This window comes from Sus scrofa, chromosome 3 (genome assembly GCF_054392235.1).
Source record: "Sus scrofa isolate SSC_HxYL_T2T_F1_AM1 chromosome 3, Sscrofa_HxYL_maternal_Yorkshire_Landrace_v2.0, whole genome shotgun sequence".
Classification (NCBI taxonomy): Eukaryota; Metazoa; Chordata; class Mammalia; order Artiodactyla; family Suidae; genus Sus; species Sus scrofa.
The window spans coordinates 79,845,519-79,989,697 of record NC_139385.1 but is presented as its reverse complement, the minus strand read 5'-3'; the positions used below and the strand labels follow the sequence as shown (position 1 = coordinate 79,989,697).

At 40.6% G+C, this 144,179-nt stretch overlaps 1 protein-coding gene across 8 annotated transcripts; it reads right to left on the bottom strand.

Annotated features, from left to right (window-relative positions):
• Window positions 1–90,518: 90,518 nt before the first annotated feature.
• On the bottom strand, window positions 90,519–140,235 carry EVA1A (eva-1 homolog A, regulator of programmed cell death). Of its 8 annotated transcripts, XM_085018835.1 has the most exons (5): window positions 140,194–140,235; window positions 139,808–140,039; window positions 117,997–118,103; window positions 109,763–109,934; window positions 90,519–91,774 (listed from the first exon to the last, which is right to left on the bottom strand). In XM_085018835.1, exons 4-5 carry the CDS (start codon window positions 109,806–109,808, stop codon window positions 91,401–91,403), a joined length of 420 nt encoding a protein of 139 aa, XP_084874961.1. In that variant the 5' UTR covers window positions 109,809–109,934; window positions 117,997–118,103; window positions 139,808–140,039; window positions 140,194–140,235; the 3' UTR covers window positions 90,519–91,400. The 8 variants fall into 8 exon arrangements, with proteins under 8 accessions (XP_084874961.1, XP_084874960.1, XP_084874962.1 ...); XM_085018834.1 differs by lacking the exon at window positions 140,194–140,235 and having other exon boundaries at window positions 139,808–140,101; XM_085018836.1 differs by lacking the exon at window positions 140,194–140,235 and having other exon boundaries at window positions 139,663–139,828.
• Window positions 140,236–144,179: the final 3,944 nt, after the last annotated feature.

Below are 144,179 nucleotides of genomic sequence, written 5' to 3'. Positions count from 1 at the left end.
TCTGACTGCAGTGGCTCAGGTCCACTGACCAGCCCTGACCAGCCCTGACCCAGCCCCAGTGGGTTAAGGATCCAGCATTGTCACAGCTGCGGCTTAGACCGCAGCTGTGACTCAGATTCAATCCTTGGCCTAGGAACTCCATATGCCGGGTTGGGGCAGCCATTAAAAATAAATAAATATATTGATGAATTTCCTTTAAAGTTTCACCTACAGTACTTCTTACACACAGTTGAAATCATGCTATATACACAATCTTTACTCTTTTTCTAAATCTTATTATTACATTAGCATTAGAATTGGTAGGGGTACTTCCTAAATACCACTTTTTGTTTGAAATCATAAGGGTTTTTTTTTTTTTTTACATGTAAAGATTGCTCTATATTTTGGATTCCTTAAGATGTATTTCCAAAGGTAATACCTCCAAGGTGATTTTTACTGAGTCAAAGATCATGAACATTTTTCAGGTTCTCAATACACATTTATACAGTACTTTACAAAAAAGTAGTACTTATCCCATTTCAATAACAATGTTTGAATGCCTGCCTCACTACATAAAAATCAATGTTTAATATTATTGCTTTTACCATTCTTTTATAAGTCGGTTGAAAAAATTTTAACCAATTTTTTTTTTTTTGTCTTTTTTTTTGCCTTTTCTTGAGCTGCTTCTGTGGCATATGGAGGTTCCTAGGCTAGGGGTCTATTCAGAGCTGTAGCTGCTGGCCTACACCAGAGACACAGCAACGTGGGATCTGAGCTGCGTCTGCAACCCACACCACAGCTCACAGCAATGCCAGATCCTTAACCCACTGAGCAAGGCAGGGATTGAACCCACAACCTCATGGTTCCTAGTCGGATTCGTTAACCACTGAGCCACGACGGGAACTCCTAACCTGCTATTTTTAAAATTTGCCTTTACTGGATTCTTAGAGAGACTGAATTTGCTTTTTGACATTTATTAGGTATTTTTATTTGCTTCTGAAAATGGTTTATTAATATCCTTTAACCTATTGAAAGTTTTCTAGTTAGCTGATTTTTAAAATACTAGATTTTCTGTTTATTATGTATTTACATTTATTTTTATTTTCATAAAATAGCACCAGCATATAATTAAAAACATCAGGGTAATAAAGTCATCACAACAAAAACCCAGCATTCTCTTTCCAAAGCCCACATTGGCTCTGTCTCAAGAGACAGAGGCAACCACTTTCCATTTTTTCAGTCGTCTATTCTACAATTACTTCCATTTTTAAAAACATTATTCCTACCTCAGTAAATTTTTTTTGACTTTTGAGTTTTAGATGGGATCTGCTCTGGTATGAAAGAAAAGGAGTTCACTCTCCTTTATATGTAAATCCCTCATTTCTTTTCTCTCAGTCCCCTTAATGTGATTAAAGTACAATTTTTGGTTAAATCAGAAGTAAGCATTTCTAAATGCAATGTGGAATCCTATATTGGCTCCCGGAACAGAAAAAAGCACATAATGGAAAAACTAGTAAATGTCAAATGAGATCTGACAAGGTACCATGATTCTATAAAGTGTTAACAAGAGGAAAGACAGATGAAAGTTACATAGGAACTCTCTGTACTATATTGAAACGTTTCTATAAATGTAAAACTATTCCAAAGTAAAATGTTTATTAAATTAAAACAACAATGGGATACTACAACATACCTCTCAGAATGGCCAAAATCTGAAACACTGACAACATCAAATGCTGGTGAGGATGTGGAACAACAGGGAGCCTAATGCTGGTGGGACTGCAGCAGGATACAGGCACTTTGGAGGATAGTCTGCCAGTTTCTTATAAAACTAATCATAGTCTTACCATAGTCACACTTCTTAGTGTTTAACCCAATGGAGATGAAAACTTACATCCACATAGAAACCTGCGAATGAATAGTGATAGCGTCCTTATTCATAATTGCCAAAACGTGGAAGCAACCAAGATGTCATTTAGGTAAATGAATAAATAAACTGTGAGACATCCAGGAAATGGAATATTATTCAGCACTAAAGAGAAATTTGTTATCAAGCCATGAAAAGACATGGAGGAAATTTAAATACATAATGCTAAGTGAAAGAATCCAATATGAAATGGCTACATACTGTATGATTCCAACTATATGACATTCTGAAAGGTAAAACAACAAAAAAGATCAGTGGTTACCAGTAATATGTGGGGGTGGAGGGGGAGGGGAGAAGATAAATAGCACAAAGAGAGTTCTTAGGGCAGTGAAAATACTTTCTATGATATTATAATGGTGGATACATGGTATTATACTTTTGTCCCAACTAATGTAAGTATCAAGAGTTACTACCAGTAATCTATGGACTTTGGGTGGTGACTATGTGTCAGTGGAGATTCCATAGGAATTTTAGGACTATTTGTTCTAGTTTTGTAAAAGATGTCATGAATATTTTTATAGATTGCATTAAATTTGTAGATTTCTTTAAGTAGTATGTCCATTTTAAAAATATTAATTCTTCCAATCTAAGAGCATGGGCTATCCTTCCATTTCTTTGTATCAGTTTCAATTTCTTTCATTAATGTTTCATAGTTTTCAGAGTATAGGTCTTTCATGACACTGGTTAAGTTTATCTCCAGGTCTTCTATTCTTTTGGATGTGGTTTTAATTGAGAGTTTAAAAAATTTTTCTCTTTCTGCTATTTCATTATTAATGTATAGAAACACAATAGATTTCTGTATATTATCTCTCTCTCTCTCTCTCTTTTTTTTTTTTTTTTTGTCTTTTGTCTTTTGTCCTTTTAGGGCCATACCTGCAGTATATGGAGGTTCCCAGGCTAGGGGTCTAATCGGAGCTACAGCTGCTGGCCTAAGCCAGAGCCACAGCAACACCAAATGCGAGCTGAGTCCTCAACCTACACCACAGCTCACGGCAATGCTGGATCCTTAACCCACTGAGCAAGGCCAGGGATCGAACCTGAAACCTCATGGTTCCTAGTCAGATTTGTTTCCACTGCGCCATAACGGGAACTCCAATTTCTGTATATTATATCTTATATTCAGCAACCTTGTGAAATTGATTTATTAGTTCTAAAAGTTTTTGAGTGGAGACTTTAAGGTTTTCTATATGTAGAATCATGTCATCTGCAAATTGTCAGTTTTACAATTTGGATGCCCTTTATTTCTTGTCTGGTTGCTGTAGCTACGACTTCCAGTGCTCTGTTAAACAGAAGTGGTAAGAGCACCCATCCTCATCTTGTTCTCAAATTTAGAAAGGCTTTTCACCACTGAGTATCATGTTAGCTGCAGGTTTGTCATAAATGTCCTTAATTATATTAAGTGATAAAGCTATCATATGATATTTGTCTTTATCTAACTTACTTCATTTAGTATAATAATCCCAAGTCCATCTATGATGCTGTAAATGACATTATTTCATTCTCTTTTATGGATGAGTAATATTCCTTTGAATATATGTACCACATCCTATTTATCCATTCATCTGTTGATGAACATTTAAATTGCTTCCATGTTATGGCTATTGTAAATAGTGCTGAAGTGGGACTGCTGGATCTATGGTTATTCTATTTTTAGTTTCTTAAGGAATTTTGAATTGTTTTCCATAGTGGCTGCACCAATTTACATTCCCACCAATGTGTAGGAGGGTTCTCTTTTCTTCACACTCTCTCCTGCAGTCATTACTTGTAAACTTTTTGTGAATTGCCATTCTGATTGGTGTGAAGCGATAGCTCATTGTAGTTTTGATTCACACTTCTCTAATTAGTGATGTGGAACATTTTTCATGTGCCTGTTGGCCATCAGTATTTTTATTTAGGAGAAATGACTATTTAGGTCTTCTGCCCCTTTTTTATTAGGTTGTTTGATTTTTCTAATATTTATTTATATGAGCTATTTGCTTATTTTGGAAATTAAGCTCTTGTCAGTTGCATTGATTGAAAATATTTTTCTCCCACTCTGTAGGTTTTCTTTTCATTTTGTTGGTTTCCTTCATTGTGCAAAAGCTTAAGTTTGATTAAGTCCCATTTGTTTATTTTTACTTTTCTTTCGCCTTGGGAGACTGATCTAAGAAAATATTGGTATGATTTATGTCAGAGAATGTTTTGCCTATGTTCTCTTCTAGGAGATTTTCGATGTCATCTCTTATGCTTAAATCTTTAAGCCATTTTGAGTCTATTTTTTGGTATGATGTACGAATGTTCTAAATTCACTGATATAAATATGGCTGTCCAGCTTTCTCAACACCACTTACTGAAAAATTGTCTTTTCCCATTGTGTATTCTTGCCTCATTTGCTAAAGATTAATGACTATAAATGTGTTTGTTTCTGAGCCCTGTACTCTCTTCCATTGATCCATATGTCTGTTTTTGTGTGAATATCATGCTGTTTTGACTACTGTAACTTTGTAGTATAGTCTTTTTATTTTTTGGTTCACCAATAGCATATGGGAGTACCTTGACCAGAATCAATTCTGAGCCACATCTGTACCTATGCCACAAGGTAGGCAATGCTGGATCCTTTAACCCACCGTGCTGGCCTGGGATCAAACCAGTGCCTCCACAGAAACAAGCCAGATCATTAGCCCACTGCATCACAGTGAGAACTCCATGTAAAATTGTCTTAAGACTGGAAGGGGAGTTCCCGTTGTGGTGCAGTGGTTAACGAATCCGACTAGGAACCATGAGATTGCGGGTTCAGTCCCTGCCCTTGCTCAGTGGGTTAACGATCCGGCGTTGCCGTGAGCTGTGGTGTAGGTTGCAGATGCAGCTCGGATCCCGCGTTGCTGTGGCTCTGGCGTAGGCCGGTGGCTACAGCGCCGATTCGACCCCTAGCCTGGGAACCTCCATATGCCGCGGGAGCGGCCCAAGAAATAGCAACAACAACAACAACAACAAAAAAGACAAAAGACAAAAAAAAAAAAAAAAAAAAAGACTGGAAGGGTTATGCCTCTAGTTTTGTTTTTTTGTGTTTGTTTGTTTGGCGTGCCCATAGATTGCAGAATTTCCCAGGCCAGGGACCTGGGCCACTGCAGTGACAACATTGGATCCTTAACCCTCCAAGCCACAAGAGAACTACCTTTGTTCTTTTTCCTCAGGATCACTTTGGCACTTCTGGATCTTTTATGATTTCATATAAATTTTAGGATTATTTGTACTATTTCAGTGAAAAATGTCATGGGTATTTAAAAGGGATCACATTAAATCTGTAGATTTGTTTGGGTTGTATGGCCATTTAAGCAATATTAATTCTTCCAATCCAAGAGTATGAGGTGTGTTTTCATCTTTGTTCTCCTTTATCTTCAAGGAGGAGAAAGATTTATTGATTAGGTTTATTGTTAGGTATTTTTTGATGTGATTTTAAATTTGCATTTTTACTTTCTATTTCTGATATTTCATTGTTAGCATAAAGAAATGCAACAGAGTTTATGTACATTAACCTTGTAACCTGCTACTTTGCCGAATTCATTTATCATTTTAAATAGTTTTATGTGGAATCTTTAGATTCTTCTATGTGGAGTATCATGTTGTCTGCCTATAGTGACAATTTGACCTCTTCCATTCTGATTTGGATATGCCTTCTTTCTTTTTCTATTTGGATTGCTATGGCTAGTTTGTTCCAATACTGTGTTGAATAGAAGTGATGAGAGTGTTGCCTTGGAGTGCTCTAGAACATTCTTTCCTTGTTCCAGAATTTAGTTGGAAGCAGGAAGGTTTTTAGCTTTTCACCATTGAGTATTATGTTGGCCCAGTGTTTGTCATGAATGGCTTTTATTATGTTGAGATACAGTCCCTCTATACTCACTTTGGTGTGAGTTTTTTTAATCATGAATCGATGTTGAATTTTATCAAATGATTTTTCTATGTATGTTGAGAGAATCATGTGGTTTTGTGTTGTCATTTGTTGATGTGGTATATCACATTGACTGATGTGTGTATGTTGAACATCTTTGTGACCTTGGCATGAATCCAATTTGGCCGTGTTATATGATCCTTTTTGTGCGTTGTTGTATTCAGTTTGCTAATATTTTGTTGAGGATGTTTGCATCAACATTCCTTAAGGATATTGACCTGTAATTTTCTGTTTTGGTAGTGTCTTTGTCTGCTTTTGGTATGAGAGTGATGGCGGTTTAAAAGGATAACTTTGGAAGTGTTCCCTCTCTTCAATCTTTTGAAATAATCTGAGAAAGATAAGGATAAGTTCTTCTTTGTATGTTTGGGAGAATTCCTCAGGGAAGTCATTCAGTCCTGGACTCTTATTTGCAGGGAGTTTGTAAATTACACATTCTAGTTCACTTCTAATGATTAATCTGTTCAAATTATCTATTTCTTCTTGATTCAGTTTTGGTAGACTGTATGCTTCTAGAAATATTTGCATTTCTTATAGGTTGTCCAATTCGTTTGCATATAATTTTTCATAGTATTCTCTTATGACTTTTTGTATTTCTGTAGCATTAGTTGTTATTTCTCCATTTTCATTTCTTCTTTTGTTTATTTTATGTCCTCTCTCCTTTAGTCTTGGTAAGTCTAGACAGAGATTTGTCCTCTCCAAAAAACAGCTCTTGGTTCTATCAGGTTTTTTCCCTATTTATTTATATTTTTTTTGTGTTTTTGCCATTTCTTGGGCTGCTCCGGCAGCATATGGAGGTTCCCAGGCTAGGGGTCGAATTGGAGCTGTAGCCACTGGCCTACGCCAGAGCCACAGCAACGCGAGATCCGAGCCGCATCTGCAACCTACACCACAGGTCACGGCAACGCTGGATCATTAACCCACTGAGCAAGGGCAGGGGCTGAACCCGCAACCTCATGGTTCCTAGTCGGATTCGTTAACCACTGCGCCACAACGGGAACTCCTGTTCTTATTTTTCTAATTATTTTAGGTGGTAAGTTAGGTTGTTTATTTGGGATTTTTATTGTTTTTTGAGGAAGGCCCATATTGCTATGAAGTTCCCCCTTAGGGCTGCATTTGCTACATCCCATATATTTTCATTGTCATTTGTCTTGAGGTATTTTAAAATGTCTTCTTTGATTTCATCATTAATCCATTCATTTTTAAAGTAGCATTCTGTTTAGTCTCTGTGTTATTTTTTCCCTCTTTTATCCCTTTGTGTTTAATTTCTAGTTTCATGCCATTGTGGTCAGAAAAGGTGCTTGAAATAATTTATATCTTCTTAAATTTATTGAAGCTTGTTTTATGTCCTGTTATGGGGTCTACTATAGACAATGTTCCATATGTCCTTGAAAAGAATATGTATTCTGGGTTTTTTTGGATGTGGTATCTTGTAGATATGATTAAATCTAAATATTCTATTATGTCATTTAGGATCTTTTATCTTATTGATTTTCTGTCTGGAAGATCTGTACATTGATGTCAGTGGGGGTGTTAAAATCTCCTACAGTTATTGTGTTCCTGTCAATTTCTCTCTTTATGTCTGTTAGTTTTTGTTTTATATATTTAGTTGCTCCTGTGTTGGGTGCATAGATATTAATGAATGTCATGTTTCCTTTTTCTTTCCTTTTTTTTTTTTGTCTTTTTTGTCTTTTTAGGGCCACACCCCACAGCATATGGAGGTTCCCAGGCTAGGGGTCTAATCAGAGCTATTGCTGCCAGCCTACACCACAGCTGCAGCAATGCCAGATCTGAGCCATGTCTGCAACCTGTATCACAGCTCACAGCAATGCCAGATCTTTAACCCACTGAGCAAGGCCAGGGGTCAAACCCTCAACCTCATGGTTCCTAGTCAGATTCATTTCTGCTGCACGACTATGGGAACTCCCATATTTCCTTTTTCTACTGAGTCTTTTACCATTATATACTGTCCTTTTTGTGGATGTGTTTTAGAGTCTATTTTGCCTCTTATGAGTTTGATATTTTCTTGTCAGTTGTTTTTGCATTACATATCTTTTTCCATCCCCTCAATTTCATTCTATATATCTCTTGCCCTAATATGCATCTCTTGTATGCAAGATATTGTAGATTCCTGTTTTATTATCCAGCCTGCCACTGCAGGTCTTTTGGTCAAAGCATTTAGTCCATCAAATTTAAAATATTATTAAATATATACATTTATTGCCATTTAAACCTTGTTTTCTAGTTGATTTTGTATTTCTTCTTTTTTCTTCTTTTTGTGGTTTTATGTTATTATTTTGTATTTTGCTTGAGTTCCTTTCTCTTTGTTTTTTTATAAATTTATTATATATTTCGGCTTGTGGTTACCCTGGTTTTCAATTATGTTGTTACATATGTATATATGGTATATAACTATGTGTACTTGCTTTAGATTGGTTGTCATAAAAACTCAAGCACATTCTAAGGATCTACATTTTTCTTACCCCCCTCTCCCACATTTTGTGATTTTGATGTCCTATTTTACATCTTCATGTTTATTTTTTTGCTGTAGTTTATGTTAATTTTTGTTATAATCATTTTCACAGATTTTAAAATTAATTTTGTAATCTATGTACTGGATTATTTAAGTGATTTTCAATCATTTTTTATATTTGCCTTTCCTATTGTGATTTTTCACTTCTTTGTAGATTTTTGTTTCTTTTCTATTTAGAGAGGATCATTTAATATTTCTTTTAGGATAGGTTTTATGTTGCTGTATTCTTTTAGTTTTTGCTTGTCTGCAAAATTCTTTATTTCTCCTTCTATTCTAAATAATAATCTTCCTGAGTAGAGTATCCTAGATTTCAGGTTTTTCCCTTTCAGGACTCTGAGCATATAATGCAACTCCCTTCTGACCTACAAAGTTTGTGCAGAGAAATCAACTGATAGGTTTATGGATGTTCTCTTTTAACTGACTCTTCTTTTATCTCTTACTGCTTTTAGAATACCCTCTTCATCTTTAACTTTTGCAACTTTAATTATGATATGTCCTGATGTGGGTCTGTTTGAGTTCACCTTTTGGGGGACCCTCTGTGCCTCCTATACCTGGATATGTTTTCTTATTTTAGGTTGAGGAAGTTTTCAGTCATAATTTCTTCAAATACTTTTTTTTTTTCCCTGCACTTGTGGCATATGGAAGTTCCTGGGCCAGGGATAAAATCCAAGCTGCAGCTGCAGCCTACACTAAAGGCAGTGCTGGATCATTTACCTTTTGCACCAGGCCGTAGATCAAACCTGCAACTCAACAGCAAACTGAGCCACTCTAGAGATGATGTTGGACCATTAACCTGAGCTCCACAGCAGTAACTCCTTCAAGTGCATTTTTCTATTTTTTTCTTTTTTGGGCTGCACCTTTAGCATATGGAAGTTCCCTGGCTAGGTGTTGAATTGGAGATGCAGGTACCAGCTTACATCACAGCCACAGCAATATTGGATCTGTGCTGCATCTTTGACCTATGCTGAAACTTGGGTAATGCTGGATCCTTAACCCACTGGGCAAGGCTAGTGATTAAACCTGCATCCTCATGGATATTAGTTGGGTTTTTAACCCACTGAGCCACAGTAGGAATTCCAAAATACATTTTTGATCTCCTTTTCTCTTGTCCTCCTGGAACCCTGTGAGGAAAATGTTGTAATACTTTATATTGTCCCACCATAGATCTTATATGTTGCTTTCTTTCTTTTTTTTTTTAATTTGTCTTTCTGTCCACTGCTCTGATTGGGTGATTTTCATTATTCTATCTTCCAGATATCTTATTTGTTCTTCTGTTTCATTTAGTCTGCTATTCACTGCTTCTAGATTGGTTTTATATCATCAATTGTGTTGTCTAATTTTGATTGGTTCTTCTTTATAATTTCTAGTTCCTTGTTACAGTGATCTACATCTGTATCCATAGTCTTTCTTGATCACTTCCGCATTTTTTTTATCTTTTTTGAATTCTGGTTCTGGTATACTGGTCTATCAGAAGTTTGGGGTTTTTTTGTTTATTATCTGAGGGTATTTCTACTGTTCTTTGAATTGTCGGTGGAACCTCTGCTTTTTCAATTTACTTATATTTCTCTGACTGTATGAATTTGGAAGAAATATTTTTCTACTGTGGTGCTAAGTGGTTGTTTTTATTTGGGATTGACCCTATGTAGACTATTGTGAGTTCAATATTTTTAGTGTGAGGGTTGTTTTGGTATTGATATTTTCCACATTGTTTCTCAGATTTTGCTGGCTCTTATTCCTTTGATAGGGGGTGTGTTTGGTGTTATGGTGACAAAAGCCTGCACTGAATGTTGAGCAGGACACCCTCTGCTCTGTGGTTGTCACAGCCCTATCAGAGGCAGAATCTGCTCCCAGTCATTGAAGCCCCTAGATTCAGTTCTAAGCTGCGGTGTAGGGTAGGTGGGGCTTTGGTGATCCCTCTGGGAAAGGAGCCATTGTATGTTCTTTCCTGGAAGCTCTTGATGGGATATGCAACTCTATGATGCTGCCTGTGACCTGGAGTGTGCAGCCCCTACCCCCAGAAAAAAAAAAAAAACAGTTGTTGGCATTGCCCTCAGGAGCCACCTCCACTGCAGGAGTGCCAGTAATTGTCTTGGACACCCCTCAGGTGTGCATGTGGGCTCACAAATTCACCAGAATAAAAATTTCCTAAAGCTTTGCCCCCAGGCTCACAGTGGGAGTGCTGGTAATTGGCTCAGAGTTCAGCCCTAACTCTGCATGTGTCTATCCATAAAGTCTGCAAAACCTACATTGGCTGGAGCACTGCCCCACTGTGAGTATGCTGATTATGAGGCTATTATGACATCCCATAGCCCTCCCTTCTTGTGTTTACAATAGCAGACCAATGCTCCATCTTGCCCACACCCCCAGTTGTGCCCCAGGCCACGCTCCAGCCCCTTTAGACTGTCTCTATGCAGCCAAACCAAGTTCTCTCCCAAGGTCTGTCAGCTGAAGCTCAAATTTCAGCTCCCAGTCACTGTGAACACCACTAGGTACATGTCTCAAGCTGATAAGTACAGTGATGAGGCAAGGACCATCTGTGCTGACCTCTATCTACCCTGTGACACCTCAGGACAGCTACTATATTCTCCTCTCAATACCCTGAAGCTCCCCATCTGTCCTAGAAGACCTCCCAGCCAGTGAAGAAAGTTCCTAGACTGAAAGAACATTTCCTCTTTCATAGTTCCCTCCCAGAAGAACAGATCCCACTATGAGTTCTCTTCTCCCTTTTCCCTTCATTTTACCCGGGTACATGGGGATCTTTCCTGCACTTTTGGTTGGATGAGATCTTCTGCAAGATTTCAATAGGTATTTTGTGATAATTATTCTGCAATTAGATATATTTTTTATGTATTTGTGGGAGGAGGTGAGCTCTATGTCCTTCTACTCTGCCATCTTGAGCTCCTCCTTCCCAAATCTCCATTCTTGTCATTGGAGATAAGCCCTTATGCTCATCTTTTTGTCAAAACCTCATAGGTCTCTTGCCTGTTCACTTCTTTTTGTGAAATTAGGATAATTTTTCCAATTTATTTTTGCTGGCATGTAGTGTATTTGATCAAGTACACTGTTTCCAAGTCTCTCTTTCTGAGAAGAGAGGTTTCTTCTAAGGGATACTTAATTTTTTACATAATAATCACTCCAGGCAGACAGACCTTCAAAATCTTGTTGAAAACCATTCTATTTTCACACCTAAACCTGTTCATTAGTTCTTACCTGGGCCATTTCTTCATAACATTGGCCCTCCAAAACAGACCATGTTTTCCAACTTTCTGCACTGCTTACATTATTTTCATGCATGAAACATTTGGAATTACTAATGTCCTTACTCTCCCACTTCTACTCCTTCAAATCATCCTTTTCTTTAAAGCCCAATTCAAGTTTCAAATACTCCACAATTATCCCAGTTAATGGCAGCCATCTGACAGTTTGCTCTATGGTTTTAAGAAATTTCCTGTGGTTTTATGGCATACAGAATATTCTCACTGGTAAGTGAGTGCAAGCTCATCCTATGAGGTGGGGTGGAAAAAGTGGGATGGACAAGCAAATTTGTATAATAGGCATAATTGCTAACTAGCTCTCCAGATTATCAATTCAAAAGAATAGTGCCAACCTGAGTCCGATTCCACCCAGCATCTATTTCCAGGGGTCCTTGGCTCAAGGATGAAGGGACTTAGGCTCTCAGGCATCAGAAAATAAATATCAGGAGTTCCCATCTTGGCACAGCAGAAATGAATATGACTAGGAACCATGAGGTTGTGGGTTCTATCCCTGGCCTCACTCAGCATTGCCATGAGCTGAGGTGTAGGTTGCAGATGTGGCTCGAATCCTGCATTGCTATGACTGTGGTGTAGGCCTGCAGCTGTAGGTCTGATTAGACTCCTAGTCTGGCAACCTCCCTACACTGTGAATGTGGTCCTAAAAAGAAAAAAAAGAAAAAGAAAAGAAAAGAAATATCAGAAAATAAATATATGTCTGGTATACTTGAAAGAGAAAAAAGTAAAGGTGAGAAGTTCAAGATTATAGTTGGGGACTCATGGCTCAAAGAAGTCTTTCTGAAGCAGTGGAGAGATATGGCAGGGGAGTGTTAGAGCAAGGATTCTGAACTCAGGATGATTTTGCCCCACCAAAGGACATTTGGCAATATCTGGAGGAAATATTTTTTTTGTTTTGTTTTGTTTTCACGGCATATGGAGGTTCCCAGGCTCGGGGTCCAATCAGCTACAGCTGCTGGCCTACGCCGCAGCCACAGCAATGCAGGATCCAAGCCACGTCTTCGACCTACACCACAGCTCATGGCAACGCTGGATCCTTAACCCACTGAGCAAGGCCAGGGATTAAATCCGAAACCTCATGGTTCCTAGTCGATTTGTTTCCACTGTGCCATGATGGGAACTCCCAGAGGAAACATTTTGATTGCCATAACTGAGAGGTGAAGAGCTGGGTCCTAATGGCATCTAGTGATTACAGGCCAGGATTCTGCTAAAGCATCTTGGAATGTACAGAACAGTCACCTATGACAAAGAATCATACTTCCTTTTATGTCAGTAATGCCTAGGTGGAGAAACCATGCTTTATTCTAGGGGGAAGAGACTGAGGGTTATCAGGCGTTTGTCTGACTGAGCTGGGGTTCAGAGCTTGGATGCATTAATACTAAGAACAGGAACAAAAAAAAAAGGCAACAAAAACTTAGGATCTAAGGTAGGAGACAATTTAATAGAGTCCATAATCTGTGGTAGAAGAGGAATTTTTGTCTCAATGCCAATGTAATCTCATGCAAGTGTCACTCAGGGCAGTCTGGTCATGGCAAATTATTCCCAAAGTTCTCCCAGAAAAAGGACCACCTCATATGCCTATAATGACCTTGGAACGAAGCTTTTAGGTTGTGGTTAATGTTGGTACAGTGAGATGGAGTCAATAGGACTGAAAATGACCTTTCAGTATTTCTTACATAATTTAAGGACAGGGACCAGTTCTTATGTCTATTTATATCCCCTATAATGTTTAACCCAGTGTTCTACAGTTATTCAATTAGTGCTGATTAATTAACGGATTGATGACTTCCTTAATTGATCATGCCATTAACATCCATCTACGCTCAGCACTCCCTAGACAACTTGGACATATTCCAATGTATTGAGGAATTAAACCTCCCGCTGAGGACACTGGTAATCATATCACCACAAGACTTGGATTCAGCTCTGCACTTAAATAGAAATAAAACAAGAACATTCCAACCCTCCAGGTATCAAGTAGCATACTCTGTTTACTTATGGTAAGGTCTCCATGAGAAATGAAAGTGGTAAGCCATGACTTCAGTGATGAATTACAGAATAACTTCAATTTAGCCCACTCCATCTAGGTAAAGCATCCTGCCATCCTCTAGAAAAATTAATCCACCTTAAACTGAATTAGTGAATAATCTCAGTTCAGCTATTTTACATATATACATATATGTATATATATGTAAAATATATTCAGCTATTTTACATATATATATGTAAAATATATATGTGTATATTCAGCTATTTTACATATATATGTGTGTGTGTATATCTATATATATCTATCTATATATATAGATATATATATATATATATATATATATCTACCATTTCTTCTATTCTTAAGGTATCTTTTCCCCTCAACCTGCCTGGCTCAGCAGCACATTTTGATCCTAGTTCTGAGTACTAATTTTTTTTTTTTTTTTTTTTTTTTTTTTTTTTAGGGCCACACCTGTGGCATATAGAAGTTCCCAGGCTAGGGGTCGAATCCCAGGCGGGCCTATGCCACAGCCACAGCAACACAGGATCCAAGCCGCATCTGTGACCTACGCCACAGCTCACGGCAACATCAGATCCTTAACCCACTGAGCGAGGCCAGTGATTGAACCTGCATCCTCATGGATACTAGTCAGATTTGTTTCCACTGAGCCAGGACAGGAACCCCCCCGAGCACAAAATATTGAACTTAAATATTCTGGAATCTAAGTATTGAAGTAGAAATAAGTGGACATGGGTCATGTACTTAACCTCCCAACAGATAGCTGACATTGTCCCTTTTTCATAGAGCCTTGATTTCAGTTCATTTTCAATATCACCCTGTTAGTTTGTGGAAGAAGTTGTTAGCTCCTCCCAGATTAGTTTCATGATAATTGAGGACTCTAAAAATAAGAAAGTCTTTACAATCCCGAGGACATTGCTTGTTAATGGTAGGTTTTTAAACATTAGAAAGGCAACATAGACAGGGAAAGCCTCTGAATCCCCTAAAAATTATACCATATCTACAAGTAAATAATGATGGCATTGCTTGGCTATTAACTGTGAGAGCTTAACCATGAAACTCTCTCCTTTGGTACCTTTATTTCTTCCTCCTTAATGGTACTTGTTTCCATTTACCAATCCATAGTGATGAGAAGACATATTTCAACATGTTAAGGAATTAAATCTCTTATTGAGGGGAGCCAAATATGGTAGGTCAAATAAGGACCTCTCCCTTTTTCTAGAAGTTGCACACATGGTAATTCTGAATAACTGAAACACAGCCCTGCTGGGTGTTGAATGGGTCTCATATGATTATAATAAGCAAACTTTTCTTCATTCTAAGGTTGCTGTTCTTTACTGATGTGATGACGTCTCTTATAACATGTTTGAAAAGACATTCAAGCAACATTTTATTGTAATAGAAAAGAACTGAACTAGTTTTTGGGTTCAGAACAAGACTTCAAACAGCTCTTTTTGTAACACTTTGTTTTTCTATAGAATGAGGATAAATTGCCATAGAGGCTGTTGCTTCACTCTGTTCTGTGACAGATTGTTTTGTCACTCAAGAAGAACTAGAAAAACAGCAGTAGTTATTTTTAACTTTCTTTTGGAACACTCAAATTGACCTAAAATTCTCAACTATCTAGGTATATTGGTCTTGGAAAGAAAAACAGATGTAGGTGTTCAAACAAAGAAATGCCTGAGCAATCCTAGCTCTTCATGCAGCAGCTGTGTTTAAAAAAAAAAAAAAAAACACCTTAGTAAAAAGGTATAGTTCCAAAAGACTCAGAGATACTTTAGTTTGAGGGGTTTTGTCAATTGCTTTCTCGCATTCATTACTCTGAGCAAAGAATTTCATAGATTTACTATTTGAAGTGTCAGCAGACAAAGGTCAGAGTGGCAGAGCAAGCAGAAAATTAGGAGGTGTAGTTGTTTCCTTTGGCTGTGGTAAAAAATTACCATAAATTAGGTGGTTTGAAGCAACAGAAAGTTATTCTCTACAGTACTGAAAATCAATAGTCTGAAACCAAGGTGTCTACAGGGCCATGTTCCACTGGAAGTTCTAGAGAAACTCAATTTCTTGCCTTTTCTAGCTTCTGATAGCTCTGGGCATTCCTTGGTTTGTGGGCACATCCCTCAGATTTCTGTCTCCCCCTCTTCTTCCCATCTTCTCCTCTGTGGGTCTGTCCCAAAACTTGCTCTTCTTCTTTCTTACAATGATACATGTGATTGCCCTTAGGGACCACTCGAATGATCAAAGATAAATTCTTCCTCTCAAGATCCTTGACTTAATCACATGTTTTGCCACATAAGGTAAAGTTCACAGTTTCCTAGGTTACAATGCAGATAATATCCACCATTTAACCCATTACATAGGAGAAATCCTTAAAGGAAGGATGCTTCTGAGGAACTGAACCTCAAAATATTCCTTTAGAATATGCCTAAAGCTTTGGCTAGCTGTCAAACTACACATATAAGGGAAAGACCCAAGGGAGCCAGGTCACAAAGCAGCAGGCAGAGGCTGAAAGAACTAAAAGAAGATTTTAGCTGCTGCCAACTGAAGGAAAGACATTTTGGAGTTTGAGTCTAGCCAAGTTAACTCTTGCTAGGAAAAATAATCACTCTCCAGAGGAGCATAACAGAATCTAAAGTCTGTACTGAGGAGTTAGCTGTGGGTAAGAATCCTACGTGTGCTCTTTCAGGCCTCACCATATACAGTTTCAAAGTTTTTCTGGCAGGCCTCATGGTGTACTGCTCGTGCGCTGTGGACTCTGAAGGGAGTTATAATAATGTGCTGACCATGTCCTGATGCCCATCTGCACTTCTAGCCCAGGTCCTTCCATTCAGAAACCTCCTCATGTGGGGAAGGAAGAGGGTGGCACCATTTAGACTCCTCTGCCAAGATTTCCTTTTCAAAGTTCCAAGAGGATACTTTTCCCAACTCTGACTCAGTCTTTTTCACTCCTAGTTCTTCCACCTCTCTCTTACCCTGGCACCTGGGTCCAGAAAATAGCAGGTACTTTTTGTTTCCCAACTTCAGTGATCCACCTGACCCTTGTCATTGGGAACACTGGGAGAGCCGACAATACTCTTCTCTTTTGACCTCTGGCTTACACTGATGATCACAAAAAGTGAACTAAAGATTTTAGTTTGGCTATGGTTCTAATTAACAACATTGACACTTGTCAGATCTCAGCATTTACAATATGTAACTCATAATCTCCAGTTTTCAGTAAAAGTCAAGAGGCATGTGAAGAAACATGAAAATCATGGCCATCCTGGAGAAGATGGAGAAGGAAAAGAAGAAGGAGTGAGTGAAAATAAAAACCAATCCCAAGATTACCTAGGTGCTGCAATTAGCAGAAAAGAATTGTAAAGCAGCTTTTATAAGTATTTTAAGGATTTAAAAGAAAACATATGAACAATACATAATCAAGTGGGAAATCTCAGGAGAAATACATGCTACATTAAAGCTAGAGCTGAAAAATAAAATTATTGAAATGAGAATTTACTGGATTGACTCAACGATAGATTGGAAATAGCAGAAGTCAGTTAATTTGAAAATAGATCAATAGAAATTATCTAAGCTGAAGAACATAGAGAAAAAGATTGACTTAAAATCATTAGAGGCCCTCAGAGACCTGTGAAGCCATTTATTTAGCAGCTTAATATACATACAGTTGGAATACTGAAAGGAGAAAATAGGATGGAGAAAAAAAACACTTAAAGAATAAATGGAGACAATTTATGAAAGTCTTCACATTGAAGGTTCAAAATGCCCCACAAACATTGAGCAGAAAATTACATCAAGACACATCATAGACAAATTGGTAAAATCTAAAAGTAAAGAAAAATTGTAATGTAGGCAGAGAAAATGATGTATTACATACACTGGAACAATGGTGAAAATTATGGTAAGCTTCTTAGCAGAAACAATGCTGGATAGGAGACCGTAGTTTACTTCATGGCTGAGTCTATGGCTCATGACTCAGTCATATAATAAGCTATGGCTAGTAGATATAAATCTATTTTAATCATTCACAAACTATAGTTATGAAGAACAGGACTATATTTCTTACTCATTATGGAAATTTGGCGTTAAATAAGCAAGGGTAGATGATAAAATACTAAGCTTGAAAATGGGTATAATAATTACAGTCAGTTTCCAGGTAGGTAAGTCTAAAGAGGGATGCAATTTAGACAACCAATACAGGAATAAGTTAGAAATGGAATGCAGGGATAGAACAAAAATGAGACAATGACAATATATAACCCAGATGCCCTCAGATCATCTAGCCTTCTGAAGTCATCTTTCCTTTAATTTTCAAGTATAATGGATTAAACCCCTGCCACATTTCTAAGGTTGTTTATTATCTCATGGGCACTGTTGTTCTGAATTCTTGCCCACACTGAATTATTGATATTTATTCATTATCTCATCTCCAATAGCTGCTACTATCTGTCTTTGAGGCAGGTGGCAGTGATTCACCATTCACAGGATTGCTTTTTTAGCTCACAGGGGTAGCAGTGTCTCTCGCACCCCCCAAACTATAAGACATTGCTGAAAGAAATGAAGAAGACATAGACAAATGGAAAGATATACTATGCTCATGGATGGGAAGAAATAATATTGTTAAAACAACCACACTACACATGTCAAAATACAAAGGCATTTTTTTTTTTTTTTTACAGAATAAGAACAAATAATTTTAGGAGTTCCCATCTTGGCACAGCAGAAAGGAATCCAACTAGGAACCATGAGGTTGTGGGTGCGACCCCTGGTCTCACTCAGTGGGTTAAGGATCCAGTGTTGCCATGAGCTGTAGTGTAGGCCATACATGTGCCTCGTATCCTGAGTTGCTGTGGCTGTGGTATAGGCTGGCAGCTGTAGCTCCAATGTGACCCCTAGCCTGGGAACCTCCATATGCCATGGGTCCAGTCCTAAAAAGAAAAAAAGAAAAAAAAAAAAAAACAAAGAAAAAAACCAAATAATTTTAAAATTTGTGTAGAAACCAAAGTCCCCAAATAGTCAAAGCAATCTTGAGAAGGAAGAACAAAACTGGATGTATCATGCTCCCTCATTTCAAACTACTGCAAAGCTATGCTAATCACAAAAGTATGGTGCTGGCATAAAAAACAGACACATAGATCAATGGAATAGAATAGAGAGGCAAGAAATAAATCCACCCACATATGGTTAATTAATCTACAACAGGGAAAAATTACTCAAATAATATTTAGAAAACTGGACAGCTACATGCAAAGTAATCAAATTGGACTACTTTCTCATACCATGTGCAAAAATAAACTCAAAGATCTGAAACCATAAAACTCCAAGAAGGATGTATAGGCCATCCACTCTTTGTCATCATTCTCAGCAATATTTTTTGGATATGTCTTCTCAGGCAAAGAAAACAAAGGCAAAAATGAGGAAATAGGAGCACACCAAGCTAAAAAAGCTTTGTGCAGTGAAGGAGACTATCAACAAAATGAAGAGTCAGCCTATTTCACATGGAGAAGATATTAACAAATAATATGTACAGTAAATGGTTAATATCCAAACTATACCAAAAAAGCATTCAACTCAACAGCAAAACAAGACAAAACAAAACAAAACAACCCCCCCCCAAACCCCTGCTACATGATCCAGCAATATCACTTCCGGATATTTATCCAAAAACACTAACTCAAAAATATATATTCACCCCTATGTTCATTGCAGCATTATTTACAATAGCTAAGATATGGAAGCGACCCAAGTGCCCATTGATAGAGGAATAGATAAAGCAGATGTGGTGTATATACAATGGAATATTAGTTACCGAAAAGTGAAATGCTGCCATTTGAGACAATATGGATAGATCTAAAGGGTATTATACTAAGTAAAATAGTCAAATAGAGAATACAAATACTATATGAACTCATTTGTATGTGGAATACAAAAAACAAAACATAAACAAAATAAAACAAAGACAAACTCACAGATACAGAGAAGAAATTAGTGGTTGCCTAAGGGTAGGGTAACTAAAGGGGGTGAAACAGGTGAATTGGATAAGAATTACAAACCTCCAGTTATAAAAATAAGCCCCAGGGATGTGATATATAAGGGATATGGTCAGTAGTACTGTAATAGCTCTGCATGGAGACAGATGGTTATTACATCTACCATGACCATTTTATAATGTATGAAAATATCAAATCACTATGTAATAGATCTGAAACCAATAATATTGTTTGCCAAGTATATTTTTAAAATAAAGTAAAAAAATTAATGAAAAGAACTAAAATATTCATATTATTTGTTTTACTTTTGAAAATTGCATTCAATTCATTGGAGCTGTGGTTACAGATATATGTACACATACATGTATTACTCCATTTTCTATAAAAATTTGTAATCAACAAAGTGTGAAATATTAGAAGATATAAGTAAATTATGTTCTATGCATAAAGTTAAATATGCTGCTAGCGAGTTGTGCTATCATCTTGGAAATTAAAAAAAAACAAAAAACTAAGAAAACATCCAGTAAAAGGTTCGAAGACAAAATTGGGTCTATTTCCTGGAAAGCAGAAGAAAAGACAAAGATGAGAAAGATAAGGGAATCAGGGACTCCATTGGGAGAGCTAACATCCTATTAATGGAAATTTCCAAAGGGGAAAATAATTACATTAGTAGGAAAGAGAGTGAGCAAAGAAAAGAAATTCAAGGACATTTTTCAGAACTGAAAATATTGGTTTCCAGGTTTATCAGTGAGTGCCCAGCACAATGACAGGGGAAGAAAAAAAAAAAAAAACACAGCACAAAAACATAATTATGAAATCACAGAAAACTCTGCAGAGATAAACAGAAGAGTCTAGATCCTTTTGGAGAAGGAAATCAGGCCTCAGACAAGAATAGAACAAGAGTGGAAGTGGACTTTCTCAACAGGATCATTAGAAGAGAGAAGACAATGTCTAAAAATCTGAATTTTGACCTAGAGGTCTATGTTTAGCCAAACCATCAATAAGTAGAAATATAGAATACAGGCATGTTTTGGCAAGCAAAATCTCAAAAAGTATGCCTGCATTTATCCTTGCTCAGATACTCTGAAGGAACTACACAAGGGTGAGTTCTGCAAAGGAAGGAGTTATAGCACAATGGAGATGAGCATAGGGTTCAGTAGGCTAGGATCTCAGATAGAAGGGAGACCAAGAAAATCCAAGCAGGATGGCAAAAGAACCTCTGGGGACAGTTATGCGGCAGGTTGAAAGGGAAGCCTGCCTTAACAAAACCAGGCAGACATAGAACCTCTGAATAAATATTTCCTCCAGTTTACCCTAATCCTTAACACTTTCATAAATCCCCCAACTCAGAAAGTCTATACCTGATATATTTGAATGTGTGGGAGATTTTATTGAGATGTTTTATAGAACTATTGAATGGCGCAAAAAGAGATTAAAAGCAAATTAAGCCAGGAGTTCCCGTCATGGCGCAGTGATTAACGAATCTGGCTAGGAACCATGAGGTTGCAGGTTCGATCCCTGCCCTGGCTCAGTAGGTTAAGGATCTGGCGTTGCCATGAGCTGTGGTGTGGGTCGCAGACATGGCTCAGATCCTGCGTTGCTGTGGCTCTGGCGTAGGCTGGTGGCTACAGCTCCGATTGGACCCCTAGCCTGGGAACCTCCATATGCCACGGGAGCGGCTCAAGAAAAGGCAAAAAGACAGAAAAAAAAAAAAGCAAATTAAGCCAAATTTTTAATGGAGGCAATATTAACACCAAAGTAAGAAAAAGATTGAGCAATAATTCTAGCTAAATTTTATTGATACTGCTGATGTGTCTCTTGACATTCTAAGCCCTTTTACACTTTTACACATATTAACTCAAACTTTAAAAATCACCCTAACAAGTTTATATTCTTTTTTTTTTCTGTCTTTTTAAGACCGCACCTGTGACACAAGGAGGTTCCCAGGTTAGGGGCTGAATTGGAGCTGTTGCCGCTGCCCTATGCCACAGCCACAGCAATGTAGGATCTGAGCCGTGTCTGTCACCTACACTATAGCTCTCTGCAACCTGGATCCTTAACCCACTGATCAAGGCCAGGGATCGAAACTGCATTTTCATGGATGCTAGTCAGATTCATTTCCCCTGAGCCATGACAGGAACTCTGATATTCTTGATATCTCTATTACACAGTGAGGAAAAAAACAGAGCAATTATTTGTCTAATGTGCCAGAGAGGAATTCTAACTCAGATTGTCTGGTTCTAAACCACTTCTCCAAGAAGGAAGATATAATCACAGCGCTTAGTTTGGCTCAGCCGTGAACAATATTGGTGTAGTCAAAATGATAAAACTGCTGAATACATATAGACCCTCAAATTGTCATATAGCCATATTGAGGGGATGGAAGAGTAGGAATAAAAAATAACATAGTAACAAATAAACAAACGGCACAAAAAAACTTCACCTGCTGGGCTCCTATTGTGGCTCAGCAGGTTAAGGACACAACATTTTCTCTTTCAGGATGGTGGTTGGATCCCTGGGTTGGTTCAGTGGGATAAGGATCCGGTGTTGCTACAAGCTGAGGTGTAAGTCAAAGATGCAGCTCATATCTGATATTGCTGTGGCTGTGGCTGTGGCCAATAGCTGCATCTCCATTTTGACCCCTAACCCGGGAATGTCCATATGCCACAGGTGCAGCCATTAAAACAAAACAAAACAAAATAAAATTTCACCTGAAATAAGAGGAAGTCAATGGATAATATTCAAACACACATGTATATATTCCTATATGTGTCTACGTGTTTGTATGTTTAGATGTTCATTGATTTTATCGCAGGTCATGTTATGTGTGTGTATTTGAAATATAAATGCCAGAAGGAAAAAAAGTAAAGAATAGTAGCTTCTAATAGCCATTTAGTAGCATTCGATCTTGAATTTAAAACCATGTGCATGTATCACATGCATACCTATGTCTATAATATATATCTATGTATATTTGATGAGGACAAAGATTTTTGAAGGTACTAGCCACCGTCAATAGCCTGTGTGCACCAGCAATATTTAATATGTGTTAATAGTTGCTCTCCAGAGCCCAAGGGCACTTCTGTTCTCCTGGCTGCTCTAGGACCTCCCCAGACCCCTCCCCAAACTCCTGACAACACAGCAACTAGAGGGTGAAAGTCTAGCAGAGCAAGTGGTTCCAGGACCCTGCTCCCACCCCACAGCTAGCCAAACATCAGCACCATCCCCATTGGTTCTGTACCTATGTTCTCTCGGTTGTGAAATATTTTTGAATGGCATTCTTGCTTATGAAGTAACATTAAGTGAGAGAAAAGAGATACAAGTTATAGGATGCAAATTACGATTCAAATTTTAAAGGTGAATTGCTTATTATTAGAGAAATGCAGATCAAAACTATAATGAGGCATCACCTCAAACCAGTCAGAATGGGCATCATCAAAAAGTCTACAAATAATAAATGCTAGAGAGGGTACAGATAAACCACAAACATATACTGCTGATGGGACTGTAAATTGGTGCAGCCACTATGAAGAACAGTATGGGGGTTCCTTAAGAAACTAAAAATAGAACTACAGTATGATCCAGCAACCCCCCTCTTGGGTGTATATCTGGGAAAAACCTCTAATTTGAAATGACACTTGCACCCTAATGTTCATAGCAGCACTATTTATGATAGATAAGACAAGGAAGCAACCTAGGTGTCCACTGACAGATGCATGGATAAAGAAGATGTAGTAGAAATAAACAATGAAAAATGACTCAGCCATAAAAAAGAATGAAATAACGCACTTTGCAGCAACATGGGTGGCCCTAGAGATTATCATACTAAGTGAAGTCGTACTAAATCAGAGAGAGAAGTTTACCACTTATATGTAGACTCTAAAAAAAAAAAAAAAGATACAAATGAACTTATTTGCTAAATTGAAACAGACTCATCGCCATGAAAACAAACCTGTGGTTTTCCAAAGCGGAAAGGGAGGGAGGAATCACTTAGGAGATTGGGATTCACAGACACACATTATAATACATGAACTAAACAAGGAGTTACTATATATCTTAGGGAACTGTACTCAATATCTTGTAAAAACTATCATGGAAAAGAATCTGAAAAAGAGAAAAAAGTGAGCGTGCGTGTGCAACTGAATCATTTTGCGATACATCAGAAACGAACACAACATTATAAAACAACTATACTTGGATTAAACATTTTTAAAGAAAATTATAAAGTTGAAAAAAGTGAGTTTATGTAGGGAATAATGGATGGTTTTTCTCTTTACCTTGGCCTGAATTTTTGTGGAGTTTTCCATTAAAAGCACATATTCATTTTAAGACTGTCAAAAAATGTAAGAACATGAAAAAAATAAAACTCATAGGTGGATACAATCATGGGCTTAAACCATACCTATCCATGTATCTGGATCATATAAGCTGATACAGGTAGCTTCCACTTTCATAAATAATGGCCCCCACAAACATTAAAGTCAAATGCCTAAGAGTCAAAACTTAGTTGTGAAAAGGTGGTCTTTTTTTGGGGGGGGGTTGTCTTTTTAGGGCTGCTTCTGCAGCATATGGAGGTTCCCAGGCTAGGGGTCCAATCAGAGCTGTAGCCGCCAGCCTACGCTGGAGCCACAGCAATGCAGCATCCAAGCTGTATCGGCGACCTACACCACAGCTCATGGCAACGCCAGACCCTTAACCCACTGAGCGAGGCCAGGGATCGAACTTGCAACCTCATGGTTCTTAGTCGGATTCATTTCCACTGTGCCATAATGGGAACTCCAGGCAGTCTTTTTAAAAAATCTCTCTTTACCATGCTTATAACTACAGGAAAAGCCCTCTCCCTTGAGTCCAGGAATCCAGGTACAGTGTTTGTCCAACTGAGCAAGAGGAAGATACAGACAATCCCAGGCCAGGTAAGATGGTTGGCTATCCCTAAACATTGCTTATTTAGTTGCATTAAATATACAAAGAAGGGGTGAGAAGAAGTCTAATAGTGCCACTTTTGCAGAAAGACACAGCACATTCCTAATGGCTCCTCCCCTGCCAGCATGCAAGTGTTCCTATGATAGACTGCCTAGAACTTCTCCCCATAATGCTTTGAGCTTTCCAAAGGTAGGGCAGATGGAGCTCAAGAGTGTGCTTCAGAGAGTGACACCTACAGCCCCAAATTCCAAAGTCCCTTTCAACCTAACGGACTAGGTTAAGCAACTGTCCCAGGTTGCCTGGGACTGAGGAGTTTTCATAGAAGTGGGACTTTCAGTGTTAAAATGAACAATGTTGGGAGTTTCCATCATGGCTCAGTGAAAATGAATCTGATTAGCATCCATGAGGACACAGGTTCGATCCCTGGCCTTGCTCAGTGGGTTAAGGAGCCAGCATTGCCGTGAGCTGTGGGGGAGGCCTGTGGCTACAGCTCCTATTTGACCCCTGGCCTGGGAACCTCCATATGCAGCAAATGCGACCCTAAAAGGAAAAAAAAAAAATGGAGAATGTCTCCAACAAACCAGGATGATTTGGTCATTTTCACAGGAGGTCACCCTCATAGTGCTGAAGGTTATTATTGGAGCAGCAGAGGAAGTGATTGATAGGCCTCTCTGCTAGGCCGGCAAGAGTCAGCTTGGGAATATCTTTGGTCCTATTGACCTTTCCCATAGGGACAATGGCTGGGAGACAGGAAGCTCAGCATAAGAGAGTGTGAAATCCTATCTCCTCAGATGAGCTGTGAAGAATTCAGGATATGGGAAAGACAACTCTTAAATATAATGTGTTAAGGCCAGAAGTCCTGGTGAACTGGTGGGTAAAGCAGTAGTTAGGGACTGCAGATGGAGTGGTGGGGACTGTAGCTAACTGAGAAACCTCTCTCAGAGACAGCTGGTTCCTTGCTCCAACTGAGGTTACCAGACAGAGCTAGGGTCTGATGTGGTCAGATCCCTTTTCCCGTTTTCCAGGAAAAAGCCAGAAACCTGGATATTTACTTGAAATCTCAATGTTTCAATGCGATCAATTAATTCCAGAAACAGGTAAACACTGTCGTCTTTCAAAACATGATCATGTCTGAGAGTAGGTATGATGCATGTTCTCGGCAAAACTAAGATATATGTCTCTGAGACTCTAATTAAGCACTCACCATGTGGTACAAGAGATGTTTGGGAGGCATCAAAGGATGTCTCCGGGACTCACGATTTGGCCTCCACTGCTTTGTGATTCTGGATGGCTCCCAATTTTTCGTTCTTCAGATGGGCAGCTGACCCCACCCTCTGCCCAGGTGCCAGACACAGGCAGTGAGGGAGTCCTCTCTGATTGGTTTCTTTGTCCCTCCCTCATCTCCCCACTCCCCAACCAGCTTTGAATGTTGAATGTTGAATTGGCCTTTCCTTTGTAAGGTGGCACATAGTTTTAGAGCAACTTGAAATGCCCAGACTTCTGAGTTAGTTATCAGTATCTTGTATTTTAGAAATTCCTACTGTGGAGTCAAATTCCCTAGGTTTCTGCTTTGGCCTTTAAAACCAATATCCCACACACTGGAAGGGAAACCTCCTGAGCTCACTAAAAGGGAAGATCAAGCCCTTATAGAGACCGGTGTCTGAAGGAGGGTTTGTTTATTTTTATTAATTAATTAATTTATTTATTTGCTGCCCCACAGCATATGGACTTCCTGGGCCAGGGATGGAATCTGAGCCAGAGCTGCGACCTCCACCACAGCTGCAGCAACGCCCAACTCTGAACCCGCTGTGTTGGGCTGAGGATGGAACCCACGTCCCTGCCGCTGTAGAAAAACTGCTGAATCCCCTGTACCAACAGCAGGAACTCCTGAAGGGGGTTTATGATAGGACCCTTAAGTAACTTTCAGAGATTAATTTTCTTTTTGCAGAGTAAGTTCATAACTACAAGCTGTCTGAGAGACCAGTGAAGGGGAAACATCAACCTACGCTGAACTTCCAAGCTCTGGCAGTCCTGAAATCCCCAAATACTGGCAGCCCTGAAATCCCCTATGGAGAGTGTCCCTCAAAGCGTCATCTGAAGACCATTTGCGTCAAAAACACCTGCCTGTGCTTAAAAGCACAGATTCTAAGGCCCAACTCAACCTATCAAATCTGCTTCTAGAGTGGGGAGGCCCATGACACTGAACATCAGCAAGTGACTCTTGCACACAGTAAGTTATAAGACCCACAGCAACAGAGTCTTTATTCCTGCTTTCTAAGCAGCCACCAAAGTCTCAGATTGCAGGCTGGAAAAGCTGGGAGAAGGTTGGCCTTGTCTCGCCCCTTGATTAGATAAAAGCACCTAATGAATCGGAAAGAATACGAGGGAAGAAGAACCACTCATATGAAGATTAGGAAATAACATTTGAATTAGGGAGATTTTCAGAGTCTATTATTAAAAGGAAATAGCCCACTCTCATAACAGAAAGGGCTCCTGAAAGTAGGGAGGATTTATTTTGAATGTACTTCATACCAAGTACTTAGAGAGGCACTGTCATTCATTTCTTCAACAATATTTACTAAACACACACACACACAAGAATGTAAGACAAAGATATTAGAAGAAATACATAGGCTCATTTAATAATTGATGACATGTATCGGCCACATAAACATATAACAATCATTCTGTGCAAATAACATAGCATACACTGTTAGTAAGATAAACAAAAAGTTGAAAGGCAATAGCAAGTTATTTTGACATATCATCAACCAATCTGGCAAACTAAGTAGACAAAACCTCCTTTTTTTTTTTTTTTTGCTTCTTAGGCCCTCACCTGAAGCATATGGAATTTCCCTGGCTAGGGGTTGAATCGGAGCTACAGCTGCTGGACACAGCCACAGCCACAGCAATGCAATATCCAAGTGCATCTGCAAACTACATCAGAGCTCAAAGCAACACCAGATCCTTAACCCACTGAGCAAGGCCATGGATCGAACAAACACATATCCTTATGGATCCCAATCAGGTTCGTTATCACTGAGCCATGGCAGGAACTCCCAGACAAAACTTAACATAAGAGAATTTTAATAATGTGACCAATAAGTTGACGTTAATAGATACGTAGCAAGTTGCATAACCCAAAACAGATAATCAAGCCAAGGCTACTCTGGATTGTGTGCATAGCCACAGTTTTTCCAGAGGGCAATTTGGTAATATGTACAAAAATCTTTGAAACGTGTATCTTCTTTAATCCTGAAATAGTATATCTAGGAATTTATACTATGGACCAATCTGTATGTACAAAGATGGTGACTGAAGCATATACATGTGCAAGAGTCAGAGCTAGTTAAATAATTCTGTTTCTTTGGTATATTTTTATCAAAAAAAATATTTCTCCAGATGAAAATGTAAAGCATAATTTGTGAAACTCTGGTTGAATTAGGGAGGAGGCCTCCTAGAGCCTAGGGCATCCTCATTTTCATTTTCAATGAGGTTCAGAAGGGCACCCTGAGTCCTGCATAGGCTCATGGCCAGCAGAGGGCACACCAGAAACTGTCAGGCTGGCACCTCAACGTCCACCTCTTGGAAAGTGGTCAGATGTGAGCATCAGGTGAGATAGCTTAGAAGCCAGATTTTCAGTTGTGAGTCCAAACCACACCTTCACTATTTCCTGACATTATATAGGTCCATGCTGAAACCAGATACTTCTGGGGCAAAGGAGAGCCAGGTAATACTCCTAAGTTTAACTGAATTATCTAAAATTAAATAGTTCAGGAATATAGGAAAAGTTAAGAAATGTGTGTCACGGAAGTTCCCACTATGGTGCAATGGAAATGAATCCGACTAGTATCCATGGGGTTGCGTGTTCAATCCCTGGCCTCGCTCAGTGGGTTAAGGATCTGGCATTGCCGTGAGCTGTGGTGTATGTCACAGATGTGGCTTGGATCCTGCATTGCTGTGGCTGTGGTGTAGGCTAGCAACTGTAGCTCTGATTTGACCCCTAGCCTGGGAACTTCCATAGGCTGCAGGTGTGGTCCTAAAAAAAAAGAAAAGAAAAGAAAAGAAAAGAAAAGAAAAGAAAAGAAAAGAAAAATGTTTGTTACTAAAATCAGAATACTTGTGGGGGAGAATAAAATTTCATCAGGAGTCTTCAAATGCTTTAACAATATTTTACTTCTGAAGTCAGATAGATTGTAGGTACTGGCCATTTGTTATGTCATTCTTTATACTTTTTGTGTGTCTGGAATATTCCATAATTTTTAGAAAGACATGCTGGGCTGAAGCAATAAGATGCGAAAGGACTGTGACATCTTGGGCACAAGAGATAGATGTCAGAGTGTAGAGAGATTTCTTTTTTGTAGCTTTCTCTTTTATTTTTTATGTAAAATGAAAACGAAGCTTTAAATCAAAAACCAAATAAAAGTGAAGTAGCAAGCAAGAGAGTAACAGCCAGGTCATTCATAAACACCATCATGGGTTGGCTGGAAGTAGTAAAAGGACTTTTTTTAAAAAAAAGCAGGTTTCAAATATTGTATAATATCTCTTATATATGGAATCTAAAAAAATACAACAAACCAGTGAATATAGCAAAAAAGAAACAGACTCACATATGTAAAGAACAAACTAGTGTTTACTGCAGGGAGAGGGAAAGGGGGAGAGGCAATACAGAGGTAGGGAATTAAGAAGTAAAAGCTATTATGAATAAAACAAGCTACAAGGATAAATATATCCTTATATTTATAACAGAGGATAGAGTCAATGTTTTAAAATAACTATAATAGAGCATAATCTTTAAAAATCGTGAATCTCTATATTGTACACTTGAAACATATAATATTACACATCGACTATAGTTCAATCTTTTAAAAAATAGCAGGTTGGAAGTTATCTGTGCACTAGCTGCAGAGGCAGCAGCTCCAGTGTTGGTGGTATATGAGATTTCGAAATTTTCCCTTCTCACACTTCATAGGTGTGTGTGTTCATACGTGTGTGTGTGTGTGTGTTTGTGTGTGTGTGTGTGTGTGTGTGTTGGGAGGTAGCTAGAGTCAGAGGAGTACAGAGGCTTCAAAGTCAATAATGGATGAATATTTGACTGCCACCTTTTATTCCTGGCATGGAGAGAGAACTTTTCAGCATTTCCTTACTTGATAACACCTTAGCTCCATGTCTTGTTCACAGACAAGGAAGAGAAACACAGTAGGGAACTGGGCACTCTGCCATGCTCCGGGCAGAGGGGATAAAAGTGGGCAAGATTCCTCATCCACACTGAGGTGTGGTGCCCTCCTTCCAAGAGACATTATTACAGTTTCTGAGGAGCACCCCACCCAAGGACACTCTCAAGGATCAGAGGGCCCAGGGCAGAGGGGTAGGTTGATCTGGGCAATAGAGAGGCACAAGACAGCAGTATGCAGTATCTAGGCACAGTCACAAGGGTGCCCTGTGTGGCCAATGTCAAAGGATGTGAAATGTGTTCATATGAGTATGGCCCTCTCATTGAGTGTGGGGACCAGCTGGTGGAGGGTGATGGACATAAGATCATGTCCCAGAGAACACAGAATGACACTGCTGGAAGATTCCAGCTAACCACATGCATTAGTTTCACTGTGTCCATTTCTCCCACCACACATGCTACCAACATACTGAGTTGAATATAGTGTCACAATGGAAGGAAGTAAAATACCTCCTAGACATGGAAAAGGGGACCTTTGCTAAAATTAAGAGATTAAGATTAATGTCTTTCCTGCCTTTCTGTATTGTGTCTATGAAGGAGTTATTGAAGAGGAATTAAAAGGCATGCCTGAATGAAACTTCAATTAGGACAAAAGCTCATTTATACCAATTTTTATTAGATAATGAAGTCTGAACCTGTTATTTATGCTCAGTCATGAATAAAATTCCTTCAGTCTCTCCATGATTGAATGATGATTATTTCCACAAGCTCATTTAATACTGACATCATTTACTATAATATAATCAACAATTGAAATTTAATTTACAGAATTTAATGGGATCATGACCCCACCCAATATATTGTAGCCAAGATGGATGTTTGTTGAGAAACGTAAGATTCTCACAGTGTAAACCACCAATAGGACTGAATCCTTCCTGTTTTGTCCTCAAGAAACCAGAATTTAAGTCATTGATGCTAGGACCCTTCTATGAAAGCATTGTTTATACAAAAATGAGACTTCTTTTTAAAGCTTAGTGTTTAGAAAGTAAAACTAGATTGTCTCCAGCTTCAAGAGTTGGTTGTAAACAAGTCACACCCCAGAAGATAAGACAAACCGGATGGAAGTGTAAGGACACATTTAGACTCGAGGCTCTCTTATGGGGATGGACAGTCCTAGGGTCATCTTTAGAAATTCCATCAGGTGAAAAAAGACATGGGGTTACCTGAGTGAAGGGTCAAGAAGGTAGAATGGATTCAATGCCAATCAGAAGGAATGAGGCAAAGATGTGATATTACTTTTGTGTGTGGCTCAGACATCTTGCTGGAACAGGAGCTGATCCAGAGATCTGGCCGTTGGTTCCCAGAGGTGGGAATATACACAGCTCTGGAAGGTAGATGGCAAATTGGGACACTAATACCTCCTCCAACCCCCTCTTAGTATGCCTTCGTTTTTTCTACTACCAAGGCTAGGAAGCTGAAAACCATGTTTTCCAGACTTCTCTGCACTAAAGTGAACAGATGCATTCATGTGAGACCTGAATTTAGAACGGAGTTCTGAAGGAGGGAGGTGACAGAATGCAAAGCATTCATGTAGCTAATATGAGTCTAACTCGCATGTAAATGCCCAAAAGCCAACTCCTCTGGTGGCAGCTGTTTCAATCCTGAGGCCAGCGTGGGGTACGACTTCCTGAGTCACCAAATTTCTATCTATGGCACCAATACAGATCTTTTGGTTAGTTGTGTTACAAAAGTCACTTCTAGAGACTCAGCCTAGAACCAGCTTTATTAAACCTTTCCAAAAATCTGGAAACAAGTTCCTATATTACAGCTCCCCCATTGATAATAATCTATCATAATTATTCTAGTTAGTCTTTCTGGGACCTAGAAGCCCAAATCAGTACTTTCTAGAGTAGAAACATATGTTGAGACACTAATGGGTTCCTTTTCCCTGTCCCTGTCTAGCCTCCCTGCTTCAGGCTTCAGAGGAGCTTCCCCCCCACACACACACACTCCTACCACCCCCCCATACCCCCCCACACACCAAGAGCACTTAAAGGAAGCAAATGAATGGATGATGAAGAGTCATTTTCTTGACTTTCAGGTTCTCAAACAGACTTTGAAATCTTCGGTTAAGAGAATAGACTTGAAAGCCAATGCACTACTTATTTCTAAGAACTAGGTTTTTGAGAAGGAAATAATTTTTGTTTCAAATTCTTAAAAAAATGATCGGTTTAAAAGGAACAAGGACCAAGCTTGGAGAATCAAATGTGTGGAGTTTACCTCATAACAAGCAGAGTTATAAAAAGAAAAGAGGTAATGTCACAGTTTTTCTTCTTTACATGAGGTTAAGAGTTCTAGTCAGCAAGACGGGAAAACTAGAGGCAAGTTCAGGAGAACTTAGATGCTGCTGGGATATTCAAGAATAGACTGAGGCCCTTATGTTTCAGGTGCTGCACGTGTGATGGGAACTTAAGACATATTTCTAGGGCCAGTATGACAGCAGAGGATGTGTCCTTGGGGTTCATTTGTCAGAGCATAACCTGGGAGTCAAGTCTCATCCAACACTGCTCTTGAATGCTGGCATGGCAATGTCTCAGGAAAGAGTTTGGGTATATGAGCCTTAGGGCAACCGCACACAATCATCACTTGGTATAAGAGGGAAGAGTAAACTACCACAAAGTTAAGGAGACATGGTTCCAGACCTCCCTCTTCCAAAGCCTGGGAGAGCCCAACAATGTGTTCACAAGCTGCCATCACTGAAGACCACTGCTTTTTTGTTTTCTTGTCCATCTACCCCTCTGTCACAATTGCCTTGTTTGGAGTGGAATGTTTGGGATCTGTGTAAAAGAAAGGTGAGTTGAGGATACACTCCAATTTCATGCATTGAATATATTTATGTGGCTTTTTTTTTTTTTTTTTGCAAGCGCTTGTTTACAGTCATCCTAGTATAGGAATAACGTCCAGGAATACTCTTATTACCTTAAACTGCGACATTCTTTCTGCCTTCATGATGGAAAGATTCAAAGTGAGGAATTCCCGTCGTGGCACAGTGGTTAAGGAATCCGACTAGGAACCATGAGGTTGTGGGTTTGATCCCTCACCTTGTTCAGTGGGTTAGGGATCCAGCGTTGCCGAGAGCTGTGGTGTAGGTCCCAGATGTGGCTCGGGTCCCGCGTTGCTGTGGCTGTGGCTTAGGCCGGTGGCTACAGCTCTGATTAGACCCCTAGCCTAGAAACTTCCATATGCTGCAGATGCGGTCCTAGAAAAGGTAAAAAGACCAAAAGAAAAAAAAAAAGAATGATGCAAAGTCAAAGAACATATTGTAATATAAATATACTCTGTAGTGCCCAGAACTACTGGAAAAATGTGGGTAGGGGAGAAGAAACCGTATCTGAAATGTATGGCTAATCGGTGGGAAATTCTTGTAAACAACAATATGTAAACTTGTAAACTGGGAATTTGGTTCTCATTACCATTTGCCAACATAGACATTCCCTCCTCTTGAAAACATACTCAACTTCCTTTTATTAAAAAATGAGAATCATATGAAATAAAATTTATCAGAATTTCTTTGTTAATAAGGCACGGCTTGTGTTAATGCTTTCAAGAGGGTGTGTGTCTGCCGGTGAAGCTACTTGTTTTATCAATCATCCTGAAAGGAACCTTGAATGATCTTTCTATTCTACTTTTTTTTAATATTCTAAAAAAAAAAAAAAAAAAGGGACAAAAATACTGCTGAGCTGAGGCAGTAAATGAAGTAAAATATTTTTCTAGATTTTGTAATGTTTGTAGTATTTTTTTGTTTTTGTTTTGTTTTGTCTTTCGTCTTTTTGCCATTTCTTGGTCTGCTCCTGCAGCATATGGAGGTTCCCAGGGTAGGGGTCGAATCGGATCTGTAGCTGCTGGCCTATGCCACAGCCACAGCAACACGGGATCTGAGCCGAATCTGTGACCTACACCACAGCCCATGGAAATGCTGGATCCTTAACCCACTGAGCAAGGCCAGGGATCAAACCCACAACCTCATTGTTCCTAGTCGGATTCCTTAACCACTGAGCCACAACAGGAACTCCCTGTAATGTTTGTAGTTTTTTAAATGTGAAATTTGTTGTAATTTCTTTCCTCATTCTAAGTAAAAATTTATTTTTCCTAACTTTGTATTTTCTCTTAAAAAATTCCCCCATCTCCAAATTATATACAGAACAGATCCCATAAAACTAGGATACATCCATAACTTCCAACCTAGACTTCCTGAGCCACTCAAAGTGGCTGCAAGAAGTCCCAAGAGGAAATGTCTCAAAGGAGTCTGTGATCAGGATAAGGAAGGTGAAACAGGTGTGGTGGTTTTGGTCTGAGGTCAAAGCAGGGGTATAGATCCTGATAAGAGAAGCTTACCAGAGCCAACAAGGAGAAAGGATAGCTCATAGAGCAGAAGCCAGAAAGAAAGCTTAGCCTCCCCTATCCCAGCCTTATCCCAAAGAGAAGGTCAAAATAAAAGGGGTATAAAATCTCGAATTTCCACAAAACTAGACCATCTGAATTACCTTGAATTGGTAAGATTAAGTTTTCAACTATTGGTGGAAATATAGTCTTGACAACTAAATCCAGTTCAGTTATAGGAAAACAAAAAATGCATTTGAATTCTGGAGTCAATGACGAAAAATTCATTGGACTCTGCAAATACTTTTGTTTCCCTCCACCACTATCAAGGCAAGCTGCAGGGATAGAGATTGCAGAGTATGGATCATTTCAGTGAGCTGTCACTGAAAACTGAATGGTTAAGATGCTCCATATAAAGGAAGGGAGTTGGAGAGGGCAAGATAGGGGGCCAACTGCCCCAGATATTCCAAATAGGCCAAGGAGGTTGTCTTCTTTATTGTAGGACAAGAGCCAGAGCACAGAATTTGTTGTAAGATCTCCATTTGTTCATTCAACAAACAGTTACTGGGAGCCTCTTATGAACCAGGTGTTGAAATTATAGCAGTGGCACCACAAAGCGCTTCTGTGAAGTTTTCTCCACTCTAGGATGGGAAAGAGAGACAATATCCAAGTAAATTACAGCCTCGCATATTCAATAGTGATACATGCTATGCAGAAAAATAAGTCAGAGCTAGAAAAGACAGTGAGAAGACAGGAAGAGAATGTTATTTCATATAGGGGGGTTAGAAAATTCTTCCTCAGAAGGTGAAAAATGTGACGTTATTTAAAGGAATGAAAAAGTTAGCCATGTGAGACCTGGTGGAGGAACTTCCCAAGCAGGTGGAAAAGCAAGTGCAAAAGCCCAAGATGGGGGCCTGGTCGGATGTTTGAGGAATGGGAAGGAATTCATAGACATGACCAGAAGCTGGGCTTTCAGGGCTTGGCAAGGACTTTGGCTTTTACTCTGTGAGATGAGAAGCCATTGGAAGGTTTATAGCAGAGGAGTGACTTAGACTTCATTTTTAGATTAATCCCTCCAGATCTTATGTAGAAAATTGGGAAGAAGGCAAGGGTGAAAGCAGGGAGACCAGTCAGGAGAGGCCTGCACAATCTAAAAAATAACAGTGTCTTGCCACCACCAAAGAGGTAGTGAGAAGTAGTCTTATTCTGGTTATATTTTGTAGAAAGCATCAACTGGATTTACCAATAGCTTGGATACATGAGTGGGAGAAAGTGTAGAGTTAATGATTGCTCCGAGTTTTTTTATCCCGAACAGTTCTTAAAATTGAGTTACTGTTTACTGAGATAGAGAGGACTCAAGGAGGAGCAGGTTTGGGGCAAGGAAATTGAGTTCAATTGTGGATGTGTTTACTTTGATATACCCATTAAATTCAAAGTGAAGATGTCAAGTAAGTGGTTGAGTATGAAAATTCTGAGTTCAGAGAGAGTTAAAAATTTGGTAAACGACATTTAAACCTTGGGTCTGGATAAGATCATCTAGGAAGTGAGGATATTTATATATAAACACAGAGAGAGAGAGAGAGACCCAGGCCTAGGATACTTGGATATTTAGAGATCGAGGAGATGACAAAGAGCTGACAAGGAAGTTAAGAGGTGGAAAATGAGAAAGTTCCTCTGTTGATCGTCCCATCAAGAACTGGAGGCTAGAGAAGGCTTTTAAAATTCTTTAGACTGGAGAAATTCCTATCAGTTTTCTGGGAGACTTGACATTCCTCAAAGTGCTGATCATGAGCTGTTGTGTTGAATGACTTCCATCAAGACTCCAGCCTGACGTATGCTCAAAGAATGCACCTGCCATGGAGACTGCAATGTTGTCCAGAGTACCCCCCCCCCCAGAAACAACTCCTGCTTTGCCCAACTTGCTCATTTTTCATTCCTGTATATGTTGAACACCTAACTTTGCTGTCTCCATGTGTAGCCCTTATAGAGGCCCTTGTTTTGGCCTTCCTAAATTGTTTCTAACTTCTCCCCCAAGAGACTCAGCTTCTGTTTTCCTACTATCAATGGCTATTAATGTCTCATTGAGTTCTATTGGCTGAAAACACATGCACAATGTGAGAGTTGTGAGTTAAGTTTTATTTGGGACAAAATGAGGACTAGAGCCTGGGAGACAGTGTTTCATACAGCTTTGAGGAACGGTTCCAAAGAGCTGTGGAGTGGGGGTTCAATTTTATATATGCTTTTAGTGAAGGGCAATGCGTTGCGTGCAATCAAATACACTTTTGCAGAAGGTTGCTGCTTGTCCAATGAAGGTTACTGCTACTCAAGGGGAGCAGATATCTCCATTTGAATAATTTTGTGCTTTTATAGATATCAGAAGGTACAAGAATTTGGGCTCAGAAAACCTCCCCCAAATATCTATCTGAAAGCCCGTTCTGCCAGTTTTTCCCAGAGTGCAGAGTACCTCATTTCTGATCGCCACACTAACCTCCTTTCAGAGGGTGTTGAAGGTCAGGAACTGCAGTGACTTAATCCTTTTTAGAGGAAGCTGGCAGGTGCCAATTTTTAGTTGGCAGTTCTCATCTTCCACAAGGGAGAAGACGTGGTTATAGAGCAGAAAGAGGGGACAAATAGAGGCAAGTAGGTAAGAATTTGCATCCATGGGCCCAGCCTCCCCGCTGGTTCTGGGAACTTACACCCTATCTAGGGGAGGCCACTTCATATATGAATGTCCAAGTTAAGCAGTCTCAGAAAAACTAATACCAGAAGAAATGAGAAAACGGGAAACTGCAGAGAATTAACTTTCAGTAAAAGCAAGGTATCTTCTTGCTGCCTATTAAACTATAACCAATAGTAACCTTCCTCCAGATTTATACCAAGTATATTTCAAGACAGCAGATACCTTTGAAAATAAGATCTTGATTCAAAGGATTCCACAGCCATGTTGGACCAAATGGATATTTATTGGATATGAGTGTCCAGAGCTGAGGACAAAAGACCATTAATCAAAAGACCAGTCCCAAACAATTCAGTGAGGCAGGACACATTACATACTAACTCTACACTAATAAACTTGTAACATATTGATGAACTATAATATTTAAAGTATAAATTACAATAATTAGCTAAGAAGTAGTAGAAACTTGAATTACATGAGCGATGATGATAGAAGACATGTTTAAAGTTTGACAATCATATCCAAAAAATGCTCTGAGCCCAGATAATCATTTTTTCTTTCATCCTGTCAACTCTTTAAGGGCAATTCCCATGTTTTTTATAGAACATCCTGGATCATATACTAAGATGAAACCTACTTAATTCATTATAATAAGTTATGATAACTTCTATTTGTAACATTTGAGAAATATAACTCATAAACACAAAACACATAGGCCACATCCTTTATGTTAATACATTTGAAATATCAATAATAGAGCAAACCAGTATCACTGAAGCAGGTTCTGCTGAACCAAAGTTATCTCTCCAATTACTCCCTAGGTCCCTAGAACCCTAGACCCATGGGCTACATTAAGAACACAGATGAACCCAACTGTTCTAAGGCTACTTACAGTTGAGGCTGTGCCTCCCAGAATTCTCACCTGGTCCCACTACCATTTAGGTTTAATTATTTTCTGGTACAGTTATCCCTCAATAGCTGTAGAGGATTGGGTCCAGGATGCCCTGCAGACACCAAAACCCATGGATGCTCAAGTCCCCTGGGGAAAATGGAATAGTATTTAACGGCATGGGTTCAATCCCCAGCCCAGTGCAGTTGGTTAAGGATTTGGTCTCGGTGCAGCTGTGGCTCTGGCTCAGATTTGATCCCTGGCCAGGAACTTCCACATGCCATGGATGCTGCCAAAAACATACAAACAAACAAATACCTAAAACAATTTAAACACTATGTAACTAGTTGTAAATATAATGTGAATGCTATGAAAATAGTTGCTGGTGCACAGCATATTCCACTTTTCCTTTTTGGAAATTTCTGGAATTTTTCCCAAGTATTTTCTATTTGTTGAATCCCCAGATGCAGGATTTCTATTTTTTCAATCCCCTGTAGTAGATAAAGAAGGGTGATTGTAGTTGCTGCCAATAGAAAATTTAGTATGATGATGGAAGATCAAAGGGTAGGAAGGACAAGCATGCTCAATATCCACACCTGGCTCACAGACTGGTTCTGAGACCAGGGAACCTGAAAAAAAATTGCACAACAAGAGAGTTTTTGTTGATTTTGTTTTTCTTTTTAGAGCCACACCTGCAGAATATGGAAGTTCCCAGGCTAGTTCGAATCAGAGCTGCAGCTGCCAGCCACAGCTACAGCCACAGCAACACCAGATCCGAGCCACATCTGCAACCTACACCGTAGCTTGTGGCAATACTGGATGCTTAACCAACTGAGCGATGTCAGGGATTGAACCTGCATCCTCATGGATACTAATCAAGTTCTTATCCGGCTGAGTCCCAGTGGGAATGCCAAGTTGTGTGTTAAATTTTATTCGGAGCAAAATCAGGACCATAGCCAGAGAGACAGAATTTCAGATAGCTCTGAGAAACTGCTCCAAAGAGGTAGTAGGAAAGGTCAGTATTATGTATAATTTTAGTGAAGGGATATATGCAGTCAAGCACAAATTTTGGCAGAGGCAAGTCACGAAGAGTAGGTATCACCATGAATAATTTTAGTGCTTTTCTAGATACAGAAGATACAGGAATTGGCTCATAAAATCTTCTCTCAAAGATATCTAACTATCTGAAGACATGCTCTGCCAGTCTTTCCCAGAGCACACAGTGCACTATTCCTGATCTCCACTCTGAACTCCTTTCAGGGGGTGTTGAAGGTCAGCAGTTGCAGTGGATCATGATTTAATCCTTGGGGAGGTAGATGATGTTGAATAAAAAAAAAAACAAAACAAAACCTAAAAGTAGAGAGTTATGTTCTATTCAATGGACAAAACTGAGGATTTAAGTCTGGGAGGCAGCATTTCAAGTAACCCTGAAAAAACTGCTCTGAGGACCTGAGGGGGGATCTAGGATATATGGGAGTTTTGCAACAAAGGGCAGGTAGTCAGAACAAAAGATTACTGTTAATAAAGGAAACCAGATATCTCAAGTTAATGAATTTAGCACTTTTCTACTTTTGGGAAGAGTCAAAGGGCTGGGCTCACTGAAACCATTCCTCTGATATCAGCTCAGCTATCTGGGGCAGTATCCTGTGTTTTTTTTGTTGTTGTTGTTTTGTTTTGTTTTTATCTTTTTGCCATTTCTCCCGCGGCATATGGAGGTTCCCAGGCTAGGGGTCTAATTGGAGCTGTAGCTGTCAGCCTACGCCAGAGCCACAGCAACGCAGGATCTAAGCCGTGTCTGTGACCTACACCACAGCTCACGGCAACGCCGGAACCTTCACCCACTGAGCAAGGGCAGGGATCGAACCCGCAAACTCATGGTTCCTAGTCGGATTCGTTAATCACTGCGTCATGATGGGAACTCCTTTTTTTTTTTTAATAGTTATTTCCCCAATACAATTTTTTTTTTCTACCGTACAGCATGGTGACCCAGTTATACATACATGTACACATTCTATTTTCGCACATTATCATGCTCCATCATAAGTTCTAGACATAATTCCCAGTGCTATACAGCAGGATCTCATTGCTAATCCATTCCAAAGGCAATAGTTTATATCTATTAACTCCAAGCTCCCCAACCACCCCACTCCCTCCGCCTCCCCCTTGGTAACCACAAGTCTATTCTGCAAGTCCATGATTTTCTTTTCTGTGGAAAGGTTTATTTGTGCCTTATATTAGATTTCAGATATAAGTGATATCATTGGTCTTTGTCTTTCTCTTTCTGACTTACTTCACTCAGTATGAGAGTCTCTAGTTCCACCCATGTTGCTGCAAATGGCATGATTTTGTTCTTTTTTATGTCTGAGTGGTATTCCATTGTGTATATACATACCACATCTTCCTAATCCAATCATCTGTCGATGGACATTTGGGTTGTTTCCATGTCTCGGCCATTGTGAATAGAGCTGCAATGAACATGCAGGTGCATATGTCTTTAGCATCCTGTGTTTTCACATCCAGTTTCCTCTGGGCTCAACTTCAGGAGTGGGAATGGCTGCAGTCTGATGTCTGCTAGATAGCAGGTATTCTTTCTTTCCTTCCTGAGTTCCCTCAAGGCTCATCCATTCACCTTTGGAAGTGCAATCACTAATGACTGTGATATCATTTGTTTACTTATATGCTAGGCAATATTTTATTTCTCAATAGCAAGTGCCAGTTTTTAGTTGGCAAGAGGAAATGCTACTCACTGCCATTTTGAAGTGGAAGGTGAGGACACGGGATTACTTAACTGAACTCATAGGAGAAGATGTCCCTATAAAAAGGTAGAAAGGAGAGACCCTGGCCATGATGACTAAGCAAAGTCCAGCCAACTGCCCCTAACCACCCCTCCCCCATGCATCTGCTTCTGCAAACTTGCATCTATTCCCTTGCCTAACTTCACTCCGATCCGATCCGACCAACCAAGCATGGACCTGGAAGAGGTAGCCCATAAAAGCCTTGCAAAACCCTTCTTCAGGGCTCAGACTTTGGAGAGAGATCTCCTCTGAGCCTGCCAGTGTAATAAACCTGAGTTCTCCTACTCTCCGAGTGCTCGCTTTGTTTCTTGCTGGGTGAAAGAGCTAGTACACTGCAGCCACAGAGCTGCTGAAGCTGGTACACTACAGCCACAGGGCTGTCGCTAGAGCTGATACATTGCAGCCACGGGGCTGCTGGGCAGCTGCCTTAACAAACTAATTTACCAATACCCGTCAAAGCCCCTTATTTCTTGGGGCTCAGCCATGACAGCAGAAGCTGCAAAGGGGACAGAAGGTAGTTGGTCAGATCCAAGTTTGACTTACCCCTGGTTAACCAATCTTTCTCCCTAATCTTGTAGGGTGCCTGATGCTTCACATTCCTTCTGACTTCATCACATTTTCTGAGTTCCACTTATTGAATCAGTGTTTTCACTCCCTTCGTGGTTATGTGTTAACAGTTCTCCAAAGGATATGGCTAATAATACAGAGCTGGAAATGTGTCCTCAAACAAGAATATAACAAGAGCTCTTGTGTCAACTGTAAAATAAATGTCTCCTTTCTGTAAAAAGAGAGAAGCGTCAAGATCTTCTTTTATTTTCTAGAAAGACCAGAACTCCTGGGGAAAATGAGGCAGGTTGGAGCAGACATTTTTCTTTAAGAAAGCATAATTAACCAAAGTGTATTTTGTGTCCACAAACAAGATTTGGTGGAAACGCCAAGCCTTTTGATAACACTCTAGATATAATCCAGAAAAAAAGGGGGAGTCCTCTTTGTCTTGGGCACCGTGGTTTCCCTGGCATTTGAGTTATGATCACACTGGTAAATACACAAATTTGATACTTCTTGGATTAGCTTTGAGCAGGAACACAAAGCAGAGAGCAGTGTGAGTGAAGAAACCTGCAAAGAAGAACTTACAACCCACTTAAGGCTAAGGCATTTGCATTTTTGGCTCCCAGGGGTTGCTGTGTCTGCCATTAAAAAAAGGGGAAAGCTGTCTTTCTCCCTCAGCCTCCCTGCAGCCTTCCTCTACTCTGCAGGTGGAAGACCACTCAGCATATAATCACAGCAGCCTGTGACCACTTGGGTGGTCCTCCAGGCTCTGTGAGCATTTGGCAGCATTAATCAATGCAGCACTCTAGTTTATGAGGAGAGGCATCTGCCCTTGATTGCCCCAGTCGAGACTGGCTGTGCCTTCTGCTCCTGCCACTTGTGCTCCAGGAAGCTGCTGCTCATAGACAGCACCTTGCTCCTGTTTGTGTACTTCCCTCTCCCTGGCCCCTACCATCCTTTAGCTTTACTTTTCTGGATGTTTAGAAAAAACGCTCTTGGCTGTTTGCAATCTGTAGTCAGGTACTTTTGTAATGAGGCAACACAGAAGGGCTTTGCAAACTAAAAAGCTACACCACTGTAGGGATCAATGTTATCCCTAACAACACGCCATCCCTCCTACCATCTATGTTCCATCTGTGAACTGTAGACTGGCCTTTGCCATCTGCCTTTACATGGATTGAATCAAAAGCCACTGCAGCAGCTGACCCTCAACCCCCAAAGGAGCTCAGGGTGGAGACCAGGAGTGAGGCACTCTGTGCTCTGGGAAAACTGGCAGAACAGGTCTTCAGAGAGTTAGATATTTTCAGATTTTATGAGCCCAATTCTTGCAGCTCCTCTTATGTAGAAAAGCAGTAAAATCCTTCATGGTGATGTCTGTTCCTCCTGACCAGCAGCAGGCTTCTGTAGAAATGTGTTCTTGGTTGCATGTTCCTCCCCCCTTCACCAAAATCACATATAGAATGACATTTCCCTCTGTCTCTTTTGAGCATTATTTCAGAGCTATCCGAAATGCTGCCTCCGGGGCTATAGTCCTCACATTGCCCCAAATAAATTTAACTCTCACCTTTTAAGTTGTGCATATTTTTTAGGTTGACCCATCTCAGCCTCCTTTTCCGATCTGACCTCTCTGTTTCCAATAGTTGAGCTAATGACTCTTGCTTCTTATTTGAAAGATGGGATCCCAATAAGTAGAGAAAAAATGTGTTGTATTATGGAGTAAAGCACACAAATTTTGGAAGCATCAAACTTGGTTTTCAGACCTGACCCTGCCAATCACTGACTGAGAACTTGGTAGTGTTGTTGAACCTCTGTGAATCTCATGTCTCCTAGTGTGAATTGGGACACAAATCCTTACAAAGCAAAGTCATTAGATTAGAGATAATCCATGTAAAGTGTCTACTAATACAAGGTACTTAGTAGGGGCTTCATAAGTGATTTCTATTATCACTAGTTGATTTGTATTATGTTCCTTTTTAGTGAAAACTGAAATGTGAAGTGTTTTGAATAAATTTGCTAAGTAAATTCTGGAACAGTTTCCTAATTTTTACACATAGTAGTGTCACACACATTCTAGTAGCTTTTAGTCACTCATGGCATTCTGTGTGTAACCTCTTAAAAATAATGGCAGAATTATTTATATAATAGATATTATAAGAAGGGATGCATGTTTTGGAAGACTATTTTGATCATTCTATTTCTAGTAATAGAATTGCAATTTTTTTGTTCCAAGTGAAGGAAACTAAACTGCCATATTACATTACACATAGAATTCAATGAAGAATATATATGTATTTTATACATTCATATAAATGCACTAATGACAGATAATTAAACAAATGGGACCTAATCAAACTTATAAGCTTTTGCACAGCAAAGGAAACCATTTAAAAAAATGAAAAGACAACCTATGGAATGAGAGAAAATAGTTGCAGATAACACAACCAAAGGGCTTAATCTCCAAAATATACAAATAACTCATACAATTAAACAACAAAAAAACCAAACGACTGAATCCAAAAATGGTTAAGACCTAAATAGACATTTCTCCAAAGACGACATATAGATGGCCAATGGGCACATGAAAAAAAATGTTCACCATCATTAATTATTAGAGAAATACAAATCTAAACTACAATAAGATACCACCCCACACTGATCAGAATGTCCATTGTTAATAAGTCTACAAATAACAAATGCTGGAGAGGGTGTAGAGAAAAGGGAACCCTTCTACATTGTTGGTAGGAATGTAAATTGGTACAAGCACTATGGAAAACTATATGCAAGTTCCTCAGAAAACTACATACAGAACTACCATATGACCCTGCAATCCCACTCCTGGGCATATATCTAGACAAAACTTTCATTTAAAAAGATACATATGGAGTTCCCATCATGGCTCAGTGGAAACAAATCTAACTAGCACCTACTAGAATGCAGGTTCAATCCCTGGCCTCGCTCAGTGGGTTAAGGAGCTGACATTGCTGTGAGCCTTGATGTAGGTCACAGACATGGCTGAGATTCTGAGTTGCTGTGGTTATGGTGTATGCTGGCAGTTGTAGCTCCAATTAGACCCCTAGCCTGGGAATCTCCATATGCTGTGGGTGTAGCCCTAAAAAAAGAAAAGAAAAAGAAACAATCACCCCTATGTTCATTGCCACACTATTCGCAAGAGTGAATAGTGCACTTCCACTCCTGAAGGTGAACCCTGAGGAACTCCGGATGTGAAAACACAGAATACTGGCTCCAGATAGCTGAGGTGCATACCAAAGGAATGATTTCGGGGAGCTCAGACCTTTGCATATTTCTATATAGAGAAAAGTACTAATCCTTAACCTGAGATATTTAGTTTTCTGTTATTAACAGTAATCTTTTGTTCTGACTACCTGCCCTTTGTTGCAAAATTCCTATATATCCTAGCTTCCCTTCACCTCTTTGGAGTGGTTTCTCAGAGCTATCTGAAATGCTGCATCCTGGGCTTAAATAAATACTAATTTTGCCACAAATAAAACTTAACTCACAACCCTTGTGTGCATTTTTTTAAGTTGACAGTGATGATAATTGGTTCCTAATTGGCTGACACTCACCAGCCAACTTTGACTGGCTCAGAAGAGAGAATGTGTGCCAAGACAAAAACAAACTTCAGTAGAGGCTCAAATAGGCATAGCAGTGGATGCAAACTATTGCATTTGGAGTGGTTAAGCAATGATATTCTGCTGACTAGCACAGGGAACTATATGCAGTCACTTGTGATGGAACATGATGAAAGATAATGTGAGAAAAAGAAATACGTGAGTGTGGCAGGGGCGGGGGTGTGACTGGGTCACTTTGCTGTACAGCAGAAGTTGACAGAACACTGTAAATAAGCTATAATGGAAAAAATAAAAATCATTAAAAAAAAAAGCCTGGTGCAATGCTTAATACATAAGAAAGAAATAGTAATACTGTTGTCTTACTCTCAATACCAGAAAAGTGTGTGTTAATTTTCTCTTTTTCGGGGCTGGGGCGGGGAATAGCTTTATTGCTTTGCCAGGTAAAGGAGGCCACAGCTAATGCTCTAAAGATTCTGCCTTCTCTTGGGAGAGATTAGGAGGTGGTTTTATAGTTTTGGGAGTGGAAAATGGGGCTACAGACAAGGATTAGGGTAGATGTAAGCTTGTATTCTTCAAAGGTGTTATTTAGTAGTCCCAGGACTGGTTCTGGGGGTCCTTCTCTCTGGTGTACATTTTGAAGGAGAGTTAGTTCTCAATACATGGGGGGATTTTCCATCATTTCCCCTTAAAATTGTGAGTCCTTCAATAGAAAGAGTTGATGATTAAAACATCTGTCTCATGATGCCAAGGTGATTCAGCTGTTTTCCCCAAGAGCAGATCATACTCCTGTGTGCTAAGGCTCCTTTATATTTGCCTAGTTAATCCACGTTGGAGGAAAACTGATCAGGTATTGTGAACAAGCTCAGAGGCATGTTAAGGAGAAAACACTTTATAGGCCATATATTTTATCTTCTATACCCAATTGTCACAAAAGCATTGGGCATGTGCTTTTAGCAGGAAACCTAAAGCAAGGAGTGATGTGCACGAGTACTTATGCTGTAATAACGCCACTAGATAATTTTATTTTCCATGTGAAAATCATGGCAAAAGCGTGGCTGACACAATAACTTTTATAAATACAGACTTCAAGGAACAGAACGAGAATTTCCTATCTAGTGAAACATAATCTTTCTCTCTAAAATTACCCTCATCTCCATTGAACACAGCCAAAACAAGGCTAATTTTTTTCCTAGGCTCCTCCACATTGACTCTGGTCCAATTCCTCAAGAGACTCAGACTAAATTTCTGAAAGGCCTATGAAGGCCAGGAACGCCATGCCAAGGGCCTGCCATCGGGTTCTGTCTTGGTGGAGTTCTCTTTTCTAGAAGTCCCCAAAATATCAAGATCCCTGCACATGCCAGGAGACAGTTTTCCCCGTTCACCTAATAAGGCTGCTCCGAACACAAAAGTCTCTAATTTCTGGAGAGACTAGACAAAGAGAAAAAAACTCAGTTTTACACACAGAGGTATATTTGCCCAATTGCTCTAAGTCATGAGTAGCTGGAGGTAAAAGGATTCCTTCTGTCAGGAAAACACTGACCAAAACCAGTAATACTCCATACAAAATAAACCATAAACCTTATAGTCACTTTCACTCGTTCACTCAGCGAATTAGTGAAACTAATCCTTTTTGTTTCTGCTTTATGTAGCCATCAGGTTTTCCATTAGGATCTTATTATTTTTTACTCAGTTCAGAGGGATTATCTGAAATTTCTCAGAGACCTGTACTTGTGAGCCTTCTCAAAGAGGAAGCACTTTTGCGAAAGCAGCAGAGTACAAGAATAACTGTCTCTGGGAGTTACCGTCATGGCACAGTGGTTAACGAATCCGACTAGGAACCATGAGTTTGCGGGTTCGATCCCTGTCCTTGCTCAGTGGGTGAAGGTTCCGGCGTTGCCGTGAGCTGTGGTATAGGTCGCAGACGCGGCTCGGATCCTGCGTTGCTGTGGCTCTGGCGTAGGCCGGTGGCTATGGCTCCGATTCAACCCCTAGCCTGGGAACCTCCATATGCTGCAGGAGCAGCCCAAGAAATGGCAAAAAGACAAAAAAAAAAAAAAAAAAGAAAAAAAAGAAAAAGAATAACTGTCTCTGAATGAGAAGACTTAAAAGGCATGGTTAAACATCTGATTAAAATGTAACCAGTAAAGAAACTTGGTTTCATTAACCAGAATTATGACTGATAATCTTATATACCAGGACATATCCAAATTTTAGAAATTTTGTATAATTTTGGAATGTTTATATCAATAACTTTTACCCACAGCATAATCTCAGTAGGTTTATTGCTCATGTGATAATGTTCTCCATGTATTTCAACATACCAAATAATCCTGATTAATTTAGTATTTCTCTGAGATGCCTCAGCTTCCCCCTGGAGCATCCCCAAATTCTCTGTAAATCAAAAGAACTTTCAGAATCTGCCACACAATTCTCGTTTACTTAACCAAGATGACAAAAATATTTCAAAGCAAACACAGGTTACTTCAAGGCAAAGAACTTCACACAATTTGTTATCAAAAGAAGCATTTCAAAGAAAATTGGGGAGTTCCCGTCGTGGCTCAGTGTCAAGGAATTTGACTAGCATTCATGAGGATGCAGGTTTGATCCCTGGGCTTGCTCAGTGGGTTAAAGATCTGTTGCTGTGAGCATAGGCGAGCAGCTACAGCTCAGATCCGACCCCTAGCCTGGGAATCTCCATATGCCATGGGTTCAGCCCTAAAAAGACAAAAAAAAAAAAAAAAAAAAAAAAGGACATTTAGGAGGGAGAAACCAAATCCAGTCTTGTCTCAGCCCATTCCCAGCAAAATTCATTCCCCAGCTAAATTTCCTTTTCCACAAACCTTCCACGACTTTCTATATCCATATTATTTCACTTATAATTATTATCCCTTACTTCCTTTTCCATTTAGAAGCAGCCACCTATAAAACAAAATCACTTTTTTCCCTTAAGAAAATAAAATGCCACTCCTCATACCTTCTGTGTAAAATACACATCCTACTTTCCTTAAGTAATCATGGACTGTCTTCTACACTGTAGAATGGTATTCATAAATACCAATAACTTTTAAAAACATGTGTTTTCTTGTAGAGAACATCTCAGGGTGGCACCAAACATATTTATTAATAGTCCTCAATACCTTTAGTTTCTGTTTAGTAATTGATGTCTCAGTATCTTATTTTATTTGGGAATGACTTTGCTGCTGTTCACAAGCTTAATTTAGCAACAATTCTAAAATTTATGTTGCCAATATCTGAGAGATGATTCTTAAGTAGACATTCTTAAAACAATTATTCCTAGAGTTTACCTAAAAGCTATTACTTAAATTTCATCAAATCCAGTTATTTTCCTTGCTATTTTGCAACAAGAATAACATCTTATTTGATCTCTAATAACCTAGGCAAAGTGGAAATTTTATATTTAACATTGATGATTCAAAGCCTATGTTAATTAATCAAACCATCTAGCTTAAGCCACCTTCAATATCAGACATTAATTCCTGGATCATAGTGAACCTAAATTTGATCCTGGCCAGTTACCTTCTGTATTTTTGAGAATTTATATTAGTGCTCAAATTTTTAAGCCAATTAATTAGAGCTCGCAATTTAATTTTGATAATGTTAATGCTAATGTTTGATAATTTGTGTGTGTGTGTGTGTGTGTGTGTTTTGTCTTTTTTTTTTTGTTTAGGGCCCCACCCTCGGCTTATGGAAGTTCCCAGGCTAGAGGTCCAATCAGAGCTATTGCTGCCGGCCTACAACACAGCCACAGCAACGCAGGATCCAAGCCACGTCTGCAACCCCACACAGCTTGCGGCAACGCCAGATCCTTAACCCAATGAGCAAGGCCAGGGAGCAAACCTGCAACCTCATGGTTCCTAGTCCGATTCGTTTCCGCTGCGCCACAACAGGAACTCCAACATTTGATAATGTTTGATAGCTACAGCATGCATATAGCTGGGTATGAGCAGAGAAAGGGGGGCATGGGGGCAGATGGAAGGAAACCAAGCATCGTGTGAAGAGCTGGGTCCATAAGCAAAGAAAAGCAGTACCCTCCAGACTGACAGGAGACCACACATTTTGGGGCAATAAGTGCTCTGGAGGCAAAAATGGAAAAGGGCGAGGATCTCCAGCATTGGAATGTAAACTCTGGCTCATTATGTCCTTGCTACAATAAAATCATGAAAACAAAAAAAAAACAAAAACTGGCCATGCAGATAAGAATCACCCAACATGCACTGATGCCATGACACTTCTGATCAAAGCTAAATAAGGACAAAAACCCCTCCTCCCTTCAGGAAGGTGCGTAGAATGAAAATTAAGGAATAGGACCCCCAAACCCCTCCTTCCCAGTGAAGGTTTTTTTTCATGCGATTGGGTTTCCCTTAAAACTGGGGTGCCAGAAAAAAGCAGGGCAGCTCCTTACCGCTCTGTCCTCTTCTCTTTAAGGGGTGTACTTCTCATTTAAATAAATCCTCACTTTTCTTTCTAAGTTTCTGTCATGTTTCTGAATTCCTTCTGTGATGAGACAAGAGCCTTCCCTTCAGGAACAATGATACTATGCAAAGGTAGAGAGAAAGAGAATTCACACATAAATATGCAGATACAACCCGCGATCACAGAGCTTCATTTTCTAAGCTTATTTATGAATCAGATAACAAAATTTCAAACTCACTAGTTTATAAATAACTGTTGGAATAAGGTTTCTGTTTGGTTTGGTTTGGTTTTATTTTTAGTCACGGGCTTGTAACTGTAGGTCATCCAGTTTGTGAATCTTTTCTAGGTGACTATTAGATGGGACTGGAAAAGCACTTTCCATATTGAGTCGAATTAAACACTCCTGCACAAAACTGAATTCAAAACCAGAATCTTCACCAGACAAATGGAACACATAAACCAGAAAAACAGATAACCAAAGGCTCAAATTTGCTTCTAAGTCCCGCTAAGCCCATGGCCTTGGTCCAAGCAACACCTTATAAATGAGTTCTCCCAAATGGAAACCAAAGGTTCAATAGTGGACAAGTTCAAGGGGGCCTTGGAGTGCATGCCCAGGACTCACCAGATGCTGGCAGAGGTGTTGCAAAGTCTCACATGCTACTCTTCTCCTTTCCCAAAATGATTTCTCAGAGAAGGTGATTCGAGTTGGTGGGGGCAGAAAGAGAGAGAGGTCCTCAAGGCAAAGACAGCCTTGGCAGCTGCTAAGGTGGTCTCTCTCTTTCACTCTAGCCTTGGAGTTCCAACTGCTGAGACAGCAGACCAGGTATGCTTGGGGCGTGGCCCTACAGTGGCATCACTGGTGATCTGGCATGTGGACGCATCCTCCAACCCTCTGCTCTCCTGAAGGAGGCTGATATGGAGAGAAACTCCAAAGTGACCATCAAGCCAAAGAGCCCCACAGGGCTGGCAGCCCCTGAGTCAATCCGGCACAAGCCCCCAAAATTTCCTGCGGAAACAGCTTCTGTTCACCAGCGCTGAACAGAAACATGGAGACAGAATTCGGGGTGAAGGAGAAAAAAAATAGCTTTATTGCTTTGCCAGGCAAAGGAAACCACAGCAGGCTAATGGCCTAAGGACTGTGCCCTCAGAACTCCTGCTGTGGTGCAACAGGATCAGCGGTGTCTTGGGAGTGCTGGGATGTGGGTTCAATCCCCAGCCCAGTGCAGTGGGTTAAGTACCCTGCATTGCCACAGTTGTGGCTTAGGTCATGACTGCAGATCGGATATGATCCCTGTCTTGGGAGCTCCGTATGTCATGGGGCGGCCAAAAATGAGGAAAAAAAAAAAAAGGATTGTGTCCTCATTAATTTACTGTTAAATCCATGCTTGAGCAAAAGGATTGATGGACAGCTCCTCTACATTTCAAAGTAGTAGCATAAAGAATCCCCAGATAGAAAACCATGCAAAAATAGATTCAGAAAGTTTAATATTCTAAGCAGTCTACAATTAATAAAAATGTGTCAAAAGTATGACAAGTATGAGGAAATAAGAAAAGAAATTACTTCCTGGATAAACACTTCCTCCTCTTTTCCTCTGCTTTGTCCCTCACTGGTTTCCTACAGCCGCATCTGATTTCCCTGATGGCTGCTGCCTTCTCTCCGCCAGCCACGAGGGTAGACTGGCTGACTCACAGGCACTCAGCAGGGGCCTCTGGGTTCCCACAGAGTGTTAAATCACAGGTATTAAGAGACTGAGCATAGTGTTCAGTCTTTGACCCCTGGAAGCTTCTGCTTTGTCAATGAACACCCACACAGATGCCTTTTAATTTTTAATTCTATGTCCTATAGCAACAAATTTGTAAATATTTACTCATTCTACAGCTTCAAATAGTTTTCTTTACCTGATTTTTTTCCTTAGGATCTTCACTTGTGAATTTTCATAGTACCCTTATACTTTGGTTAACTAATGCTTTAAGGAGTAGCTACCCGAGGAATTTTAGAAGATATGGTTTAGGAAGTGCTTAGCCTCTTGTGTTAGCCACTGGTAACTCCCCTATTCCAACATGAATTTAGGGGCAATTTTGTGACAAACAGCTCCTGGCCAAAATCCTTGGGCTTGACCAAAAATGTGCCTAAGGAGTTCTATGGGACTGATTTGGGCCTTCTCCCCTCGAGTTGTAACTGAGCAGGACCCTTTGGGGCCTTCCTAGGGCAGGCCAAATCCTCTGCAGTAGCTCCTCTCTGAAGTATCTAGGTAAGAGTATCCAATGCTCATTTCCTAAGATGTTTCACAGATGCTAAAACCTCCACCAACCAACTGGAAAACTGTTAACTACTTAATGACCCTGAGCACAGAGCCCCCAGGCCTATTGCAGTTTAAGGATTGATAATGTTAACCCCTGTGACACCACCCTACTACCTCACCATCAATCAGAGAATTGTCCTGGAGCTAATCACACACTTTGGGACCACCCTCCATCATCCTGCCTTCAAAAGATAGTTACCATATGCTTCAGAGATTCAGACATATATCTGGAGAAAACTATAGTTCAGAAAGATTCATGCACCCCAATGTTCACTGCAGCACTCTTTACAACAGCCAAGACACGGAAGCAATGTAAATGTCCATCAATGGATGAATGGATAATGAAGATGTAATGTAGGAGTACCCTTGTGGTGCAGTAGGTTAAGTATCTGGCATTGCAGCGGCCCAGATTGCTGTTGTGGCATAGGTTTGATCCCTGGTCCAGGAATTTCCACATGTCATGGGTGCTGGAAAAAAAAAAAAAAAGATATACACACACACACACATATATACAATGGAATATTAGCCATTAAAAAGAATAAAATAGGCTCAGTGGTTAACAAACCCGACTAGTATCCATGAGGATGCAGGTTCGATCCCTAGCCTCGCTCAGTGGGTTAAGGATATGGTGTTGCCATGAGCTGTGGGGTAGATAGCAGATGCGGCTTGGATCCTGCATTGCTGTGGCTGTGGTATAGGATAGTGGCTGAAGGTCTGATTGTGTAGGGGAAAATGTCCCGACAAAAAAAAGGAGACACCCCAGCCATGAAGACTAAGCAAAATCCTGCCAAACTGCCCCTAACCCAGTCAACTACCTCTAACCACCCCTCCCCCACACATCTGCTTCTGTAAAACTCACTCCCACGTCTATTACTTTGCCAGTTCTCACTCCAGTCCGTCAAGCACGGACCGGAAGAATTAGCCCATAAAAGCCTTGCGAAACCCCTCTTCGGGGCTCAGACTTTGGAGAGAGATCTCCTCTGAGCCTGCCGGGGTAATAAACCTGAGTTCTCCAACTCTCTTGAGTGCTCGCTTGGTTTTTCGCTGGGTGAAAGAGCTGCTGGAGCTGGTACACTCCGGCCTTGGGCTGCTGGCAGCCACCACAACAATTGGACACCTAGCCTGAGAATCTCCATATGCTGCGAATGGTTTAAAAAAAAAGTATTAGTCCACTACCACTTTATAATGCAAAACTTTAATTCAAACTTTGTTTCCTTGTTTTGGTTTGGAGCCTCTATACTACAATCTTCTAAAGATTGATACAAAATGCAGCCAATCTGTTATCCATTTTATCTTTTAGAACTCTCTGTTCATAAAGCTTTAAAATCACATCAAATTTGTTGTTAAAATAAGAGTACATGGTATAGCATATATACAAGGGTATATTGTTAAGATAATATATATTGTCAAAATAATGATACTATATATATACACGAGGCCCAGCACTGGATATCTTGATATCAATATTTGAGAACTAACTTTAACCTTTGAAAGCAGACACGTCCTGGTTTGTGGACGATAAGTTTTTTTTTGTTTTTTTTGTTTTTTTTTTTTTTCCCACCTGGGCATTAAGCTGCCCTCTCTCTGTTAACTTCCCAAATTCTGCCTGAGAATTAGGCACTAAATCACAGTAATTACAAATAGCCTTTTGTTCACTGTTTTCAACTCTAATGTGGCCTAGTTTTCAGATATCTGAATATTTCATAGAGCTATCTCTGTCTATACACTGAGACATGATTGAAAACAACAGACATTCATTATACAGAGGATGTTTTGCTCTGAATAATTGCAGAGCACAGGTAGATTGGAATGTTTTTCAGCTATGAGACCTTTATGATTGATCCGTTATGCTGCACTTTGTATAGATGGTTTTTAAAAACTTGTATATGGATAAAATTTTTCCAAGCCTGTTATCGCCAATTGCTCAATTCTGTTGTCATCCATGCTTGCTTGAAACCCACTAATCCTTTGGTATGAGGTAGTTTTTCTTCTGGAATAGCTTTTCTTAGATTTAATTATGCACCAGCTCATTTATCCTCCAAGCAAAAATGAGCCAAACATCCAAAGATTTGTTAAGTACCTTCACATTTGTCCATTCAAACGAGCAAGCTCTCAGGCGTTAACACACCCCAGCAACAGTGTTCACGAAATAGCTCATCAAATGCCTGGCAACAGGATGAAACCATCTGGTGAAGGGTGAATGGTAATTATAACCCATCCAAATGTGCCTTCTCATCAACAACAACACTGTCATCCCCCTTACGCTCGTAATCAGTCATGAAACTAGAGAATAAAAAGTGAAAAATAAATAGATCTGATCACCTATAGGATTTGTGTGTGTCTGTGTGTGTGTGCGTGTATATGTGTGTGCACATGTGTGCTTGGTAGCAACCAATCACACTCAATTCTGAGATAAAAATAAATTTACCTTGTGGAAGTTCCCTCAGTCACTGAAAACCAGTATCTCTCAGCTCAAAGTGTCCCACATGGGATATTCCAAATCGCTGTTATACCTCCCAGTTAGCAGGAAGCCCCCCCAATGATCAAGACAAGGTAGTTCTTGTCTGTCAAACAAGCCATGTCGGTGATCTACGCTACAGCTCATGGGCAATCCAGATCCTTAACCCACTGAGGGAGGCCTGGGATCAAACCTGCAACCTCATGGATACTAGTCAGGTTCTTAACCTGCTGAGCCACAGTGGCTACTCTGGGCTTGGACCAAGATTTGATTGCATGTAGAGAGGTCAGGAAATTCTTCCTTGAGGAGCTTTCATTGCCTGCTTCACCATTACGGATTTTGTTGACAGTGTTTCTTTCCAAGTAGAAACTGGGGAAAAGAGTGGTTTTTTCACTCATGGTTCTTAGCACAACACTTCACATGCACTAGCCACTCAGTAAATGTTTGTCAACTTGCTGAATAACCATAACAAAACATATCTTTGCGTAGCTGTTCATTAACCACCTCGTGAGAATCAAAGTGCACCAATGGCGTGTATAGCCTAAGGGGCAGAGTCGAGTTGTGACTTCCAACCCATCCTTTGCTTGTTTAGTGCTTCAGTTTGACAACTTCCTATGCTGTCCCACATACCCTACCCACTACTACCCACCATACACAACCACAGACAATGCACCTACATTCTTCTGACATGCTGGAATATTGAACCACCTGAAAATGAGGAAATTGCCTCTCAAATAAAACAAGTTCTCATCAGCTCATCTTTCCCCACTGCAATTTCCCCAGGAGGTGGCTCTCCAGCATTTGTCATAAACAGAATGCAAGTCATTAAAGCCTGGAAAAACCTGACAACATATCTAATTATAGATTTGAAATTACAGAGCCAAGCAGTGATAACTGGGCATGCTGAGTTTAGTTACTTCTGAACATGCTTCATTGCCTTGCTTTGGTAAAATCATCCCCCATAAAAAGAAGTGATTTGTTGCATTGTCTTCAAAGAGACAGTCGGTAGGATAGCACCCTTAGGCAGAAACAGTTTTTAAAGTTTTCTAAGCAGACTCATTAACACAGGTGAATGGGAAGTGCAAACTTTATCAACAAGCAAAATCAAACTTAAGGACATCTGGAGTAACAATTTGTATTTATCTCATAAAGCTATTCCCCTATTCAAATTCTCACAGGCCGGAGAGAGTTGGCAATATTTCTTTATATTGCTGGAGGAAACGGAATCATTTGGTCAGAAGAAGAAAATGAATAAATAATGGTGGTTATTTCTATCTGTACTTTGATTCTTGAAGAAAAAAATGTATACATGTATGTGCACATATATGTTTTATTCTAAGCCTTTTCAAAGTGCTTCAGAATTTGAAAAGCTTATAACAATTCCTATTATGCTATTATCAAATATAACATGAAAAATCTAAGGGCCTTTTTTTTTCTTTTTTAAAAAAAGTAAAACCATAACATATCATTTAAAGCAATCCTACTGATATAAAAGTGTAAAGTTTGGAGTTCCCATTATGGTGCAGCAGTAACGAATCTGACTAGGAACCATGATGTTGCAGGTTTGATCCCTGGTCTCGCTCAGTGGGTTAAGGAGCCGGCATTGCCATGAGATGTGCTGTAGGTCACAGACATGGCTCAGATCTGGCGTTGCTGTGGCTGTGACGTAAACCTGCAGTTGTAGCTCCAATTCAACCCCCGGCCTGGGAAGCTCCATGTGCCACAGGTGTGGCCCTAAAAAGCAAAAAAATAAAATAAAATAAAATAAAATAAAATAAAATAAAATAAAATAAAATAAAATAAAATAAAAATAAAAATGTAAAATTTCCGCTAGTGTATCTAGGTTATGGTAATTTAAATTTTTTTTTTTTTTTAGAACTGCACCCGCCACATATGGAAGTTCCCAGGCTAGGGGTCAAATCGGAGCTAGAGCTACCAGCCTACACCACAGCCTTAGTAACACAGGATCCAAGCCTGGTCTGCTACCTACACCAGAGTTCATGGCAATACCCAATCCCCAATCCACTGAGCGAGGCCAGGGATCAAACCCACATCCTTATGGATACTAGTCAGATTCATTTCTGCTGTGCCCCAATGGGAACTCCCTAAAAATAGTTTCAATACATAAAAATAATTATTTTTAATAGAATTTTAATTATTAATTTCCTTTTCAAAATATTATTAGATATTCTTGATCTTTTATTCCTTCAGAAAACTCTGTGTGTATATCAAATTTCTAAAATATCCCTTTAGAATTTCAACTGAAAAATATGGGAATATATAAATTTGGGGGGAAATGTCAACTCTAGAAAATTAAATATTTTTGCTGTATTTTTATTTATTTATTTATTTATTTATTTATTTATTTTAGGACCCCATGTTCAGCATATGGAAGTTCCCAGGCTAGGGATTGAATTGAAGCCGGCCTGCACCACAGCCACAGCAATGCCAGATCTGAGTCACATCTGTGACCTGAACCACAGCTCATGGCAACTCAGTATCCTTAACCCACTGAGTGAGGGCAGGGATCAAACCATGTCCTCTTGGATACTAGTCGGGTTTACTACTGCTGAGCCACAATGGGAACTCCATGCCGTATATTTAATTCCTTGTCTTTTTTCTGTTTTTATTTTATTTATATTCCTCTAGTTTTATTGAGATGCACATGACATGAAGCATAAGATGTATGGCATAATGATTTGACTTACATACATCATGAAATGATCACTACAATAAATTTATTGAACTATCATCTATATAGACACAAAATAAAAATATATTTTTCCTTGTGGTAATTTACCTACAGCTGTGTTAATTATATTACCCATATTGTATATTATAGTCCTAGTGCTCACTTACCTTATAACTAGAAGTTTGAACTTTTGACCACCTTCATCCAGTTCCCCTCCCCTCACACCCCTTCTCTGGTAACTACAAATCTGACCTCTATTTCTATGAGTCTGTTTATTTGTTGAGGGATAATTGACCTACAACCTTATGTTAGTTACTGGTGATTCAATATTCCTATACATTAAGTCTAATTAAAACAATGTCACTATACAAAGATATTGTATTATTGACTGTATTCCCAATGCTGTGCATTTCGTCTCCATGACTCATTTATTTTGCAACTGAAAGTTTGTACCTTCTTTTAGAGTATGTTATTATGTTTCCTCATTTTGCCAAATTCTGTATTCATATATTTTTGACCTACATAAAGTATAGATTAGGTATGATTCTTGATCTTGGAGAAGTGGCCTCATGTAGGAGAGGTAGGTCCTATGTACACAGCATTACACTCTACTCTGGTCACTAGGGTTACATGCTTTAGGAGTGTCTCCTATGTGGGGCTCATGGGCCTTTCTGACGTGGATGACTTACTTACACTGTATACACTGCTAGGCCTGGGTAGTTCCTAACCTGGTTGGCTTCTAGACCTTGCTTCATATGGTGACTCTCAGCCTGCTGTTTGATGGGACTGGGTCTCAGGAGAGCTGGTTGTATAGTCTGAGGGGCCCATGGCTGGTACTGACCTACTGGTGAACAGAAATGGGTTCTGGAATGGTTGGCTTTTGTGACATATGGGCCCTGGGGCTGGTTCTGGCCTGCTGATAATGGGGCTGAGTCCTGGCATGGCTACTTGGCCTTTTGGGTTCCAGGGCTGATGCTGCCCTGCAGGGGAGCAGATGATCCCTGGCACTAATAGATTAGAAGGAGAACTCCAAAATGGTGCTTGACATCACTGGTGTGCTCGTCAAAGAGCAAGGCCCTAAAATGACTGCTGCCAACATCTGTGTCCTCAAGGGGAGTTTCAGTTGCCTCCTTACTCCCTGAGAGTCTCTCTAAAATCAGCAAGTTGGTCTGGCCCAGGCTTCTTTCAAATTACTGCCTTTGTGCTGGAACCCAGAAAGTGTAAGATTTTGTGCATACTCTTTAAGAACAGTCTATTTTCTACAGCCCTCAAGCTCTTTTGTTTTATAAGCTACACTGGTCTTCAGAGCCACACATTCTGGGGCTTTGACCTTTTTGTGCAAGGCTCATAGGATGGGGAGCCTGGTGGGGGACTTAGATCACTCACTTCTTGGGGAGATCCTCTGGCACATCCCCTCTAATTCCAAATATTTTGGTGCTTTATTCATACAGTTTCTATGTTTATTTATAAATATTATATACTTTATTATAATATGTTATAATAAAATATATACTATAAAATTATAAGATATATATTATATATTAATATATGTCTAATAAATATATATGTGTTTTATATATAATAAATATATCAATAAATATATGTATTTATATCTATTTTATATATTCATAAGTAAATATATTTTATATTTAATATATAATAAATATATTATATATTTATAAATATAATACATAAATACAATATATAAATATATAATCATACATATTTCTAATTCTACTTCCCCTCTAATTCCAAATATTTTTGTGCTTTATTCATACAAGTTCTATGTTTATTTCTAACTATTATGATTTTATATACTGAATTATTTTTAACCTGATCAGTCTGCTAGTTATACTGCCTGCATTGCTTAGAGAAACATTAATTATGGTTTATTGTCAATCTTCACTTGGGAACACTCCATAGACAGCCACATGAGAAGCAGTTTGACCAAGTAGTAGGCTCTGAAGTTTGGAGAGTGTCTGGCTTGGAATACTTACTTGAAAGCACAATTAATTGCTTTTCTATGTGTATTGAGAGGGAGTATTTTCTTCTCTACTCTAAACTATTAATGGTATTTTTCTCTACCTTGACAGTCATATGTGTCACCTATACCTCCAATTTGACATATATAAAAATAGTGCCCATCTCTTTGACAAGCTTCTTGGGACACCTAAACAAATGTTTATGGTCTGCAACCTCTTAAAATCAGACAACTCAGGGAGTTCCTATTGTGGTGCAGTGGAAATGAATCTGACTAGTTTCCATGAGGATGCTGGTTTGATCCCTGGCCTCACTCAGTGGGTTAGGGATGTGGTGTTGCCATGAGCTGTGGTGTAGTTTGCAGACTGGCTAGGTTTATATCTGGGACCTCTATTCTGTTCCATTTATCCATATGTCTGTTTTGATACTAGTACGATATTGTCTGGATTACTGTAGCTTTGTGATATTGTTTGAAGTCTGGGATAATTATGCCTTTGGCTTTGTTTTTTTTTTCCTCAAGATTGTTTGGCAATTCTGGGTTTTATATCATTCCATATAAATTTTTGGATTATTTGTTCTAGTTCTGTGAAAAATGTCATAGGTAATTTGATAAGGATCCCATTAAATCTGTGGATTTCTTCAGGTCATTTGGACAATATTAATTCTTCCAATCCAGGAACGTGGAATATCTTTCTATTTCTTCAAATCCTCTTTAATTTTCTTGATTCATGTTTTATAGTTCTCAGCTTATAAATCTTTCACCTCCTTGGTCAGGTTTATTGAGGCATTTATATTTTCTGTGTGATTTTAAGAGGTATTTTTTATATTTCTTTTCTGATATTTCATTGTTAGTATACAGAAATGCAACTCATTTCTGAATTTTAATTTTGTATACTGCTACTTTGCTCAATTCATTTATCAGTTCAAGTAGTTTTTGTATGGAGTACTTAGGGTTTTCTATATATAGTATCAGGTCATCTGCATACAGTGACAGTTTTATCTCTTTTCTTACAATTTGGATGCTGTTTTTTTTTCTTTTTTTTTTTTTGTCTGATTGCTGTGGCTAGGACTTCCAATACTATGTTGAATAAGAGTGGTAAGAGTGGGCATTCTTGTCTTGTTCCAGGTTTTATTAGGAAGGTTTTCAGCTTTTCTCCTTTAAGTATTATATTTGCTGTAGGTTTGTCATAAATGGCTTTTATTATGCTTAGGTGTATTTCCTTTATACCCACCTTGGTAAGAGGTTTTTTTAATCATGAATGGATATTGGATTTTGTCAAATTTTTTTTCCACATCTCTTGAGATAATCATGTGGATTTTGACTTTTTCTTTTGATAATATGGTGTATTACAATGATTGATTTGCGTGTGTTGAACCATTCCTGTGAACTTGGGATGAATCCCCCTTGGTCATGGTGTATGATCTTTTTTATGTGTGGTTAGATTTGGTTGGCTTAAATTTTGCTGAGAATTTTTGCCTCTATCTTCATCAAATATATTGACATACAATTTTCTTTTTTGGTAGCTTCTTTGTCTAGTTTGGGTGTTAGGTTGATGGTAGCTTCGTAGAATATCTTTGGGAGTGTTCCTTCTACTTCAATTATTAGGAAAAGTTTAAGAAGTTTAAGCTCTTCTTTGTATGTTTTTTAGTATTCACCTGTAAAGTCATCTGGTTCTGGACTTTTGTTTGTAGGGAGTGTTTTTATTACATATTCAATTTCACTTCTATTGATCAGTGTGTTCAAATAATCTTCTTGCTTCAGTTTTGGTGGGCTGTATATTTCTAGAAAGTTGTCTCTTTCTTCTAGGTTGTCAAATTTGTTGGGATGTAATTGTTCACAGTATTCTCTTACAGTTTTTTGTATTTCTGTGGTATCCATTGAGATTTCTCCTTTTTTATTTCTTTTTTTGTTTATTTGGCTTTTTTCTCTTTTTCTTGGTGAGTGTTGCCAGAAGTTTGTCAATTTTTATTTACCCTTTCAAAGAAGCAGCTCTTGGCTTTACTGAATATTTTCTAATTTTTATCTCTATTTTATTGGTTTATTCCCTGATCATTATAATTTCCTTCCTTCTGCTGACTTTAGGTTTTGTCTGTTCTTTTTCTAATTCTTTTAGATGGTAGGTTAGGTTGTTGATCTGAGATTTTTATTCTTTTTTGAGGAAGGTCTTGTTGCTATGAACTTCCCTCTAAGAACTGCTTTTGTGGCATCCCATAGAATCTGTATGGTTGTGTTTCTATTGTCATTTGTCTCAAGGTATTTAAATCTCCTTTTTGATTTCCTTGTTGACCCATTGATTTTTTTTTTAATGTTTCTTCAGGTTTTAATTTCCTTATGAAGACTCCTACCTTAAATCAATTAGCATTGTTTCTTTTTTTCTGTTAATCTGTCTCTGAAAATTTAATTTTTAGACCCAGCCAGGAACACTACAAAGGCTGAGAAAAATGTTTTCTTTCCCCATACTACAAAAACAAAAAAAAAAAAATGTTTTATTTATCTTTTTTATTCTTCAAGAATTGAATATTGTAGGAAATTTTTAATTAAATCTAAAAGAGCAACCAATAGACAAGTCAACTTCAGAAACTCAGGAAAACGTTGGAAAAGTCTGTGTTACGTTAGAATAGTTGCTGTTATAAGTAATAGAAACTCAAATCGGTTTGAGAAAATAGAGGGAAGTTAGGGGTTGGTCTGTGGGTTGAACTGGTCATACACAAACATGCCAAGATCACAAAAATAAAATTATCAGAATCCTGTCACTTTCATTCCATTTTTTTTTTTTTTTTGGCTTTTTGGCTTTTTGGCTTTTAGGGCCGCATCTATGGCATATGGAGGTTCCCAGGCTAGTGGTCCAATTGGAGTTGTAGCCGCTGGCCTACACCAGAGCCACAGCAATATGGGACCCCAGCCGCGTCTGCAACCTACACCACAGCTCTTGGCAAGGCCAGATCCTTAAAGCACTGAGCGAGGTCAGGAATCGAACCTGCATCCTCATGAATGGGTTTGGGAACTTCTGAGACACGATGGAAACTCCATCTTTTAAATCTGTTTTCTTGTGCATTGGTTTTTTCCTTCTTATGAATCGCCTCATGCTGGGAAATATGCCAATGGCAGCTGTAAGATTAGGCACCTTACCAGGCAGCAATCCCAGGACATAGAAGCTTATCTCTACAAGTCAAGTCACCAGAAGTGTTTAAACCAACCCATTTGTGACTCAGTTCCTGAGAATGGGAAGATGACATGTTCTGAAATTCCAGTCCCAGGGCATGTTCACAAGCAAGGTTAATATGGAGCAGCTGCCCTCCACCATCACCAGAGTTCATGCTGAGCAGGTTGTAGAGTCCATCTCAGAAGAAACAGGAATGAATGCTGACTTAGGGAAAAAGTAAGACCGATTTGCTAAACCTTTATAGTTTTGAATATTCTATAATTTGTTGTGACATGGTTGCCTGATGTTAGTCTGCAGGCTCTGAGCTCCCTGGACAGCTCCTTAGTCTTTCTTTAGCCTTGGCTTTAGCCAAACTTCAGCTCAAGTCCTGCAGCTTCTCTCTCTCTCTCTTTCCCCCCATCACACTGTGACATGCAGAAGTCCCTGGGCCAGAGATGATGGAACCCAGGTCTCAACAGTAACCAGAACCACAGCACAGACAGCACTGACAGCACTGAATCCTTAACTCACTGAGCCACCAAGGAACTCTCTGAAGCTTCTCTTTGTGTCAGAACAAGGTGTATGTGGGGGGATTACATTCCACTCCAGACAGCTTGGAGAAAGATAGAAGCAAAAGAGAGATCTGAAATGCTGTCTGATAGCTCATTTTCAATCAGAGGAGCCAATTTTCCCCTCTCAGAGTAAGATTCTTCACATCAGGTATTTATTTTTGAGGAGACTGCTGATTAATTACTTACATTTACATAAAATTAATCACCTTTCTAACAATTTAGCCAACTTCCTGCTGTTTCTGTTTCTCTCCCCATCAGTCTGGGGAACAGAAACATTTTCTAATGCATGGATTCTGAAAATATTTGCTTAAACAAAACAGAATCAAGATCTTAGGCAAGGCTATAAATTATAATTTTTTGTTATAGCATAATTGGGAAGTTCAAAACCAAAAATCAAATGAAACTGCAAATATGACAAATAGCAAAATAACAACAAAAAAAGAATGACCAAACCCCTCTGTAATCATCACAAATGGTTCCATAACCATTCAAGTGCTCATGCATGCAGACTATAAAAAGATTCCCAGTGTGCTACAAAGTATGTACCAGACTGCATCAGAAAGTAAAATTATACTTGGGATGTATTTAAGCTAAAGTTAATGTATGAGTTGGAAAAACTTGAAATACTTAATTGGCCATAATTTTGTTTTCCTTCTTAGAATTTAAAAAGGCAACTTGGGTATGATTTGATAACTTAGGCCTCTTAAAGCTTTCTGGTAAACTTGGATTAATACTGCCATTGTATCTCAGAAAATTCTCCTGTTTAAAGAAGAACCATAAGATTTAGGTTTTATTCCCTGCTCTTGCTTTCTTTCCTTTTTTTTTTTTTTTTTTTTTTTGACTTTTTCTCTTTTCAGGGCCCCACTCATGGCATACAGAGGATCCCAGGCTAGGGGTCTAATCAGAGCTATAGCTGTCAGCTTGCACCGTAGTCACTGCAACGCCAGATCTGAGCCGCATCTGCAACCTACACCACAGCTCACGGCAACGCCAGATCCTTAACCCACTGAGCAAGGCCAGAGATTGAACCTGCAACCTCGAGTGGTTGCTAGTTGGAGTCATTTCCACTGCGTCACAACAGGAACTCCCCTCCTTTTTTTTTTTTTTTTAAAGTGTAGTTAACTTACACTATTACATAGGTTTTAGGTGTACAATGTAGTGAACCAATATTTTTATAAATTACAATTCACACAACTGTGATAACCATTACTTTGTTTTCTGTGACCATATGTTTCTGTTTTGTTATATGTGTGTAGTTTTATTTTATTTTTAGATTCCAGATGTAAATGAAAATATACAGTATTTATTTTTCTCTGATTGGCTTGTTTCACTAAATATAATAATCTTTAGACCATTCAGGCTGTCACAAATAGCAAAATTTTATTCCTTTTTTATGGCCAAATAATAGTATGTGTGTGTATATAATACAGTATATATGTGTATGTATGTACACTTATATGGAGATATATATATATACACACACACACACACACACATACATATACATATATATCCCCACATCACCTTCATCCATTCCTCTGTTGCTGGCCACTTAGATTGTTTTCATATCTTGCTTATTATAAAAAATGCTGCTATAAACATTCGAGTGCATGTATTTTTTTTTTTTTTAATTAGTGTTTTTGTTTTTTTCAGATGGATACTCAGGACTGGAGTCCTGTCATGGCTAATTTTTTGAGAAAAATCCATAGTATTTTACCTGTTGGCTGTACCAATTTAAAACCCATCTAACAGGATAGGAGTGTTTTCTTTCCTTTTCTCCACAGCCTTACCAACACTCATTATTTCTTGTCTTTTTTGTTTTTTTGTTTTTTATTTTTTTGTCTTTTTTTTTTAGGGCTGCACTCGCGGCATATGGAGGTTCCCAGGCCAGGGGTCCAATCAGAGCTCTTACTGCCGGCCTATGCCACAGCCACAGCAACGCCAGATCCAAGCCACATCTGCTACCTACACCACAGCCCACACCAATGCCAGATCTTTAACCCACTGAGCGAGGCCAGGGATCCTCATGGTTCCTAGTCAGATTCGTTCCCATTGCACCAAGACGGGAACTATTTCTTGCCTTTTTGATAATAATCATTCTACAGGTGTGAGGCAATAGCTCCTTGTGGTTCTGGTTTTCATTTCCTTGATGATTTGTGATCTTGAGCATCTTTTTTGTCTATCTGTTGGTCATTTACATGTCTTCTTTGTAAAAATGCCTATTCAGGTCCTCTGCCCATTTTTACTTAACTTTTTTTCTTTTGATATTGAATTGTATGCATTCTTTATATATTTTGGATCTTAACCTCTGATTGAGCATATTGCTCACACATTTCTTCAAATATTCAGTAGGTTGCTTGTTGATGGTTTCCTACTTTGTGCAAAAGCTTTTAGGTTTGATTAGGTCCCATTTGTTTATTTTTGCATTTGCTTCCCTTACCTGAGGAGACAAATACAAAATAATATCACTTAGACCAATGTCAAAGAGCATATGCAAATGCTTCTAGGATTTTTATAGTTTCAGTTCTTGAATTTAGATTTTTAGTCCATTTTGTGTTTATTTTTGTATGCAATGTGGGAAAATGTTTCAGTTTTATTCTTTTATATGTAGTTGTCCAGTTTTCCCAACACTATTTACTGAAGAGACTCTTTTTTCCCCATTGTGTATTCTGGCCTCCTTTTATCATAGATTAATAGACCATGTGTGCATGTATTTATTTATGGTGTCTCTATTATGTTCCATTGATCTATGTGTCTGTCTTTGTGCCAGTACCATATTGTTTTTATTACTGTAGCTTCATAGTATAGTTTGAAATCAGGTAGTGTGGTATCTCCAGTTTAGTTTTCTTTTCTAAAGATTACATGGCTATTCAATGTCTATTTTGGTTTCATACAATTTTTAAGATTATTTCTAGTTCTGTGAAAAAAAATTTATGGGTATTTTAATAGAGATTTCACTGAATCTGTAGAATGCTTTGGGTAGTATGGATATTTAAACAATATTGGAGTTCCTGTTGTGGTGCAGTGGAAACGAATCCAACTAAGAACTATGAGGTTACAGGTTCAATCCCTGGCTTTGCTCATTGGGTTGAGGATCTGGTGTTGTTGTGAGCCATGGTGTAGGTCACAGATGTGGCTCAGATCCTGCATTGCTATGGCTATGGTGCAGGCCAGGAGCTGTAACTCCCATTAGACTCCTAGCTTGGGAACCTCTGTATGCTGCAGGTGTGGCCCTCAAAAGCAAAAAAATAAAGTAAAATAAAAATAAACAATATTAATTTTCCAATCCATCATTATGGATTATTTCAATTTCCTTCATCAATGTCTTATAATTTTCGCAGTACAGGTATTTCATCTATTTGCTTAAATTAATTCCTAGGTATTTTATTATTTTTTTATTCACTTGTAAATGGGATATCTTATTTCTCTTTCTGGTATTTTGCTCTTAGTGTATAGAAATGCAACATATTTCTGTATGTTAATCTTATATCATACAACTTTACTGAATACATTTATTAGTTTCAATAGTATTTTGGTTGATCATTGGGATTTTCTATATTACAATATCATGTCATCTGAAAACAGTGACAATTTTACTTCTCTTCCAGTTTGGATATATTTTATTTCTTATTCTTGTCTGATTGCTGTAACTACGAATCCCAATACTATGTTAAATAGAAGTGGTGACAGTGGGTAATTTTATTTAAATTTTATCCAATTTGTAATATTTTATCTAATTTTATCTAAGACCTGATCTTAGAGGAAAAGCTTTCAGCTTTTCACCATTGAGTATGATGTTCACTATGGGCTTGTCAGAAAGGCTTTATTATGTTGAGGTATGTTCCCCCAATGCCAAATTTGTTGCAAGTTTTTATCATGAATGGATGTTGAATTTTGTAAATTTGTCAAATGCTTTTCCTACAGATGAGCATTTTTTTTAATCCTGCATTTTGTTAATGTGGGTATTGCATTAAATTGATTTATGGAAACTGAATCATTCTTGCATCCCTGGAAAAAATCACTCTTGATCATGATGTATGATCCTTTTGATGTATTGTTGAAATTTGATGACATATTGTTGAGGGGTTTTGCATCTATCTTTACCATAGATTCTGGTCTATAGTTTTCTTTTTTGTTGTGTCTTTTTCTGGTTTTAGTAGCAGGGGAATGTTGGCCCTATGGAATAAGTTTCAAAGTGATCCTTTATCTTCAGTTTTTGGAATAGTGGAGAACAATAGATGTTAACGCCCATTCAATGTTTAATAAATTTCCTGTGTGAAGTAATCAGGTCAGAGACTTTTGTTTCATGAGAGATTTTGAATTACTGACTCAATTTCAATACTAGAAATTAGTCTGTTCAGATACTCTATTTTTTCCTAATTCAGATTTGGAATATTGTGTATTTCTAGGAATTCATGTATTTGATCTAGTCTGTCCAATTTGTTGCTGTGTAACTCTTTGTGGTATTTTCTTATGATCATTTGTATTTCTGGGATATTTGTTGTAGCCTTCTCTTTCCTTTGTGGTTTTGTTTGAGCTCTCTCTCTTTTTGACCTAGTGAGTTCCCCTTAAGGCTTATGAATTTTGTTGATCTTTTTATAAAACCAGCTCTTTGCTTCATTTTTTTCCTTTGGTCTCTTCTATTTTCATTCTGATCTTTATTATTTTCTTCTTTCTGTTGACTCTGGGATCTGGTTGTTTTACTTTTCCTACTTTTCCAAATATACAACCCAACTTTCCATTGAAAGTATATTTGAGGGTTTTTTTGTTTTTTGTTTTTTGTTTTCCGTTGAAGTGGCCCTGAATAACTATAAACTTCTCTCTTAGGACAGTTTTTTCTGCATCACATAGATTTTGGAAAGCTGCTTTTCTATTTTTATTCATCTCAAGGTTTAAAAATTTTACTTCTTCGTTTTTGTTGATTCACTGGAGTTTTTAGTAGCATGCTGTTTTTTGTTTTGTTTTGTTTTGTTTTGTTTGTTTGTTTTTGCCTTTTTGCCATTCTAGGGCCGCTTCTGCAGGCATATGGAGGTTCCCAGGTTAGGAGTCAAATCAGAGCTGTAGCCACCAGCCTACACCAGAGCCACAGCAACACGGGATCTGAGCCATGTCTGCAACCTACACCACAGTTCATGGTGATGCTGGATCCTTAACCCACTGATAAAGGCCAGGGATCAAACCCACAACCTCATGGTTCCTAGGCGGATTTGTTAACCACTGAGTCACAACAGAACTCCAGTAGCATGCTGTTTAGTGTCCATGTGTTTGTGTTTTTTTTTATATTTTTCTTTCCATAATTGATTCCTATTTTATACCATTGTGGTCAGAAAAGATGCTTGATATGATTTCTATATTCTTAAATCAATTGAGATTTTTTTTTGTGGACCAGCATGTGATCTAACCTGGAGAAATTTCCAAGTTCATTTAAAAAAAGTGTATTCTATTGTTTTTGGATGGTATATTCTGGTGATATCTATTAAAGCCATCTGGTCTACCATGTCATTTAAGGCCACAGTTTTCTTATTGATTTTCTGTCCGAATGATCCGTCCATTGATGTAAATATGGTCATAAAATTCCCTACCATTATTGTACTCCTGACAGTTTCTCCATTTTTGTTTATTAATATTTGCTTTATATATTTAGGTGCTTTTAAATTAGGTACATACATATTTTTTAATGTTATATCATCTTCTTGAATTGACTCCTTTATCATTATATAAAAGCCTTTCATTGTCTTTTATTATATATTTTGTGTGACATGAATATGCTACGCCAGCTTTCTTTTCTTTTTCTTTACATGAAATATCTTTTTTCCATCCATTCATATTCAGTCTGTGTCTATAGCTCTTAAGTGAGTCTCTTGTAGGTAGCATATAGATGGGTCTTTTAAAATTTTCAATCTGCCATCTTATGTGTGTGTTTAAAACCAAAATTGGAGGATTAGTCTATTTACTTTGTAAAGACTGAAGTATACTCATTTACAACATAATATTTCAATTTTTTAATATATACATAGTTTTTATATACATATATATTTTATATGCATATATAGTTTTTATATACATATACAATTTTAAACAAACACATGCACACATAGTTTTTTACAGATTCTTTTCCATTATAGGTTATAACAAGGTGTTGAATATACTTCTCTATGCTAAATAGCAACTCCTTATTGTTTAACTATTTTGTATATAGGAGTGCATATGTGTTTATCTTCCCCTTTCCTTTGATAAACATAACATTGTTTCCATACCTGTAAGTCTATTTCTTTTTTGTAATTCCAGTTGTATCCTTTTCTAAGATTACTCAAATAAGTGATATCATTTGACATTTGTCTTTATTTGACTGAGTTACTTCACTTAGTATGATAATGTAAGTCCATCCATATTGATGCAAATGGCATTATTTTATTCTTTTTTATGGCTGAATAAAATCCCATTGTATACATATACCACATCTTTACCTATTCATATGTTGGCAGACATTTAGGTTGCTTCCATGTCTTGATTACTATAAATAGTACTGGTATGAACACTGGAGCGCATGTATCTTTTTTAATTAGAGATTTCATTTTTTCCAGAGATATGCTCAGCACTAGATCAAATGGTAACTCTCTTTTTAGTTTTTTTTTTTTATTTTGACCTTTTTTTCATTATAGCTGGTTTACAGTGTTCTGTCAATTTTCTACTGTATAGCATGGTGACCTGGTTACACAAACAAGTATATAATCTTTTCTCACATTATCATGCTCCATCATAAGTGACTAGACATAGTTCCCAGTGCTATACAGCAGGATCTCATTGCCTATCCATTCCAAAGGCAATAGCATGCATCTATTAACCCAAAGTTCCCAATCAACCCACTCCCTCCTCCTCCCCATTGGCAACCATGAGTCTGTTCTCCAAGTCCATGATTTTCTTTTCTGTGGAAAGCTTCATTTGTGCCATGTATTAGATTCTAGATATAAGTGATATCATATGGTATTTGTCTTTCCCTTTCTGACTTACTTCACTCAGTATGAGAGTCTATAGTTCCATCCATGATGCTGCAAGTAGCAATTATTTTATTCTTTTTTATGGCTGAGTAGTATTCCACTGTGTATATATACACCACATCTTCCTAATCAAATCATCTGTTGATGGATGTTTAGGTTGTTTCCATGTCTTGGCTAATGTGAATAGTCCTGAAATGAACAAAGTGGTTCATTTATTTACTTATTTATTTATTTGTCTTTTTGCCATTTCTTGGGCCACTCCTGTGGCATATGGAGGTTCCCAGGCTAGGAGTCGAACCAGAGCTGTAGCTGCCAGCCTATACCAGAGCCACAGAAACGTGGGATCCAAGCCAAGTCTGTAACCCGCACCACAGCTCACAGCAACACTGGATCCTTAACCCACTGAGCAAGGCCAGGGATCGAACCTGCAACCTCATGGTTCCTAGTTGGATTCGCTAACCACTGAGCCACGAGGGGAACTCCAGCACATATTTCTTTAAATGAAAGTTTTGTCTGGATATATGTCCAAGAATTGGATTGCTGGGTGATATGGTAGTTGTATGTATATTTTTCTAAGGTACCTCCAATACTGTTTTCCATAGTGACTGCACCAACTTACATTCCCACCAACAGTGTAGGAGGGTTCCCTTTTCTCTACACCCTCACCAGCATTTGTTATTTGTCAAGTTACTAATAACGGCATTCTGACCAATGTGAAGTGCTACCTCATTGTAGTTGATTTGCATTTCTCTAATAATTAGTGATGTTGAGCATTTTTTCATGTGCCTATTGGCCATCCATATGTCTTCTTTGGAGAAATATCTATTCAGGTCTTCTGCCCATTTTTCAATTTTTTTTTTTTTTTGGTGTTGAGTTGTATGAGTTATTTATTTGCATATTTTGGAGACCAAGCCCTTGTCAGTTGCATTGTTTGAAACTATTTTTTCCCATTTTGTAGGTTTTATTTTCATTTATTTTATGTTTTCCTTTGTTGTGCAAAAGCTTGTAGTAAGTTTGATTAGGTCCCATTTGTTTATTTTTGTTTTTATTTTTATTGCTTTGGGAGACTGACCTAAGAAAACATTTGTATGGTTGATGTCAGAGAATGTTTTGCCTATGTTCTCTTCTAGGAGTTTTATGGTGCATTGTCTTATGTTTAAGTCTTTAAGCTATTTTGAGTTTATTTTTGTGCAAGTTGTTAGGGTGTGTGCTAGTTTCATTGATTTACATGCAGCATCCCATTTTTTCAGTTGGATAGATTTGTAGGTTGTTTAGAAGGATAGACAAATGTTATGCAAAAGAGAAGGGAACTGTTGAAGAAGTATGGTAGATTCTAGATAAAATGGAAGGGAATAGTATCAAGAATGGAACTGTGAAGAAAAGAAGAGCTGACACCCTAAGAAGAAATTAAGAATGGGTGGTTTCAGAATAGTAAATTCAGAAGTTCAACTTGTTCACTGTATTTTCCCTGTGATTTATAATGTGAAATAAAATGTAACAGAGATCAAGTAAGGGGCTGATACATTTGAATTTAGCCACTAAGAAATTCAATGGTGACTTTTGAGATGAGCTACCATAGAGTGATGGTAGCCCAAAATCCAGTGAGTGAAGGAATGTGGGAACAAATACAGATTTTTCTTTCAAAGATTAAGACAAAAAAGAAATAGAGAAATAGTTTGACAGCTACATTTCAAAATAAAACTCTTCAATTTCAAAATAATTTTACAGTATTCAAGAAGAACTACAGCTATGGGAAAGAATATGTCATTAGATGACATGATGTAATTTGTTGTTTTGTTTGTTAAAGAGACATCAAGCTCTGCATTGTAAATGCACAATCAAATACAGATTACCTATATTATCTGAAGGAAAGAAAAATCAAGACCAAAACACTAGGAAGTATATTAATGTAAAAGCTAAAAGTTTCTGAGCTTTCCATCCAAATCAGTATTTTTTCTAAAAAAAAAAAGTACTAAATAAAGCTCCTCATTATCCATAATTACCACTTCCATTTAGCTCTGTTCTAAAATTCATAAAATGAGCTTGTTTAGATAGATAAACATTGAGGGGAAAGTCAAAGAAAATAAAACATATTTTTGAAAGTTGCATCTAAAATCTCAGTTTAAAATCTCAGTTTAGCAAAGCACATGGCTAGCAGGCCTGTTTCAACATAGCACTTAAAATCCATGAGGACACAGGGAGAAAAACAAAATTTTATCAACTAGGACTGAAAATCAATCTATCACAAAGATCTTAGAGGAGTGGAATCTGATGGGGCATCCCATGAAAGGTTTGTTACCAGAAGTAGAGCAAGCCTGCTGGCAACATAAAAAAGATGGGGCATGGAGGGCAGAAGATGTGACCTGTCTATCCCATTGTACCTTGATTGGAATGGTCCATGTAAGTATCAAAAATAAAAAATAAAAAATCCAAGCTGCTGGGGAGTTTTGAGTCGCATTGTGTTCCCTTCCACCCCTACAACTATACCTATCCTTAAAGAGTATCTTTCCACTTAGAGTCCATAATTCCCTGAAAGGAACAGGGCTAAATGTATGACCAGGGTTAATTACGGTGAATGAATCATGAAATACAGGTACATACAAGACAACTGAAAGGCTACTGAAACACAAAACAGAATGAAGACTGTACTATACTCCCATGAAGACATGCTAGATGAATTAATAGCACAAAGAGCTTAAAATTCTCTCCAATTGGAGCTGTTTACAAGGGGTTTCTCCTATTATGCAAAATGAGAAAAGGAGCAATGACATCAGAATGCCAGGATTCTGAAACCTCCTTGCCTCATCATGCAGCACTTCAAGTAGAAGTGACTTGGAAGAACTAAAGCTTACAAAGAAAGAAAGCTTTGTTGTGCTATAATACATAGGGATATATGAAGAGGAACTGTGGGGAAAGGTGGACAGAGAGATTAAGACAGTACTTGTGCCTGTGCAAGCAGGAAGCTGTCTAGAGTAAAGTGAATGGAAACCTTGAATGGAAAGCTCCAAATATGAAATTGAAAATTCATGCATAAGAATTTTTTTGTGTCTTCCCTTGGAATGTGTGGTTCCCACCATATCTAGAGACCCTGGCCAATTGTTTTAGGGGTACTGAGTATCCTGGTGGTGATCTTTACCTTGGGAAAAAAGCAGCTCAGCCAACTTGGCAGTGAACCCAGTCAAGACAATGATCAAATGGTGCCCACCAGCTCAGTAACAGCCCATTCATGCAAGCAGGTGGAAGTATGTGCTCCTCATAGTGTAGATATGAGTGCTTACAGGTGAAGCCATCTGTCTGTTCCACTGCAGATTTTCTTTTTTTTTTTCTTTTTTTTTAATTTATTTTTTTCCCACTGTACAACAAGGGGATCAAGTTATCCCTACATGTATACATTTTCCCCCCACCCTTTGTTCTGTTGCAATATGAGTATCTAGACATAGTTCTCAATGCTACTCAGCAGGATCTCCTTGTAAATCTATTCTAAGTTGTGTCTGATAACCCCAAGCTCCCGATCCCTCCCACTCCCTCCCTCTTCCATCAGGCAGCCACAAGTCTATTCTCCAAGTCCATGATTTTCTTTTCTGTGGAGATGTTCATTTGTGCTGGATATTAGATTCCAGTTATAAGTGATATCACATGGTATTTGTCTTTGTCTTTCTGACTCATTTCACTCAGTATGAGATTCTCTAGTTCCATCCATGTTGCTGCAAATGACATTACTTTGTTCATTTTTATGGCTGAGTAGTATTCCACTGTGTATATATACCACCTCTTCCAAATCCAATCCTCTGTAGATGGACATTTGGGTTGTTTCCATGTCCTGGCTATTGTGAATAGGGCTGCAATGAACATGTGGGTGCATGTGTCTCTTTTAAGGAGAGTTTTGTCCGGATAGATGCCCAAGAGTGGGATTGCAGGGTCATATGGAAGTTCTATGTATAGATTTCTAAGGTATCTCCAAACTGTTCTCCATAGTGGCTGTACCAGTTGACATTCCCACCAACAGTGCAGGAGGGTTCCCTTTTCTCCACAGCCCCTCTAGCACTTGTTATTTGTGGATTTATTAATGATGGCCATTCTGACTGGTGGGAGGTGGTATCTCACAGATGTTTTGATTTGCATTTCTCTTATAATCAGCGATGTTGAGCATTTTTTCATGTGTTTGCTGGCCATCTGTATATTTTCCTTGGAGAACCATCTATTCAGGTCTTTTGCCCATTTTTCCATTGGTTGATTGGCTTTTTTGCTGTTGAGTTGTATAAGTTGCTTGTATATTCTAGAGATTAAGTCATTTGAAACTATTTTCTCCCATTCTGTAAGTTGTCTTTTTGTTTCCTTTTGGGTTTCCTTTGCTGTGCAAAAGCTTTTCAGTTTGATGAGGTCCCATGGGTTTATTTTTGCTCTAATTTCTATTGCTTTGGGAGACTGACCTGAGAAAATATTCATGATGTTGATGTCAGAGAGTGTTTTGCCTATGTTTTCTTCTAGGTGTTTGATGGTGTCCTGTCATATATTTAAGTCTTTCAGCCATTCTGAGTTTATTTTTGTGCATGGTGTGAGGGTGTGTTCTAGTTTCATTGCTTTGCATGCAGCTGTCCAGGTTTCCCAGCAATGCTTGCTGAGTAGACTTTCTTTTTCCCATTTTATGTTCTTGCCTCCCTTGTCAAAGATTAATTGACCATAGGTGTCAGGGTTTATTTCCGGATTCTCTATTCTGTTCCATTGGTCTCTCTGTCTGTTTTGATACCAGTACCAAGCTGTTTCGATGACTGTGGCTTTGTAATATTTTTTGAAGTCTGGGAGAGTTATGCCTCCTGCTTGGTTTTTGTTTCTCAGGAATGCTTTGGCAATTCTGGGTCTTTTGTTATTCCATATAAATGTTTGGATTGTTTGTTCTAGTTCTGTGAAAAATGTCATGGGTAATTTGATAGGGATTGCATTGAATCTGTAGATTGCTTTGGGTAGGATGGCCATTTTTACAATATTGATTTTTCCAATCCAGGAACATAGAATATCTTTCCATTTCTTTCCATCTTCTTTGATTTCTTTGATTAAAGTTTTATACTTCTCAGCATGTAAGTCCTTTACCTCCTTGGTCAGGTGTATTCCGAGGTATTTGATTTTGTGAGGTGCAATTTTAAAAGGTATTGTATTTTTGTATTCCTTTTCTAATATTTCATTGCTGGTATACAGAAATACGACTGACTTCTGAATGTTAATCTTATAGCTTGCTACTTTGCTGAATTTATTAAACAGTTCAAGTAGTTTTTGGGTTGACTCCTTAGGGTTTTCTATGTATAGTATCATGTCGTCTGCATACAGTGACAGTTTTATCTCTTCTCTTCCTATATGGATGCCTTTTATTTCTTTTGTTTGTCTAATTGCTGTGGCTAGGACTTCCAAAACTATGTTGAAGAGCAGTGGTGAGAGTGGGCATCCCTGTCTTGTTTCAGATTTAAGTGAGAAGGCTTTCAGTTTTTCCCCATTGAGTATTATATTTGCTGTGGGTTTATCATAAATGGCTTTGATTATATTCAGGAATGTTCCCTCTATACCCACTTTGGCGAGGGTCTTGATCATGAATGGATGTTGGACTTTGTCAAATGCTTTTTCTGCATCTATTGAGATGATCATATGATTTTTGGCTTTTCTTTTGTTAATGTGGTGTATGACGTTGATTGATTTGCGTATGTTGAACCATCCTTGTGAACCTGAAATGAACCCTACCTGGTCATGGTGTATAATTTTTTTGAAAAATGTTGTTGGATTCGGTTGGCTAAGATTTTGTTGAGAATTTTTGCATCTATATTCATCAAAGATATTGGCCGATAGTTTTCTTTTTTGGAATTAGGGTGATGGTGGCGTCATAGAATGTCTTTGGGGTATTCCTTCTTCTTCAAACTTTTGAAAGAGTTTAAGGAGGATGGGCACCAGTTCCTCTTTATATGTTTGGTAGAATTCGCCTGTGAAGCCATCTGGTCCTGGACTTTTATTTGTAGGGAGTGTTTTTATGACATCTTCAATTTCATTTCTAGTGATCGGTCTGTTTGGTTTGTCTGTTTCTTCTTGATTCAGCTTTGGCAGCCTGTAAGATTCTAGAAAATTGTCCATTTCTTCCAGATTGTCAAACTTGTTGGCATGTAGTTGTTCATAGTCACTGCAGATTTTCTATTCAGCTCGCCAGTACTATAGGTACAACTGAAACAGGCTGGTTGCGGTCCCAGGTCTTTTTTTTTTTTTCCAGCTCTTTTTTTTTTTTTTTTTTTTTTTTTTTTTTGGTTTATTTTTGCTTTTATTTCTTTTTTTTTTTTTTTTTTTTTTTTATTAAATTTTATTTTCCCACTGTACAGCAAGGGGGTCAGGTTATCCTTACATGTATACATTACAATTACAGTTTTTCCAGCTCTTTTTTTAAAGTTAAGTTTATATTTTACCTACAAATGCATGAATGCTAAATACTAAAACTTAGTAAGCACAGAGACACAAAGAGGCTGTATCTCTGGGAAGCCCCACCATTGGCCATTTTTTTTTTTCTTTTTGGGGGGAATGGGGTGGGGGTTGGGGGTGCTCACACTATGTGGAAGTCCCAGGGCCGGGGATCAAACCTGAGCTGCAGCAGTGAAAAGACTGAATCCTTAACTGCTAGGCCACTAGGGAATTCTGGCCACCTTTCTATTTGCCGTGCTCATGCTTCTCTTTATATTTCCCATTATATTTTCTTCCCAGGATTTTTGCTCTATGATGCTAAAAGGACTCATAGCCAAGAACTCCCCATGTATTCCACAATACTAATCTTTCCAAATTTGTGGACTTCTGATAGTGTGCTCTCCTTTTTCAAGTAGGAAATTTAAGGAAAGAGCTGTCTCATGCTAATCTCAGTTGTCTATACTATAAGGGAGAGAAATTCTCTAACTAGTTAGTAATACAATATCATGCAAAGGAATTTGGTCTGTAGCATGTCAGCCAAGGGAAAGTAGATAAGTGGAGCCATCTGAGTATTAGTAAGGGAAAGTGGCAAATTGAAGATTTCATGCTCTGAAATCTAATCTTCATACAGATTACTCAGAGCTGAGTGTCAGCAAAATAAATGCATGCCAGTATTTCCCTATCACATATTCTTAGGAATCTAACATGCTTTATTGAACCATCTCCGGTGGGAATTAAGATTGTTCCAATTTTATGCTGTTATAAGCAATGCCATGATGATCAGCCTTGTGCATAAACCATTTTCTATAACTCCAATAATTTCTCTAGGGTAGACGGCTCAAAATAGGATTAATAAATCAAGCAGGTACTAAGATGTCTTTAAAATGAATAAGCAAAATGTGCAGGGGGACCACACAGGTTAGGAACACGGTGTCCAGGATATAAGTCACTCAAAGCATGCTTTCCTCCCAAAGCATACTTGAAGAAAAATGACAATCTTTGAGCAAATTTCTTTAAACCAACTGTTAGCCAATCAAAAATTAAACGGATAACTTTTCTGAGTTTCAATTTTTGTACCCAATAATATTTATTATTCTTAGGAACCTGCCTCTATTTGCTAATAATCAATCATAGTATCAAATTAATTAAGAAACTAGAATTCAGAGTTCCTGTAGTGGCTCAGTGGAAACGAATCTGACTAGTATGCATGAGGACACAGGTTTGATCCCAGGCCTTGCTCAGTGGGTTAAGGATCTGGTGTTGCTGTGGCTGCAGCATAGGCTGGCAGCTGTAGCTCCGATTCGACCCATAGCCTGGGAACTTCCATATGCCGCGGATGCAGCCCTAAAAAGACAAAAAAAAAAAAAAAAAAGTGGCATTTCTGGTGCGTGTTTGGTCTTGAATGCAGTTTTTAGATTATAATAAGAATCATTCTTTTATTTTTTTCCTGTTTACTAACTCTTTTGACTTTTTAAGTTTTACTGATGTATAAATTGATTTACAAGGTTGTGATAATTTCTGCTGTACAACAAAATGACCTAACCATACATATACACATATATACACATATCTATTCTCTTTCAGATTCTTATCCTACATAAATTATCACAGAATATTGGGTAGTGTTCTCTGTGCTACCAATCATTGGTTGGCCAATCATTCCATGTATCTCAGTGCACATATGCCAATACCAAACCCCCAGCTCATCCCCCCCCACCTGTCCCTTTTGGTAACCATAAGTTTGTCAAAGACTGTGAGTCTGTTTCTGTTCTGCAAATAAGTTTAATTTATATCTTTTTTTCTAGATTCACATATAAGTGGTATCATATGATATTGGCATTTCACTGTCTTACTACACTTAGTATGATATTTTCTAGGTCCATCCATGTTGCTGCAAATGGCATCATTTCATTCTTTTTAATGGCTGAGTAGTATTCCAATGTATATATATACCACATCTTCTTTATCCATTCCTCTGTTGATGGACATTTAGGTTGTTAATCATTCTTTTAAAAGTGAGATAGAACAGAATTTTGCATTGCATATATGAAAGGTAGGTATTATTTTTGAAACTTTTTTCTATTTTGTGAATACACACACACACACACACACACACACACACAACAAGATAAATCTTTTTTTCCTTAATATTTCAAAGCCACAAATGTAGGAGAAAGAGATGCAGTATGTTGAGTCCAGACTCTCCAAGAAGTAGACACCAAGATTACAGGATATTTATTGGTAAAAACAATATCAAGGTGCAAGAAGGAGGGAACAAAGGCAGGGTTCAGACTGTAATCTGACACCCAAAAAAGAGAGAGGGCAGGAAGTCAGACTGGACAGAGAGAGCTTCAGATTTACAGAGTACAGGTTTAAGATAGTCTTGCCTAGGTTTATAGGGATGCCAGACAAAACTTGGATTTTGGAGCAGTCCTGTGTTGGGCAAGAATGGTCCAACAAAAAATTATCCCCCCATCTTAGCTGAACATAACTTTGGCATAAAATCAACGCCAAGATTCTGAAATTCAGCTTTGGAAGCTGTCCACAAACTACTTTTTGCAGCACGTTCTCCTGAAGGAAAATTCTTAGGTGTCATATGGAGGTCACAGGGAAATGTCTCCATTATGTTAGATCCTTTTCTGTGGCATTTGTATGTATTAAAGGTAGGATTCTGTGCTCTGAAGAGAGACTCCTTGGTTTCAAATCCCAACTCCAAGTCTAGGACTCAAGTGTGACAAGCCAAGCCCCTAGGGCACAAAGTTTAAGGAAGCCCTTATTCCTGAGAGTGAGTCCTTCCCTAAATATTGTGCTCTGAGGCCTCACCTTAGTCCCAGCGTTGCCCACATACATCATTCACTAGCTATATGACCTTAAACCAGTTACTTACCTTCTGTTTCCTCATCTGAGAATAAAGCATTCTACTCACAGGACCATCATGAATATTAAGTGAGTTAATGAATACGAACACTTTGGACCATGATTGCAGTAATTCATTGACTACTCATATTATCCTCAACATTACATTTACATTTTCTAGATATTTATAAAATATAAATTTGGGGGGTTAATTTTTAATTTTTTTCTTTTATTTTTTAATTAAAGTATAGTTGATTTACAATGTTGTGTTACTTTCAGGTGTGTAGCAAAGTGATTCATTTATATATACATATACATGTATATAATTTTTTTAAGATTCTTTTCCTTTAGAGGTTATCACACAATATTACGTATAGTTCCCTGTGCTATGCAATTGGTCTTTGTTGGTTTTGTTGTTATGTATATAGTACTGTGTATATGTTAATCCCAAACTCTTAATTTCTCCCTCCCCCCCGTTTTCCACTTTGGTAGCCATGTTTTGTTTTGTTTTTTTCCCTATGTCTATGGGTCTATTCCCCTTTCGTTTTTAAGTTTATTATGTATCTTTTTTTTTCTTTCTACGGCCGCACCTACAGCATGTGAAAGTTCCCAGGCTAGGGGTCGAATCGGAGCTATAGCTGCCAGCCTAAACCACAGCCACAGCAATGCCAGATCCAAGCCTCTTCTGCGAACTACACCACAGCTCATGGCAAGGCCAGATCCTTAACCCACTGAGCGAGGCCAGGGATCGAATCTGCATCCTCATGGATACTAGTCAAATTCATTTCCACTGCACCACAAAGGGAACTCCTCTCTTTTTTTAAGATTTCCACATATCTGATATTATACGATATTTTTGTCTATCTGTCTTACTTCACTTAATATAATAATCTCTAGGCATTCCCATTGTGGTGCTGTAAGTTAAGAATCCAACTGCATCAACTTGGGTCTCCACAGAAGCACAGGTTTGATCTTCAGCCTCGGGAAGTGGGTTAAATGATCCAGCATTGGAGTTCCTATATGGCTCAGTGGAAAGGAATCCGACTAGGAACCATGAGGTTGCAGGTTCGATCCCCGGCCTCACTCATCAGGTTAAGGATCCAGTGTTGCAATGAGCTGCGGTGTAGGTTGCAGACGCGGCTTGGATCTGGTGTTGCTGTGGCTGTGGTGTAGGCTGGCAGCTATAGCTTCAATTAGACCCCTAGCCTGGGAACCTCTATTTGACGCAGGTGTGGCCCTAAAAATAAATAAATAAATAAATGGATCCAGCATTGCTGCAAATGCAGCATAAGTTGAAGCTGCACCTCAGATTCAATTTCTAGACTGGGAATTTCCAACAGCATTGGGTATGGCCATAAAATAATAATAATAATTTTTAAAAATAACCTCTAGGTGCATCCATGTTGCTGCAAATGGCACTATTTCATTCTTTTTATGGCTGAGTAATATTCCATATGATCATTTCAAGATGTGGAAAAAATATTTTGATAAAATTCAACATCCAATTATTATTATTAAAAAAGAAACCTCTCCAGAAGCAGACATAAAGGGAACTTATCTTAACATAATAGATGCCATATATGACGGACCAACAGCTCACATCAAACTCAATGGTCAAAAGCTGAAAGCATTTCCTCTAAGATCAGGAAAAAGATAGATAAGGATGTCCACTCTTGCCACTTTTATTCAACATAGTTCTGGAAGTCCTAGCTACAGCAATCAGAAATGAAAAAGAAATTAAAAGAATCCAAATTGAAAAAGAAGTAAAACTATCATTGTTTGCAAATGACATGATACTATACCTAAAAATTCTAAAGATGCTATCAGAAAGCTATTAGAACTCACCAATGAACTTGGCAAAATTTCAGTTTAAAAAATTAATACATAAAAATCTGTTGCATTTCTATATAGTAAGAGAAATTAAAGAAACAATCACAATTACTATTGCATCAAAAAGAAAAAAAAAAAACACCTAGGAGTAAATCTACCTAAAGAGGCAAAAGACCTGTACTCTGAAAACTATAAGATGCTGATGAAAGAAATAAAAGATGATACAAACAGATGGAAAGATATACTGGGTCACTGAATTGGAAGAATCAGTATTGTCAAAATGGCTATACCACTAAAGGTAATCTACAGATTCAATGCAATCTCTATCAAATTAACAATAGCTTTTTTTCTTTGCAGAATAAGAACAAAAAAAAATGTGTTTGGAAACACAAAAACCTAGACTATCCAAAGCAAATCTTGTGAAAGAAAAATAGAGCTAGAGAAGTCAGGGTTCCTGACTTCAGCCTATACTGCAAAGCTATAGTCACCAAAATAGTATGGTTTTGATTACAGTAATAGAGATAATGGAACAGGATAGAAAGCCCAGAAATATACCCACACATCTATACCCAGTTAATCTATTACAAAGGAGCCAAGAATATACGATGGAAAAAAAGACAGTCTCTTCAATTAGTGGTGCTTGGAAAACTAGACAGCTACATGTAAAAGAATGAAATCAGAACATTCTATAAAACCATACACAAAAATAAACTCAAAATGGATTAAAGACCTAAATGTAAGATTGGATACTAAAAAACTCTTAGTGGAAAAAATAGGCATAATGCTCTTTGACATAAATCACAGTAGTATATTTTTGGATCCATCCCTTAAAGTACTGGAAACAAAAATAAGAATAAACAAATGAGACCTAATTAAACTTAAAAGCTTTTGCACAGCAGAGGAAACCATAAGCAAAACAAAAAGACAACCCACAGAATGAGAGAAAATATTTGCAAATGAAATGGCAAACAAGGGATTAATCTCCAAAATATCCAAATAGCTCATACAGCTCAATATAAAAACAACAACAACAACAAACAGCCCAAAGATGGTCAGAAGATCTAAATAGACATCTCCCCAAGAAGATACATAGATGACCAAAAAGCACATAAGAGGATGCTTAACTTTTCTAATTATTAGAGAAATGAAAATAAAAACTACAATGAGGTATCATCTCACGGCAGTCAAAAAGGCCATCATAAAAAAAATCTACAAATAATAAATAATGGAGAGATTGTATTTATTGTATAATAAATACCCTGTTGGTAGACAACAGTATAGAGATTCCTTAAAAAACCAAAAATTGAACTACCGTAGGATCCTGCAAAGCCACTCCTGGGCATATATCTGGAGAAAACCATAATTCAAAAAGATACATGCACCCTAATGTTCATTGAAGCACTATTTACAATAGCCAAAACATAGAAGCAACCTACATGTCCTTTGACAGATGAATGGATAAAGAAGATGTGGTAATCTATTCATCTGCTGATGGACATTTAGATTTTTCCATGTCTTGACCAAAATAATGCCATTTGCAGCAACATGGATACAACTAGAGATTCTCAAATTAAGTGAAGTCAGAAAAAGAATGACAAATATGATATGATGTTACTTATATGTGGAATCTAAAACATGGCACAAATGAACCTATCTACAAAACAGGAACAGACTCATTGGCATAGAGAACAGACTTGTGGTTGCCAAGGGAGAGAGGGGAGGAAGTGGGATGGATGGGGAGTTTGGGGTTGGTAGATGCAAACTATTACATTTAGAATAGATAAGCAGGAGTTCCCGTTGTGGCTCAGTGGTTAACAAATCTGACTAGGAACCATGAGGTTTCAGGTTCGATCCCTGTCCTTGCTCAGTGGGTGGAGGATCCAGCATTGCCATGAGCTGTGGTACAGGTTGCAGAGTTGGCTTGGTTCTGGCATTGCTGTGGCTCTGGCATAGGCCGGTGGCTACGGCTCCGATTAGACCCCTAGCCTGGGAACTTCCATGTGCCATGAGAGCGGCCCTAGAAAAGGCAAAAAAACAAAAAACAAACAAAAATGGATAAGCAATGAGGTCATACTCTACAACACAGGAAATATATCCAACCTCTGTGTGTGTATATATATATAATATATGTACATATAGGAATGAGTGGGTCATTACACTGTACATCAGAAATTGAGACAACACTGTATCAACGATACTCTAATAAAAATAAAATTAAAAAAATAAAAATTAAAAAGGAGTGAATTATATACAACGGAATATTACATCTATATTTAAAATTCAGATTTTCAGGCCCCATCTCCCTAGCTTAAACAATTTAGACTCAGAAGTTCTAGAGTGGGGTGGAAAAGTGTCTTTGTTACATGCTCTCTAACTTATCCTCACATGCACCCAGCTCTAAGAACGATGGACCAATCAATCCTTTCTTGCTACTGAGCCGCTTGGGTCTCATATATCTCAATATTGCTCCAAGTACCACAGCTTGGGCAATAAAATCAAACTTTTGTGCTTTCAGCCCAAAGAAATCTGTGGGGGAAGAGCCCAAGAGATTCAGGGTCCAATCTCATTGACCATGACCTTGACCAGGTCAAAGTCACTTCATCTCTAGTCATTAGATGTAGAGGGCCTGCTTCTCAATCAGCACAGACAAGTTCTGCATTAGTGTAGTCCCATTGAACTGAACGAACTTTTCTTCCTTTTCAGTTTTTACCCTCCCCATCTCTGACTCCACTTTGCTTTCTACACCCTCCATGAGAATGCAATCACTTGGCTATTCATGGTGCTCTGAATCTCAGCAAGGAGAGGTTTTGTAAGCAGCACCTTCCTTTCATATGTAGAACTGCTTTAGGTTCATGGTTGTGAATGCCTCCAAGCCTACTGGCATTGAGCCCACCACAGTTCTCTTGCCCACAAGCTTTGAAGTCTGTCATCCTCGGGACACATCCATAAAAAGTGCACAGGTGGGATTTCAATTGGAGCTTGTGGGGACAATTGCTTCTGATTGAGATGTAATTCCATCCACATCAGAAATCAGCGGCAGCACAATCGACAAATTTGTATTAAATGACAGCATCACTTTACGGTTCTTACGTTCTGAAGGGATCAGTTTCATATGGAAAACACAAGCCAGAAACCTTGAGAAATTGATGTGTTCTGCCTGAATCTCAAAGAGAGGCTTAATTCTGAATAAATGCCACTGGTTCAAGCATCATCTGAGGAAGAAGTCTGTGGGACAGGGAACACATCTCAACCAGGCCATCAATTCAATCTGTAAGCTTGCATTCATTGCATATCATAAAGCACTCCGAATGCATGGCCGTGCCAATCATCCTTGTGGGGTGGTTTTGGTCCTGGCCAGCAATGATGGGCTGATAATTCATTACTCCCTCCTGACATCTTATTTAAGAGGAAAGAGTGGGCAATATTAGGTGAGATGATTCTGAAGTAAGAACCAAATGCCAGATATTCTTTATTTCTATAAACCTCCATGTGTTATTGACCTGGATCAGAAGAGGCACATGTTTGTGGGTAGGTTGCTGGTTTCTCAAGGCTTGGTGATTAAGTAGCTGGTCACTGGTTGTGATAAGCATGCTGATTGCAAATGATTTGACTTAATGGGGTATATAGGATCAATAATGTGTCTCATTTAATGTCTACCATTTAAGTTACTAGCAATCAAAATAGGGATTATTATTCTAGGGGCTAGAATATTTGGTGATGTATTGGGACAATTATCAGAATTAGAATTAAGATTAGCAGTAATATACCATGTAACTTGTCAGTGGTAGGTTTTAGGATTGTGTAGGTGAATAGGGAATACCATTCTGGTCTGTTGTGAAGTGCAGTGTTGAGCATTAGGTGGAGTATAATTGCTGAGGTCTCCTAAAAGATCAGGTGAAAATAGTACCAAAGTAGATAGTATTAGAATTAGCAATAAGAGCCCAAAGATATATTGATTGTGTAATATGAGCGAAAAGGGCTTTTGTTAAATGAGATTTCTAATGGGTTATTAGAGGACACATGTCCTAAGAGAATTCTTCTTTTTCCAGGGCCTGATTCAAGCGAGCTGATTAAGTCTTAAGGCTGGTCTTCAGCCTTCACTGAGCATTAGAACCACCTGGGGTGGGAGAGACGTAAATAACAACACGGATACTCAGCCCTCACCCCAGATCAATTAAAATATTATTCTAGAGAGGGATCATAGATTTTTTCTTTTTCCCCAAGTATAGGGTAACTATCCTGGTATGTCTGAGACTGAGGGATTTCAGCACTAAAACTAAAATAGTCCTGGGCCAACCTTAGTCACCCTTGGTAAAGTTGAGATTTCTTTTTAGATCACTGTCTAAAGGTTCTCATTATCTTTCCCACTTTATCCAATATTTCTCACTAATGAGTTTCAGAACTCCGAGGGATGCAGATAAGAACCTGGAAATTTTCGATGCAAAGCATAACTGTGAACAAGGAATTAGAAGATTCGGTAGGAGTTCCCATCATGGTGCAGTGGAAACGACTAGGAACCATGAGGTTGTGGGTTTGATCCCTGGCCTCGCTTAGTGGGTAAAGGATTCAGCGTTGCCGTGAGCTGTGGTATAGGTCACAGTAACCCTGCGGCTCGGATCCTGCGTTACTGTGGCTCTGGCATAGGCCAGCAGCTACAGCTCTGATTGGACCCCTGGCCTGGGAACCTCCATATGCCATGGGTGCAGCCCTAAAAAGACAAAAAAAAAAAAAAAAAAAAGAAGAAGAAGAAGATGCGGTAGACCTGGCCTAAGGAATCAGAACAAAAGGAAGTGAACCTACACTGACAAGAGAGAGAACAATGGCAAAATATTTGAGATTGCATGTAATGTGGGAGGAAAGGATTTTTTCTTTTCTTTTCTTTTTTTTTTTTTTACAGCCACACCTGTGGCCAGGGGTCAAATTGGAGCTGCAACTGCAGGCCTACGCCATAGCTAGATCCAAGCCTGCACCACCAGATCCAGCAGATCCAAGCCTGCAACCTACACCACAGCTTATGGCAATGCCAGATCCTTAACCCATTGAGTGAGGTCCTTAACCAGCTGAGCCACAACAGGAACTCCAGGATTTTTTAAATAACACATTCTCCTTATTCCTATTTTTTCTTATTAATTTTTTATTATGAGATTAGAGGCTTTCTTTGCAGATGGGGTCCATTGGGCCCCCATGGTGTTCCTCCACTTGGAGAGTTTCATTCAGGTGTCTGTCCTCATATGTTCTGTATGAGACAGCCACTGGGAATGTCAGTTTGTGCTTATGTTGGAGCCAGTACTGTCCACATCTGCACTCCAAAAATGTCTAAATGTGGATCACTTTGGTCTTCCTTAGAGTCAAGTTTGATTGCTTGGAATTTATTGCACTCCAATGTGCAACATGAAAACTTTGATGTGATAACAAAGTATAGCCACATAAGGCAAGTTTATAGAAAGTGCACGTGCACCTGGTCCAGGTGAAGGTGAAAGACTACATACATAAATCTAGAGGTAACGCTCCTACAGTTTATAGCTCACACATGCCTAGGAGATCCATCCTTTAGAGTAGAGCCTTTGCGCAGGTTTATTTGCTGTGGCACATGACTGTGGCCTGGATACACTACTTAATATTTGTATTTCCTGGGCATTGAAAAAGGAATCTCCTTGGTACAGAGATATTAGAATCTCTTGAATCCACCAGTGACTTTCCCGGGGCTCATGAGCAGATTCTGCATGCCACAAAATGCCAAAATTACACCCGTACGTCTGAACAATTCCGAATCAGCAAAGATTGCATTTGTAGACACCCTTCTTGTTTTTCCTAAAAATGCCCTCTCCGATTATTAAAGAATATGAGTTGTGCGAGTCATGTGAAAGGGTAAAACTGGAAGCAATTATGCAATGGGGAAGGAGGTTATTTCTTTTCAAACTGTTGTATGAATTTTCTTTGACCTGAACTTAAGATATCACAAGGTCTGTTCATAAGTATAAGGCTAGATAATACTTTCAAGTATTCTGTGAATATAACTTTCTAGTATTCTCTGTCCTCCAACTTCACTTTCTATGTCTGAAAGCCCACACACCGATGAGAGAAGGAGCCCTGGAAACACTGAAGAAAATGACAAATGATAGTTTTTAAGTTTATGTCATATTCCGGACTCTCTTCTTACTTCCCTCTGCATTAGTGCATTTGACCTTCATAATAGTCTTTAAAAAAAATATGTTATGACCTTTATTTTTATCGAAGGAAGATGAAGAGAAAAAATGCCCAGAGGTACACAGCCAAGAAGTTAGAGACCCATGCAGCTCCTCCGTTTGATCTCTCTATTGGCTTTTGCTAGACTCCAGGCTCTACCTGGTAGTAGAGCATGAGGAAAGTGAAGGAAGGCAGGTCGACTGATATGATAAACATTTGAATTAATGAGATTGGAGGGCTGAGAGACAGAGAGCGAGAGAGAGAAGCCCTAACTAGTACCAGTTAAAATATTGTGGGGCAGCACTGGAGGGCAAGAGAAGGGTTTGTTGAAGCACCAGTCTGCACACTTGGGTGATTATTATTTTTTTTAATAGCGGCCTATATGTTGGAACAAAAAGATAAACCAGTACACAATGAGATGGCGTGCATATACCTCAAAGAAAGTGGGGCTTTTACACAAGAGTAGTTTTAAAGAAGCAGTGAAGGGCTTGGAGAATGCAGACCTTGCTAGGTTCTATGCTTTATGCAACTTCGGGGAATAGGCAGCATCCAGCTCAGAGGGTTGCTGGAATACGTGACACCCTAGGGAGAAGTCAAGTTTTTCTTTCAACAAAAGTGGATAAAATTCTCAGGAAATAGTTGGATAATAGAAGATAATTGGTTTTTTTTTTTTTTTTTACCTTATAATGAGGCTTCCATAAGGCATACTAAGAAAGATTGGACGTGAGAGGGAACAGAAAGCAAGGAATATGTAAGATTGAGAGGCAAGACAGGAAGGGCTTGCATTACAGGCATTAGAGGTATTTGGAGAGTGGGAAGGATACGTGACCACCATACCCCCCAATGCCTCTGGAACTTGGGTTTGTCCTGCCTAGTTTAGGTTGAGTCTCCACCATGCCGCATTTGGTCCTCAGATGCTCAGATAGTAGCTAGCTAGAGCCTTATTTCCAATGCATGGACTTTCCAAGAATTACATGAAGGACTGAAGGAAGAATGAGACAGGGAAACTGTAGGGGGTAGAGAACACCCTATTAAAACGATATTTTGATGCTGCCTACCCGCATGCCTTAAGTTCCAAAGAATGTATAATATATGAAAACAGGGAATTCTCTGATGGCCTAGTGGACTAAGGCTTCTGCATTTTCACTGCTGTGGCTCAGATTGCTGCTGTGGTACAGGTTCCATCCCTGGTCCGGGAACTTCCACATGTTACAGGTGTGGCAAAAAAGAAAAAAGACCAAAAAAAGAGAGAACCTGAAATAAACATTGCAACTTTAATTAAAAGAAAAAAAAAAAAAAGGAGGTGGAGCAAGATGGCAGAGAAGGAAGACAAGGTGCTCACCTTCTCCCAAAAGCACAGAAAATCAAAAGAAAAAAGAAAAAGTTGGAGTTCCTGTTGTGGTGCAGTGGAAATCCAACTAGGAACCATAAGGTTTCGAGTTTGATCCCTGGCCTCGTTCAGGGGGTTAAGGATCTGGTGTTGCCGTGAGCTGTGGTATAGTTCACAGATACAGCTTGGATCTGGCGTTGCTGTGGCTGTAGAGTAGGCCAGTGGCAACAGCTCTGATTAGACCCCTAGCCTGGGAACCTCCATATGCCGTGGGTGCAGCCCTAAAAAGACAAAAGACAAAACAAAAGAGCAAAAAAAAAAATCTATATGTAGAATGATTGGGACAGGACATCTACTGAATGCTGGCAGAAGACTTTAAGCCTCCAAAAAGGTCAAGAAACCCTCCACATAACTGGGTAGAACAAAAGGAAAAAAGAGAGAGAGCAGGGGAAAAAAAAGGAATCAGGACTGCTCCAGCCATCTGAGAGGAAGCTGTGAAAGAGGAAAGGAACCTGCACCCTGGGAAGCCACCTAACCATCAGCCAGGATGGAGGGGAACCTCAAAGCCTCAGAGAAAAGAGGAAGAGGGCAAAGGAGAAAGAGAGATGCACAGACAATTGGTACCACCATCCCCAGATACCACAGACTGAGATGCTTAGGTGGGAGCTGGGCACTGAGACAAGCTTCAGAGGTCAGTTCCTGGGAGAGGACTAGGGTTGGCTGTGTGGAGACAGCCTGAGGGGCTAGGAAGCAGTGGGCCATGGGCTTGGAAGCAGAGTGCCACAGATGAGAGAGAGCGGGAGGAGGCTTGGGCCCTCAGGAGAAGCAAGGCACCATTGTTGGGAAGGGCAGGAGAAGGAGGGGCTGGACCTCCATAGGAATGTCTTTCTCTTTGCACTCAAAGGCTCTCAGGTGGTGGGGTGCCTCCTGCGTGGGCTATGAGAAAGGGGGCAAAATGCTGCAGACATCTTGGACTTCTGAGGTGGGCATGGCCCCCCATTACTAGGGGTCTATGAACAGGTACCACCTCTAGCCGCAGCTACCTCTGGGGTCACTGTGTAGGAGAGCACTGGAACCAAGCACCACCCATTGCTCTGACTCCCCCAGGGAAAATACATGCTCTGCAGTTGCCATTGCCAGAGTCCCTCGGTGCCACCTACACCTCCCTGAGGGTCACTGCCACTTCCCACAGCCTCGCAACCAGGAGCAGCCTAAACCACCTCCCTGCAGATCCTTGCCACTGCCCACTGGCCAGCCCATTGCCTCCATCTTCCTGGAAGCAAGCACAGGCCTTACACCAGCACCCCCTTATCAGGGGGATAACAGCCTTAACACACTGAGGAAAGAGAGAGCAAGCATCCAAACCAAAGCAGAACTACACAACAACAAAATATAGTAAGCCCTCACAAACTACCCAGAGGCTCTCTAACATACAAATACCCCTCCAAGACTGCAGTAATCGTTTTCCCTAAACTCACAGAATAAGAGAAATATAAGCAAAATGAAGCAGCTCAGGAACCATTTCCAGTTAAAAGACCAAGAGAATTCCCTTGTAGGAACAAACAATGAAACAGACCTCTGCAGTCTAACAGAAACTGACTTCAAAAAGGAGATGGTGAAAATACAAAAGGAATTAAGAGTGTCTATGAACGGTAATGCAGATTACTTTAATAGGAACTAGAGGAGTTCCCGTTGTGGCTCAGTGGTTAAGGAACCCAACTAGTATCCATGAGGACAGGGGTTCTATCCCTGACCTTGCTCAGTGGCAGAGGCAATTGTAGCCATTACCTTGTAATAACGTTTAACAGAGTATAATCAGTAAAAATACTGATGCTGTAGACCTGAAAATAATATAACAATCTAAATCAAATATACTTCAATTAAAAAAAAAAATAGAGGCAGGGACCAAGATAGATGATGTTAAACTAAAGCCCAGGGGAATGAGATAGTTCCTGTACTTGTCGCCAAGGGACAAAAACCACAAGGGTAGGGACCCAGGCTCAGAGATGTTAATTTATCAAGATTTGGGGCAGTTTGTTACTGGCCAATGAGGTCCCTCAAAAAGGTATAATCAAGCCAGCCATTGAGAGTTTCAAGCAAACTATTGCTGCCTCGGGAACCAGCTATTTGTGATTATTCAGTTCTCGAGACAGCCCTACAAGGCCCTAATCACAGAAAGTAGGTTGCCAAAGTAATAGAGGCTCCAGCAGAGGAAGTCTGCCAACCATCCTCTGAAGCATGACGACAAAGCCAAGGATTGGGGGCAATCCAGTAGGGAGGCCCTGGAGCATCCAGACAGGCTGCCTAAGGTACCCACTGCATGGCAAGAGAAGAGATCTTACAGATAGACAACTCATTTTTCCTGTCTAGGAGGCTGGAGGGGGCTGCTTCCTCCTCTGCATACTAAATGTGGCTCAGCCTTGTCTCTCTTCCTTCCATACCATCTTCCTCTCTCCGTAGGAGGCCACCGTATTATTTCTATCCTCAAGTAAGTCTTCTATTCCTCCATCTGCTTAACAAACACTAAGCTATACTGTAACCATAACATAAACATACAGGAAATGAAAAGCCCCTAGGGGCCATCTCTCCATTCTCTATTTCCAACAACTCTCCAGTTATTTGAAAGGCCTGACAAAAGACCAAACTCACCTATATAAAAAGGCTGCTGTTTAAGGTCAGTATAATCACAGAGATGGACATGAAACAAAAGAGATCTTAGGTAATATTTATTTTTTATCCCAATCTAAAATTTGGGCTTTATTGCTCACCTCCCATTCCCATTTTTTTCTTAGAAATCCAAATTCATTTTTTTTAACAAAATGTTTAAAATCATGATTATCTAGTCATAACAAAGGGGGGGGAACACAGCTTTTATTCTTGTGCAGCATTTTTGAATGTGCATGTTAATATGTTCTTTATATTTAAAATAAAACTCTTCATCCTTTGAGGTTATTGCCATTTTCCGAGTTCACTGACACATCTCCTATAATACAATGTTCATTTTCATGAGTGAAGTGGGAACTGTAATAAAAAATAGGATTTGAATCCCTGAGGTGCCAGTTAAAATGGACGAGGTTGCCACTGCAACACAAGAGTTTTAAAAATCAGCCTTAAATAATAAGCACGGATCATGCTATCTGGATCAAAAATCACCTCCATAGCATGGAGTCATCTAGAACATTGCATTTACTGTGTTAGGTTAACCCTGCTCTTCCTAGCCCTCAGGCTATAATAATGTTTCCTTTTGCAAAGAAGTAACACATCGCAATGAAGTCTGAAAAAACGCCGGAGAGCCTCAGAAATCAAGAGAAACCACAATTCCATTTCTCGCATCTCCATCCACAGTGTTGGAGCGGAGCGGGTTTTCAGCACCTGGAAAGGTTGATGAACCAACTTGGTTTTTCTACGTCTCCATAAATTGAGTCTAAAAGGGTGAAATCAATCCTTCTGGCTAGAAAATGGGGGTGTCCCGCTCCTCTCTGCGGCCCTAGCAATAGCAGAACCGCGTTGGGCTTTTTGTGGCCACCCTCCCTGGGGGGACCCTTTGTCTCCCAGGAGGCTAACAGCGGTGCGGGGGTCCTGACCCAGCCCCTAGTAGTAACGGTTCAGGCTTCTGGTGCCGGGAACTTCCGGCTGGCCATTCATCCAAATTTCCCTGATGATGCGTTCCCGCTCCTCCAGCCTCTGAGCGCGCTCCAGCTCTTCCGCTGAGGTGAACACGTTCTTGTTCAAAGTCCTCTCGAAGCGGCGATGTCTCCGGATCGAGATGTCGGAGGCGGCGTCCGAGCTGCCATCCTCACTGTCGCTGCTGTTGCTGCTGCTTTCTCGGTCCTGCAGGAACTTCTTCTGGGGAGGCTGCCGGCAGTCTGTGTGGCAAGAGATCCTCATCACCAAGGCAGCCAGGGTGAGGACCAGCCCGATGCACACGCCAGAGACAAAGTACAAAGCTGCTCGCTCGGGATTTTCTGGAAGAGGAGGAGGAGGAAGAAGAGAACCTTTGAAAGGTGACAACTATATATGCAGAGAGCAAATGTGATTCCAGTACAGAAGCAAACCTCTCACCAGATCCCAAAGCTCTGATGGTTACAAATATTGCCTTCCCATGGGACAAATCACAGAATGTATTCAAAATATAGTTTCCAAGAAATGGTAAATGTGGGTAGTGTATGGAATTCTTTTTCTACTCTTAGAATTTTAACTTTTAAATGACTTCAAAATGAAAAGTTAAAAAAAAAAAAAGAAAAAATATGATGGTGTTCCCGTTGTGGCTCAGCAGGTTAAGAACACAACTCACAACCATGAGGATGCAGGTTTGATCCCTGGCCACGTTCAGTGGCTTAAGGATCCGGAGTTGCTGCAAGCTGTAGCGTAGGTTGCAGTGGCACCTTGGATCTGGTGCAGCTGTGGCTGTGACAGGCTGGTAGCTGCAGCTCTGATTCCACCCTCAGCTTGGAAACTTCCATATACCACAGGTGCAGCCCTAAAAAGAAAAAGAAAAAATATGTTATTTAGGATCTACTAGAAGCAAGTAACTGGGCTTAGATGCAGTTTGCTTCTACTAGAAAATTCTTTGCTTCTGAATTTTTTCCTGCAACCCCTTGAATTACCATTTTTTTTTCCCTTAGGGCCACACCCACAGCATATGGAGGTGTGGCTCTCTCTTTTCTCACTTGCTTGCTCTGATATAATCAGTTCCTGTGCTGTGAGCCATACTACAGAGAAGCCGCATGGCAAGGAACTAAAAGTGTCCTCTGGTTAACAGCCTTCGAAGAACTGGGTTGTACTGAGAGCCATGTAAGTGAGCTTGGAAGTTTGAAGTGTATGAATATTTTCCATATTTTAAATTTTCTTTTGTTTGTTTGTATTTTTAAGTATTCTATACTTCATTGATATTACTTCAGTAGGGAGGGGGGAGGAAGTGGTATGGATGGGGAGTTTGGGGTTAGTAGATGGCAAACTTGCATTTGGAGTGGATAAGCAATGAGGGCCTGCTCTATACCACAGGGAACTATAATCACTTGTCATGGAAGGACAATGGAAGATAATGTGATTAAAAGAATGTGTAGATATAGATATATGTATGTATGACTGGGTCACTTTGCTGCACAGCAAAAATTGACAGAACATTGTAAGTCAACTACAATTTAAAAAAATTTTAAAGTAAAAATAAAAAAATAAAGGGATATTACTTTTGCATGGGGTGGGGGGGCTCACCCACCTGTTTATTTGGTAATAGACCTTGCTTTAGGCTTCAGAATCAGCAAAGCCAGCAAACCTGCCCAGCACCTCCCAGCCAGGAGTGGGAAAACCTGGCCAGGCTGACTTGGGCAAATACTCACAGAGGAGAGAGAATTTGTAAAAGTCCAGCCCCCTGGAGGTGATTAGAACACACCACAGAAGGGGAAACACACACACACACACACACACACACACACACACACACACACACACACGAGTTAGGATGTAGAGAAGAAGGAAAGAGGAACTTCTTCCACTCTGCCGCTCCCCATAAGTTGACACAATAAGGGACTGAACTATCCCATAGTGACCTCTCCTCTGGCCAAACGGAGGGGTGTATGTGAATGCCTAGCTACTCCAACTGGGCTGGGTGCTGCAAGAGAAAACTATTTCTCTCCAGCAATACTCAGCATACTAGAAGCAGGACTTCCATGATTGGGAACCAGGAGATTAGGAAAGGCTGATATGAATATCGAAAGGCAGTTCCTATTGTGGCTCAGTGGTAACGAACCCGACCTAGTATCCATGAGGATGGGGGTTGAATCCCTGGCTCAGTAAGTGCGTTAAGGATCCGGTGTTGCTGTGAGCTGTGGTGTAGGTCGCAGGCGTGACTTGGATCCCCCGTTGCTGTGGCTGTGGCATAGGCCAGCAGCTGCAGCTCCAATTCAACTCCTAGCCTGGGGACTTCCATATGCTGCATATGCAGCCATAAAAAAATAAATCAATAATTTTTTTAAGAGAATATCAAAAGGCATTATAGTGACAAGGTTCCTCCTTTCTGTGCTCAAGGCTTTGGCAGGAAGCCCACTCAAGAGTTTCTGGGAGAACCTTGGGCGAGGATCTCTCCATCAGCTGGTAGGCATTCCCAATGCCCCAAGTGCTAAACTCACACCTCCCCTCATTTGCAGTGGTTTATTGCGTGCACTCAGAAGTTGGCAGCATGTGTGAGTAGGGTAAAAGAGTGCTATCAGAAAAACAGACCAGAATCTGTGGGCAAGAGAGAAAACACAAACCTCAGCGAGTGCTACCAAGAGGTTTCCAGCAGCCAGCCAGGTGAGTTTTAAGAACCCGAGAAGACATAAAAGTTTAAGAACTCTGCCACAAGAGGGCGCAACAGTTCAGAGCAAGTACGTAAATATACGGTCAAAGAGAATCCCAGACAGAATAGGATCAACAAACAGTACACCCTATCTGAGGCAGCCAGAAAAGATTTGAGGAGGTACCTGAAACACAAGAGTAAGAGTCAAAAAAAAAAAAACACGTCACCACCAAAATATAATAATCCTTCAATAACTGTGCTTAAAAGCATAAAATTTTATAATCTGGCTGATAAAGATTTCAAAATAGCTGTTTTGAGGATTCAAAACAGAATCTACAGATTCTACAAGAACCTACAAAGCAGAATCTACAGAGCTACAAGAAACACAGGAGACAATTCAATGAAATCGGGGGGAATATGTATGTACAAAATTAGAAATTTAGCAAAAAGTTAGACGCCATTAAAAAAAAAAAAAAGAAAAGAAACAAACAAACAGAAATTCTGGAGCCAAAGAATTCAACGTGTGAACTGAAGACTGGCATTTGTCATCACCTTCTACATGGATTAAATCACGAGCCACTCAGCTGCCAAACCACAGCACCTCCCCAGCAGAGCTCAGGATGGAAATCAGGAGTGAGGCACTCTGGGCTCTGGGAAAACTGGAAGAACAGGTCTTCAGAGAGTTAGACTATGTTTAAGGAGAAGATTTTATGTTCCCAATTCTTGCATCTCCTCATATCGAGACAAACACTAAAATCCTTCATGGTGATGTCTGCTCCTTGTGACTGGTAGGGAGGCGGAATACTAATTCAGGTAGTCAGTGTAGGAACATGGGCTTCGATATAGTCCCTGATTAATGTCCATGGTTTAAGATTTGTAAAAACAAATCTAGACAAACAGGCCTTACTTGTTGGAAGATTAACTATTGAGAGTACATTTGTTTTACGTCAAGGTGGGCATTAACCCCTGACCTATACATTTGACTGTTAGCAAAAGAATGTAAAGAGTGGCGACTCTAAGTCTAGGGGAACGAAGAGCAAAAGGACCATAAAACCTATAGCTCATCCCCTTAACTCGAAAGTCCCTAGGGGATGAGGCCCAATTTAGGGGCTGGGCAAGGCCGATAGGGAGAAGGACTGGTAGCAGGACCCCACTTTGGTACTCCTATCTTTAAGAGAGAAAAACCTCCTTAGAAAATTAGGGAAGGTGGACTCTTCCTTCCCCTCCTAGTGTCTGTGCTGGGAGCTATTTGCTTTCCTGTAATAAAGACTTTTACATGCTTGCCACCTGTGAGTTCGAGAAGTTCCTTCTTCGGCTCCATGAACAAGAACCCAGATTCCGGTAACATCTTTCCGGTATCAGTAGCAACCTTCACAAGACCAGCAACAAACTTGCAAAATGTATGCCCGGCTGCATGCACCTCCCCCTCACCTTTATCACATACACTGATATTATTTTCCCCTGCCCCTTTGGAGTGGCATTTCACTGTCATCTGTGAATGAGGCCACCTCCAAGGGCTGTGAAAACTCAGGATATTGGCCCCAATAGCTGAGATGCATATCTAAGGAATGATTCAGTGATTCCAGACTTCTGTTCCTGCTACCTGCCCTTTGTTGCAAAAACCCCTACATATCCTAGCTCCCCCCTTACTCCTCGGAGTGGTTTCTCAGGGCTACCTGAGATGCTGTCTCCCAGGCTTAAGTTCTGATTTTGCCCTAAATAAAACTTAATTTTCAATTTTCAGGTTGTGCATTTTTTTAAGTTGACAAATGATTCGAAATGAAAAATGCAACTGAGAGAATCTGCAGCAGGGCAGGTCAAATGGAAGACAGAACAGCAACCAGGAAGATAGGAATTTTGAAATAACCCAATCAGGTAAACAGAGAAGAGAATGAAAGAGTGAAGAAAGCCTACGTAATCTATAGGATTCAATCAAACATACAAATAGTAGCATAATTGAGGTTCCAGAAGGAGAAGAGAGGTACAGAAAGTGTATTGAAAGAAACACTAGCTGAGGAGTTCCCTGGTGGCTTGGAAGTTAAGGATCTGGTTAAGAAAGAAGGATATTATCAGATTTAGAAATGTAATTCTGTAAAGGATGATGTGTTAACCACTTAACTGCAGTATAAAGGTTAAAGAAAAAGAGCATTAAAAAATAATTATAACTACTATAAACTGTTAAAAATTATGAAGCAGGAGATAGATGGGTCCCAGGCTAAGCAACTGCAATCAGTTCCCTGTGGACAGATAACTTCGAGATAAAAGCAGCATCCTGCTTGAATAAAAGATAGAGATCATCGGAGTTTCTGTCAGGGTGCAGGGGAAACGAATCCAACTAGGAACCATGAGATTGTGGGTTCAATCCCTGGCCTCACTCTGTGGGTTAAGGATCTGGCGTTGCCGTGAGCTGTGGTGGAGGTCACAGACGTGGCTCGGATCTGGTGTTGCTATGGCTATGGCTGTGGCTGTGGCATAGGCCAGCAGCTGTAGCTCCAATTAGACACCTAGGCTGGGAACCACCATATACTACGGGTGTGGCCCTAAAAAGACAAAAAAAAAAAAAAAACCTAACGTGGGGAGTAAAAGAGTGGAGACTTTGTATGTGATCAAAAACTTTCACTTTTTTTTTTACCTATTAGGATGATGTTAGCTGGGCCTTGTCATATATTGCCTTTATTATACTGAGGTATGTTCCTTACCCAATTTGTTGAGAGTCTATCATTAAAGTTATATGTTGCCAAACGCTTTTTCTGCATCTACTGAGATGATCAAGGGAACAGAAGGAGATGAAATCACCACCTTAAAGAAATATCTGCCTTCCCACGTTCATGACAGCATGACTCACAATAACCAAGATATGAAAACAATCTCTAAGTGTCTATCAACAAATAAATGGATAACAAAATATGATATATATTACAAGATATTATTCAGCCATAAAATAAAGAAGGAGATCCTGCCATTTACAACATGGGTGGACCTCAAGGGCTTTATGCTAAATAAAATGAGTCAGAGAAAGACAAATAATGTATGATATCAGTAACATGCGGAATCTTAAAAAGTTGAATCATTAGGGAGAATGCTAGTTACCAGAGGCTGGAAGGGAGGGAACTGGGGATAATGTCATTTAAAGGCACATGTTAGCAACTAGTAGATAAATAAGTCCTGGAGACGTGATGCACAGCATAGTCATTACAGACAACAATATTTTATTATAGACTTCAAAGTTGCTAAGAGACTAGATCTTAATTGTTCACCATAGAAAAGGGACATGAAAGAGGTGTTAGCTGATGTTATGACGGTGATCATACTGCAATATGAGAGGCATCAATTCAATACATTGTCACCCTAAATATATACAACATTCTATGGCAATTATAGCAGGAGGAAGGAAGGGGAGCCCGGAGGAGGGAGAGAGGGAGAGAGGGAGGGAAAGCCCTCAAACTGAACTCTGTACAGTTATTCCAGACAATCAGCAAACACCGAGAGGATTGAGGGCGCTCTTGCCTTGAGGAAGGAGCCAAGTAGGGCTGTATCATTGGCAGAATCAAAGAGAAAGCAACTCGAGAAGCATGAAAAGGGATCTCTGGAAATACAAAGGTGAATGGAAAACCTGAAGTTCAGACATGGGAATTTGAAAAGGCTTTCTAGAAAAGATGCATGAATCCATGATTTTACCAGGGTGGAAAACCCTCAAGCAGACCTGTATTTGAAGCCTCATCTCAGACTTACCTTTTAAAGAAAGCAACACTACTTACTCTGTTGAATCATGGTAAAGGTATTACAGACAACAAACATAACGGGACTATCCTAGATCCTGGCAAAGAGAGACATTCAATAAATGATAGCTCACTCTCCCTCTATTTTCTTCCTCTTTTTCCCTCTTTCCTCCTTCCTTCCTTCTCTCCTTGCTTCTCTCTTTTCTCTTTCTCTTCCTCCCTCCCCTCCCTCATTCCTCCATCCATCATCCATTGAACCTGTTTTCCTCCCTCTTCCCCTCCCTTCTTTCCTTTCTCATCCCACCCTCCTTTCCCTGTGAGTCTATGTCCTTGCCCTCACCCCGCCTATTACACAGGTTAACTTTGAAGATGGTTACTGAACTGAATCTTAGAAGCCACTATTCTCCTTCCAGCATAACTAGTCCTATCTTACTACTCAGATCAGAAATCATCCTTTTTTTTTTTTGGCCTACAGTAGTCTCAGAGTGGATTCCCAGAGAAGCCCAGTAAAAGCAACCAGAGAGGGCAAGGGAATTTGGTGACCCTCACTGAATCCTAAGCAGGTGACTCAGGACTAATTTTCACAGCTGATGTAATTTATGTTGCTTCTCTTCATCCTTCTACAAAAAACAAAAGTGTAGCTCTATTGTGGTTACTTTTTCTCTCTCTGCTCCAGGTTACTTCCACTTAGCCAATGATTCACCCTTGTCTTGAGGAGACCCAGATAGCAGTTAATTGACCAAGAAGCAGAGCAGGGAGGGCTATTTTTAGTTGTTTTCCCTTAATAAATAAAAATAGATGTATTGCTCTATCTTGCTTCCTGCAGGGTCATTGTTCACGGGCAGGAAGAGGCCCTATGGGGAGATCCTGGGACTAATTTCATTTGCACCCTTGGAGGTCAGATCATGCCCAACAGACTCTATAGAAGAGAACAGTAACATCAGGCCAGATCAGCTGGTGTCCATTAATCTTTTCCCTGCCTGGACTTTCTTCTTGACCCTAAAGCTTACAATCCCTTGAGTAAAAAGAGAAAAAAAAAATTAACTAGGCTTTAAAAAGAAGTAGGGGGCTTGCGTAGAAGCAGGGAGTATTTAGCACAATCGCTTCTCTGAACTTTTAAGATATCACAAGGATGTCTCTTAATGGATTCTGACTTTTTCTTCCCAAGGAAGGAGTATTGGAGAATCACTGTGCCTACTAAGCTGGCTCTGGTATATACATACTCCTGTGCTCTCACCTCTCTCAGCTTTCCCTCTCTTCCCCTGTTCCTCCTCCCCTGCCCCCAGACAATAAGGACCCCAGAAGAGGCCTTTCATTATTCCACCTCATCCTAATCCATCTTACTCATTTTTCTTCACCTGCAGCTGGAAAGATCTGCAGTTCTATAGCCCAGGACTCAAGGGCAGCTAAGCAGAAGTCCCTGACATGTTGTCTGATCTGGCTTAATTACTGCTGACAATGAAACTGTTTTCTGATGCTTTTCTGGTTCCCTGAATCTGAAACAGAGGATGAGTGTAATTAGCTCCTCCAATCTAGGCAGTGCTTTATGTTGCTGTATTATAATTAGTTATATAACCATTATCTTCACACAACTGTGAGAAATTTGAGGAAGGAATTATCTCTCAAGTATTTATTGAATTAAACCATGAATATATAATTTATAAAAGTTCAGTTATTATATGCGGATATATATATACACACACACAAAGAGAGACAAATTATTTATATATGATAGTACAATATTAAGAGAGTATGGGATAGAAAAAAAATCTATCAAATCACCATCTCAAAGCAAATCTCACAATCTGAATATAACTATATTCACTGCACACTATAAAGTGCAGGGAAGTGAATTTTTTCTGATTTTTTCTGTTCTTTCTTTCTCTTATATAAGCCTGTACATATTTATTATATTTATCTGAGTGCTATATATAAATAAACATGTGCTCATAGTAATATACAACTTATATTTTTTTCTCTGGATATACTTTTTATATTTATATATTTGTATAAATATTATATTTGTATTTATATAAATAAACATGTGGTTATAGTCAGGTTATATACACAACTTATATATTTTTCCCTGGATATACTTTTTTTGTTTGTTTTTGAGACAATTTTTTAGAGCAGTTTTAGGCCCACAGCAAAATCAAGAAGAAGAAGATGATAACAGGGATTTCCCGTATACCTCCCACTTCTATACATGCAATAATTTCCTCTATTATCAACATCTCCACCAGAGTGGTACATTTTTTATTTTGGTACAGTTATTACATTTGTTACACAAGCCATCATAGACACATAATCACTCAAAGTCCATAGTTTATCCTAGGCTTAACTCTTGGTGGTGTATCTTCTATGGGTTTCAAAAAATGTATAATGACATGTATCCATCAGACAGAGTATCATCACTGCTCTAAAAAATTCCTCTGTGCTCCATCCCTCTTCCCAGAGACATGCATTTCATACAGTGTAAATGTCTTTCTGTATTGCTCCATAGTCTTCCAGTCAATTGTGCCTAACAATGGCTACATAGTATTCCACCCAGTGAATGCACCAGAGATCACATTAACAGTTTCTTACTTTTCAAAACTTAGGTTGTTGCAAAAAAAAATTTTTTTTAACTAAAAATGATGGAAGGAACATTTTTTGTACTTAACACTACTTCTTCTACTTTTTTGTTTCACTTACTGCTTTTATAATGGATACTCAGCCTAGAAATCTTCATGTCAAAAGAGTATATTCCTGTCGTGGCTCAACAGTTAAAGAACTCGGCTAGTATCCATGAGGACGCTGGTTCTATCCCTGGCCTTTCTCAGTGGGTTAAGGATCTGGCATTGCTGTGAGCTGTGATGTAGGTTGCAGATCCCGAGTTGCTGTGGCTGTGGTGTAGGCCGGCAGCCGCAGCTCCCACTCGAGGCCTAGCCCGGGAACCTCCATATGCCATGAGTACAGCCCCAAAAAGACAAAAAAAAATTAATTAAAAATAACAATCTTTCCATTTAATCTTCCTAACAATCTTCTTAGAAGTTATTAATGGGGTTTTTATTATTAATGAAATTACTATCCTCATTTTAAATTATTATATTATGATCCCAAAGGGTTGCTTTCAAGTAGTTAAAACAAGAAGTGTTAACTCCTGGAGTTCCTGTCATGGAGCAGCAGAAACAAATCCAACTAGGAACCATGAGGTTGTGGGTTCAGTCGCTGGCCTTGTTCAGTGGGTTAAAGATCCGGCGTTGTCGTGAGCTGTGCTGTAGGTTGCAGATGCAGCTCAGATTCTGCGTTGCTGTGGCTGTGGCATGGGCCAGCAGATGTAGCTCAGATTAGCCCCCTAGCCTGGGAACCTCCACATGCCATGGGTGCAGCCCTAAAAATTAAAAAAATATTTAAAAAAAGGGGAGTGTTAACTCCTTTAACTCCTCCAATCCACGTGCTGAGATAGAGGAAACAAAATATGTGTGGGAAGAAGACATGAATGATTCTTAGGTGGATGGATACCTAAGCCAGGGTGGGCAGTGAGGTGTGAAGAAGAATGAGAGAGTTCTGAAGACTAGGAAGGCCAGTCCAAGACTGAAGGGAAGAATTCTTGGAAAAGGAAATAACTATGCAAAAGCAAAGAGATGAGAAAAGGCCCAGCAGGTGGTTTAGAGTAACTGAAGTGAGGTCTTGGTCAAAGAGGACTATAACTAAAGACAAGCATGGAGACATCATCAGAAAAAGCAAAAAACCCAATTTAAAAATGGGCAGAAAATCTAAATAGACATTTCTCCAAAGAAGACAGGTGGTGAAAAAAGCACATTAAAAGATTCTCAATGCCACTAATTATTAAAGAAATGCAAATCAAAACTACAATGAAGTATCACCTCAAACCAGTCAGAAAGGCATCATCAAAAAGTTTAAAAACAATAAATGCTAGAGAAGCTATAGAGAAAAGGGGACCTTCCTACACTGTTAGTAGGAATATAAATTGGCTCAACTACTATGGAAAACAGTATGGAGGTTTCTCAAAAAACTAAAAATAGAACTACCATATGATCCAACAATCCTTCTCCTGGGCATCTATCTGGAGAAAACCATAATTTGAAAAGATATATGCACCCCAATGTTCATAGCAGCACTATTTACAACTGCCAAGACCTAAATGTCCATCAACAAAGGCATGGATAAAGAAGATGTGATACATATGTACATTGGAATATTACTCAGCCATAAAAAAGGATGAAATCATGCCATTTGCAGCAACATGGATGGACCCAGAAATTATCAAACTAAGTGAAGTAAGACTGACAGAGAATGACAAACATCATATGATATCACTTACATGTGGAATCTAATTTTTTTTATTTTTTTTTATTTTTATTTTTTTTGTCTTTTTGTCTTTTGTCTTTTGTTGTTGTTGCTATTTCTTGGGCCGCTCCCGCGGCATATGGAGGTTCCCAGGCTAGGGGTTGAATTCGAGCTGTAGCCACCAGCCTACGCCAGAGCCACAGCAACGCGGGATCCTAGCCGCGTCTGCAACCTACACCACAGCTCACAGCAACGCCGGATCGTTAACCCACTGAGCAAGGGCAGGGACCGAACCCTCAACCTCATGGTTCCTAGTTGGATTCGTTAACCTCTGCGCCACGACGGGAACTCCGGAATCTAATTTTTAAAATGATACAAATGAATTCATTCACAAAACAGAAACAGATTCAAAGATTTTGAAACCAAACTTATGGTTCTCCAAGGGAAAACATTGCGGGGGGGGGGGTGGTAAACTAGGAAGTTAGGATTAACATATGCACACTATTTTATATAAAATAGATTAAGTAACAAGGACCTACTGTATAGAACGGGGGACTCTACTCAATACTCTGCAATAACCTATAAGGGAAAAGAATGTGAAAAGGAATGGATATATAGGTATATGGATATATGTATAATGATTTGCATTGCTGTCTATACACCTAAAATTAACACAACATTGTAAGTCAACTATACTTCAATAAAATTAAAAAAAAGAGACAGCACATTGAGAAGTCAAGGTCAGACACTAAAAGCCCTGGTAAGCAACATTAAAAAAGAAACACAGATTGGAGTACCTCAAACTATTCCTAAGTCCCTTCTCCCTTGCTTGTCCTAGAGCATGTTTTCTAAAGCCTGGTACTATTGACAGCTTGGACAGGTTAATCCTTTGTCATGGGGGTTTTCCTATGCATTGTAGTATGTTTCTCCACCCCCGGAGGCCAGTAGCAGCCCTCTTCCACTGTTGTTACAATCAAAAATGTCTCCAGACATTGTCCGAAATCCCTTTATAGGGCAAAAATCAACCCGGTTATGAACCACTAGTCTAGAGGTTGAAAAAGCTAGAACTCTTTAATTTTTACAACCTCTCTTACAGCTATAAATGACCATGTAACAGAGTTCTAGCCAGTGAAACAAGAGGGGAGATCTGCTACAACCTCTTTCCTTTAATCTTCAATCAAAAGACAGGAGTGTGAAGTCCTGCTGTGGCACAGTGGGTTAAGAATCTGACTGCATAGGACTGGAGCTCACCTTCTCTCATGAAAACAAAAAATTACAACCAACTGCTGAACAACCATCAACAAAATACCAAAACAGATATCCTGGAGTTCCTGTCGTGGTGCAGCAGAAATAAATCCGACTAGGAACCACAAGGCTGCTGGTTCGATCCCTAGCCTCGCTCTGTAGGTTATGGTCTGTGTTGCCGTGAGGTGTGGTGTAGGTCGCAGATGCGGCTCAGATCCCACATGTCTGTGGCTATGGTGTAGGCTGGCAGCTGTAGCTCCAATTCGACTCCTAGCCTGAGAACCTCCATATGTTGCAAGTGCGGCCCTAAGAAGCAAAAAAAAAAAAAAAAAAAAAAAAAAAAAAGAAAAGAAAAACAAACAAATGAAAAAACAACCCAGATATCCTACAGCAAAAGACAAAGAAGAAGCCACATCAAGACAGTAGGAGAAGTGCTTACACAATATAAGCAATCCCATGCCCTCCAGGTAGGCAATTTATGGGCTGGAAAATAACTATGTCACAGAGACTCACCCACAGAAGTGAGAGGTCTGATTCCCACATCAGGTTACCATGCCTGGGGTCTGGCATTGGGAGGAAAAGCCCCCAGAGCATTTGACAATGAAGGCCAGCAGGGCTTGTACGCAGGAGTTCCACAGGACTGGGGAAAACAGAAATTCGTCTCTTGAAGGGCACACAGCCTTTCATGTGCACCAGGTCCCAGGGCAAAGCAGAGACTCCGTAAGAATCTGGGTCAGACCTACCTGTGAATCATGGAGGGTATCCTGGGAAAATGGGGAGGGAGATGGACAGTAAAGAAGATGCCTCAGAGGCTAAAAACCACATTTCTAGTGTAAGGTGTACCACCCTAGACAGTACACAAAAGAAGGAACATATATATAATTTGCAAACAGTGCTATAGACAAGGGATTAATTTCCAAAATATATAAACAGCTCATATAGCTTAATATAAAAAAATAACCCAATAAAAAAACGGACAGAAGATCTAACCTGACACTTCTCCAAAGACAGACAGATCCTTCATGCCAACAGGTTCATGAAAAGATGTTCAATATAGCTAATTATTAGAGAAAAGCAAATCAAAACTACAATGAGGTATCATCTGATATCAGTTGGAATGGCTATCATCAAAAAGTCTACAAATAATACATGCTGGAGTGGGTACAGGGAAAAAGGAACCCTCCTATACCTTTGACGGGAATGTAAACTGGTATAGCCATTATGGAAAACAGTCTGGAGGTTCCTTAAAAAACTTTAAGTTTTTTAGAGTTACCATATGATCCTACTCCTGGGCACATATCCAGAAAAAACTCTAATTTGAAAAGATAATGCACCTCAATGTTCAGAGCAGCACTATTTACAACAGCCAAACCATAAAAGCAATCTGAATGTCCATCAACAGATGAATGGATAATGGATAAAGATGAATATATTCAGCTTTACACACACACACACACACACAAAGGAATAAAGGAATATTATTCAGCCATAAAGAACAAAAAAATGGGAGTTTCCATTGTGGCTCAGCAGAAACAAACCCAACTAACATCCATGAGGATGCACGTTTGATCCCTGGCCCTGCTCAGTGGGTTAAGGATCCAGCATTGCTGTGAGCTGTGTAGGGTGCAGATGTGGCTCAGATCCAGTGTTTCTGTGGTTATGGTGTTGGCCAGCAGCTGTAGCTCTAATTCAACCCCTAGCCTGGGAACTTCCATGTGCCATACCTGCAGCCCTAAAAACAAAAAAGAAGAAAAAAAAGAATGAAATAATGCAACATGGATGGACCTAGAGGCTATCATATTTAAGTGAAGTAATTCAGACAAAGACAAACATCATATGATATTATTCCTATGTAGAATCTAAAAAAAATATACACAAAAGAACTTATTTAAAAAACAGAAATAGACTCATGGACAGAGAAAAACAAAGTTATGGTTAAACTAACACAACATTGTAAATTAACTATACTTCAGTTTTTAAAAAGGAGCATATTTAAAGAGAAGGATATTATTCCATTCCAGGCCAGACTGAATTTAAATGCTTATGGCACATATGAGGGGTAATGTTCAGAGCATTTAGATAATCAGGCCAGGGACATCAGAAAAGAGTAAGGCAGTGGTAATTTTGTATGAATATATATTTCAAAAATCTTAATTTTAATAAAATAACATTACTTATTAAAAAGCATTATCAATATTTAAAAATACAGCTAATCAAAAGAGATTTAAAAATACACAGACATGGAGTTCCTGTCGTGGCACAGCGGAAATTAATCCAACTAAGAACCATGAGGTTGTGGGTTCAATCTCTGGCCTTGCTCAGTGGGTTAAGGATCTGGCACTGCCGTGAGCTGTGGTATAGGTCACAGAGGCGTCTCGGATCTGGTGTTGCTGTGGCCCAGCATCCAGATATAATTTGTAGTAAAATGTGGTTGTATATACATATGATAAACACACACATAAATGGGATTATACTGCATATGCTGTGTGGTGACAAGCTTTGTTTACTCAATAGCACATCATAAAATAAACATCTTTCTGTTTTGCATAATGTTCCTCTATTTTTATGATCCTTTTACTATTATAAACAGTTCTGAGATAAATTACTTCACAGTAAAATTCCAACCTATATCCCTAATTATTTCATTAGAATAAATTCCTAGACATGGAATGGCTGGCTAAATGGTATATGGAAGTTCCCGGGCCAGGAATCAAATCTTGGGGATAGAACCTGTGCTGCCTCAGAGACAACACCAGACTCTTGACCCACTGTGCCACAGCGGGAACTCCCAGTATATGTGTTTTTAAGGCATTTGACAGTTGTTCCTAAATCATTTTCTAAAAAGACTGTAACGATTTATAACCTCATCAGCATACATGCAAGTACTCACCTCCCCTCCCTTCCTCCAAAACATAAATTATAAACATGATCACTCAAATATTTGAGAATTATATAAAATAAAAAATGTTAACCTTAATGATGTTTTCATTTTGCATTTGTTTAATTGGTAGAATTTGAACTGCTTATGTTTTATCATCAATTTTAGTTTTTCTTTGGAAAACTGCTGATTCTTGTCCTTTGTCCACTTTTCTTTTGGGATGTTTATCTTTTATCGATTTGTAAGAGTTCTTTATACATAAACTTTAACCCTTCTTTATTAACGCTACCTTTTTCCTTTGTTTGCATTTGCCAACTAAGGGTACATTTTGAGAAGCAAATGTTTTAAATTATTGGAATGGTCAAAGTTTGAAATGGCTTTTGTGAAGAATGGGAACAAGATGTATCCAAAAGCAAATAGAGGGAACAGGCAATATTACAAAGACTCAGCTGAGGCTGGAGACCATGAATTTCTAACAGTTTTCATCTGCAAAGTTGTAACAGCATTTGGTTACTTGTGTGCAGAGGGAGAAAGGGGAGAAAGTAGGGTTCATTTAGAGTTGGGATATTGCCTGGTAGTTTAATCAGAAACTAGACAAAGGAATAAAGGAGTTATGTGTATTAGCAAGTATGTTGCTGAAATGATGGACCACATGGGCAAGATAAGAGGGCAACTGATAAGCTGGGAGAAAATAGGCAAGATCAGGGGCCCCTATGCAGTTTAAGATGACACAACTAAATGAGAATATGAGAGAGCTACAAAATTAGGAAATTTTCTATGATTTTCTTCTAGCATACTTTTCATTATTGTTTCTCATCCATTTACTCTATTTTCTCCTTTTAAAAGAATGATTATTCTGTTATATTCACTTTTATGATTAAAAATTTTTAAATTCATTTCCTTTATAGTCAGGCAGTGTACCCCCATCATACTCAGAATGAATTTTTTTTTTTTTTTGTCTTTTGTCTTTTTTGTTATTGTTGTTGTTGCTATTTCTTGGGCCGCTCCCACGGCACACGGAGGTTCCCAGGCTAGGGGCTGAATCAGAGCCGTAGCCACCGGCCTACGCCAGAGCCACAGCAACACAGGATCCGAGCCGCGTCTGCAACCTACACCACAGCTCATGGCAACGCCGGACCGTTAACCCACTGAGCAAGGGCAGGGACCGAACCCGCAACCTCATGGTTCATAGTCGGATTCGTTAACCACTGCGCCACGATGGGAACTCCTCAGAATGAATTTTTAACCACCAAGTCTATTTACTGGATCTAATGCATTGTATTTAGCCATACTATTTTCCATTTCCTTACATTCTCTTTTATCTCAGCCCTTATTTACTTAAAAGAAACATTTTCTTCCTACATCCTAAGCAATATTTAATTCCAGAATATGGAATGGGAAAAGAAAAGGTTGAAATGGGGAGAAAAACAGGACCATGCGCCCTTTCACCTTAACAAGATCATGAGACACCTGTAAACACCCGGCTGTTCAGTGAGTTACCACACTCAAGGATCACAACTCAGGGTCATGCTGAACGAAATGGAAAGCTGCCAGGTACTTCCTGTGCTGAGCAGAGCTCCAAAGCTGAGTAGCCTGTTTGCCCTCACCCGAGATATTTTCTTATAACAGCTTATTTGCAAATGTCATCTGAGGCCTTGGAAACTCCAGGCCCTCCCTGTCACTCCCCCCACTTGATTTTGGGGTGTCTCCACTATAGAGTTGAGGGGATCATCATTCAATGGCTTGTGAAAACATGATACCTGGTTCAAATATCTCTTTTCTAGCTCCAATGTCCTTTCTCCCCAGAGTAGCCTAGAAGAAAGAGCAGAACTGAGACTCCTCTGATGTGTGGGTACCCAGGTGAGGAGGCCCCAGGAACTGAACTTCCTTAGGGAGGTGAGGAGCTGGCTGATGACCTGAGCCTTTGCTGTCTGAGAAGGGAAAACCTTGGACTTGAGGCAGGTGAAAACTACCTGCTTCATCTTGCCAACCACCAAGAGTGGCCAGGTTTCTGAGAAGTTCTCCTTTCTAAACTCAGGTTGCACATCGTGCAAAATGCTTTCTCAAAGAGAAGCCATGAACTTCCTTTACCCTCAGACTTGGCTTGGATTTGCCATTGTAAATAGAAATTCAGGTTTGCATCTGAACTCTGAGGTAACCACATATCAACACTGACTAGAGAGCTAGAAAATTAAACCATTTCCCCCAGGAGAAACTTAATCAGAGCCTCAGCCCTTTCTTTTTTTTACAGCAACCAGAGATGTGGAACAAAATAAAATAAAGCAAAAGCAAGCTACCCGAAACTTAAAAACTCACTCAAGGGAGTTTCCGTCGTGGCTCAGTGGTTAACGAATGCAACTAGGAATCATGAGGTTGCAGGTTCGATCCCCCGCCTCTCTCACTGGGTTAAGGATCCAGTGTTGTGGTGAGCTGTGGTGTAGGCCAGTGGCTACAGCCCCGATTTGACCCCTAGCCTAGGAACCTCCATATGCTGTGGGTGTGGCCCTAGAAAAGACCAAAAAAAAAAAAAAAACCTCACTCAAGCAACAGAAAATCAGTTTGGTCATCAAATTGTAGAGCATTTTCATGTATGTTTAAAAATTTCACCTTATTAAGGTACATTTTCATGTATTTTTAAATGACTCCTTTTATATGAATAGCTCCTGTTCTCAAGAAATGATCTTGAAGAGGAGTTCCCGTTGTGGCTCAAAAGTAACAAACCCAAATAGTATTCATGAGAATGCAGGTTTGGTCCCTGGGCTTTCTTAGTGGGTTAAGGATCTGGTGTTGCCGTGAGCTGTGGTGTAAGTAACAGACGCAGCTCAGATCCCAAGTTACTATGGCTGTGCTTTGACTGGCAGCTCCAGCTCCAGTTCAGTCGCTAGCCTGGGAACCTCCATATGCTGCAAGTGCGGCCCTAAAAAGAAAATAGGAAAAAAAAAAAAAAAAAAAAAGGAAATGCTCTTGAGGAAAAAAATCCGTCATTTTCCTAAAAGAAAACAACTTTGGACCAAGGAAGAGGCAAATATTAGACTCTCCCAGATTCAAGCACTTTCTGTCTGAATGTCTCCCAGAAGGTTATCAAACACCTCAAACAGCCCCTCAAACACAGAATACACACACACACACACACACACACACACACACACACACACACACACACACAGGCCCTGAGTGGGGTTGAGAACCACTACCTAGAAATAATTAGGCTGAGAGCACTCTATTCTAACCTTTCACATCATAGTCAAATGCTTAATGACAGAAGCCCCAGGCTACTTCATTTCACTCATTTAAGCGCAAAAGGAAACCAAACATTTTCACCAAGATGAAGCTCTTAGAACCCCCATTTGCCAGATTAGAGGATGTCAAGCTTAACTCTCAAACCAGAAGACATTTCATCTCAAAACTGAGTCCTGCAGAGCCCCTCTGTCATGACGGCAGAGCATCTCTCTCCTGAGTGTAAGGCCAGAAACCCCACCCAGGAGACAGCTCAGCCCAGCCCCACACCTCAGCCCTGGCTCAGCCAAGATTGGACAACTACCTGAGACAAAGGAATAGGCTGCTAGGATATTGCTGAGCAAAGCCATGTCCACGTGCTCGGGGATCACCAATTCCGCGTTGTAGCAGAAGGGCAGCCTCGATGGGACATCCAGAGGAGGCCTCCTGGAGATGCTTCAGCTGGATCAAGTTGGCCACCCTCCCTCTCTTCTCTTCTGTTTGGGAACACAAAGTAAGTGATGAGAACACATTGTGATTTCCTGAGGCCATGTTCCGGGTAGCCTGGGCTCAAGATCAAAAGCTAGTCCCCTAAATGCCAGCCAACCTTCTCAGCCAGGTGGCTGCAAAGATCTGGGATCTTGTCCTCTTTGCTCTACAAGCTTCTTGGCTTTCAAGGAAACAGCGACCCCTTAAATCTGTTTTTCTCTAGCCTCTCTCCTTTTTCTTCCTCATCTTCTCCAAAATTCCCTTTTTAACACTTCTCCTTCACCTTTCCTTGATACTTTTCATTGCATTCTCCCTGGTTTGCCTCTGAGGCATAGTCCATCATCCCTCTAATCACTGCATTTTAACCCCAAGCCACAGCCTGCTCTTCACCTGGCTCTGCTCTCCCCTGTACTGATGGCACTTGTGTACTTTGATCAGTTTGCCTCATCCCACTTATCACTGAGTGTGCATTCTTGGCAATGAGTCAGAGCCGACTATTCCAGAACTTCCAAAGTGGTTCCAGTTTGAAAACAGCTCTGAGAACTTGGGAGCTTGAGCCCACCCCCTGCCCCAGGCTTCACGAATCCACCTGCGACTGTGATGGGCCAGTGAAACCCATATGCACAGTCAGTCACAGGGTAAGGAGGGATGTCAGGTTAGGAAAAGCTAGAGAAGTAGAAGGCTCCAGTCCTTGCAGAAGAAACAGGTTCTCAGGTGGGTCACATGGATCACATTTAGAGAGAGAGCTGCAGTTTCATAGGTGGATGGCATGGGTCACAACAGATAAGACAACTCTTACTTTAGTGGATTCCAATGGGCTTAGGGAAGACCATGGCAAGGAAAGACAGACCAACCCATGGGTAAGACAGAAATGAACACAAGGTCCTTGGAGCAGCCAGAGGCCCAGAGAGTGGCAGGATGAGGAGCCAGGAGCTTGGGGGCTCTGAGAAGGAGCTAGCCTCTGTGGAGGGCCCCCTATCCTTCTGAGCCAGAAGACAGAGATTCCCTCAACAGTCATTCAAGCTCTTAAAAAGTGACAACTAGATGACACAGGCGAAGAGTTGGAACTACCACTCTGAGTTCAGAGACTGTTCTGAGGACTTTAGGACTAGCAAGAGAGTGAAGTCACTGGAATATTTTTGAGTATATAGTGGGACAAAGCTGTTTCAGGCCCATTTCCTCCTGTTTATCTCCATTAATTCTACCATAGTGCAAGTCTCATCAATTCATTTCTGGGGGTTTTCCAACAGTCTCCTACATGATGCTTCTTCCAATACCTCTTCCCTATCCAATCTAGCACCCACTCTCACCAACAGGGTTATCTTTATATAGTATAAATCTGATCACTTCACTCCATAGTTCTACCCTTCAACTAATCTCCATTAAACTTCTTGATACAACACACATGCACTTAACAATATCTGACCTCTATTTTAGCTCCTAATTTATCTCCTACCCAAGTCTACATTCTTACACATATACACAGAGGTACAGGATGCCTAATGCTCCAATAATACCAGCTTAGTGTATTTTGGGAAACTAAAGAAATCTGGAAATCCTCTTCCTTTTTCCTAAATGTCCTCCCCCTTCTTATCCTATCTGGCTAATGTTTAAGAGAGAATGCAAAAGTTCTACATTAGTCTCAAAATCCAAAGGACATTCTTTGTTTAGAAATAGAAAAACCCATACTAAAATTCTTATATATTATCAAGAAATCCAAATGGCCAAAACAATCTTAACAAAAACAAAGTTAGAAATCTCACACTTCTTGAATTCAAAAACTTATTACAAAGCTACAATAATCAAAACAGTACAGACAAGGAGTTCCCACTGTGGCATGGTGGGCTGAGGATACAGCATTGCCATAGCTATGGCGTAGGTCACACCTGGGGCTTGGATTTGATCCCTGGCCCAGGAACTTCCATATGTGACAAGTGCAGCCAAAAAACAAAAACAAAACAAACAAAAAAACAAAACAGTGTAGACAGGCATGTGGAAGATGGAATAAAATAGAGAGCCCAGAAATAAAACCTTAAATATATGGTTAAACTATTTTTAACAAGGAAGCCAAGGCTATTCAATCTGGAAAGAACAGTCGTATTGAGAAAACTGGATATCCACATGCAAAAGAACGAAATTGAACCCTTATACCATATTAAAAAATTAACTAAAAATGGATAAAAGACCTAAATGGAAGAGCTAAAACTATAAAACTGTTGAAGAAAACATAAGGGGAAAGTTTCATGATTCTAGATTTGGCAATGATTTCATGGATATGGTACCAAAAGCCCAGGCAAGATAGATAATTTGGACTACATCAAAACTTAAACTTCTGGGCCTCAAAGGATACAATCAACAGAATGAAAAGACAGCCCATGAAATGGGAGAAAATATTTGCAAATCATATATCTGATGAGGAGTTAATATCTGGATTACATTTTTTAAAAACCCCTACGACTCAACTACAACAAAAAACAACCTGATTAAATACCTGGCAAAGGACTTGATATTTCCCCAAAGAAGATTTATGACTGGCCAACAACAAGCACATGAAAAGATGCTAAACATCACTAATCATCAGGAAATGCAAATCAAAAACAAAAGGAGACACCATCCCACATCCATTACGATGGCTACTATAAAAATAAACAAACAGAAAATAACAAGTGATGGAGAGGTTGTGGAGAGAAGCACTTATACTGCTGGTGGGAAGGTAAAATTGTAGAAGCACTATGGGAAACAGTATGTCAGTGTCCCAAAGAATTAAAAATAGAATTACTATTAATTCCACCTCTGGGTCTATACCCCAAAGAATTAAAAGCAGGGAGTTGAACAGACATTCGAACATCAACTATGATGAAGCATTATTCACAGTGGCCTAAAGATAGAATCAAAGTGTCTGCCCATTCACAGGTGAATGGATAAACAAAATGTGGTATATGCTCACCATGGAATATAACTCACAGTCTTAAGGAGTAAAGTTATGACATATGCTAAAATATGGATGAACCTTAAGGGCATTATGCTACGTGAAATAAGCCAGTCACCAAACAACAAATCCGGTTCCACTTATATGAAGTACCTAGAGCAGTCAAATTCATACAGAAAGAAAGCAGAATGGTTGTCAGGGGTTGGGAGAACAGAGGAATGGGAAGTTTGGGGGATTTTTTTGTCTTTTTGCCTTTTCTAGGGCCGCTCCCGTGACATATGGAGGTTCCCAGGCTAGGGGTCTAATCGGACCTGTAGCTGCCAGCCTACACCAGAGCCATAGCAATGCCAGATCCGAGCCACGTCTGTGACCCACACCACAGCTCACAGCAATGCCAGATTCTTAACCCACTGAGCAAGGCCAGGGATCGAACCCACAACCTCATGGTTCCTAGTCAGATTCGTTAGCCACTGAGCCATGACAGGAACCCTGGGACGTTATTGTTTAATGTGTACAGAGTACAAAGTTTCAGTTTTACAAGATGAAAGTTGTTCTGGACGTGGATGGTGGTGATAGTTGTACAACAAAATAAATTGTACTTGATGTCACCGAGCTGGTTCAAATGGGACATTTTATGTTATATGTTATTTCATCACAATTTTAAAAATTAATAACAGTGGCAACAATAAATATAAGGTGTGGATGAGGTACAGCAAGGAATTTTAAAAGTTACTTTTTTTTAGAGAATCTTGTAATTAAATATTGATTTTCAGCTATCAGGAATGGTAGCAGAATTATGGTGATATTAAAATTGAAGTCAAAATACTGTATGATATCACTTATATGTGGAATCTAAAAAATGCAACAAACTAATGAATATAACAAAAAATAAATAAATAAAAATCAGACTCACAGATATAGAGAAGAAACTAGTGCTTACCAGCAAGGAGCAGATAGGTGGCAGGGGTAACATAGGGGTAAGAAATTCAGAAGTACAAATTGTTACATATAAAATAAAGCTAAAATAAGCTACAAGGATATATAGTATAACACAGGGAATATAGCCAATATTTTATAATAACTCAAAATGGATGCGTTCTCATTGTGGCACAGTGGAAACGAATCCCACTAGGAACCATGAGGTTGAGGGTTCAATTCCTAGCCTCGCTCAGCAGGTCAAGGATCCGGTGTTGCTGTGAGCTGTGGTGTAGACCAGCAGCTACAGCTCCGATTAGACCCCTAGCCTGGGAACTCCATATGCTGTGGGTGCAGCCCTAAAAAGACCAAAAAAAAAAAAAAAAATGGAATATAACTTTTAAACACTGTGAATTGCTATATTGTAATTTATATAATATTATACATCAACTGCACTTCAACAACAAAATTGAAGTTAATAAAATTCCAATTTGTATCACACTTATGAATATCACTTAACTTTAAGTAAAAGATATTATCTCACTTTTTAAAAAATGGAATGTAAATAATTGTAATCAATCACATTATAAATGTGATTAAGAGGAAAAACACATCATGTCAATGGATGTAAAAGTGGGTTTATGGGAGTTCCCTTCATGGCTCAGCAGTGAGTGAATCTGACTAGCATCTATTAGGATGCAGGTTCGATCCCTGGCCTTGCTCAGTGGGTTAAGGATCCGGCCTTGCCGTGAGTTGCTGTGAGCAGATGCGGCTCGGATCCTGCGTTGTTGTGGCTGTGGCATAGGCCAGCAGCTACAGCTTGGATTCAACCCCTCGCCTGGGAACCTCCATATGCTGCGGGTGCAGCCTTAAAAAGGGGGGAAAAAAATGGGGTTGTGTAAAAGTTAATAAAAATTCATAATTAAAAAAAGGTCTAATGCAGTAAAGTTCCAAACCCTCCAGATTCTTTTCCTGTCCATCAAAGTATTCAAATATTCTTCTAATACTGCATCTATGATGTGGTCATTGGAATTCTTGATTTACTTGTTTGTCTCCTAGACTGCAGATGCTAGAACCAAGGTAACAAGCTAAAGTCCTTGTTACCCTGGTACCTATCATGGTGCCTGATGAAAGGCAGTTCTCAGTAATTTCTGGCTGGCTGAAAAACAAAAAAGAGCAATTAGGCCTGAGCTTTGTATGCATGAGTAGGTCTCCGAGGGTATTTCTGAGGTTTCCAGGGTATTTCTGAGGGTTCACTTAGAGTGAACCACTCTGAAGACTAAAAGGATACCAGGGCTGACGGGCTCAAAGTGGGGTGCTAAGCAGGGTACCTCCTCAGGACTATGGGAAGACCACATGCAGGATGGAAGCTTAACCATGGCCCAGAAGGCCTTTCTGCAAGTCTCTTCATGCCTCAGGCACTAATGGAGAGGGTTGCAGGAGCCAGAGGCAAGAGAAAGAGGAAGAAAGAAGGCAGGCCAAGGGTAAGGAAAGACAATGGCTGGACGCTCCATATTAAAGAGTGACCAGGAAGACCCTCCGTGGTCTGCATGGCATAAGGCAACATAGAGCAGGGGTCAGTATACCTTTCCTATAAAAGGGCTTTGAGGGATATATATGCTCTGTCTCAACTACCCAACTTTGCCCTCGAGGCGTCAAAGCCCCTGCAAACAATCTATAAATGAATGAGTTACAGTGAAACTTAATTTGTCGAAAGAGGTGGTAGACCCAATTGGGCATACAGACCACACAGTTTGTAGCCCTGTGGCCTAGATTCTTACTACTCAAAATATGGTACAAGGACTAGCAGAACCAACATCACCTGGGAGTTTGTTAGATCTGCATAATCTTGGGTACGCAGACCTTCAGAATCAAGCGCTCATCTTATAAAATGCCCGATAAGAGTTTGCAAAATGTTCTGCCTGACCTCTGTGGCCCCTTCATCCTGAGCACCCAGCTACTGTAAGGGCAGAGGCTTAGGACCTTCACTGAATGCCTACTTTATAAATCTGAGCTGACTAGCTCTGCAACACAGTCAGTTCTCCAGAGAACTTTAGTGAGGATTCTGAGACAGAGGGCAGGACCCAGCACAGGAGATTCTGTTCAGGGCAGCTGCCAACAAGACAGGGTTTGCAGAAGTAGGTAAATGATGACTCCCAGAGCCAAATTCTATTCCCAAACTTTCTCTCTGAGCTCTCCCTTAATAGTGATGGAACAATTTTAGGTAGTTCTGGACACTTTCCACCAGTGATAGTAATTAAAACATTTCTGTTTCTCCTACTGTGATGGCTAATTTTGTAAGTCAACTTGACTTGGGATGTCCAGACTAAATATTATTTCTGGATGTATCTCTGAAGGTGTTTCCAAATGAGAGCACATTTGAATTGGTGGACTCACTAAAAGTCAACTGCCCTCCTGAATGTGGGTGGGCATTATTCAATCTACTGAGAGTCAGTTAGAACAAAAGGAAGAGGAAGGGGGAACTTGCCTCTTTCTTCTTGCCTCACTGCTGAGCTGAAGCATCTCATCTTATCTCATCTCATCTTCTCTGGATCTTAGGTTTGGATTTACATCACTGGCTCCCCTGGTTCTCAGGCTTATACTGAGCTGCAGTACTGGCTTTCCTGTGTCTCTAGGTTGTAGATGGCAGATCATGGAATTTCACAGCCTATATGATTGTGTGAGACAATTCTTCATAATAAATTTACTGTTATATATTTAGGTAAGAAATGTGTGTGTGTGTATCCTACCCGAATGTGGGAATGAAGCACTCATTCACCTACCAGTGAAATTTTGTGCTCTATTCCTCAAGGAAGTACCTTATCAAGCTCCTAGAATAGCGAGTGAATCTCAATCTTGGGCAGTATGCTCCCCAGGAGATATGTGATGGTCAGAACTGTAGTGGGGGTTGATATTGGCATCTAGGAGCAGGCAAGGATACTGCTAAACTCTTACAATGCACAGGGCAGCCCCCCTATGATAAGAAATTATTTTTTCCCAAATGTTGATGCATCAAGGCTGAGAAACCCTGTTCTAGAATGAACATCATTACGTCAATGAGCAGCCTAAGACACTCTCAGTACTTGTGAACCTCATGCACATGACCAATACATGAGAAAGCTGTCAGAGAGAGGGGCTCAGGTCCAAGCCCTGAGCCAGCAATTCAATGACCAGTGACCAGAAGTGAATAGGCTCTGGGCAGTCACATTAACAAAGCCCTCAAGAAAATACAACAGCAGGAGTTCCCAACGTAGCTGAGCAGGTTAAGAACCCAACATAGTCTCCATGAGGATGCAGGCTCAATCCCTCCATGAGGTTGCAGATGCGACTCGGATCCAGGGTTGTTGTGGCTGTGGCAGAGGCCGCAGCTGCAGCTCTGATTCAACCCCTAGCCCGGGAAATTCCATGTGCCGCAGGTGCGGTTATAAAAAGAAAAAAAAAAGAAAAAAGAAAATACAATATCAACCAACACCAGTTTATTAATTCATAACTGGAGAGCCACCTGGCATAAGATCTAGATCAGATTCTCTTCTGAACAAGTTGACCCTAGGGATTATCTTGGCTTGGGCAGAATTATGCCTAAGCAGCCATATATTTTCAAAGCCAGGGTTTTCTCCCTGTGATAACTCACTGGATTAACCCCACACCATTCTAGGGGGAAATCATGTCTAAAGAAGCTAGGGCCAGTCAACCAGCACTGCAGCATTTGGACAGAGCCTGCTAATTCTTCTATTTCTTACTCTTGGACAGCTTTCTTTCATCCATGACCCAAAGCCCTTTCACCTATTTACTGAAAACTTGTGGCACAGAAGAGACAGCTTCTTTCCATCACCTACCGCTCAGAATTTTGTCTTCCTCAACACATGCTGATCTCCTGATGACGATGACAAGCTGGCTTATGAGCATCCTCTCTTAAATCGAATGGCTAATTGCATGCATTGTGTGCCATTTTCACTGGTTTCCATTTTAGAGATAACCTCGTTTCCAGTGCTACAAATTCATATTCTCTGGAACCTTGAGTCTACCGTTTTATACTGAGCATAACCCCTGGCTGTAGAAAATACAGTGCGCCTGGTGATAGTACATTTCATCTTCTATTTCAGTAGCAGCAGTGAGTTTCCCTAATATGGAAGCCCCCGTGTGGATGACTACCTCATTACACAGGTGCACAGAATCTAAAAAAATCTTATTATCCCCTTAACTACCTGGGGAGAGGTGTACATTACCATCAAGAGTAGAGGGGCATCTGGTTAGAACAGTTCATCCTTGGCACCGCTGGTATCAGACAGTGGAGATTCTGAAATGTGATTGGCCTCAGTTAGCTTCTCAGGCTCTGAAAGAAAAAGAAAAAGGGCACCGTATATGTATCAGAAAGCAACCCCCTGGCTGAGAGATCACATCATGCCCTAGACCTGGTGTTAGTATGAACTGCTAAGCAAAGAAACCTTGGTGGTATTTGGCTAGATCCTTGGAGATATGGAATAGCATTCCCTCAGGGAATAAAGCCCACTGCCAGAGTTTAATCTGGAATCTGAACCAGACAGCCAGAGAAGCCAAACTTCCCAGGTCATAGCAGAAAGGGAAGCAAAAGGTAAAAGATCAAAGATGCATTCTTCCTCTTCCCTCTAATCAGCCAAAAGCCACAAAACAGTTATAGTGGGATGTGTCACTGTGGCTCCCCGTCAATGAAGTTTGCAGGCCCAGCTCTCTGGAATAGGAAGGGAGGAAGTTCAGTTTTCAGATAGTAATGCCCAGACAAGCCATGAAATGAAATCTTATGCATCTCTGCGGGCATGATAAAACCTGTATATGCTGCTATATGGAGTCCCACAGCCTGTATTACCCATTCAAAAAATCTCAAGACTTCTGTTCAACCCAGCTAGAGAAGTGAGTGGGGGTCTCCGCAAGACCTAGCTCCTTTATGCTACCAGCTTCATTTATAATTGTGTAGAAAAAAATGAAATCAGTCACAGAGCTCCTGGAACCCTGAGTAGTCCCTTTGCCCCATGCGTACACACTCATTCATCTGTCATCACTGCTTCCTGCCAACTCCAGCCGCAGACAGCTTCTGCTTGTTTCTTTACATCTTTACTTACCAGCTGCCTCTGCCTCAAAAGGAGTTGTGGCATCTTCCTATCTCCATTTTACTGGTAAGAGCAAGAAAGGAAGGAAGGAAGGGCAAGAAAGCACAGGAGCAGTAGTTCTTTAGAGACTCATGAACAAAAGCATGGAAGTAGGTCATTGAGACTCACTCACTCTCTATGCCACGCTAAAGAAAACCATGGAAGGACTGACCCCAGTGTAATCACATAGAGTCTGAGATACAAAAGCTTGAATGGAAAAATAGTTTCCAGGAGTTCCTGTCGTGGCTCAGTGATAATGAATCCGACCAGCATCCCTGAGGACGTGGGTTCAATCCCTGGTTCTGCTCAGCAGGTTAAGGATCCAGCATTGCTCTGAGCTGTGGCAGCTCAGATCTGGCATCGCTGTGGCTGTGGTGTAGGCCAGCAGCTACAGCTCCAATTCAACTCCTAGCCTAGGAACCTCCCTATGCAGTGGATGCAGCACTAAAAAGACAAAAAAAAAAAGAAAGAAAAGAAAAAGAAAGAAAGATGGATAGATAGATATTACACACGAGTGACAAAGAGAGGAGAGAAAGATTATATATGTGTATAATCCTCTCTCTCAAATTTTTTTTTTTGCAGTTTCATTTACGTATTTTTAATTTAGCTGTCTGTGGTTTAGGTGTCATTTCCAAGAAACCATTGCAAATACAGTGTCATGAAGCATCCCTCTATGTTTTCTTCTAAGAGTTTTATAGTTTTAGCTTTTTTTTTTGGTTGAAATATTTCTCTATTGTTATTTCCCCAATATAATTTTTTTTCTACTGTACAGCATGGTGACACAGTTACACATACATGTATACATTCTTTTTTTCTCCCTCTCTCTCAAATTTTCAGTCTCCCCCTTTCTCCTTTCTTTCTCTCCCCAACCTCTCCGTGTGTGTGATATATATACATATATGCCATATATGTATATATATACACACACCAAGATGTGTTTATGCAAAACACATCTCAGTGCACATAGATGTATGTATACACACATATCTACCTTTCTCCTGCATACATTTTCTCATTCTTCCCCAGTCGCTCTCAGAATCTCTCTTTCAATTTCCTGGTCTTTTCTACTCCTTATCCACAATAAACTGGTTTACTTGCCCCCACTTTTAAATGACCTTCCCTTTGCTCAGCCTCTCTGCTAAACTTATATTTCCTCTCGCCACGTCTTTATCACCATTCAATCCTTAGGGATCTCATGTTCTGTCCTTCTCCACTTAGACTGCCCAGCCCAGTGCCTGGCACATAAATCCTTTCACATAAATTCTGCCATGGAGGTGGGATCTGTGATCCACTGCTTGATTCGTAGTAAGTGTTTCCTTTGATTGAATGAACCTAAAAATGAACAAGCAATGTTAGTGAGAGGGATCTACACCCTGGCTAACTGCAAAGCCTACAGGATGAAGCATAAAAGCAGTGTAAGTTAAAGACTGCTATGACAGATGACAAAAGTAAAGAATTTAAAGATCTTTCAAATTGTTATGAACTTTATTTGTATTTTTTGTCTTTTTGCCTTTTCTAGGGCTGCTCCCATGGCATACGGAGGTTCCCAGGGTAGGGGTCTAATTGGAGCTGTAGCCGCCGGCCTACACCAGAGTCACAGCAGCGAGGGATCCGAGCTGCCTCTGCGACCCACACCACAGCTCATGGCAACACCGGATCCTTAACCCACTGAGCGAGGCCAGGGATCAAACCTGCAACCTCATGGTTCCTAGTCGGATTCGTTAACCACTGAACCCCGACAGGAACTCCCAATTTCCTCTTTTTAAAGTTTATATCCGGAGTTCCTGTCGTGGTTCAATGGTTAACGAATCCGACTAGGAACCATGAGGTTGCAGGTTTGATCCCTGGCCTCGCTCAGTGGGTTAAGGATCCGGCGTTGCCATGAGCTGTGGTGTAGGTTGCAGATGTGGCTGCGTTGCTGTGGCTGTGGTGTAGGCCGGCAACTGTACCTCTGATTAGACCCGTAGCCTGGGAACCTCCATGTGGCGCGTGTGCTGTCATAGAAAAGACAAAAGATCAAAAATAAATAAAAAGTGGAAACTAGCTGGAGTAAGAGTGTGTGGGATGGAACCAGAAGGAAATCCAGAGATTAGCAACAACAAACAGCAGACAGTTGAAGGGACAAAGGGAGGAGGCAGGGTTAGCCAGGAGGCAGGAAGAATCTGGAAACCATGGAGGACTCAAACAGTGAAAGCCGGAACCCTGGAGATGCAGTCACTACTGGAAGAGATTCTTGAGGAAGAGAGGGAGAAAATACTCTGGCCTCCTCCTTTCCTCTACCTTCCAGCTTCCCACGGTGACTCCATTGGCCAAACCTAGCCGGAAGCCAGGGCTTGAGCCTGAGAAAGGCAGCCTCCAGGTTAGCCCCTGCTATCCAGGGCAGAGCATGTTTCAGAAAGCCAATAGGCTGAGGTCTGGCATACCGACAGGGTGTTTTGAGGATCCAGAGCATGGTGATGTGGCCAACACTCTGCCTCTGTCCAGTGGTGCTGAATAGAAATGCAGAGACAGAGTTTTGGGTGAAAGAGAAAAAAAAAAAAATGGCTTTATTGCTTTGCCAGGCAAAGGAGGCCATGGCAGGCTAATGCCCTAAAGACTGTGCTCTCCTTTGGCAGGGATTGGAAAGTGTTTTTCTCATTTGGGACTAGAAAATAGGGCCCCAGATAAGGATGAGGGTAGATGCAAGCTTTCATCCTTTATCAAAGTTGGTATTCAGTGGCCTCTGGTTCTGATGGTCCTCCTGTCTTGTTTTCATTTGTTGGGGGTTTTATTCCTGCAGAAGAACTCAAAGCTATTTTTATACATATTCCTTGAAGAGAAACCAGGACCCTGCCCCAAGGCTGCACTGTTGTTTCTTGACTGTTTTCCCCTTGCCTCTGTATCCCCTCCCTTCCCTGATTAGCAACTGTTTGAACCTGCCCTTAGGAACTCAGGGAAGGTTGTGGAGGCTGAAGCTTATTCCCTAAAAACAAGAAATGAGGGAGACAGAAAGGCTTGTGCCCAGGAACCCCAAAGGTCCCTGCTCAGTTTCACTAAGATGCCTGGCACATAGTAGGTACTCCATAAATAGTAATCCTAATTTTTTTTTTTTCCTTAGGGCCGCACCCATGGCATATGGAGGTCCCCAGGCTAGGGGTCGAATCAGAGCTACAGCTGCTGGCCTGCACCACAGCCACAGCAACACCAGATCCTATCCACGTTTGCAATCTACACCAGCTCACGGCAATGCCAGATCCCTAACTCACTGTGCGAGGCCAGGGATCAAACCTGCAACCTCATGGTTCCTGTCAGATTCGTTTCTGCTGAGCCACAACAGGAACTCTGGTAATCTTAATTTTTATGCACCATTGTTACATAATGAGCTTTTAGAACTGCATTTTCTCATCATTTTATCTCTGAGTTTATAGAAACACAAGCTGGGATATTTGGCTCATGCTACATGGATTCTGCCAAGAACGCTTATATTTTTTCAAATGAGCTGCATAACTGAGAAATGCGAAAAAGGCCCTGTCCTAAAGTTTCATTGTATAAAGCAAATGTTGAATTTCCACAGCTGCCAGCTTCAGCCTACCCAGAGGAATCGTTTCAGTGAAATATTAATTTCTGAGAACGCCACATTGAGGTAAAATTACATAGTAATTCAAGCAGCATGTGCAAAATTTACTTGGTGTTGGCCAGGAATGGTTTTAATTATGTGACGTCTTCAGAATGAGAAGAAAATGACTGAAGATGTTTGCCTAAATCAGTCACAAAGGGCCTGGATGCCCCCGGATCCCTCTCCAGTTTCAGTTTATTTCTGCAGTCCCCAAACCATAAACACAAAGGACGAGCCCATGGAAATGGATGCTGTCATTGTCAGAACCTAGGAACAACCAACAGCAAAAACAACCTAGACAGGAAAGAGCACCAGCATGAAAGTCCAGTGTCCAACAGTGGGAGGACAACAAGGGTAGAAGAGAGGGAGGCATGAGAATCTAAAAGAGTGTCCAAAATTTGGGAAGCAGGATGCAAGGCGCTTTCATAAAAAGTCCAGATGGGTGCAAGGTGCAGGGTGTGCTGGGCACACCTTGGACACTTCACATTTCCTGGGAGTCAATGGTAAGGTTGGTGCTGGACTTGGAAGTAGCATCAAGAAGTGGGGAGATGGAGTTCCCGTCATGGTGCAGCAGAAACGAATCCGACTAGGAACCATGAGGTTGCGGGTTCGCTCCCTGGCCTCACTCAGTGGGTTAAGGATCCGGCATTGCCATGAGCTGTGGTGTAGGTTGCAGACGCGGCTCGGATCTGGTGTTGCTGTGGTTGTGGTGTAGGCCGGCAGCTACAGCTCTGATTAGACCCCTAGCCTGGGAACCTCCTTTAGGGCGGGTGCGGCCCTAAAAGGAGAAAAAGACAAAAAAAAAAAAGTGGGGAGAGAGCCAGGGCCCATCCCTAAGGATGAAACAGGTACTGAGGACTTGACCGTGCAGACAGAAGAGTTAATCCAACCCTATGGGTCTTAAAAAATGGTCAGCAACCAGAATCCCCTCTGCTGGTGGAACAGATAGAAAATCCAGGAAGCTATGTTTAAAGACTAGCTTTCAGCCTCTGGGTTCTATCCATGGATATCAAGACCTTGGCACCAGCCTGGGAGCAGGGGTTTCTCTTCCAGGAGGGCCTATGTAAGTGATAACATAAGAAAGGGGACAGGAATTTGAAAAGAAGACAAACAAAACTAGTCCTGTGAAGAAGAGCACATGGTTTGAAGATGGACAGAAAGCTTCTCATGATCTGCCCCTAGGCTATCCTTTCAGGAATGACGCCCCCATATCTACGAGGTCAAAGGACCCTCTTAAGTATTTACTGCCTAGGTGTGGGCATACCAAGGTGGGGCTGGCTGATCCTAGCTAGGAGGAGTGGGGCAAGGAGCCAGACCACTCTGGATGTCTGGCTGTCATAATTTTCTCAAAACTGTACAACCAATACAAAATACAGGGACGCATCAACAGCAAAGAGGCTATAAGCCTGCAACTGTCATTCCAAACCCTTAAAATTTTCGTATTCATCCTAACAGTCTCATTGTTTTCACTAATTAACTACATGTTATAAACTAGAATTATCAGAGACTATATATGTATATATGTGCATATATATGTATATATGTATATATGTGTGTGTATATACGTTTGTGTGTGTGCGTGTGTGTGTGTGTATTATATATAAAACAAAAGTTTATAGTTTCTTCTCTTTTATTCATTGGTATTCCACATAAGGTTTCATTTGAAAAGTAATAATGCTCAAAAAAAAAATTGAAAGTCATTGTGTTATTCAATACATAGGAGAAACCTGATATATTCAACAGGAAGGGTTAAAGAAATAGGTCTTTTATTAGAATGGCAGGAACCAGATAAGAGTTGATGTGCATTCAAGCATAGTCCCAGATATAAACTTGGGGCTCAAAAAAAAATAACCTGTTAAAATAATCTATATAGCAGAAATGGTACGTCTTTTGCTCTAGAACTGGGAGAGGGGGAAACTCTGGAAATGGAGACACAGAGAAGCCCATTGGGGAAGTTTTGCTTTTCCTATGAGAACCATCTTCCTGCAGGCAAGTAAGGAGGACTTTCTTTGTGTGAAGCAAGGCAGACCAAAGAGATGGCCATCAATAAGCAGCCAAATGTATCCACTGACCATCTGGGTCAGCATAGCTGATGTGTCAGCATACTGAAAAGAATGCCATGAGCAGGAAGGTCTCTGGTCTTGTGGCAGAAAAAAAGTAGTGACCAGACACGATTTTGAGGGAAAGAGGCCACAGAACAAGTGCAGCCTGGAAAGCAGACTCAAAGCACCGTCTAGGAATCATTCATTCATTCACTCATTTATTGATAAAGCACCTATTAACACAGGCACATTACTAGTACTGCAGTTACAAAGACAACTAAGCCTTGGTCAGTGTCTCTTTGGTGGGAAAGGAGGTCTGTTTCCAAAGGGAGGCACAGGGAATGAAGGGGCGGGGGGGGCATAGTCCCCCCCCCCCCGCCCCCGCTTGTTACTTAAATCGACTCTTAAAGAATGGGCAGGAGGAGTTCCTGTTGTGGCTCAGTGGTTAACGAATCCGACTAGGAACCATGAGGTTGCGGGTTCAATCCCTGGCCTCGCTCAGTGGGTTAAGGTTACGGCATTGCCGTGAGCTGTGGTGTAGGTCGCAGATGCGGCTCGGATCCGGTGTTGCTGTGGCTGTGGTGTAGGCCGGCGGCTACAGCTCTGATTAGACCCCTAGCCTGAGAACCTCCATATGCTATGGGTGCGGCCCTAAAAGACAAAAAAGAAAAAAAAAATAGTGTCATATTGAAAAAGGGTAAAGTTGGACACAGGATGCACAGAGGGAAGACAAAGTGAAGAGACACAGGGAGTAGACAGAAATGCCCAAGGCTCCCAGAAGCCAGGAGAAAAACCTAGACAGATGCTTCCCTGGTGTCTTCAGAGGGATCATGGTCCTGTCGATACCTTTTCTGGCCTCCCCAACTGTAAGACAATAAATTTCTGTTGTTATGGGCCATCCAGTTTGTTTCGGCAGCCCTATAAAACTAATACAGGCTGGGTGGTCAAAACAGATCAACAACTGTGGCAGACATTGGCATTTCTCTCCAACAGGCACTCCTCCTTCCCCATTGCTGGAAGAGCCCCACTTTTGCTTTCGTTTTCATTTTTGGTTGCACCCACGGCACATGGAAATTCCAGAGCCAGGGATCGAACCAGAGCCATAGCAGTGACAATGCAGCATAGCTCTGCTGTAGGCCACAAGGGAAGTCTGTGCCCATTTTTGTTTGTGTGTCCACCCTCCCTGGCCCAAGGTGTGGGTTGTGTGATTGATTTGATTCAATCACAGGTCTCTTTGTCATTCCATGTACCAGGTGACCCAGCTCTCTCCAATAGGTCTCACTAAAAGGACTGCTATATCCATTATATAATTCAGTTGTTCTCAGATATTTCTCTGTCTCTAAAGTCCTGTTAGAAATATTTGATGCAGGAGTTCCCGTCGTGGCTCAGTGTTTAGTGAATCCGACTAGGAATCATGAGGTTGTGGGTTCGATTTCTGGCCTTACTCGGTGGGTTAGGGATCCGGCATTGCCGTGAGCTGTGGTGTAGATCCAAGACGCAGCTTGGATCCCGCTGTTGCTGTGGCTCTGGCGTAGGCCGGCAGCTACAGCTCCGACTAGATCCCTAGCCTGGGAACCTCCATATGCCACGGGGGCGGCCCTAGAAATGGCAAAAAAAAAAAAAAAAAGAAAGAAAAAGAAATATTTGATGCAGACACTGCTTCTTACTGAACCTGGACAAGGCACTAAAGTAATGATCACTGGGATTACTAGACAACCTGAGGGAAAATGGTAACTGAATCAATTTTCTTGACCATAACTGTCAAGCTTGTCCTTCCAAAGGCTGATCTTGATCTCCAGGGTTTGAACCTACGAGTCTCCCCTTATCAGATATTATTACTTAAATCCGGCCAACATCTCCTGTGTGACTAGGCAGTGAATAAGGCAAATTCCCTAATCCGTAACGAATACCACACTGTCGTCTCCAAACTGTAACATGCATAAATCATCAGGTTAGAGCTACAAGTTGGGGTCTGGTTTCTGCGGCTATGTCCTTTGTCGAACACGGAAAAATAATCTCACCTCTAACAGTTTTTGCAGCTAAAGCACAGCTTCAGTCCTTGCTATGCCAGAGGCTAATTGAGAACCTTAAAGGGCTGAGTGGGTCTTAGCAGGGACAGAGAGAAGAGAGAGGAGAGAAATGCTTAGGCATATGGAGGGGGCTTCATGCCATACCCTTCTAGGTAGGGAGGATACTCATATTAGGAATGGCACAAGCTTTGAAAATTGGATTGTTATGATCATTTTACAACTAGAGGTATGATAAATTCATCTGAGTAATTAAAAAAAAAATAATACAGATCCGAGTTCAACTCTGCTCCACCATCTACCAGTGACATGACTGGACAAACAACTTAGCATTTCCAAACTTCATTTTGCAAGATAGTAAATATAATTTAATATTCTTAAGAATTCCTAAGAATATGCTTAATAATGGGGTAATGTATATAATGCAACCAACACTGCGTTTTGTGACTAGCAGATGACATCCCAGGATATAAACAAGGTTCTGAGTCACAAACACAGAATATCCATCTTTTTGTTTTTCTTCGCTAGAAGAATAAGTCCCTTGAGCATTAAAGAAACAACTAGACATGTTCCCATCACATTGGTTATATAGTCTGTTATTTTGACCTAGGATTATGTCACAAACCATTTTTCCTCATGGTCTCCCCTTAGGTCCCCTAAATTAAGCGATGGCTTCCAAGTGGCCTCTCTGCCTCCATTCTCTCATCCTCCAGTTCAACATCCAGAGAGTCCCTAGAATTACAATTCTAGAGCCAGGATTGGTAAATGACAGCTCACAGGTACATCAAGTCTACTGCCTGTTTGTGTCAACAAAGTTTTACTGGAACAGAGACATGCTCATATGTTTATGCATCATCTATGGTTGCTTGGCATCATAGTGGCAGAGATAAGAAGTTGCAACAGAAACTGTACGGCCTACAAAGCTTAAAATATTTAATGTTTGGTCCTTTACAGAAAAAGTGTGCTGCACCCTTAGTAACTTATTCTAGAACATTCCCCTTGGCAACTCATCATTCCCTCCACTGACTTGCCTCCAAAGATAAAGTCTACGCTGGGTTAGTTGTCTCTTACTAATCTTTCCTGGCTCATCTAGCTCTCCCTATTCCCCTACTTGCAGCCTAAACTCTTTGCTGAATGAGGGTCCTCCAAACACATCAGTTTCTCTTACACTGTGAGAACTCTATTTTATTTCCCCATTAAACAAAACAAAACAAAACTTCTACCTAGTCTTTAGATTCCTCTTAAATATCTCTTCATAGAACTGCCCCCTCAGTTCTTGGAAAGAGTATCTCACCAATACATGGCCCACCGTACTCGGTAGATATAGGTCTCCTCCATATTTATCTTTCTCATTTGACACCCCCAAGCTAAACTGTCTTCTCTTTTCCTCCTGGATCACCCTGTTTCTTTCCAGAAGAGCACTTACAATAATTTCTAATCATGTATTTCTTTGTGTATTTATTTCTTCTATGTCTGTCTCCTAAAAACAGTGAGCTCCAAGAAGGTAAGCACAAAGATTGTTGGCATTACCATCACATAGCCTGGAACCAGCCAATTTTTTTGAATGAATGAATGATTGGATAAATGAAAAAAAAATTTCTAATGAATCAAACACCAATGCAATCATCTAAGGAATCAAAGCTGTTAGTTTTTGAGCACACCAGATGCTGCCTCTCAGACCCTTCCAGCACTCCCATGGTCCAGAAGGTTGGACAGGCATAAGCACCACTAAAAGCTTTGGTGTGGATATTTGGAAGCTGCATATGGCCCTATTCACTTGTTCTTAGAATCTGTGTGGAACGATTACATAGCCCTTTCCCATGAGAGAAAATTCAGATCCGGCACTGGAATAAAGCCACAGGCAGGTGTCTCTCATTGAGTCCAGATTTTCTCTGAACCATACAGCATCTCAGCCATGCCCTCTACTCCTTGTCTATGAAGGAAAGGCAGACAAGACTACTGCAACTTCTTCCCTCTGCCCTTAAGGAGAATGTCCTGTCTGTGCTGCAAACCTATTCCCAGCTAAAGGCTCTCCATACCATGCCCATATCCAGGTAAGAGACCTAGGTGGGAAGGGTTGAGGGGGCAGTTAGGTTGCAATGATCCTTCTTTGACTCCAGTATCAAGGGAAACTTCAAGCTCAAAATATGACATATGTCAAAATATAACCAAAAGTTGTACTGTTCAATTTTCCTACTACCTGAAGCTCAAGATCAAGCAAAATAATTCAGTTGAGTGGCTGATTCATGTGAAAAGAAAAATTCCAAGGCTATTTCTTATGTGGACTCTCTAGTTCTGGACAGTGTCATTTGGGAGAGAGCCCCATCTACAAAGGCCTTCTGTGGAGGTGTGTGTGTGCATTTCACTGAGATGTTTCCAAGACACCATTTCAACCAGGGCAAATGAATTAAGTTGACAGCCAAACCCCAATTCTAGCCTGGAGTCTCAGGGCTGTCAGTGCCATGAACCAAGGCAAAGCTGAATTTCTCGTTTAAGTCTAACTTTTTTAACCCCCTGTGACATCTACCTCTGCCTCTGAACAAAAAGAATCCTGTGTATTAGAACACAGAGGTTGTCTTTGGATCTAGATAAATACATCTGCTCATGTCTGCTGGTCCTTTAAAACTGGTAATAAATCATTCATAAGGAAAGGCCAGTCTTTTCCACTATTAAGAACATATATGACAGCACGGGAGTTCCCGTCGTGGCGCAGTGGTTAACGAATCCGACTAGGAACCATGAGGTTGCGGGTTCGGTCCCTGCCCTTGCTCAGTGGGTTAAGGATCCGGCATTGCCGTGAGCTGTGGTGTAGGTTGCAGATGCGGCTCGGATCCCGCGTTGCTGTGGCTCTGGTGTAGGCCGGTGGCTACAGCTCCGATTCAACCCCTAGCCTGAGAACCTCCATATGCCGCGGGAGCGGCCCAAGAAATAGCAACAACAACAACAAAAAGACAAAAGACAAAAGACAAAAAAAAAAAAAAAAAAGAACATATATGACAGCAGCCAACTCATCTAGATTCATTCGAAGCACAGGACTATCGCCCGAGCAAAACTCCTTATAAAACGTGCTTTCCATTTCCTATAAAATCCAAGCAACTCTCTGTCTGTCGATTTATCTTAATCTCCAAACATCTTTCTGTCTGCTCACAGGATCACATATCTCATGTCCAGTTCAAAAATCAGTGTCCCCTCAGAGATCCCTGGTGTTGTCAGAGTTCCCACTGTGGTGTAAGGGGTTAATGATCCACTTTGTCTCTGTAGAGGTGCCAGTTTGATCCCAGGCCTCGTGCAGTGGGTTAGGACCCAGCTTTGCTGCTGCTGTGGTATAGGTCAAAGCTCTGGGTCAGACTTGATCCCTGGCCCAGGAACTTCCATATGTTGCTGGTGCAGCCAAAAAAGAAAAAAAAGAAAAAAAAAAAAAAAAAGAATCTGGTGTTGTCACTGCTGTGGCTCTGGTTACAGCTATGGCATGGGTTCAATCCCTGGTCTGAAACTTTCACATGCCGTGGGCATAGCAAAAAAAAAAAAAAAAAAATAGTGTCTCCTCCCTTCCTCTCACCCACTGTGCTCTGAGTCACATCCTTCTTCTCAAGGCTTTGGACTACTCATCATTTTTACGACTCTGGTGTCTATAGAGCAGATACCAATTCCCCATTCATGATGGGGAGACCAAGCACATTGTGCTCTCTGAGACTATTCCAAAGATAAATCCAATAGATGATACACAGTACATCAATTTGCTAGGTCTGGATTTAACAACATGTGATAATGATTCACCATCGGGCATTGTGAAAGAAATTTTCCCTAGGCCACCTAATAAAAGCTGATAGGGCACAGTTCTGCTGTGGCACAGCGGGTTAAGGGTCCAGCATTGTCACTGCAGAGGCTTGGGTCACTGCTGTGGCACAGGTTTGATCCCTGTCCCTGGAACTTCTGCATCCTGTGGCTGTGGCCAAACCCCCACCCCCAACTTTTTATTTTTTTAGGGCCAAACCTGAGGCATGTGTAGAATCAGAGCTACAGCTGCCGGCCTATGCTACAGCCACAGAAACATGGGATCCAAGCCACCGCATTTGCGACCTATACCGCAGCTCATGGCAACGCCAGATCCTTAACCCACTGAGTGAGGCCAGAGATCAAACCCACATTCTCATGGTTCTTAAGTCAGGTTCATTAACCACTGAGCCACAAAGGAACCTCTAAAAGTTTTTTAATTGAAAAAAAAAAAAGCTGAAGATCTAAAGCACATCTCAGTGGCTTATTTAGTGACTTCTAATCATCAACACAGAAGCTGTCTGGAACATGGGAAGAAAAAATAAAAATCCACGTAAAAGAGAAAATGAACATAGAGATACTTTTCCCAGGGTGCACAGTGTCTTTGTGGCCACTCTATGGGGCCTCCTCTGGCTCTTTCCCTCCCCCTGTATATTGACAGGTCTTTTCCATTTCTAAAATATTCCCTCTACCTAATACCTCTAGTTGCCATCTTCTCTCTCTTGTTACTTTAAAGCCAAGCTTCAGGAAAGAATTTCCCATGCCTTAAAAAAAAAAAAAAAAAAAAAAAGAGTTCCCATTGTGGTGCAGTGGGTTAAGAATTTTACTGCAATAGCTCAGGTCTCTACAAAAGTGTGGGTTCAATCCCTGGCCTGGTGCAGTGGGTTAAGGATCCAGCATTGCTGCAGCTGTGGCTTGGGTTGCAGCTGCAGCTCAGATTCAGACCCTGGCCCGGAAACTTCCATATGCTACAGGTGCAGCCATCAGAAAAAAAAAAAAAAAAAAAAAAAAAAAAAAAAAAAGAACTGCCTATGCTTGGCATCTCTACCTCCCCACTTTGCATTTGTTTCTCCACCTGTCTCATCTTTCAAACTCCCCTCACCAAGTCATCAATAGCTTCCTAATTCCCAAATCCATGGATAGTTCATTTCTTTTCTTAGTAGATTTTCACATAATTTAATGCTATTAATTCCTCCCTCCTGAAAATGCTCCTATATTCCAGTCTCCCATTTCCTCCTACTTTTCTGCCTGCCCCTGTGCCTGTTGCTTAGAGCCTTTCCTTCTGGTGTTGCACCTTAGGTCCCCAACTCTCAGGCGCAGTCTGGCAAAGATATTAATAGCACAAGCCCGGAATCCTGACTGCCTTGGCTAAAACCCTAGGTCCATTACTTATAGCTGATGTATATATGACCTTGGACAAAGTACTTACCATCCTTGTGCCTCAGTTTATTCATCCATAAAACGGGTATAATACTAGTCCTCTCTGACAATGGTTATTATTCAGGGCATTAACACATTTAAAGTATTTAGAACTCACCGTACACACTCGATAAGCATCAGCCATTGTAATTTCTCTTCCCCATGCTCTATACTCGCCTTGAACACCACGTCGTCATTACCTCTTATTGAAAGTTTGCCCTTTAAGGAGTTCCCATTGTGGTGCAGGGGAAATAAATCCAACTAGGATCCATGAGGATGCAGGTTTGATCCATGGCCTTGCTCAGGGGGTTAAGGATCTGGTGTTGCCATAAGCTGTGGTAGAGGTCGCAGATGTGGCTCACTTGAATCCCTCATTACTGTGGCTGTGGTGTAGGCCAGCAGCTGGCTCTGATTCATCCTCTAGCCTGGGAACTTCCATATGCCATGGGTGGGGCCCTAAAAAGCAAAAAAAAAAAAAAAAAGTTTGCCCTTTAGGACTTCTCTCCATTTTCCCACTGGACATGTCTCCCTAGCCATCCCTAAGATGCTTCAAATCCAGTTTGTCTGAAACTGAGCTCATCATCTTTTCCTGCAAATGCTTCTCCTCCTCCTTCTCCACATCCATAACCTCTCCTAATGAATAGCCTCACTATTCTCACTCTTGGTTCCCCAGGCCAAAATCCCAGAGTCATCCTAGATGACTCTCCCACACAATCAATCACCAAATTGTGTCAGTTTTATTGCCAAAATATTTCTTGAGTCTGTGCCCAATTCTCCACCCCTATTACTGGTGTCTTAGACAGAGCCTCGTTTTTGTTTTTGTTTTTGTTTTTCCACCTAGATGATAAGTAACAATAATATTAAAAATAATATTCACCACTATTATCAGACACGAATTATGGATCAATCCCTGTAGTAGACACTTCATATATTTTATTGTCCATAATCTTGACAGCCATCCATCCATAAGAGAGGGAAGCATCCATCCCTGTTTTCAGATGAGAAAGAAGCTCAGAGGCACCTAATAAACAGCTGAAGTTATACCAAGACCTTGTAGGGCTGGAATGCAGCCTGAGGTCTGTCTGACTCCAAAGCCCACGACTTTTCTACTCTCCAAACTGCAACGGTGTCCTGGCTGGTCTCCTGCCACCTGCCTTACTCCTCTCCAAGAGCTACTCTCGTGCCAGAGGGGTCTATTTTTACAATGAAACTATAACCCAGTCTCTCCTCTATGTGAAATCCGTAGTAGCTCCCCAGGGCTTTCAGAATAAAATTCAGATTCTTCAGCCAGGCTTTTCCTGGTGTGCCACTTTGCCCATTTAGGGATCTGCCTCCCTCTTCTCCAATCACACCTTGATTTCTTCCTGTCTTGGAGCACACCCTCCCTGCTCACCTGGCCATGCTCTACTTCTCTCTGATCCCTCTGCCTATGATGCCCCTCTCTTCTCGTAGGCCTGGGTATCTCCATCTCAGCCTCTCGGAAGCTCCCAGACTCACGGGCTATCCAAGCTGGGTGTCCCTCCTCTGGACCCCCAGCACCCTGTGATTGTCTCTAGCACTGGATTTTAGAGTGGCACAACAGTCATTAATTGATTGAGCACCTATACCATGCCAGAGTTCAAGGGCTCTAGTGATTTAGGAATCAAGAAGACATGTCTTGCTTTCAGAGAACTTACTTTGATGGGAGGGAGGGACAGCAGAATGCTACATTACTACCTCTGATTCTCCTGTCTCCATGCCGGGTTCCTGAGGTTCTTGGGCAGGAAGAGTATCTTGTTCATCTCTGCATCCCCAGAGCCTAGAAATCCGACGGGCACACAAGGGTTGGGTAAACGCTGACATCTTGAGCCAGGCACGTGAACCAAGACCACCAAGCCATCTCTGTGAGCACACAAGGCCATCTGCAGGAACCCGCTTCACTTTCATGTGTGTCTTTTCCAGTCTCTGAATGTCCAAGTCACTGCCTTTTGTATTTTCAAAAGCATATTTGAGGAGGTCCTCAAAGTGCACTTCAGCAAGGAAGGAAACTAATGTCAGAGGCTGCTCAGTCAAGTGGAACACAGGACAGGAGCGTCATGAAAGTAATGCATGAGTCTTCCAAGAAGAAGCCCTTTCTGAAAGCCCCTTCTCATGGGCTGCTGTGGCCTGTCTTGTCAAGACACATGAGTAAAAGGACAAGTCAGGTGTATGTGTGTAGGTCCCTAGGGTAAAATGGGTTTAGGTGGCCCTGTTGATCAGGGGGCCCTGTGCAGAAACAAGATCCCCTGGGAGTTCCCATCGTGGCTCAGTGGTTAACGAATCCGACTAGGAACCATGAGGTTGCGGGTTTGATCCCTGGCCTTGCTCAGTGGGTTAAGGATCCAGCATGAGCTATGGTGTAGGTCACAGACGCGGCTCAGATCCCGCGTTGCTGTGGCTCTGGTATAGGCCAGCAGCTAGAGCTCCAATTCAACCCCTAGGCTGGGAGCCTCCATATGCCGCGGGAGCAGCCCTAGAAAAGGCAAAAAGACAAATAAATAAATAAATAAATAAATAAATAAAAAATAAAGAGACAAGCTCCCCTGAAGTCAGAGCCCTCCTGCCACTGACCATCTGAATGACACAGGCAGGAGAGCACAGAGCAAAGGGGAGAGGCTTAGATAACAGCGGGTTTTTGGAAAAAGCCTTCTTTTCTTCAAAAGTGTATGGTTATTTCTCTGCTCAGTGGCAAATCTGCCTCTTCTTACCTTGGAAGACAAAGTGCGAGCTGCCTAAGTGATCAAAGGAGAGGGCAAGGGAAGGAAGAGTGGGGTGCTAGTCCCTAGAACAGAGAGCGTCTAACTGTTTCTGGGTTCTAACAGGGCAAGGTCTCGGACATTAGGCAGGGGAGAGAGGAATTGGGGGAAACGTGGAGGAAGTGGCCATTTCCATCAGGACCACAGCAACCCACACACCCATAATTTTCTTTCTGAAAACTGGATTTTCTGTGACCATCTCAACACTGCCTGGGACAATGGTGAAGAGTGCAGAGTCTGGTGGCCTGGATCTTATTCCAGATCTGCCTTTCGGCTGTGGGTGGGATTCTGATTCCTTCTGTAATACCAACCTCGGAAAGTAGCTGTGAGCAATAAAGGCATCTAAAGCCCTTAACACGAATTTCGACACCCACCTCAGGTGTTCCCATTATAAGTGACCACTAGGCACCATCCACAGGACCACTTTCCCTGGAGGAAGGATGCTCCTCACAAGAGATCTCCCTTCTCACTGCCTCTGTTTCCTGACCCCTGGCTGGATTGAATCTTCCCCTGCACCTGTATCTTCTCTATCGCAGAACTACTGCACTGTGTTCCACTGTGCTGTGCTGGTTTTCTTGTCTATCTCCCCATTCAGGCTGTGAGCATCTGAAGGGTCAGGTTGTGACTTTCACGGCAGGGCATCCATTCACTCAGGTATCAGTAAGTGTCTCCTACAAGCTAAGGGAAATCAGTGGTTTAAAAAAAAAAAAAAGTGAAGTCTAGGAATGACCTTTATTTTTTCGGTCTTTTTTATTTTTTATTTTTTTAGGGCTGCACATGTGGCATATGAAGGTCCCCAAGCTAGGGGTCACGTCGGAGCTGTTGCTGCTAGCCACAGCCACAGCCACAGCAGTGCCAGATTCGAGCCACATCTTAGACCTACACTACAGCTCACGACAATGTCAGATCCTTAACCCGCTGAATGAGGCCCAGGATCAAACCTGCATCCTCACGGATACTAATCAGATTCATTTCCACTGAGCCACGATGGGAACTCCCAGGAATGACCTATAGACACATCTATAACAATTGTCCAATCAACAAGCAGAAGTATCCATCACCTGTGATGAGCTTTAGCAAAAGGCTTTGGGATCAAAGAGAACGACTGCAACTGTGAATGTGAAACGTATCAGTCCTGACAGCTGATCTGATGGGTCACATACTGGATTTTATGTAAAACAGACCTGATCAATTGAGTTTCTCTCCACCCATCCCACACCCTCCTCTCTCTCCAAGTCAAGAGAAACTTAGCACATGCTTAGAAAGGACAAAGCTGCTGTCAGCTAGCTCCTGACCCAGGCCTTGCAGGTTGGCATGTTGGCTCCATGGGTCCATCCCCAAAGAGTAAATTAATGCTGTTCTGACCCTGACCAGGCACACTTAAGGCTCCATTTAGCATCAAGTTCATTGGTGCTGACCTTGAAGTGTGATAGAAGACTGACCCCAATGTCCTATTCCTCTGAGACTGGTTTAGGGGCAAGGAGGAGAGGAAAGGAACAGGAGTTGTAAAAAACAATGGCACAGTCTTAGATCACAAGTGAGGTGCAGCTGAAAAACTCAATGGACTTTGACTCTTATTAACGTACACAACAGGGAGTTCCCGTTGTGGTGCAGCGGTTAACGAATCTGACTAGGAACCATGAGGTTGCGGATTCAATCCCTGCCCTTGCTCAGTGGGTTAAGGATCCGGCGTTGCCGTGAGCTGTGGTGCAGGTCGCAGATGTGGCTCAGATCCCGAGTTGGCTGTGGCTCTGGCGTAGGCCGGCGCCTACAGCTCTGATTCGACCCCTAGCCTGGGAACCTCCACATGCCGCAGGAGCGGCCCTAGAAAAGGCAAAAAGACAAAAAAAAAGAAAAAAAAAGTACACAACAAACCCCAGCTCATGTTTACAGAGCACTTAATATACATGGAACATTGGTTTAATCCCTTTGCTTACATAGTGTGAAGAGTATGTGTTTTCCAGTCCAGATGTCTAAGTGAATCCTGGCTTACCACTCATTAGCTGTGTGACTTTGAGAAAACTGCTTAGCCTCTCTGTGCCTCCATCTCTTTGCCTGGGAAAACAGGGTAATACCAGTACTAACTTAACACAGTCCTCATAAAGTTTAAATGAGTAAAAATACAAAATGCTAAACTTGAACTATGTCCTGGCACAGAGCAGGCATTCAGTATTAAGAGGAATAATTAGTTTGTCACACTTGTCTGCAGAGAGGGCAAACTATTTCTTCCTATTTTATTAATAAAGCTTTGAGAGACTGAGTCAACATGCTCAAGGTCACAGAGTTAATAAGTGGCAGAGCTGGGATTTGAACACAGGCAGCTTGATTCCAAAGTCTGCAAGCATAACCACCACTGTGAGCACAGCACTGAGCTAGGCTCCAGGTATACAGAGACCAGGGAGGGGATGAAAAATAGCTCCCTATACAGAGTAGGAAATACTACAAGAGAAATACACTGAAAGAAAAAAAGGGGAGGAAGAACCCACCCATCTTTGGGAACTGAAGGGTGCGTCACCCAGCAGGGCACTTGAGCTCTAGTCTCAAAGAATGATGAAGAATTTGCCAGCCATGGAGGAAGAAATGTATTCTAAAAAGTCAAGACCTAGGAGTTCCCATCGTGGCTTAGTGGGAAATGAAGCTGACTAGTATCATGAGGATGCAGGTTCAATCCCTGGCCTCCCTCAGTGGGTTGGGGATCTGGTGTTGTCGTGCATGAGCTGTGGTGTGGGTCACAGACATGGCTGGAATCTGGTGTTGGTGTTGCTGTGGCTGTGGCATAGGCTGGCAGGTGCAGGCCTGATTTGACCCAAGCCTGGGAAACTCCATATGCTGTGGGTATGGCCCTAAAAAGACTGAAAAAAAAAAAAAATGTGGAGTTCCTGTCGTGGCTCAGCAGAAATGAATCCAACTAAAAACCATGAGGTTGCAGGTTCTATCCCTGGCATTGCTCAGTGGGTTAAGGATGCAGCGTTGCCGTGAGCTGTGGTGTAGGTTGCAGACGCAGCTCGGATCTGGTGTTGCTATGGCTGTAGCATAAGCTGGCATCTGTAGCTCCAATTGGACCTCTAGCCTGGGAACCTCCATATGCCATGGGTGCGGCCCTAAAAAGGAAAAAAAAAAAAAAAAGCCAAGACCTAGAATACCAGGAGAATAGTGAGTTGGGTGGTATGGCAAGTACCTACAGGAAGTGTCAAATGGTGAGGCTGGGAAGGTTAGTTGAGGCCAATGTATAGGCATGTATGTCAACGTCCAAGGTTAGATTTTATTCTGTAAGATAGTGATTCTCAAACTTTAATATGCACAGAATCTACCTTCAGTGCTTGTAAAACATGGGCAGATTCCTGTCCCTTCTGTTAGTACCAGGCAGAAGGGAGGGGGGCAGTTTACCAACATGGGTATAAGGCAGGTTAGTGGCCTGCAGTGGTTTTAACAAAATTCTGGTACTGCAATGAGGGACAATGTAGGAACAGAGGCTGGTATAATCATCCAAACTGAAGCAAGTAAGAAGATGAAAGTTGGGAATAACACTCTTCTTCATCAACTGATACATTATACTAAGGTTTCTCAAGCTCAGCAAGCATTGCTAACATTTTAGGTGGGATAATTCTTTATTTGGGGGGGGCTGTCCTGTGCATCACAGGATGTTTATTTAGCAGCATCCCTGGTCTCCGCCCATGAGATGAACATCATCCTTCCCCACTAACGTTTTAAAAAAAATGTTTCAAGATATTACCAGATGTCATTGGGAGGCGAAATCACAAGCCTAGCTGAGAGCCACTGCTGTAAATCCTCCCATCCTTACTTCGCAGGAAATGCAGCCACAGAAAGGCCTCATCAAGGATTTCAAACACCAGTGGTCCCACTCCAGGGCCTGGGATCTTAGCCATCAAGCTAAACTGCCTTTGGTGGGGAGTGAGGCTCAAGCCAGCCTTCTAGGGAAGAATTACATATTTGGTGAAAGACTGAATGATGGGGAGAGAATAAAAGACTGATGTTCAAAGGTGAAATTTCAGTCCTTGCTACTCAACTGTGAGAATAGTAGGTACTAAATAAATCATTTGGATTTGAATAGAATCAAGATGTATTTGCTCAAGGAGTTCTCTTGTGACCAAGCAGGTTAAGGACACTGCATTGTCACTACAGTGGCTCGGGTTGCTGCTATGGCGCCAGTTCCATCCCTAGTCCAGGGACTTCCACACGTCAGTTGTTGTATGTTTTCCCCAACCTATGTATATGTGTGTGTACACACACACACACACTCAAAATGGAAAAAGCCTGGTCCTCCGTGGTATGAACCAGCAGTAGGTGGTAGGTGTTGGGACCCTGCTCAGACTGGATAGAGGAACGCTCTGTAAGGCTGGATGTGGTTTGTGTGGTACAAACCAGCTGATTTCAAAATCTTGGCTGGGCCCCTTGCCAGCCGTGTGGCCCTGGTCGCATTACTTAAACTCTGCGCAACTCATTTTGCCCGGTTTGTATAATAGGGATAGGACTCCCTACTCAGAGACTTCATGTGATAACTCAGTTTAATAAGAGCAAAATGCAAGCTAGCGCGAAGGGGTCGGCTCTCCTCTCCTCCTGAGCCAATCTCATTACCTCCCCGCTCCGAGGGCGTCCCATATCTAGTCTCCTCCCCATCCCAACACCCCAATCCTTGAGAGCCCCAGACAGAACTGCAAGGAGCAGACTGTGCCCCTCTCTGCTAGCAGAGCGTCCCCTTGAGGCTTCAGGGGGTGCCAACGGCCATTTCATTCCCCAATCCGCTTTGATTTCGGGGTCCTGGGGGGGTCCCAGAAAGCAGGAGACCAGCTGAGTGCCTCGAAAGGAGTCAGGTAAATGAGTTCAACGTGAGCCATGAAAATTTCGGCCAGGTCTGCACCTGGCAGGCCAGAGTCAAAGCCAGTCACTGTCCAGGGCCCGCGAGCTCAGCCGCTTGTTCCAGAGGCAGAGGAACAGAGAAGCGCCGAGATTTGGAAAAGACTCGCTCTCCGAAGGCAGAGAACGGAGAGCTGGCTCCAGAAAAATCAGGGGGCGAGGGAAGCAACAGAAAAGTGAGAGAGAGAGCGCGCGAGCGAGAGAGAGCGAGAGCGCGCAAGCGTTGGGAAGCAGAGTTCCCTAGGGGACCCAGCCTGCAATACCTTGGGCAGAGGTCAGGAACAAAACAGTGGCTTCAGGTCAGAAGTACTCCGGGTGCTTCGAAGAGGGGGTGCTGGGTGCAGGCCAGGGCCCGCTGGGGATGCCAGGCGCCGATGCGCCCTGAGCGCGCTCACCGGCGCCGCTTACCTTAACGAGAGCCGACGACGTGCACTTCCGGGGTCTGCGTTGGGGTGCTGGGGGCCGAGGCCCGGACGGGAGCCGATCACAAAGGGGAGGACGCGACAAAGCTGTGGCCAGGGCGTGGGCCCGGTACTTGCACCTCGGACAGAAATCCCAGTGAAGAACCCGCCGAGCCGGGCGTGGGGTTCGGGGTCCCGGCCTCGGCACTTACGGGCGGCCGTGGCGAACCCCACAAACCCTGCAGGAGCACGAGTCAGTGGGAGGAAAAGGTTGTCTCATTTCCTTCGGTCTTCCCCCTCCACTCCACCCACTCCGCTTCGGACCTGCCTCCCCTACCCCCCGCCCCCTTCCCCAAGCCTGCCGCCCGTGTGGGCGCTGGAAAGACACGAAACCTGAGTGGCTGCGGCTTGCGGCGCCTCCCTCCGCATCAAGTTAGTTCAAGCTCCTGAACTCCTGCCTGCCCCCCTCGCCCCCTCCCCCGTGAGCAGTCTCCACCGCCCCATAAGATTCTTCATCGGCAGTCCTCATCCTGTCCCAGAACTCTACCCTTTCCCCCCGCTGGGAGGACTCCAGATTTGAAAGCAGACCTCCAAGCTGCTGCCAGCTTCCATCCTCTCCTTCCTGTCCTGTTTGTCGCCTGCTTTGAGCCCGTATTAAACTACAGGAAATAAAACTGACTTTGTTGAATTTGATCAATTTCGTTTTTCTAAGTGGGGAGTTTAAACCCTGATGCATAATCTTGGTTTGGTCTTGCTTGTTCAGATGGGGTTTTCTTTCTTCAATTCAACAGCTGTTTTATTTAGAGCTTGAGAGATATTCAGCTGGACCCTGGAAACTTAGAAAAGAACCAGAAGGACATGTTGTGCCTAGACAATCCTCATAAGCCACTAATGAGGTCAAGGAAGAGGTCCCAGGATTCTGTGGTCTCTTAATAGGTCAAGGACTGGAAGAGCTATCTACAGAGTAAAAACGGCATGGGCAAAACCAAAAAGGAATGAAAAAGCCCCATCAGAAGGCAGTCTAGCAGAGAACACAGCCAAGATGGGGAGTGATGGTGGATGAACATAAAAGAGAATGTTGGCCAGCCTCAAGAGAGGATAGGAGCTACAAGGAGAAGTGGGGTGGAATTGACAAGAACTAGTAACCAAGAACTGAGAGGGTGCAGATGAGAGGATGAGGGAAAGAGGTAATCTTAAGCCCCTGGCTGGATTAACTGGTGATCAGTGGATGACCAGAATCCAGAGCACCTTCTGGAGATGCTATTCCAAGTGTGGTCTGGGGACTGTCAATATTGACATGAACCAGGAGCTTGTTAAAAGGGGCAAATTTCCAGCCTCACTTAACCTATTGGTTGAGAATCTGAATTTTAACAAGATACCCAGATAATTCAAATGTGCATTAGAATTTTGGAAGCACTGATCTCTAGACCACTGACTGAATATTAAGGTGACTGGATATTAGACTGTGGATCCCTGACTATATATTAGAACTGCTAGAGAGCTTTAAAAATCAATATGAGGACCCTGCTCCCACAAAATGCTTATATAATTGATCTGGGATAGGGCTCCAAAATCAGTATTTTTAAAATGCTTTTCAGATGAACTAATGCAGTCAGGGTTGAGAACCACTGTTCTAGACTTATTCAAGTGCTACTTCATTTAACCCTGAAATAAACCCCTTCAGAAAGGGCAGCACACATAAGTCGTGCTCAATAAATGCATATGAGGTGTATAAATCAATCAATGAATAAATAAGTAGGGCACAGATGTCAGTAGGTGGCATAGATTTTCCATAGATTGGCCCTAACCCAGCACCTATTCACTTCCCCAAGCTGGAAGAAGGAGATTTGTAAGCACTCTGATCTATGAACCTAGCTTTCGGTTTCAAACTACTGCTGTTAAGAACTGCTAACAGGAGTTCACAAGTGGCTCAGCAGGTAAAGTATCCTGTACTGTCACTGCTGTGGCTTAGGTCACGCTTGTGGTGCAGGTTCGATCCCTGGCCCAGGAACTTCCACATGCTGGGGGTGTGGCAAAAAAAAACAAAAACAAAAACAAAAAACTGATAACGTTTGTTGAATGCTTAATACACACCAGGCATTGGGCTAAATGCTCTGCTTGGGATCACCTCACTTCGTTATAATGAAAAAGATACTGTTGACCCTCTGCCTTGTAACACATTTCAGGAATCATAGATGTAAAGGGATGAGAGCTGCCATTGAGAGTAGCCTCTGCCTCTGGGTGTGCATCTGGACATAGTGGCTAGAGACCCTCTCAGGGATCTTAGGGGTCGTTCTTCAAAGCGTGCACCCTTGCATAGAGACCAACTTGAGGGAAGGGCTTGGGAGTGACTGCTCCAGAGTCCTATGGAAACTGATGCTTCCAAAAGCTATCTCAGGAGACCTGTGAACTATGGTTAAGCCCTGAGAAGGGACTCTTCAAAGCTACCCACTTTAAGGCTGCATGTGTGTGCACTTACTGCCTTACAAGAGAGCCTGCAGTCTCGTAGGTGACAGACCCTGCACCAGTCCTTTTCTCATATACATCTTTTAATCCTTTTTAGCATCTGACATGTTAAGTACTCTTGTTTTCATATTTTATAAATGAGAAAACTGAGATGTCATGTAGAGAAGATCTATTTGTTTCTGCAACCCAAGTTTCTCAAGTGGTAACTACTACCACCGTTGTCCACATTCAGCACCACCCCAACCCATCCCTTCCATGAAAAGGGGAGTCCTCATTTCAGGTCCTGCTCACTTGTTACAGTTACACATCATCAAAACTCTCTGTGCCTCATTTTTCCACCTGCAAAATAAGTTGTTCTTGATTGCCCTTTTACTAAGACACTGTGTGTGGCTTGATCCTCCATAACCTTAGATGAGATAAGATTAGGAGAGATAAACCATAGACTGTATTTCTGTTTTTGTTTTGTGTTTGTTTTCTTTCTTTCTTTCTTTCTTGGCTGCCCTGTGGCATATGGAGTTCCCAGGCTAGGGATCAGATCTGAGCCGAAGTCGAGACCTAAGCCAAAGCTGCACTAATGTTGGATCCTTAACCCACTGAGCTGGGTCAGGGGTTGGACCTGTGTCCCAGTGCTCCCAAGATGTTGCCAATCCCACTGCACCACAGCAGAAAGTCCAGCCATAGACTGTTAAGAGAAACCAAAAGCATTAGGGAGTCTTAGCCCAAAATGAGAGGATCACTAATAGCACAACTATCATAAAAGAGGGAATCTTTGGAGTTCCCTGGTGGCTCATTGGGTTAAGGATCCAGCGTTGTCACTGCTGTGGCTCTGGCTACTGCCACCTGTCCCAGGCTTGGCCAAAATTAATTAGTTAATTAATTAAAAGAAAGTATCCTCTATTTTCCATCTCTACGGATATAGTTAAAGACTAGCATTACCAACGGGCTCACAGAGTTTGAAACAAAATTATGATTACCAAAGGGATGGACTGGGGGTTTGGGATTGGCTCAGTGGGTTAAGGATCCAGCATCATCACTGCTGTGGCTCTGATTACACCTGTGACTCCGGGGAACTTCCGAATGCCAAGGGTGTGGCCCAAAAATAAAAAAGTATAGTCAGGATTGACTGTAAGAAATGCAGAGGCAAATCCTAGGTCCTGACAGATGAGGAGTTTGCAAAATAAATAGTAACACACTCAGTTTAGTGATGGATGATTGCCAAAAGTCATCAGGAAAAGGAAAATAATTGAAATCTTTCTATTGACCAAAGCATATTACGATAATGCCAAACTAACAAAAATCTCTGGGCTTATCTCAGCCTCAGTGAACAAGGTCATTACCACATGGTCGAGAGTAGGAAATCTGGTCCCAAGAAAGCACACATGATTGAAACCAGAATTCTTATCCCTTCTCTTACGGCATTTGCTCTTTACAAGAAGCCTTCAAACATCAAGCACTTACGAATTCCAGAAGTAGTAAAGAACTCCAGGAGTGTCAGAGCAATGCACTCATATAAACTAAATAATGAGAGACAGAGGAAATTGCCTCATGGCCTGATGAGAGGCTAATGGATGTGCAGACAGAGACATCAATGTGTCACCATTAATGATGTCACTTTAGGAAAATCAGGAGGCTGAGAATTTTTTTTTAAATGTTCTGCCCTACAGTCATTTCATATTTATTCATCTTAACAAAAGTAAGCCTGAAAAGACCTGTGTACTTGTTTAAAATATTAGAAGATACAGGACAATGTCCTTTTCTTCCTTCCTCTCTCTCTTTCTCTCTCTCTCTTCTTCCTTCCTTCATTCCTCCCTTCCTTCCTCCCTTCTTTCCTTTTTTTTTTTTAACCCTTTTCTCTTCTGCCATCATGCTCCCTGACAAAGTAATGAGATTTCTGTCAAAGCCCATGGATAGTC

Bases quoted from the DNA above. Each gene is read 5' to 3' on its own strand.
- EVA1A (XM_085018835.1), bottom strand. From the start codon at position 109,808: ATGGCTTTGCTCAGCAATATCCTAGCAGCCTATTCCTTTGTCTCAG. The intron at 91,775-109,762 runs GTAGTTGTCCAA...CTCCTCTTCCAG, and splicing joins AGCCTATTCCTTTGTCTCAG to AAAATCCCGAGCGAGCAGCT.